The sequence below is a fragment of the Motacilla alba genome, chromosome 13 (genome assembly GCF_015832195.1).
Source record: "Motacilla alba alba isolate MOTALB_02 chromosome 13, Motacilla_alba_V1.0_pri, whole genome shotgun sequence".
Lineage (NCBI taxonomy): Eukaryota > Metazoa > Chordata > Aves > Passeriformes > Motacillidae > Motacilla > Motacilla alba.
The window spans coordinates 8,854,848-8,996,842 of record NC_052028.1 but is presented as its reverse complement, the minus strand read 5'-3'; the positions used below and the strand labels follow the sequence as shown (position 1 = coordinate 8,996,842).

General features: G+C 43.5%; 7 protein-coding genes across 18 annotated transcripts; 1 reads left to right on the top strand and 6 right to left on the bottom strand.

The window, feature by feature from the left end:
- Positions 1–26,570: 26,570 nt before the first annotated feature.
- Positions 26,571–51,020, bottom strand: PCBD2 (pterin-4 alpha-carbinolamine dehydratase 2). Its single transcript, XM_038150377.1, has 4 exons — positions 50,917–51,020; positions 48,066–48,197; positions 30,027–30,107; positions 26,571–28,599 (listed from the first exon to the last, which is right to left on the bottom strand). The coding sequence occupies exons 1-4, from the start codon at positions 50,998–51,000 to the stop codon at positions 28,504–28,506; spliced, it is 393 nt and encodes a 130-aa protein (XP_038006305.1). The 5' UTR covers positions 51,001–51,020; the 3' UTR covers positions 26,571–28,503.
- Positions 51,021–51,723: 703 nt separating this feature from the next.
- Positions 51,724–56,395, bottom strand: TXNDC15 (thioredoxin domain containing 15). 3 transcript variants are annotated; one of them, XM_038150240.1, is made up of 6 exons: positions 56,351–56,395; positions 55,210–55,504; positions 54,788–55,122; positions 54,121–54,284; positions 53,795–53,925; positions 51,724–53,104 (listed from the first exon to the last, which is right to left on the bottom strand). In XM_038150240.1, exons 2-6 carry the CDS (start codon positions 55,259–55,261, stop codon positions 52,908–52,910), a joined length of 879 nt encoding a protein of 292 aa, XP_038006168.1. In that variant the 5' UTR covers positions 55,262–55,504; positions 56,351–56,395; the 3' UTR covers positions 51,724–52,907. The 3 variants fall into 3 exon arrangements, with proteins under 3 accessions (XP_038006168.1, XP_038006166.1, XP_038006167.1); XM_038150238.1 differs by lacking the exon at positions 56,351–56,395 and adding an exon at positions 55,687–56,280; XM_038150239.1 differs by lacking the exon at positions 56,351–56,395 and adding an exon at positions 55,987–56,261.
- A 1,045-nt stretch (positions 56,396–57,440) lies between these two features.
- Positions 57,441–69,658, bottom strand: C13H5orf24 (chromosome 13 C5orf24 homolog). 4 transcript variants are annotated; one of them, XM_038150243.1, is made up of 3 exons: positions 69,535–69,658; positions 61,670–62,099; positions 57,441–59,803 (listed from the first exon to the last, which is right to left on the bottom strand). In XM_038150243.1, exons 2-3 carry the CDS (start codon positions 62,094–62,096, stop codon positions 59,763–59,765), a joined length of 468 nt encoding a protein of 155 aa, XP_038006171.1. In that variant the 5' UTR covers positions 62,097–62,099; positions 69,535–69,658; the 3' UTR covers positions 57,441–59,762. The 4 variants fall into 4 exon arrangements, with proteins under 4 accessions (XP_038006171.1, XP_038006170.1, XP_038006173.1 ...); XM_038150242.1 differs by having other exon boundaries at positions 57,441–59,724; XM_038150245.1 differs by having other exon boundaries at positions 57,441–59,457.
- Positions 69,659–69,772: 114 nt separating this feature from the next.
- Positions 69,773–93,708, bottom strand: DDX46 (DEAD-box helicase 46). Of its 4 annotated transcripts, none has more exons than XM_038150168.1 (24): positions 93,603–93,708; positions 91,162–91,344; positions 90,749–90,889; positions 89,767–89,884; positions 89,433–89,598; positions 88,987–89,138; positions 88,557–88,670; positions 87,782–87,947; positions 87,292–87,412; positions 86,767–86,942; positions 86,242–86,363; positions 85,341–85,419; positions 83,470–83,552; positions 82,469–82,633; positions 81,974–82,136; positions 80,889–81,082; positions 80,229–80,366; positions 79,453–79,602; positions 78,636–78,833; positions 77,837–78,055; positions 77,173–77,317; positions 76,480–76,553; positions 75,941–76,019; positions 69,773–71,709 (listed from the first exon to the last, which is right to left on the bottom strand). In XM_038150168.1, the coding sequence occupies exons 1-23, from the start codon at positions 93,617–93,619 to the stop codon at positions 75,972–75,974; spliced, it is 3,132 nt and encodes a 1,043-aa protein (XP_038006096.1). In that variant the 5' UTR covers positions 93,620–93,708; the 3' UTR covers positions 69,773–71,709; positions 75,941–75,971. The 4 variants fall into 4 exon arrangements, with proteins under 4 accessions (XP_038006096.1, XP_038006093.1, XP_038006094.1 ...); XM_038150165.1 differs by lacking the exon at positions 69,773–71,709 and adding an exon at positions 74,126–74,909; XM_038150166.1 differs by lacking the exon at positions 69,773–71,709 and adding an exon at positions 74,126–74,906.
- Positions 93,709–93,780: 72 nt separating this feature from the next.
- CAMLG (calcium modulating ligand) lies at positions 93,781–100,255 on the bottom strand. Of its 2 annotated transcripts, XM_038150169.1 has the most exons (4): positions 100,040–100,255; positions 98,470–98,924; positions 97,493–97,558; positions 93,781–95,744 (listed from the first exon to the last, which is right to left on the bottom strand). In XM_038150169.1, exons 1-4 carry the CDS (start codon positions 100,200–100,202, stop codon positions 95,553–95,555), a joined length of 876 nt encoding a protein of 291 aa, XP_038006097.1. In that variant the 5' UTR covers positions 100,203–100,255; the 3' UTR covers positions 93,781–95,552. The 2 variants fall into 2 exon arrangements, with proteins under 2 accessions (XP_038006097.1, XP_038006098.1); XM_038150170.1 differs by lacking the exon at positions 97,493–97,558.
- A 4,022-nt stretch (positions 100,256–104,277) lies between these two features.
- Positions 104,278–125,760, bottom strand: SEC24A (SEC24 homolog A, COPII coat complex component). The gene is made up of 23 exons (XM_038149939.1): positions 125,606–125,760; positions 120,339–120,860; positions 118,794–118,952; positions 117,028–117,105; positions 116,543–116,709; positions 115,768–115,940; positions 114,689–114,791; positions 113,759–113,885; positions 113,317–113,426; positions 112,823–112,935; positions 112,058–112,176; positions 111,360–111,415; positions 110,838–111,044; positions 110,427–110,547; positions 109,713–109,871; positions 109,043–109,216; positions 108,848–108,958; positions 107,896–108,071; positions 106,764–106,901; positions 105,988–106,092; positions 105,752–105,844; positions 105,143–105,246; positions 104,278–104,736 (listed from the first exon to the last, which is right to left on the bottom strand). Exons 1-23 carry the CDS (start codon positions 125,652–125,654, stop codon positions 104,622–104,624), a joined length of 3,279 nt encoding a protein of 1,092 aa, XP_038005867.1. The 5' UTR covers positions 125,655–125,760; the 3' UTR covers positions 104,278–104,621.
- Positions 125,761–125,822: 62 nt separating this feature from the next.
- Positions 125,823–140,527, top strand: SAR1B (secretion associated Ras related GTPase 1B). 3 transcript variants are annotated; one of them, XM_038149940.1, is made up of 7 exons: positions 125,823–126,077; positions 130,465–130,535; positions 133,366–133,485; positions 134,286–134,351; positions 134,903–135,006; positions 135,185–135,316; positions 136,793–140,527. In XM_038149940.1, exons 2-7 carry the CDS (start codon positions 130,481–130,483, stop codon positions 136,907–136,909), a joined length of 594 nt encoding a protein of 197 aa, XP_038005868.1. In that variant the 5' UTR covers positions 125,823–126,077; positions 130,465–130,480; the 3' UTR covers positions 136,910–140,527. The 3 variants fall into 3 exon arrangements, with proteins under 3 accessions (XP_038005868.1, XP_038005870.1, XP_038005871.1); XM_038149942.1 differs by having other exon boundaries at positions 125,823–126,149; XM_038149943.1 differs by lacking the exon at positions 125,823–126,077 and adding an exon at positions 126,095–126,153.
- Positions 140,528–141,995: the final 1,468 nt, after the last annotated feature.

Here is a 141,995-nt window from a genome sequence, read left to right as displayed (position 1 = left end):
CTAATTTGTTCTCTACAGCTTTATCTAGTCAATATTTCTAGCTAATACGAGCTCCTCTGATAATTCAGCCAGTATATACAACCATCTCTTTACCCACTCACCCATCTGATTTCCACTCAGCTGAACAAGCCTCAGAATATTCGCAGTGTATTCCCAGTACTTCCAGTGGATTACCTTGTCCTTGTTACATCCATTTTCCTGTGTTAGATACGTTAGCAGCACTGCTGCTCATGTCACTGGAATTTAGGTAGCCAAACATTTCTTTACATCCCCAAATATGTCAGGAGACACAGCAACAGTTCATGTGTCCATTTGTTCCCTACATTCCACTGTTTCCTTTCCTACTCTCTCTGTACTTATTTCCTTGCTACCTATTACAGCTACAGACTTACAATACCTGCTTTCCATATTTCAATCTATCCAGATTTCATTTACTCCATTAAAATTCCCAGCCATCCAGCAATTACTTTACCTACCAAGTCCAGCTTTCTTGTTCCATATTTATGTGTTTCACACCCATACAACAAACCAATACCTGACACACAGACACCTATTTGCTCATTTTAACTTGGCCATCAGGCTCAGGCGTGCTGCAGTCCATTCTATGCATTTTTCTCTGCCAAACTTATTTCCTTCCTTCCTTCCTTCCTTCCTTCCTTCCTTCCTTCCTTCCTTCCTTCCTTCCTTCCTTCCTTCCTTCCTTCCTTCCTTCCTTCCTTCCTTCCTTCCTTCCTTCCTTCCTTCCTTCCTTCCTTCCTTCCTTCCTTCCTTCCTTCTTCCTTCCTTCCTTCCTTCCTTCCTTCCTTCCTTCCTCCTTCCTTCCTTCCTTCCTTCCTTCCTTCCTTCCTTCCTTCCTTCCTTCCTTCCTTCCTTCCTTCCTTCCTTCCTTCCTTCCTTCCTTCCTTCCTCCTTTTCCCTTACCTAGCTCTATGTTTTAAAATATTTCTGTTTTACAGCAAAGCCAGCCAGCCTCTCTTCTGTCCCCACATTCATCCCACAGGGTCACCGTGCAGCTCGTCAGCCCCTCATTCCCAGCTCCACTGCTCAATCCATCCATCCATCCATCCATCCATCCATCCATCCATCCATCCATCCATCCATCCATCCCCCATCCATCCCCCATCCATCCATCATCCATCCATCCATTCATCCCCCATCTATCCATCCATCCATCCATCATCCATCCATCCATCCCCCATCCATCCATCCCTCATCCATCCATCCATCATCCATCCATCCATCCATCCATCCATCCATCCATCCATCCATCCATCCCCCATCCATCCATCCATCCATCCATCCATCCATCCATCCATCATCCATCCATCCATCCATCCATCCATCCATCCATCATCCATCCATCCCCATCTATCCATCCATCCATCTATCCATCCATCCCCCATCCATCATCCATCCATCCATCCATCCATCCATCCATCATCCATCCATCCCCATCTATCCATCCATCCATCCATCTATCCATCCATCCCCATCCATCATCCATCCATCCATCATCCATCCATCCATCCATCCATCCATCCATCCATCCACTGGATACACTTTCTGCTCCCCCAGGCAGGAGTTGCTCTAACACAGCACATCCCACTTCTATTCCTGACACGCATCAGGACCACCCTTACCCCTGGCTAGGCCACCTAGTCCATGTCCCATGCACAGGCTTTCCCTCCACCATCACATCTTCTGCATTAATACCAAATTATCCACGCTCTGCACAGACCCTGTCTCTCTAGATAATACGCCAATGATTCTAATTTATCCATCCCCCACGTCCCTGTGTGCCTCTACCCATTTAATTATGTACGTTTATCTCAACTGTCCATCGGTTCACACCATAAAATCCAGCACACAGCATGAGGCCATCTGATCTGGGTGCCCAATGCACTCTCCTTCATCAGACAAGAGGTAACTCAGTTCCACACAACTTCAGCACTCTCAGTGACCCACCCTTGTATCAGAGAGATGGGCACAGGGGTACAGAAAGCAAGAATTGATATCATCTGAGTAAATGCCATGTAAACCCAATGAATCTCAGAGCAGTAATAACAATCAGTTGTGAACAGGTAGAAGTTTGCTTCTGACATGCTGGGGGGGTCGGGGCCATTATGCTAACAAAAGGAGGAAAAGGGCATGTTGGAAACAGACAAAATCATCGTCTCTGCAGCTGTGAAAATGTGATTTTCACACTGTGGGGGTTTTTGTCATCAGACTACCAGGGTAAGAGAAGTCATATCAAAGGCTCCAACCTCAGCTCTCCTCTCTTTCTTGTAAGTTTTGTTTCCCGTTTTCCTTTGGTACTCAGAATCTTTCCCTGACCAGGTGAGTTTAAACCTGCCTGCCGCCATTGTGGGGGAGTTTCTATCCAGTAAAAGTGGTGTCTTCTTCTTACATCTTTTTTTTTCCTGCTCAGATTCTGGACCCTGACCTGGGTTCAAACAAAAGCCTCATAGGAGCAATCTGCATGGCTGAATGGGGGAAAACCTCTGAAGCCCTGAGTTTGGAAGTGTTCAGACCCAGGAATTTGAATTATCAGGATGCTGAGCTGCAGGATTTGGTTTTGAACATTTTGCTGATATTTTGTCTATTCTCAATTACTCTCCAAAATCAAACTAGTATAATTTGCTGCCAAAAATATTTGGGATCAGTGAACCATCAGGTGGCAACGACTGACAAAGCAAATTTGGAAGCACATGGAGTTATGTTTCCAAGTGCCATGGAGGGAGCTGAGGACTGGGATGCCCCAGGAGGCTTTCCTGAGTCCTTGCAAGCAGCACACGTGGCAGGAACTGGGGGAGTGGAGGGCAGGAGTCGGGAAACTCTTGGGAAAGTGTCATAAATACCTCTCAGTATTCCCCGAGATAGCAGAGCCTGTACATGCACTGCTGGTTGCAATCACAAGCCTCTGTGAGAAATTGTTTGTCTTGGTCTTTGCTTTAGGTAAATGCCCAACCCAAAATTACTGATAACAGCAGACACCAAAAAAAAAAAGCAAGAAAAAAAAAAAGCCAAAACTAGCCCAGAGACAAGGTCTCCTTGGGCCCCCAATCAGCAACAAAAAAGGCAGCAACCAGACAGCCATTTAGTGAACATCTCAAAGCTATCTACCGTCTGCTGGAGGGGCTTTAAAGGCATCAGATTTGTGTGTTTGGCTCAAGCCAAGTGAATTGTAGTCTAAAGCTTTTCCTTGAATTCAAGGCTGTGTTTACTGCAGTCAGGGTGAGGGGAAGGAGGCAACCCCAAAGCCCTCCCTCCTCCTCTTCCCCCACCCTGCAAGCCCCAGGCTTGAAACTTGATTTAAAAAAAAAATACAAGATTGAATTTCAGTTTGCAGGATTAGGGAGATGACTTTTAGGGGCTGCTTGTTGGAAAAAAAGGAAAGCAAAGCAGCTGGGAGGGATTAGGCTGAGCTGGCGTCTGCACTTTCAACTGATTCAATTTTGCTCCACAAGACATTGTATCTGAGCCTTTCTGGAGACTATTCAAAGCAAATCATTTTCATTTTACCATTTGGTAAGTGATCAGAGTCTATTTTTAGTGTCTTGGAAGCGTCGGGGGTTTTCTCTCTAGCCTTTTCTTTTCTTTTAATTTATTTTCTTTCTTTTTTTTTTTTTTTTTTTTTTTTTTCTTTCTCCACTTTCTTCCACAATTGAATATCTGCATTTGGGGCATCAAGAACAGGCATGTTTGGAGGGAATGTTTACCACAGCCGGCAGCTTAAATTTATTTTATGCCTCACTTACAGAAGAAAGGGCACCAGAGAGAGAGGCTGGACCTGGCAGGGCTGTCAAACCACTCTCTCAAAGAGTCTCCCAGAGTCCAGACTCTGCACCAGTTTGGGTGGTTTTCTGGGTGATTCCTTATGATTTTGGCAGATCCCAGCAGTTGCACGTGGGGCTGTTAGCAGAGGTTGGGGTCCCCGTGCCCAGGAGCTGTTGAGCAGGGGGGACACATTCGAGGGTGCAAGCTGATGTTTCTCCTGGTAATCCGCACTTCCCACTCCCCCTGCAAGGTTAATTTTACAACTCCAAGGTGTTTTGTAACATCTTTGGTGCTTTGGTTGCATTTTTCATTGAAAAAAAAAAAAAACAGAAATAGGAAAACCTTCTTGAAAATAAGAAAAGGAAGAAAAAATGTTACACTTGGGAGAAAGACTTCTTTCAGTTTAAATTCAGTTTTTCCACACTTTGTTTTTTCTTAAATTCACTTTACTGCAAACAAAAGAGTTTGAAGGGTGATTCATTTTCTTTCTTTCTTTCTTTCTTTCTTTCTTTCTTTCTTTCTTTCTTTCTTTCTTTCTTTCTTTCTTTCTTTCTTTCTTTCTTTCTTTCTTTCTTTCTTTCTTTCTTTCTTTCTTTCTTTCTTTCTTTCTTTCTTTCTCTCTTTTCCTCTCTTTCTCTCTTTCTTTTTCTCTCTCTCTCTCTCTGTGTCTGCCTCATTCTTGGAGATGTTTGGTCTGGCGCATTGCTTCACAAACTGAAATCCTTCTGCAAAAGGGGCACAGGCTGGGTGGGGGTGTCACAGCATCCTCTGGCCCTCCACAAACACAGCAGCTCCCTTAGACTTTGGGGAGGACAAGGGCTTTTGCAACCAATGGTTAAAAGCCTTTTTCTTGCTGGCCTTGCCACAGATTCATTGTGTGCCTTAAGGGCAAGTAATTTATTGTCTTTGCACCTTCTCTTGCATAAAATGCTTGTAGCAGAGAACAGAAAATTATAAATTGCTGGGGCGTTTTCCACCTCACACTGCATTGCAAAATATCCCTTTGCTCCTGGAGCACGAGTGCCTTCTCTGCTTCCTAACCCAGGGATGGCAGATAAACAATGCAATATCAAATGCTGCATTTCCAAATCAGAAAATCCAACCCTTGGACAAGAGTCCTTCGCGATGAATTTTTTTCCTTCTTTTGTTATATTCTCCAGGATGTTTTTTTCTATTAGAGATGTGCATAAAGCACTTGCTTTGTGTAACAGGGAGCAGATTGCACTCCAAATCAGGTGGGTGAGTTTATTCAGTTTAGTTTGTAAAACAGGGGAAGGCACTGTCCATCCCTGAAGGGCATCCCTGGGCAGTGTGGGCTGTTTGGAGGGACATCAGCCCTTAGGACACGCAGGGTCACTCACAATGAGCACTTACACTGCAAGATGCAGCTCAAAAGGATGGAGCAAAACAAGGAGGAATGTAATAAAACAGCCCCTCTGTGCAGGGGGGAGAGCAGTGGGTAAAGCCTAGGAGCAGCAGATCCAGAAAATAAGCTGTGGGTGAAGGCAGGGACACCAGCCCCTGCCATGAGCAGGACCTTCAGGAAGGTTTGGTGAGGTACCTAGGATCAGCTTATATTCCTTAACAATGAGGAGAAAACCTCTCCTGCCTTGTTCCTGCTGTCCCGGGCTGAGCCTGCAGCCTGGCTGGGTGTTTGGGCCACAGCAATCCTCCACCCTGCAGAGCCAGGCAGCAAGAGCTGAGAGCCATTGTAATAGCAACAATCCTTTATTCACAAGCTGGAGCAAAAAAGGGATCTGCAGGCAGGGGGAGAGAAGGGGGTGGAGGGCAAAACACAACTGATCTTGTAAAAGGGACCTTTAAAAAATTCCATACGTGAAGGCCCTCGCTCAAGCTTTTTGTTTATCAGTCTGCAGTCAGAAGAGGAGAATGCAATAAGTGCGTGGCACACAGGGAACTGGGGGTAGGAGGGTCTCTTCTAATAAAAAAGAATGGACCTGAACAAAGAAAAAGGTTCTGCTAAACTGGTGGTGGCAGATGGCATCAGCCCCACCATGTTCCCTTTCAATTGCGGGAAAATATAGTAAAGCAATTTAATGAAAACGCTTAAATAAGCAAACAGTGCAGTTAATTGAACCCATATGCATTAGGAAGGAAATCTAAAGTATACTGATTCATTAAGTTTTATATAACTGTAAACCCCCAGAACCTAAGACAGAGTAAGAAGCCATGATGAAGTGCCAGCTAGAAGGGGACCTTCTACCCAGCTTCACTTCGATCTGTTTTGTTATGACAAGAACAAGTGGTTTTAACAAGTACACCATAAATCAGGAGTGTGCACTCCAGCCCAGAGCCTTCCAGGTACCAAGCTCTGCTGAAAACTCACATTCCTTTTCCTCTGGTAGACTTTTTTTATTTTCCAAGACAGAAATAACTGGAACTTGGATGCTGTCATCTGAAAAAAAAAATAAGCAGGGAAGAGCAGTCCTTGAGGTCTATATTATATTTTTTTTAATTCAAGAAAACTTGGCATTGCATCTGGATGATGCTCCCTGAGACACTTTTAACTGAGGGCTACATGTCCCTCACACCTGGCTTTGGCAGGTAAAACAAACTCCTTTTTTTGGCAGTGAGCATGGTTCCCCAGCTGTGACTTTTGGACAGAAACAGGATAGAGAGAAAGCTGGGACTGGAAAGGCAACTGCTATACCCACAGTTTAAAATCACCCATAAATAAAATCCTAGGGAGAAAGCAGCCCCGGCACCATTGAAGCAAGTTCAAAAGTTCCCTTTGATTACAAGAAGGGCAGAACTTCAGATCAGGAGTCCAGGAAACCTCTGGGGATGTTTGGTTCAGGATTTGCCTTGTGTGATTTGGAACTGGAGGTATCGACTCTGTTAGCTGCTTCCACTGAGTTCTCCCTGGCTCATGAAACCAGATCTGTTCAGTTTTCAGAGAAATCTGGTTTACTGCAAATAAAATCTGGCAAGTGATGATGAACTGATCCCAAGGCACAACTCTGAGCTGGGTTTTGGGTTTTTCAGTGATGCTGATTCAAAGTGTCTTCACAGTGAGCAAAGACCTTCATCCTCAGTGATTTGGGCCTGAAAGGAAGGGGCCCTACAGCCAAGAGAAGGGTCTCAAGAAATTGGAAAGGCATCTAGAGCATCCAGGCTGGTCCAGGAGGTCACCAGTAACCTGTGAAGACACTGAGGCCTTTCTCATCCATATTCACCTGCTATGCACAACTCAGCAGATGGAGGATGTAACAGGAGAAAAAACTACAAAGGCAAAAATTTGCAACAATTAATTTTTCATTCATAAAGGTTGACAATGGATGCTAAATCATTTCACAGTGCAATTCTTCCCACTTAAAAAAACCCCAACCACTTGAAAATAAGCACAGAGCAAACAGACATCTTTGATGAACATGCAGAACATTATGGAAAAAAATATTGATTAAAAAAAAATAAAAAATATGATAGATTTCAAGGCTGGGGTCTTCATAGAGACTTACAAATATATTGGGGTTTTTGTCTCTCTACAGGTGGTACCATGGGGATCCCAAGGGATGGGGAGTGATGGGGGGATGGAGGTGCTTGGGGTGACCTGACCCTGCCCCCCAGAGCACTTCGGCCGTGCTGCAAGATAGATGCAGCCCTATTCTGAAGGGGAAAGTTCTGCTGGTAGGTGACTACTGCAGCCCCTGTTTGAATTTCCTGGATGTCAGGCACAGTTAATGTCAGGGAGACAGAGGCAGAGCTGAATTGTTGGCCCCAATTCAACAAGGCACTTAAGCACAAGCTTAACTGTAAGTACGCACTTAAGTCCCTCCTTATATAGCAGAACATATGTTAACACCTCGCTGAAGCCTGGGCTAAGTGCATGCTCAAAGTTAAGCGTCTGCTTAAGAGCTTTGTTGAATCAGGACTGTTGTTTACTCCAACAATTGATGTCTCCTGGAATATCCACAGTTCTAGTCGCAAACCTCACGCATCTGCTTTCTCTTAAGATTATTAATCGAGTCATTCTTTGAAAACACACGGCGACACAACCCTTGACAATCTGCAATTGCTGCCTTCAGGAGAGCAGGGAACCAGCAAGGCAGGAGCACTTCTATGGAGATGCCTCATGCCCTTCATTTTTCCATTTTATTCTAGGGAGTTTAAAGGAAAACAACAGTGTTGCAAAACAATGTGGAGTCACCAACAATAGAAATGATCCAAATTTAACTTGATTACCAAAAAATGTGTCTCCAGTTTTAAGAACTGTAGAGATTGCTGGAATATAAACTTGTAAATGACAAATTGCTCCTGTAAATGGGTCAGGTTAATATATATACATGTAAATCACACAAATATAAAATTGGTCTGATAAATCGAACAGCTATGTCAGGAAATCTTGAGCTATTGGACATGGCTTAACTCCACCATCAGGTAGCAGAAGGGACATTTTAGGGAAATTAAGGCAATTCACAATTTGTGTTGTTTACAGTTATACCCATTCCCAAGATGATGAGGCCCCAAAGAAACAATGCTCCTTGTAAAAATGGACTGTAATGAGTCTGGGCTGTCAGGATGCTCTCAGGAATGACAGACAGGTAAGGCACAGAGCAATGTTTTGGTGTCCACTCACCTTTTTTAAGGTTTATTTTCTTTTGCCTGGTTGTTGGGCATCTGTCCTGTGCTCTGCTCCCCTCTGGCAACAAGGCTGCTCCCTCTGTTTCTCCAGGCAGGTGTCCTCATCTCCATTTAGGTCCCAGGGCAGATGTGGGGACGTGCTGAGGCGCCACAGCGTCCCCAGAGAGGGGGGTGGCCATCCCAGCTGCAAATCCTCTGCCTGGGGCTCGGGTCTGTCACCAGCTGTCCTGGCCCTGCTGCATTTCCCAGCAATGCTGGAGACTTAGACCACAATAGAAGGAAATCACTAAAGCTGAATTGCTCCAAGTAAGTCCTCAGCAGGGTTTGACTGGTAAAGATTTAACAAGGAGAACTCCCTATCCTCTCCTGGTACGTATTAAACTAATACATTTATTTTAACAAGGGAAACGGTTTCCCCAAGCTCCTGCTCAATTTGAGCCCTTGACTTCTACAAAAGCCTCAGTAAGGCTGGCTTCCTGGGGCTCAGTAATTCACTGGGACTAAACGAGAGATGGCTCTGAGCCATGAACTTGAGTCTGGAGGTGACAGGACCTCCCCAAGGTTGGGGAGAGCTCAGTTTTGGGGTTTCCATTCCCACCTGCCTTCAGACTGGTCCAACACCCACCTCAGGACATCCCTGCCACCACCAGCTTCTGACGACTTCAGCCATCCTGTGGAGCCAGGCTGACTGTGTCCCACCACAGTTTCCATGTGTTGGAAGCAGTTCTCATGCCAAGTTCTCCCCACAGAAGCTTTGCAAAGCACCAGCTCCACCAGCACCCATCCCACACTTCCTCCATCCCCAGTCCTGTCTGCTGCCTCTCCCCATGCTCAGATGGAGCCTGGTGTCATGGACATGATGCTGGGAGAGCGAGCAGCTCGCATTCCTCGTCCCCCACCTGGTGATGCTGAGGGTTCCTTTCCCCTTGGCTCTGCTCTTTCCTCCATTCCATGGACCAGAGGGGGACTGGCACCCCCTGAGCAGAAGTGCTTTCACTACCAGTGATCCTCTGAGATGCCCAAAGCCATTTCTCCTCAGGAAACCCTGCTGAGCCATCTCCTCGTGCTTTCTGACCTAAGCAGGACACACTCACAAGTGCAGCCCCACACATGGGAGCTTGATTCTCCACAAGACCTTCCCACAGGACCTGGGGCTCTGTCCCACTGTGGACTGTGTCCCTTTGTGCTCCAAGCAGGAAAGTGGTTGCTCATGAATGCTGCCTCTGCAAAACATGCCCTGAACAGCTCACAGGACATGTCCCTGGTGCCACAGCCCACCCAAGGGCACCCACAAACTGCATGGCTGCTTTCCATGGCATTGCTGCTACTGGGGGCCCCAGAGATGGTCCCATCCCCTGCAGGCAGTGGGGGCTCCTGGTGCTCCTGCCTGCCATCCCAGCTGGCAGAGCCCAGGGCTGCCCTTGAGGGCTGCAGGCAGGCTCTGAGGCTGATGGAGTCTCTCTAGCTCCTTTTAATATTTTACTATACTAAGATTTTATACTAATATTTTTTCAGACTTTCCCTCAAGGAAATTGAAAGCAACTCCCAACTTTGCATCTTTGCTCGGAGCCATCCCATGACTCCAGCACTTCCACTCTGACTCACGGGTAGAGGGCAGGTTTGAACAACTGTGGCTGCTTCTGCCAAGGCAATAATGACTCCTGGCATCACAGCCCAAAAGTCTCTGGGAAACTTTCTCTGCTCAGCTCACCCTGGTTGCAGTGTGTGAGATGATGTGTAACATTCCCAGGGGAGATGCAGGGAAAGGGAAGATGTGGGGCCTTGATGCACCGGGAAGAGCTCCCTGGTTCCATAAACCATCTTCTGCACACTTTGGCATCTCTCCCCATGCCTGATGGGTAAGTAGTGCTGGGAGATCCTTTCAGGTGATGCTGTGAGCATGAAAACATCCAACAAAACTTGTTGTGGCCTGAGCATCTGACTTCTTTTCTCCTGCCACTATGATCTGACACGTTCACCCTTTGTCACCACTAAAACGTGCCTCTAAGCATCCCTTCCCCAAATATTCCAGTCTGCCTTCAGTTCTTCCCAATATTTAATAAACACCCCTCTTGAGAAGGGCTGAGGGGAGACAAGGAATGTTTGCAGTGTTTACCTCACCCTCACAAGCAAACAGAAAGTCTGTCCCTCATCCCATCCCCACCTGTCCCAGCCCACAGCAGGCAGCGAGGTCTTTCCCACTGCCAACAATATCAGTAGGAAAATCCTTTCCACTCTGCTTTTCTGGGATTGTGATTCCAGCAAGCCTTACAGCAGCTTGGCAGTACAGTAAATAAGAAACAGATTTCCAAATGTTTTGATTTACCATCTTTTCTTTGTCGCATCTAAGCCTGGGGGCTGAGGACCTGACTCCAGGAAGTCTCCATCCAGATCACCAACCTGCACCCACAGGCAGTAACCCCACGGTGAGGCAGGACCTGGCATGGGCTCAGCCTGCCTGGGGATACCCCAGAGGAGAGCATGCCACGCAGAGCAGCAGCTCATCAGGCCAACAGAAATCCACAGGCGTCTGCTCAGAAGTGCCCAGTTCCAGTGCAAAATGGAAAATTGGACAGAAAAGAAGCTTCTGGAGCACATCCCATGCTGAGGGTGGTAAGCCATGAAACATTCACTGCAGTTGCTTCTGTGCTGGTCTGAGCTGTTGTGCTGTTCCTCTCACCATTGTCCCCAGCTGCATTTCCTCACATGCTCTTTCATACTCGTCAGTATGTTAATGACAGTTTCAAAGCACTGGGACTGATCCTCTTCCCATGTTAGCATCAGCCCAGGATAACTTCTTCAGCTGGAACAAGCCCTGGTGCTTGGGCATGCAGGAGGAGCCTGAATGGCAGGATTCAGGTACTGATCCCTTTTATAACAGAAAACCCATTTTCAGGACTTTTCCTAATCTTCTTTTAACTGGACTCTCCACTTGTTGAACCAGGGGAGTTCCCACTGAGTTAAAACCCTTGCCTAAAATATTCCTTGAGATGGCTCCAGGTAACACAACTTTATGCATCAGAGCATGATGCTACCTATGGGTGTCCTGTCAAACACAGCATCCATCTGAAGATTCCCTCTTGTGCGGAGTGAGGCTGGACTCCACTCAGTAGCACAATTTTGGAACAAACTTTGAGCCCTTTCTCAAGTGGAAAATCTCTGTGGGATGTGGTTATCTTGCAGAATAGAGGCTGGTTTCCCTGCCTGATTCACCCAGGTGATGACTAAGCTCACGTAGAATTTCTCAGTCCGTGTGTTATTCACAGATCTTTCATCCAACACCTTCTCCCAGCACAGGAGAAAACCATACTGCAACCTAATGATTGCAGAGGGAAAGCTATTCTCTGCCCATGTCTCACTGCCCAGGGTCTGCAGCCTTGGAGAAATAAGTCATGACCCCTCAAGGAAGTCCTCTGGAGAAGACTAGTCGCTGAGCTGCATATAAAATCTCCAAACTTTATCCTCATAAATTAATTTTTCTCTTTTGAATAAAATATTTCACACATTGCAGATTTGGTTTTTGAATACATCAGAGTCAGTTAATGGGCTCAGATTCGTCCCAGCCTGGTTTCACCAAAGCCAAAGGTGCAGCAGTAAGAGATGCAGCCTCCAACACCAACATGCCTTTGAGCAGAGCCCTGCTGTCTGCTGGGCAAGGACGACTTGCAAAGTAGGCAGATAAAGCATGTGCTCACGAATTTCGTAATGCTGGCACTCAGATGCCATGGTGCAGAGTAATCCCACGGATCATGGAGGGAATATTTTGAGGCCAGAGCTTCAAAGCAGTGTCTAGGTGCTGCAGGAACTGATGCTGGCATGGATTTATTTCCCAACCGTCATTTTCTCTACTATTTTCTTAGCTACTACAGCCCTTGTTTTAATCTCAGGTGTCAAAGCAGAGCAAAGCAGATCAGAGGCAGTCAGTGTCATGGCTAGAGAGGACAATCCCTGCTTCCTATGCATGTGTGAGCTGGACACACCAGGATGGAGGACCTGGAATTTGTCACCCTCCAAGCTAGGCTCACAGGTGCTTCTGATGCTATTACCCCTTGTGCAGGCACTTAAAAACCTGCTAGAGCCTCACAGCAGCATCACAGCTCTGTGTGTGGAGGTGCTGCAGTGTGGTAGGCGCAGGCTGGAAAGCAAAATCGGCGTGGGCAGCTTCTGTGAGCAGCCCAGGGGTGTCCAAAATCCAGCCATGGATACAGGCTCGCATTGTATGATCACACACAATAAATAAGACAACAGAGTTATGGTGGGCAATGCTCCATACTAAAGAGGCAGAGTCCTATTGGGTTATAGGACAAAATCCACATCACCCTGGTGGGTAAGTTGGGAAGTAATTAAGAGCAGTTTTATAGGTGCCAGGTCCCGCTGAGCGACAGACCAGTAAAATTGTGTCTGAGTCTTCTGAGGGATGGATGTGAGGATGGAACACACCGGCCAGGCCCATGCTGCAGGTGGGACAGAGCCCACCCATCCCCACCTCCTCTGGCACCTGGAGAGCTCAGGGCACTTTAATGGGACCCAATTACCCTCTCACTCCCACACTGCACTTTCAGGAATGGCTCCACCTGCTTTGGAGCTGATTCACACAAGGTACTACCCAAAAATAAAGGGCCGTGCTCCCAAAAGGCTGGACCAAAACCTTTAAGCAGTAAAGCTTTGAGACCACAGTGAAGGAGTGGCGCTTCCAGGGTGGGCATGCCCTGGGGCCCCCTTGGTGATCTGATCACCAAACACCTCCAGGCTGGGCATCCAGAAATGGAGGTGGCTGGGAAGAGCAGGGTGTTTCCCCAGATCCAGGCTTTGGGATTTTGCAGTTCAGCCTCAGCAAAATGGGCAGGAGGCTCTTTCCAGGATGCCAAAAGGAAGCACAGCAGTGGGACCCACCCAGCCATTGGGTCCTCTCTCCCTGAGTCCTGCAGCTTGGCTGACCCAGCACCAGGGCCTGGGCAGCCAGCTCATGCTCCCAGACCAAGACTACATTTTTATCACGCCAATTTAAACCATTAATAATTGTCTGCCCAAACCCTCCCAAGTTTCCAACATTATGTAAACAGAAGTGAATTAAAATTATTTTTTTCCATCACTGTTTGAAATGTGCGATGCTTTTTCTAAACTGCCCCATGAGCAGAAGAGAGAGGGGGGTCTGAAACAGTTCCCTGGCCTCCAGCCAGGTCCCAGCAAGTACTTTATATCTCACTTCAAGACAGTCAGAGCAAGGGTTTAAGAGGCTTTGAACACAAACAGCGTTAGGTTGGTTAAGTCCTGCTTTGACCAGTGGCGAGCAATGGAGACATAAACAGATTTCATTTGAACTGGCCTTAATGTAGCTGGGTTTACAGAGTCCCAGCTGATCTCCACATACATCAGAGGTGGTGTATATTTAGGGTGGCAGCGTGGTCCCACGGGGAGGGCAGCCATCCGTGTAGGTGCCCCGGTGCCGGCGCTGACCCCCGTGCACCTCCCTGCGATCCCCACCACTCTTTATCTGAAAATGGAAAGAGTTGACCTACTTCACAGAGCAAACCTGGAATCAATTAATGTCTAGCCTGCATTTAGGAGAGGCAAAACACTATATAAACATTATGTATCATTTAGCTTCTGAGGAAAAGCCATCGCCTGACAAAAGGGGCCTCTCCTTTCTATTTCATGAAGTCTGCTTCACACTGATGCAGCCTCCTTGACTTTTTTGGCCTGGTCCTAATTTTCACCAGCCCAGATTGCAGCAGACTTCAACTCACAAAGTACATTAATTTCCCTCATTAATAAGTAGGGGTGTCCTTGCTGAGAACCCCCATCTCTAGCTCGTCTGCTCAGCAAGTCTCCCCAGGACAAAGCAGAGGGGCAGCATCCCACTGTCTGTTGGGCACCAGGGTGGCTGCTGGCTCCTCCCAAGACCAGAGACATTGTTCAGAGGGCTGCTTCTCACCGCCCTGCCTGCCTGAGCAAAGGACTTGAGCAGCCTCCCAACACACCACTTCTCTGAGCAACCTGTGCCAGCGCCTCTGCACCTTCACAGGGAAGAATTTCCTTTGAATATCTAATCTAAATCTACTCTCCTTAAGCTTAAAGCCATTCCTCCTTGTCCTGTCACTTCATGCCCTTGTAAGCTGTCTCTCCATCTCTCCTGTAGCCCCTTTAGGCACTGGAAGAGGATCTAAGGTCTCCTTGGAGCCTTCTTTTCTCTGGGCTGAACGACCCCAGCTCCCTCAGTCCATGGTCAGGTTAGAGGAATTTTCCACTCTCTACCTTTCAGGTAGCTACTTGTGATGCCTGGCCCCTGTATTTGTCCTGAGTTACTCACTGTTGTCACTGCATTCTCCTGCTAATGGCAGCATTTTCTTTCCAGTTAAAAATGTACCTCCATACCCTTTATGACAGGTGCCCCTTCACACTGGTTGCTGTCCTGCAGTCTCCTGCCCTTGCACACCATTCCTTCAACCTGTCTGAGCCCTTCCTATAAACACAGGAAAGCTCAGGATTGTTTTTTACTCTACACAAAAGTTTGCTCTCACCACTGAAATAATGGAAACCAGGATAACCAGCAACCCAGATCCTGAGCTGGGGGTGCCAAGCGGTGTGCTGCTGCTGCTGCAGGTGCAGTGCTGCTGGGGAGAGCCAGCCCTGCACTTCCAGCACCCAGGAACAGCAGCAGTCCTGGCTCGTGGGCTCAAGGTGACCCTTGTCACTCACCCAAACACAAATGCTGCAGGAATTGTCCCTGTTCAGTGACAGCTGTGGTGTCGCCCAAATAGAGCCAGTGATGCTGATAACTCGGTCATGCCCTTTGTAGAGGGATTTGCTAATTTAAATAAGCAAAGGTCCTTTAACCTTGGCATCATTAGCTCCGAAACCTGCAATAACTATTTCTAGGGATAGTGTTTGCTCCCCCCAGTTTGGCTCTGTCCTTGAAGCCAGCACAGGAGCAAACCTGCAATTCAGAGAAAATTCCAAACAAGACTTTTTGTGTCACCCACAGGCCATAGAGCTGGGCTACCCCTAGTAAAACAAAATTTTAAGAGAAGGAGAAAAAGCTTAAATAAATAATTGGCAAGAAAAACCACCTGGGGATTGTACATGCAGAGTTATTGTGGGCTGTGATTCTGGAGGAGGGAACAGAGTCTGCTTGGCTGGGGGAAGATCAGGTACCCCACACCCCACTGATTTTCCATCTCACTGGACCATATGCTGTGGAGATGTCAGAGAAAAGCAGGTTTTTATCTCATCTCTCCACCAAAAGGGTCACATCATGAATAAGAGCACCACATATGTTTCCATCATGTTGGCAAAGTTTTAGGAAGTATCCCTCATAAAACACAAAATGATTACAAATGAGAACATGAAAAACAAATTCAGCAGGAGCTTGTGTCACTGGCTTCTCCCTCACCCTTTTACAAGGAGCTGCTGTTCTCAGCTCTCAGCTGGCTTGGGGAATGCTTTGGGGCACAAACACTACAAATGGGATTGGAAAGGCAGATTTTGGAGAGCAATGCAGATGAGCTCTCTGGGGTTGGTGAGAGGCAGGCACAGCCTCAAAAGTGGCAGGCAGAGCTCTGCAAGATTGACCACTCTGCTCTGGAGGGGTGCAGCAATAATTTTGCTTAGAGACTGCTCATGTTGGGGTCTCATTTATTTTATGTCTGGAAGCCATAATATAGTGAAAAAGAGGATATTTTCTAGAAATTCTGCCCTGTGAGGATGGTGAGGCACTGGCACACGTTACCCAGAGAAGCTGTTGATGTCCCAACTTGGGAGTGTTCAAGGGCGGGTTGGACAGGACCTGGAGCAGCCTGGTCAGGTGGAAGGTGTCCCTGCCCATGGCAGCAGGGCTGAAACTAGAGGTTCTTTAAGGTTCCTTCCAACCCAAATCATTCTGGGATTCTGTGTTCCTCTGGCAATGCTGAACTCCCATTGATTGTGCAGAATCACATGGGAATGGTCATACAAAACTGAGAAAAAGCCACCTGATGTTATAGCAGCAGTGCCATCAGAGGCACAGCTTGTGGCTGCCTGACAGCCAGGTCATCGAGGGCGTGAGCCCGTTTGCACAGGAGCAGAGGAGCATCCCTGCTGCAAGGCACACACCCCTCTCCCCCCACCACCCAGCCAGCCAAACCCCCAAATGTACATTCCCCTCAGGCACTCTGCTCCCTTTGGTCCCCCCCTCACATCATTTCTTGGTCCCTGCCACAGCACAAGGACAGGACACCGAGCTGGGGGCGAAGTGAAGCTGTGCAGCCAGTCCCGCTCTGCTAATCCCCACCTCCCCATGACTGCAGGGGTCAGGGTGCCTCGGCCTTCATCCTCTGTGGCACATCAGCCTCTGCCATCCACGCCACCATGCCCAGGCCTTGGGCTGCGGCTCTGTCCTGGCACAGCTCCTGCTGCACGCAGGAACGGCGGCTGCTCACAGCTCTCCTCTTTCCTTCTCCGATTACCCCGAGCTGTGTGGGTGTGTTTGCACCAGAGCTGCCAGACGAGGCCAAGCAGGTTGTTCCAAGGTGCTAATCAGCACCAGGGCACAGAACAAGCTGCTTTGTTCCGAGGTATCACAGCCCGTTTCCTCAGTCTGGGTCGCTTTGCTGACTCGGAGCAGCTCTTTTGTTGTGCTGAGGCTGCTTGGTCTTAGAAAGAGGGAGCTGGCAGGAGAGCACTGCAGGCCTGGGCTCCAGTCCCAGCCTTGCCACAAGGATTCCAGGAAAGGACCTGGGCTCTGATCCGCTCCCAGCCCGCAGCTGCTCCAGCTCTCGATGGCGACGTTCCTCCCTCCATCAGCTGCTGCCCCCAGCACAGGGCCAGAGCTGGTGGCTGCACTTCCACCCACTTAGCTCACAGAAACAAGAGAGGATATTTCCAGAATGATTTTCAATCATAAAGGCTTATTTGTCAGTCATTCTGGCTTATTTCAATGAAGGTTTGAAGCACAAGTTGTAGGCAGAGCTCTGACAGCCACCAAGGATCACATTCTGCCTAAAAGGAGTTTAACTTTCCATCCACTCATGATCTGGCAAAGATTTTACTTTCATGACTTCCACATTCTCTCCCAATATGCCAGTATGTTCACAATGGTGATGCTGCAACCTGCAGGGAGAGAAGAGCCTGGTAAAAAGATCCCCAAATTCTGTGCAACATGGGAAGGGCCACATCAAGGCACATGGAGAACTTGCACCCTTGGCAAGCACCCCTCCATCCACCCAGCAGAGCAAGGAGCAGTGGAGGCATCCCAAATATTTTGAGAGATGAGTCTCCTGACTCTTTAATATCTTTAATATATTTCAAAATCATTTTCTCCCAAAAGATCAAAAGAGGCAATCCAGGAGTTGCTTCACAACATGTGCCATATGTACACAAAACATTTGTGCCCCAGAAGCCCCAGTCCTGATAAGTGATAGGAAGGAAATAACACAGGGACTCCTGACAATAACCACAGTCACCTAGAGTTTTGGGTAAAATGGAATTTTTTTATATCCAGGGAATTTTTGCTGGACTCCAGGCCAGACTGTGGGTTTTTTAAACAAATGAGTATCAAGCTGTGATCATAGGCTCAAATCACATTAAGGTTAACCCAAGATATGTAAAACTCAGCAGTCTCCATTTGGGGGATTTGTGGGAGGCTTTTCCCATTACATGGTTTAGACTTGCTGCCTGGGGTTAGTTGCTCCCCACACAAGATGCAGAGAAGTCCATTGCTGAGGGAAAGCCCAGAACAGCCTGCACCGGTGCTGTAAGAAGAAGGCAAGTCCTCCTCACCTCCCAGACTTTAAAGCAAGCACATTCTCCAACCCCACTGTCCCCATGAACCTGGAATGAGTCCCCATGAACCCAGTGTGCTGAGGGCAGGGACATGTGAGCCAGACCACGAGGATGGAGACTTGCTCAGGGCTCTGCACTCAGGGGACACCCAGGACCCCGTGAATCCCAGGACATGCCAGGGCCAGGCACAATGAGCAGCAGTGAAAAACAGTGCATTTTCCAGCAGGAAATGGACCGCATTTGGGATGAACCTTTATCCCAAGGTTCATCCTGACACTACATGGTGTTGGAAAATGACATTAGTCCTCCTGATGGGAACTAAACCAGTCTATTTCCAGCATGGGACATAGGATGGTGCCTTCCTAGACTCAGCACTGCTCATGCTGAGAGCAGACACATTGTCCCTAGGGAAAATAGACTCAAAATATCCATTTGTTCCAAGAAAATAATTCACTACCTCTGAAGGGTATCTTGTTCTGTGACTTGGAGTCTCTCTTGTGAGAGCTGCTCCACCACTCCTGTTCAGTGTGTCATCCTGGAGGTCCAGGAAGGGCAAATGCAGGTCAATAAATGGGATGGTGAAACAAAACCCTTCCATAAAGATGATATCAGAGTGGCACCAAGTCTTTTTGATGTCATCCAGCAGCTCACTGAAATCATCAGTGATTTTGTGCTGTGAGAAAGAACAAGAACAGGAGGAAAGCACTGTCAGCCAGAAGGAGGTGACTCTTGGGGCTGTCACCCCATAGAACCCTCCACGTGCCTCATACCAGCTTCTGGCTAGAAAGGGGGTTGTCTGTGATCCCCGACCCCAATCCACTTTTGGAGAAGGCAGATGTGCCAGGCAGGGCAGGAGCTCCTGGGTGCAGATGGCATGGGGATGCTCATCCCAGGGGAGCAGCCTGGGGTCTCCCCAGTGCCCACCCAGCTCTGCAGGGACCCCTGCCCTTGTGTGGCACCCAAACCACTGACCCACTCAGTCTAGTACTGAACCAGTGACTCTCTGGCCCAAAGGCAAGAACACTCTCCACCAAGGTATCCTGAACTGGCTATTTTAAAATTACATTTGCTAAAAGCAAGAATGAGCAGAAGAATTGGGGGAAGCAGGGTGTCACGTTGCTTTAATAATTTACATTTCAGTGACAGCTTTACTGCATTTATTTCAAGTCAGTTTTGCAAAAGCCCTTTATCAAGCAGGGCAGAGCTCTCCTGCAGAATGTGTTTCAAGTCCAGAGCAGCATTTTGGAAGCGTTGCTGCACTGGGCTGCGAGAGCGCGGGAAGGAGCGCGACCTCCCGCGAGTGCTCGCAGAGAGTGAGTCCAAGACATTCTGGACAGGGCTCTTGGCTTGCCACGACCGAAAAGGGCTTCTTTTTAAAATTCCCTTTGAAGTTAAACTCAGACAAAGCACAACAAAACCGATCAGGAGCTTTCCCCCACCTTTATGACACTTCAAGGTCTGTGTGCTGTTAGAACACTCCTGGCTGCACCTGGGCTGAACCCACCAAGGAGGTGTATAGGATCTACAGTCTGGATAATTATAGAAGTGAGCAAGGGAAGAAAAGGAAAGTTTTCCTCCACTGAAAGCAGTTCGCTCACATCTTTCCCTGCTGAACAACATGTGACATCTGCAGACAGTGCTGACTGCCCACAGCCAACCTGTTCCGGTGAGATGGGGTTGGCTGCTGTTCTGAGCACAAAGTGGAGATAGAGCAATATCTCTGCTGCCCTGAGTGCCTGGCTGTTCCTCCCCTGCCATGCAGGATGGATCAGGATGAGAGACAGGAGTCTGCAATCATCTCTCACCTCTAAACCTGCTGAGTTTGGTTTGAGCTCCTGGAGGAGCCAGCAGAGACATTTCCTGCCTCCCTGCACACCAAGGTCTCTGGCAGGCACAGCCTGGGACTGGCAGGGCAACAAAAGCCATTCAGCCCCCAAAATCAGGTGACATTTTTGCCAGGTTATGTCATGACATTGGGCAAGTTTGGGCTGGGGCATACATAAAGAAAACCAGCCACCCAGAGCCGGGGGTGGCAGGGGGGCCGTAAAACTCTCCCAGCAGTGCCTCCCATGCAGGACCATCAGCTCATTTGGGGCTGCCAAGGATTCTTCTGCTTCAGGACCTGCTGCAGAGTCCTGTGAGCTCTTATTAAGAAGGAGCTTTCTGGTTCACAGTCTGCACAAACAGTAAACTACATTGGAATTAATCCCAAATATATTTTTAAAAAGCAGAAAAGTTGATTTTTTAAGATTTTCTTCTCTTCCCCCCCCCCCCCCCCCCTTTTTTTTTAGCAGAAAAACCTGGCCTTTTGAAAGTTTATTTTGAAATTGAAATAAGGCTGAGTGGGGCCTACACTGAAACAGGGATTGCAGCTAACAGAACGTCTCTGTATGGAATACAACAAGGAAATTATTTCCTCAAGGTGGAAATTTATTGCTCCAAGGTGGAAGGCAGAGTGTTTTAAAGAGGTTTTTAATTAATAAAGGGAAGCGTGCCAAGAATGTGTTGCATGTTTGAGCTCTCTGCACTAAATACTGCTAACCTGTTGAGGGCTAATTTAGGCTTCAATTAATAAATAACAATACACACAGAGGCATAAACAGCCTCCTGCACCTTCAGCAAAATGCATTTAGATGGCTCTATCACATTTTAAACAAATTTTAGGCAAAGAGGTGCTGTCTCTTGGGGTGGCAAGTAGCTCAGGGCACTTGTCTCCTCCGGTCAGGACACTAAGCCAAGTACCAAATGCCCCTGGAGCTGGAGAACAGCAGCATGGTGGGGCTTGGCAGGATATTTATAGCATCCCTGGAACAGAAAGGGACTGTGAGACACTAAAGAATTTTTCTGTTTGGCATTTTTCCCGCAGTAATGCCATTCTAGGCATTCTCACCCAAAGCCAGGATGCAATTTCCCAGTGGTCCCAGTCCCTTAGGTGTTAAGTCTCCCTGACTTCTACCAAAAGCTAATCCTGCATGGGCCAGATTTTCAAAGGCATTTAGGCTCTTAAACGTGAAGATTTGTGCTGAGTGGGATTTTTTTCAAAGCACCTCAACATTTTAAATGTCTCAGGGGGGAATGGTGCCAAATCGTGTCCTACAGGTTTTCTTCCTCATGGTCCCCAGGTAAGGCATCTCCTGGCACTGGGTTCCACAGGTTCAAAGCGTGAGGCTCCACCAACAAACACACACTTACCCTGTTTAAATTTCTCCCCACTTTACCATGCAGCAATTTTCTCTCTCATAGACAGTCAGCCCAAACTGGAGCATCTAATCCCCCATGCCTAAATCATTCATTATTTCATGCACTTCTGCATGTCCTCCCTTCTCCCAGCAACACAGAATAATTAACATATAAAAGTCTGGTGATAAGTGAAGTTTACGATCCAAACTAGAGGAATGAAGGCTCAGAAGTGAACATTATAAGAGCCCTGTGCCCATAAACATCCCACTTCTGGTGGGCTACCCAGCCAATTAATTACAGGCAGAAATTCTGGCTGAGCATTCATTGCCCACATAAGCTCCTTGCTGAAAAATAAACCTCCAGAGTCGGCAGGAGAAAATTAAGTAGGAGATGGTGTGCTGGAGAGAAAAATACACACAGACCAAGAATAGGACATGACCTGTGTTTTATAGGGTTTTGGGTTTTTGTGTCTACTCTGCTGTGGTAGAAAAGAAAAATCCCCTTCTTTAGGGAAAAAGAAACTGTGCAAGAATAAAATGGCCAAACCATGGGCTTCTCAAAAAATCAGGAATTATTAATTTTCACCTTTTCTCATAAGCTAATACAAGCATCAGCCCCTCTTGGGCCAGGTGGCCCCTGACAGCTGGGTACAGGAGAGCCTCACCTGGCTCCTGGGTTTGGATCCCCATCTCTGGTGTGGCTTAACCACAGCACAGCTCCACACTCATCCCTCTGCTGTACGTGAGGAGCTTGAGCATGCAGAGGGTCTGGAAACCTTTGGCTGTCCCCTCCAGGGGAATGTGTGCAGTGCTGTCCACAGGTGAGACACGTGGGGCAAAGGCAGTGAGGAGCATGATCTGAATCCTCGAGCCCCAGAATGGTTTGGATTGGAAGGGACCCTTAAAGCCCATCTCATTTCACCCTCTGCCACGGGCAGCGATGCCACCCACCCACTAGACCAGGTTGCTCAGGGCCCCATCCCACCTGGCACTGAACACTTCCAAGAATGGGACAGCCACAAATTTTCTGGGGAAACTGTGCCAGTGTGTCATCACCCTCAGGAGGAAGAATTCCCTCCTAATATCTAAATCTAAGCCATTCCTCCCTGTCCTGTCACTTCAGGCCCTTGTCCAAAGCCCCCCTCCAGCTCTTTTGTAGCTCTTTTAGTCACTGGATGGGGCTCTCAGACCTTCTCTTCTCCAGGCTGAACAGCCCCAGCCCTCCCAGCCTGTCTGCAGAGCAGGGCTGCTCCATCCCTCTGAGCCCCTTCTCGGCCTCCTCTGGACCTGTCCCATCAGCCCGCACCTTTCCTGTGGTGAGCGCCCCAGAGCTGTCACCGTGCTGCAGGTGAGGTGTCATGAGAGAGGAGTAGAGGGGCAGAGTCCCCTCCCTGGGCCCGCTGGTGACTCTGATGGTGAAGCAGCCCAGGGTGCAGCGGCTGCGCGGAGTTGCAGGGGATAGGACTCGTGTGTAGCCTCAGCCAAAGCTCATTGGTGTAAACAGCCAGAAGGATCTGTGACCTGGAGAGAGGGGGAGATGAGCCCAGACAGCTGCCTGAGGCTGCCAGACCTTGTACACTGAGCCAGCGCTTTCACATTAAATGTCCCAAACAACATCTCTCTGCCACAGGGACCGTTCCAAGTGCGAGGCAGCTCACTCTGCCACAGTCACCATCAGGGGCCACCAGCCAGTAGGGGGGTCCTGCCCACCTGTCCACACCCCGAGCACCCCACTGGCCCCTCGGAGCCTGGCACGTGCCACTCGCTCCCTGCAGGGAGCCTGCTCCTGCCCCCAGAGCTCTGGAAAGCTCCGAAGCTCGTGGCTGGGTTTCTTGACATTAGCCAGGCCTGGCTATATATTACTGGCATATACAATTAAGGCTCAGAGGTTTGCATACAGTAGCTGGCTTTTGTAAGACAAGGAAATCAAGGAGTGTGACCAAGAGGGATTTTTCAATGTGAAAATTGAGTATTAAAAGGGTGCTTAAGCCAGCTGAGCCAAAACCACAAGGGGGAAAGGGCTGCCTAGTAAAGGAGCAAACAATTGCTTTTTAAGGATGGTAAGTATCAAACAGATGAGGGGATTTGAAGCTGAAATGCATTTCATACAGACCCTGGGCCAGTGCAGGCAGTGGCACAGGGGAGGACAGTGAACTGGCAGCCACCTCAAGTGCCCAGAGGGGCCAAACCCCCATGCCCTCTATCCATCCCCTCCAGGCCACAGCACATGGGAGCACACCTGGCAACAGCCTCAAGTAAATCCTGTAAGGATCTAGTAAGAAAATTGGAGGCAACACCTCCACCACAGGAAGGATCTGGATGCTCCATGTGCCATTTCCACAATGGCTCCATGAAACAGCCGGGTGCTTCTTACCTTCCCCAAGTGACTCTTAGCACAGCTGGGGGGTGGAACCTGCTGTTTGATGCCACCACCTTATATTTTCAGAAGAAACCACACAGGCAAATGCTGGGGCAAATTCCTGGATGGACAAAATTCTGGCATTAGCACAGGCTGATTATTCTTAATTTACTGGGTTCGCATTGCTGAGCAGTTTAGGCACACCTGCTCCAGTCAGGAGGAGGAAACAGCCATGCTGATGCTGTGTGGACGTGGGTATCATCCCTCCTGGCATCCCAGGGGAACAGCCTGCCTCCATGCCAAGGTGGGAGTATCCCCCCATCCAGTTGGCTAACAGCAACAACTGCTGAGCACTCCCATGAGGGGCTGTGCCTTTGAGCTTTAGGGGCTCATCCTCCCTTCTTTCCATCGTGTCTGGAAGCAGTGCAGACCAAGCACAGACCTTTGCTCTCACTGGGACCCTTCCCAAGGCTCCAGCATCCCTGCAGTCCATGGGGACTGTCTGACTCTGACCAGAGAACCTCTGGCAGCCATTCCTGGGCTCTTTGCAGAGTTCACTTGCAAATGAGTTGCCAGTTCCTCACCAAAGAATCTAGGACTGTGACAGATCTTCAGCCTTCATGTAAACATGTCAGGGGGATAGCTCACATCCATGATTGCTCCTTGCCTTGGATCTTCAGGAGGAAAAGCATTAACAATTGCCAATTTACTTTGGTTAGTCAGCAGCTCTGTGCTCCAAGTCTTGACACTCTGTGAGCACTTGTTCCAGGACACACACGATTCCTGAGGTGTAACTTTGAGCAAGCCACAAATATTTGTTTCTTGGAGCAAACAGTGGTGAAAAATTGAAACTAGCTTATGCAGAAGAACTCATTAACTTCATTTAATTGACAATCATCTCCTCATTAGCCTGAGGCTGAAGGGGCCAGAGGAAATGCATACACCTAGAAGCAGCTGTGGAAAGTGCAAAGCTTTCAAAGTTGTTTTTTGCAGGATTGAAAAGCCCCTCAGAGGAGGGAAAGGCAAAGCCGGGCTGAGGGACCTGGCAGGCTACAAGACAGCACAAGGACAGTGCTGGAGCAGGGATGGGGCAAACCCAGGAATTGTGCTCATCACCCAGATCCATGGATGCTGCACCCCTGACCTTGCACTGAGCCACCTGATGCACATAAACCAACCAAAAATTCCAATGGGATCCACCCTGTGGTTTTACTCTGCTGAGCCCCCAAGGCTCCAGACAAGGCCAGAGAAAAGGCAGGAATGACCAGCAGGCATGCTGTCATGACATGTCCAAGGCATGCTGTGATCCCTCCAGCCCCATCCTGGAGCCAGGGATGTGTTCTGGACATGTTAAAATGAACCACATCAATCTATCCTTCCAGCCTGGAGAGCTGCCTGGGCGAGGACAGGTCCTCATCAGCCTTCTCATGGCCAAACTGTCCAAGGTGAGAGGCTGATGAACAGAAAACCCACCTCTTCTTCAGCCACTCCAGCACCAGTCTGGGCACCCAGCAGGAGCAGGAGGGGCAGGAGGAATGCTGCTGCATCCAGACTGAGCCGTAACTCACAAACTTTTGCTTTCTAATGTGTTCCTGCAGAGCTGTGGAACCCCATTCCCAGAGCCCCATAGCACATCTGATGCCACTGCCTCCCATTTCAATATGATTTTTGCAATTTACTGGACCTGAGTTCCCACTGTGGGGAAAGAAAAGGATTATTCTCTGGCCCTGTTTCAGAGCTGGTGCTGTGAAGGTCTGATCTACAGCCTCGCAGGAGCCTCGCAGGGATCCCAACACACAGCACACTGCAGGCATCTCTCCTACTCTGCTCTCTCAGCCTTGAGTTTTTGCTTTTTAATTTCCTGTGGCCACAGAGCACTACTGCAGGGTCTCCCAGGGACAGTGTTTCCCATACACCATGGTCAAGGTTGGTGGGGGTGACACAGTAAGTTACATCAGTCTCAGCACAGGGGAGTTGCCAGCAAAAAGGCTGTTTCTGACGGATTATCCAAATATTTCAAGCCACAATCAGCCTTAAAGCAAAAAACCACCTAGCACTCCAGGGGAATATTTAACCTGGTGACTGGGGATCTGAACCTGGAAGCAAACAGGGAAAGGTGACTGCAGGAGCAGCAACACTCAGCCTTGGGGTGCAACTTTGTGGGCTTTGGGGAGCAGGTACCGAGCTGCCCGGGAGGAGAAGCCAGCACAGCAGAGGAAGCTGCATTTTGGGCAGCTCATTTTTGAGCCCTATCTTCACAGAGGAGCACAGCTCCAGAGATTCCACCACCTGGGAAAGGCCCAAACCTTGTACACTGGCTACTTTTGCTCAGAGCAGAGCAAGTTATGCTCAAGAGGAGCCTTAGGCTGAGATTCCTGGCCCCAAACCAGCGCCTACCACTAAATCCTTGCTGTCCAAGTTTGCTGTGAAATTCCAGCTCATGGACACTCTGTACCCCTTCCCCATGACCTGTTTTTATATTATTATTTACATTTCACAGCAATGCTCACCTTGCTTACAGGTCCGTGGGATGCCCCACAAGTTATCAAGAAACTACTACGTTATGGCTAAATGACTAAAATTATGGCTAAACAAGCACTGACCATAAAACAAAGCACTTCAAAGCTTCATTTCAAAGCTTCATCCTTCTCATTCCTGAGTATTTTTGCCTCTTTGCTGGTCAGGATTCTCAACACCCCCAGCACAGCTTTGTGCCATAGCCAGAGTGCAGCTCTCCGAGCTGAATTAGTTGATGGGCATTTTTTTCCTCAGAGTATGTAAATAAATATCAATATTCTAGACCAAAGACCTCCCAGTAACTAAATATTATTTATCTTAAATTTGTCCTCAAACTAAACAGCTTTGTCACATATATACAATAATAAAGAAACAAATTACAAAGGAGGAATTTTATTTTATTGGTTGTATTCAAAGCCCATGCGTTATATATCAATTCTGAAGAACAGACTTTACACACTTCATTGGAGATGTTGTCAAAACTTTGGGTGAAGCTCACTTCACTTCCCCACCACTAACAGGAGACATCACAGCCTGGTTGGTTCTTTTAGGTTTACTTGCTCTTCACAACAGCGACCATTTTCAAACCATATCAGGGAAATCCTCCACTTCACTGGGGAAAGGCACTTGTGAGAAAAGGACAGCTGAGCACGCAGTCTGAATTTGGGTCTTTTTAGGTATTAACTTGATATCCCAAGCAGGGTTACTGACAATAAACCCAACATCTTGCTTCCTGTGTGTGACCAATTAGCACATGACCGTGTGTTTGCAGAGGATTTACAAAAAATATCTTTCTCATTTTATCGACACAGTCACTTGGGTGGCTGCTCATGGCATTTTGCATCCCAAAATATCTGAGACCACACACCTCGCACGCAGCCCCGATATAGATTTTGGCACTCGCGCATCTCCCTTCCCGGTAGCTGGTGGCTGTGCCGCCGGTGTCATCCGAGCAATGCACTCCGGCATTTCGGAGGTGTCAATCTCCCGGCAGAGCCACACCCGGGGCTGCTGGCAGGGCATGACAGAGCATGCTGGGGACACTCAGCAGCGGCACTGCAGGGGGAGAGGCCCTCCTGCAAGCTGTGAGCAGGATGAAACCTCCCTGCCGGCACTGGAAATCTGTCTCGGGGAGGATCATAGGATAAAAACAAAGACATTCAAACCACGGAAGGAACTATTTTAAACACTGTCAGTGGGATCTGCAGCTCCTGCATCAACGTTTGCAACGAGTAATTCTAGCTATGAAAAAAAAGTGGGTGAGCATAGCTTCAGTCAAGCCCAGCTTAGCAAGAATCCTGCTAATGCCGCTTCCTTCACCGCCGGCAGCCCTGGCCAGGGCTCCGGGCACTTGGCCAAGCCACCCCGGCCTGATCCAGCAGGTACTGGAGCACTACAACACCAACAGTGGCTCAGTCCTGCAGGGAGCTGAGCGCTGACCTGGCCAAGCACTTAAGCTCAGGCTTCATTTAATGGTGTGGGAGCCGGGAGCTCACCGGGACATTCCGTATTTGTGGTACCGGCGCCGAAGTTTTCAGCAACTCCAAGATCCAGTCCTGCACCTGGGAGTGTCCAAGCCAGCCTGGACGAGGCTTGGAGCAAACTGGTCGAGTGGAAGGTGACCCTGCCCACAGCAGGGGGTTGAAACGAGATGAGCTTTACGGCTCCTTCCAACCCAAACCAGTCTGTGGTTATGTGACTCTGTACTCTCGACGGGGAAAGGCTCTCAAGCAGCAGCTCTGGATACAGCTGTTCCTGCCAGCTGAGCTGCAACTCCAAGGACACATCAGCAGCAGCTTGCACTGCCCTCCCCAGTGTCCTTGCACTTGTCACTGGTCACTGGCAGAGATGATGGTACCAAGCCAGAGAGGACTGACCTGGCCAGGCTGCTCTTACAGTGTTTGAAGTGATGTACAAAACCGTAAGGGGGAAGTGGCCAGGCATGGGGGAAGCTCATATGGCAGCTGCCACCAGTCCCTGTGAGCTTGGGGAACACCAACACACATGGGTGAGCTCCTGGTTTCATTCCAGCACAGTTCAGTTTCTAAAAAGGGATTACTCAAAACTTATTTATTGCTGGTGTATCCACTGCATCCTCCTGCAGAACCAGCAATGCGAAAGGCCAAGCACAGGCATCCAAAGGGGTCTCAACACCAAGGTACTGAAAGTCAGAAAAGCTCAGCCACTCCTTTTACAAAATATCTTCCCTCTACAGGTTTTGGAAATCAGGATTACAAGGAAGGAGATACCATTTAAAAACAAAATATAGGTGGACACTGTATTAAAGGTATTTATAAATTTATATCCTGGTTAAACTGAGGCAGCAGCTTTGTCAATAAACTGAGCCAGCTTCACGTCTCTCTTGGTCAGCCCACCGCAGTCATGGGAAATCAGAGTTATCTGAACCTGTCACAAAGGAAAAGAAAGAGATTACAAAGGCATTTTGATCTCTGACATGCAGGCAGAACAGCAGTTCATTGGGAACGTTGTGTGTCTCCACAGTGAGCTGGTTTTACTTGGTGCTCCTGGCAAGCAGCAAGCTGGACCCTCCCTGCTCATGTAAACCAAAAGACACTGTAGATGAGGAGGCTTTACAGAGCCTGGAATCTCACCAGATGAGCCTTTCTGCAGAATAACCCAGGCTTTGTATTCTTGGGTTTCATCCAAGAAGAGGTATCTGATTAAATCATTCACTCTTTACATTTAAATTCCACGGATCAGTTTCATGAAGAACCCAGGGAAGTGACCAAGCTGCCAAGAGCTGGGTCAGGGGCTCATATTTTCTTAAAAACCAGCATCCCAAAGGTGAAAAAAATTCTTAAGCTTGCTGCAGATTAATTAAAAAAAAAAGTATAGGTGATACAGCTGTTTAGACTGAGCCAGATGACAAGCTGGGCATTATTTTGTCTTGCCTTTGACTGAGATTTTGGGAAGACTCAAAAGGAAAAAAAGAGACAAAATCTGAATATTCTAGAAATCCAAGAAAATCAGGAAGAGTGGGTGATCAGGTTTTTTTCCAGTGATCATTTTTTGTCCCCTGAACAGGGTGACATGAAGGGCTGATGAGGAAGAGTCTCCGCTGGGAGCTTCAGCTGCAAGGAGAGGTGGCATATCGTGCTCTGAGGGTGGTGGTCTGAGCTACAGGCTGCTTGTCCACAGGTCCTTTCTTTTGGTACATTTTTAGTGGGATTGCCATATATTCACTAACTGCTACAACAAACAATGTGATGCGATGCAATGAGAAGTATTAGAAAAGAAAACTGAAGGGAGAGCAATAATTTCTGCCTTCACACAGCACCTTTCATTCAAGGGTTGCAGTAATCCTCGTAACCCTTGTAAATATGAGACCACCATCAGTTAGGTAATATTATAAACAAATTTTATAAGCTGCTATGTTGAGACATAGGAGCCTACAATTTTTAAAAAATCAAATCTGAATTGAGACTGCCAGGCTCCCATTTAGGTACCAACAGTCTGCTACCCTACACTGCTCAGTTCCTGACCTGCTGCACAGACAGGAATGAGAGCTGGTGAGTAGTTTTAAAACAGTAATTTATTCAGGATGGCTAAATAGGAGTTTAAAGGCCTCTGTTTTATTTTTAGATCTCAGCCAGAGAGGTGAAGCCACAGGCCCCATACATACAGCTGGCAGCAGGCACAAAGAGCTTCACTCTTGATTCCTCATCACTGCAAATCTCAGCACCTCTTTACAATCTCAAATCTCTTTATAGAGACACTTCCCATTCCCTTACCTTGTAGACAAGCTACAAATAAAGGTTTGGTCTCCTTAACTCCACTGCTGTGTGAGCAGCTAGGGCTGGTGAACACGTTACCTTGCTGTAGACATTAAACCATTCCGGGTGGTGATTCATCTTCTCTGCTTGTAGAGCAACACGTGTCATAAATCCAAAAGCCTAGGGAAAGAGAGAGCAAAGAGGAAAATACTCCTCCACCTGCCATGACTGGCAGTGGATTGGCAAGATTCACTCCAAAATCTCAAAATCTCCTCAAGATGCCCCAGATGGCTGCACCTTGGGTTGTGTGTGCTAAAGAAGCATTTAAACTTCTCATGCCACTGGTGCATTCTCAATACAGCTGAAATGATCCCCTGCAGACCTTGGTAAATCACCCTGCTCAACATGACTTAGCCCAGGACTCAAAGCTGTTGCATGACAGCAGTGATTTTACCTCTGGCATCAGCAGGGATTTTAAATATCCATCCCAAGTCCCCCATCCCCTACTGCATCTTAGAAACGTGCCATTTCTAATTAAGCACCATACCACTGTATGACCAACACTGCTTCCAGAAACACATCCCTCCATTTAACCATTTTGCTATTTATTTTACTGCAGAGGAAAAGGCAGCAGGTGGGCCTGCCCCTCTGCTTTATGAGACATATTTTCCCTTTAAAAGAGTTAAAACAGGTTTTCCAATTCTCTGTCCCTACATGCTCCCCCAGGACACAGGTTTTATCAGAGACTCAAAAGGAAAATAATAGCAGGCCCTTGCCAAAATACTTAGGAGCAAATCACCGCTCCTTTATAAAGAAAATCAGAATGTCCATGCAAATCAAGACTGTAATTATGCAGTGGGGCCCGCAGGGCCTGGAGCGTGAGCAGGACGCCTCTCAGCAGCAGACTTTGCTCATACCAAGCTCTATCCATCGGGCTCAGGACCTGAATTAACATGCAAAGCTGGAGGAACATCCACGTTACAGTCTGGTTCAGATTATAATACAACAAGCTCCACAAAACCGTACCTGATTTAGGTAGGTTTTTAGTGCTAATTTATGGAAGAGAATGTATATAGCCCACATTCCACCAAGTGATGACCATTTCAAACAAACATGTGGTCAATGAATAACATATAATGGTTGATAATAGTTTCAAGTCTTTTTCCCTCTCACAAATTGCAAAAACCTTTAAGGAAAAAAAAAAAGAATTGGTGCCTGGATGAAGAATGACTTTGTTGGTCGCTTTGCCAGTCAAATGAATGCAAACGTTATAATCAGAGAAAATCATTCCAATGAGGTTTGTCATTTGGAAATCACCAAACTGTCAGCAATTAAAAAGCTTTTTTTCTTTGACCCAAGAGCTTTCCAAAATTCAGGAGAATCTGACTTCCCTTGAAGCTCTTGCTCGGTTTAGTTTTACTTTGAGTGAACAATTACTTTTAAAAGTTTGCCCATGTTTCAGCAGCATGCTTTGAAGTAGAAAGCTGCAAGTTGTGCATCAGATGTTAGCAATGATTTGGAAAACTTCTCCATTAATAGTGATGATTTAAAAGTCTTTACAGTGTCCAAGGTCTTAATAAGAATGCTATTTCCAACACAGCAATCTATACACAGATATATCCTCAAAAGTTTAAAATAGTGATGTGTCTGCAACCAAATTTCCTGTACAGAAACAAACAGCAAGGGAAAAAATAAAAATAAATTTATAAAACCCACAGCCGGTTTGTGTATGCTCTATTGGTGTCTGTTCACCCCAGGAACTCACCCACCCATGTACAGACCCAGGTCACACTGCAAACAGTCACCAACGGTGAGACAATAATCATTGCTCCAACAAAAGCATACAGAATTACACAAGCAAATTACTCTAAAAAATTAACTTGCTCTATAGACCTTCCTCCACAGTTCAGATGACAAATCCTCCTCATCAGCAGACTACCAAATCCCCCCAGTCAGTGCACCAACACAACATCCCACTGCCCCTTCCCTGCGGAGAGTAGAGTCTCCAGCTGGACAAAATGGACATTGGTCACAAAACTGTTCATCCTACCAAAGACTGCTCAACTTGAGGCTGTCCAGCTCATGAAAAGGAATGAATTCCAGCACAGAGGACTCTCCCCAGGACACGTCCTGCTGCTTGTTGCTCCAGCTGCCCACAGCTGTCCCAACCAGGGCAATCCAGTGTCACAGTGAAGGATGAAGCCTTCATGCATACCCTGCTCTGCTCAGAAACGTTCTCCCTCATTGCACATTACCCACAGCAACTTACTCCTTGCATTTTAGTTTACTTTAATTACACACAAAGTATAACTCTCACAACAAAATGACCTATGGTTCTACTGAGCAATTTCACCAACTCAATCTCCATTAAGGTCTTAAATACTTCCTTTACTAATTAAATGAATTGAAACACTATTGTTTGTTAATCACCTTTATATTTGTAGAGTCTTAACCTTTCTTTGGGAAAATACAACTGGCTCTGTAAGGAAAAGATCTTTAGGTTTGATTAGATATGAAAACACTATTACACAAAATCAGTTTGGACATTTCTTCACGTCTTGAAACTTGATCGGTAATTTGGTCTAATTGGTGATCAAGGAAACTATCTTGTGATCAATTAAAGTAATTACCGCATTCCGGCAACACAACCAACCTTAATTTGAGCAGGAGTCTGCACTTCTTCAAATTTAATTAAAAATAATGAAAATTATTATGCAGTCTGCAGTGCAAGATCATTGTCAAGACTGCACTGGTGGGCAGAGTTTATCAGACCATCACACATTTCTTGATGAAAGTGGGACAACCACTCCACTCATGACAGTGAGACCCAACACAGTCTTGACTTTCACTCTATTAATAACAGGGAACTGCAGTCCCTCAGCCCCAGATGAGAACTTTTTCTGGTTTTTCCCTTAAAAATAAAAAGACAGGAGAAAGAAAGGTTTTGTGCATTTTCTAGAAGCCTTAAAAAAGTATTAAAAGAGACTTTGATGTAGTGAATATTATGAAGTATTCTGTTTTTTCAGTAATAGGCATATTAGACACATTTTTAACCTAACCCTTTAGGACATTTGGGCTAAAATAGTATCCAGACATTCAGGGAACTCCACATGTAGACCACACCACCAAAGGGGTGGCAGAGTGCAGAGACCCTGCAACAAACCATGAAGAGCAATACAAGTAAGGAGTGAAGCAATCCTGCACAGATGAGATGTCTGGGTGTGCTGGTATCTCTCTTCCCTTCACATCTTTTAAGATATGAAAGAAGGAACTAAAAACTAATGGTGTTTCAGTCATAAAACCACATTTAAAATGTTTCTTAAATACTAGCAGTCCTAATATGTCTCCATGACATAAAAATCAGGGCTACTCTTAGCAAAACAAGCTAACCTTAATAAGTGAAAAAAAACCCAAGGTAAACTATAAAAGAATTCAGCTGTCTCATGATGATTTGTGACCGGTCAAGCTGCTCTTGAAACGGATATAATCCGCTATCACAAAATAAGACTTAATGTTACTTTGGTTGCCTGAGAATGGGAAAACCAGGGCCAGACACTTTGCTGTCAGAACTGGGAGGAAAGATGAAATTCCATCCGCTCCTCTGCCCCGCCCAGCGCCGCACAGCTCTGGGAGAATCGCGGGAACCCGGAGCTAATCTGCTATTATTCTTCCTTTCACACTTCTTAAGCAAGGAATCCATTCATCTTAATAATTTTTAAACACGCTGCTTTTGTACAATGCTTGCCAACATTATCTTGATGAGTTACACATCAAAGGCTCACAGGTCGCTGCGCTGTGCTCATTCATCACCCACCACAAGTCCCCCGTGATGGATCACCCCCATGCATCTCCAGGAGAAAGCAGCTGACAGTACTTGACTCCAAGTGGAGATACTTAAGCAAAACAGCTGAAAGGCTCGACAACATAACCACGCACACTTTTTTTTTTTGTTTGTTTGTTTTAAAATGAAGTGTGCACTCGGGCTTCTTAAATCCTCTGGACGCCCAGCCAAGGAAAGCATGTGCTAATCACAAGTACATTAAGGTTTCTGCCTCCCATCTGTCATTATAACGCTGGAGGTAGCATTAACCCTGACCTTCTGCAGCACCAGGGCTACCTGTCTTCCCTTCCCCCGCCTCCCAGGCTGCATCTGTACCATTTATCAGTGGGAAATTATGAAATTACTCAGGTTACAGTGACACTGTCACACAGGAGATGACTACACGTCACACATTTGCTCTCCACTCACCTGAGTAAAAAGTACCCAGGGTACAGCATGTATTCTCCTTAGAGTTTGACACTTGTAACAATAAAATCGATCATTAAGGTTCACTCCCAAACTCCAGAAGCTTTCACATATCCAGCTGACATTACTACCCAACAGTGAACTACAAGCCAGCAGATAAAAGGAAAAAAGCTCTTTAAAGTCAAGATATTGTAAGTCAGGATCAGCTGCAAGTCATGAGGGCTCTCACGACATTTTCTCATGTGCTCTCAGGAAAAAAATTGGGCTTTGTTTTATTTTGATTCTATTTACTCCATCACTAAATACTTCTATTCTATAAATATGCATAAATCATGTCACAAAGCTACACTCTTTATCTGAAAATGACAACATAGTTAAAACACAAAAAGAGGAATCTAATTAGTATTTAGGAAGCTGATGGCAGCACAGAAGGACAGGTACCCATTCCCAAAACCATGGGAATCCCAATATTGGGATTCTTCCCTGTTGGCATTATCAATCTGCCTGAACCACCCTCAGGGACACTGGGTCCATGTGGCATTAGATATTTTCCTCCTCCTTTTTGCTTGTGTCTGGATTCACATACAACATAAATCAGGTGAACATCTTCGCATTGCTTCCCCCTTTTTAACATCAATCCATGAACGGTGGGACAGTAATTAAGAATGAAAATAATCATGCACCAAAATAGAGCTAAACTCAGGTTACTCATGTCCCCCATCTCTCTGCTGAGGCCTCAAGGCACACACAAGACAGATTAGATACTGTGCCTACAATTCCCTACTCTCTCCATCCTGGCATGGGCAGCCAACAGGGTCTCAAGGTGAACAACACCTGATGAATCACTGGTAGAAATTTGGCTTTCTCCTCTTTAATAGCTCGAGCAGCAAAATATTGTGAACAGAGGCAATCTTCCCATTCTATAGCATCACCTGTGACTTGGGAAAGCAGTGCTCTTAACTCTGAAGGATAATAAAGAGGGGAAAGGATGGAAGAATAATAGTGAAGACACTCTGGCATGGACTGAGATGCCATTTCCGTCTTCATAGCAGTATCTGAAACTAGAAACTCCAAACCCCCCCAACTCCAATTTCCAACTGAATTGTCAATGTTTTTCTGCGTTTACAATGTTCTTTGAAAATCCAGAGCTGACCACTTGCATCCCCCATACTTATCTGCATACATCATTCACACAAAAATGCAATGCTGCCTTACACTCTAAAAAAAGTTACCTATTTACATTCCTATTGCAGCTGTAAACATTGCTGTGTTAGATGTGCAGTGGAGAATGTGCAAACCTTTACACCAAGTTCTCCAAAGAATGCTGTTTCTGTCTCCCAACACTTGTTTACAATTATGTCAGTGAAGAAACCAGCTTGCCAGCTCTATATCAAACATTTTTGACAGCAAAAGCACAAACACTGATCTATTCTAAGTAGTTTGCCACTCTATGTAATCTTGGAAAAGGCATTCTTGCCTTTGATTCTAAAAATGTTTATACTTCGTACATTATGCAAATAGTTTTTATATATTAAGAAATAATGCAAGCAAAGCTCAAGTTAAATCAAATTCTTCAACAATAACCTTGCCAAAGCACTGATTTTCCTATTAAAAAAATTATTCCAATTTGTTGATCTTACATTGGATGAAACATACTGTAACAATCTTCATAATTTATGTCCTGTTGGGACACTATGATTTAAAGTAACATAATACAGACCAGCATCACTGCTAATCTAAACCACCTGACCAGATAAACAACAGTTTCCCCTTCTCTCTTCACTGAGAGTATTTCTGTTTATTGTCATATGATTTACCAATTTGAGGAACATGAAGAATAAATGGAGGCAGAAGGAGTGGAGCAGGGAGGCACAGCCCTGCCTCCACGGGGACGTTTCTCACCCAGGTACCAGTACAATGTCCAGAGCCATAGGAGATGACAGAAGGCAATTTCAGGAATGCTGTCCCAGGAAAAGCCCATGACACTTGTGGCAAAGGGAAGTTTGCACTTACTCAGCACCCTCCAGACCCAGTGCAGCACTGGACACATCACGGTTCTGGCAGTGCTTGAGATGCAGCTCTGCAAAGGGACTGGAGTTCAGGGCTTCACCTTCCCCGCTCAGCAGTGACCAGAGCTATGTTGTCACAGAATCAGAGGGACGCAGTGCTCTGGGCTGGAAGGCACTTTGAACACCATCTACTTCTAATCCCCTGCCACGGGGAGGAACATCTGCCACTATCCCAGGTGGCTCCAAGCCCCATCCAGCCTGGTCTTGAACTCTCCAGGGATGGGGCATTCACAACTTTTCTGAGCAACCTGTGCCAGGGCCTCACCACCCTCACAGGGAGGAATTTCCTTCTATACCCAATGTAGACTTGATGGAGTAGAAGAGAGAGAACATGGAGATGTCTTAAGGCAGCATAAAAACTTTCTGGAAGTGATAAAAGTTTCAATGCCAATACGACCATATTACAAAATACTTTCATTTGTTTATAGATAGATAAATATGATAGTTGCCCATAAAACTTCTGCAAAATGAGTAGATACCCTAAGTCCCAATCACACCTGCAACTAGGTCATGTGGTATTTGTGATGCATCATTTCATATCAAAATAGAGAAAATAAATGCTTTAATTTTTACCTTTTTTTTTCCCCAGGTCCCTCAGCACTTATGGACTAATTAATATTATTTTATTTATTAAAAATTATAGATCTCTGCATTACATTTTCCAGGAAAAAAAAGAGAGAAATAATCCCAGGTTTCAGAACTGAACTAAAGCATGGCAGAAATCCTTCAGCCATGTCATATTCTCAAATCAACTCTCCCCCTCCCAAGCCATTTTTGTGTGCTTTGTGTTAAAAAATGGAATATAAAGGTTGCCCTTAGGAGGTTTGCACAAAAAAAAAAAAAAGCTATTTCAAGAAACATGACTTTTTAAAATGAGCTTTTTGCACCTTACCTAAAAACATGAAATAACACAGTGAAGTCCCCCCATTAACTGAGCACCTGCTAAAGTAATCAGGCACTTAAAATAATAAACTCTCTTGGCTGGACAACTGAAAGAACAATGATAATTTGACTTGCTAAAACTAATATTTGGTCCAGCAAATCAAACCCTTGGCTGTACTGTAATAAAGCCATCACACAAACCACAATAAAAATAAAGTAGTAACAAGGTGCAGGGAGCCCTCAGTTCCAACCTTCTGAATTCAGGCACCTGAGCCCTCTGCTAAGGCTGAGGGCAATGAATCATCCTTGACAGCACAGTGCCAGCCCGAAGGTATCTTAAACCAGAGCAAATCAGAATTAATTTAAGTGAATGTTCCACTTCTAAAAGTTTCTCAAACCCTCTGACTTTTACAGAGTGCAGGTATGGTGCAGAAGAACAGAGAAGTTCATTATCCCATCATGTCATGTTTTGGATGAAACAGATTTGATTGGAGCAGAACAAAATATTCTGCAATTTTCCCCAATGTTTGTTTTTACTCATATGCGAAGGAATGATTTCATTCTGTAGACATGAAAGTGAAGTTCACATGCCATCCATGCTGTTGATAACACAGGGATGCTCAGACAAAATTCTCCTTGGTCTTTTGGCCAAGATTACATACACTATCAGTTTAATATCCAACGTCTTCTCTGCTGAGCATCCAAGGGCAATCATATCCTGCCTCTGATAATCCTCTAAATATTTGCCATTTATGATCCTAAGAACACATCAAAGAGTGGTAAGAAAGGCTTTGCTTTATGATGGATTAAGAGAAGATGTTGGTCTCATGACCATTTCATCTTCCACTATCCTGTCAGCTTTTTTGGTTTGGTTTGTTTTTTTTAAAGACAACTTCAGCGATTCAAACACGCAACAGAGAAAACACGATGGAGATGTGAGGAATTTGGACAGGTCTTCTCATCATTCTCTTGGCCAGGCCAGAAGCTAAAAAGATCTAGAGATTTGCAATAAAGCAAACTAAGGACCATTTACGTCAGATCGAGTCAGAGAATCATTTCACTCAGCTGAACTGCTGAAGGTGTCCTACTGTACTGTCAGAACGAGTTTTAATGTTTGGACACCTTTTCTAGCAGAAGAGTTTAGGGCCAGTGAACTCAGGAGGAGACTTACCTGGGCCAGCACTGGCAGGCTGCTGATTTATATTGCACCATAAAATTCAAATGTTATTTTGCAAAAAAGACATTTCAAGTCTAGAAACAACAGATCGTTTGGGGGAAAAGGGTGGGACGGACTAAGAATTTTCCCAGACAAGATGGGGTATCCTTCAAGCTCCACACAGTCGGGTCCCTTGCCTGGTTTGCCATGGCCACTGCTCCCTCTGAGATCTGTAGATCACCTCGACCTGAGCTTCATCTCCTGCTTCTGCTATTTGGAAGAATGGCTGGAGCAGGTCACAGAGAAAAGGATAAAAGCAGCTACATTAAGCTGTGTTATTAGACCAAGGCTCACCTAACTGACAACAATTTGGGTACTCAACCTGCATTTAACATTATCCACTGTTGTCAGACCCCTTCTTACGCTCCAAGCACATGCCTGGAAGTGACAGAGTATGTTCGAGGAGCACTCTTTGGCAAACTTTTTGTTGGCTTTTTTTTTACCAGAACACAGAGGTATCTCTGGGCAACCCACACTGCTTGTACATTGGTCCATCTGGAAATGGAGACACAGGCTCACGAGGGGAGGCAAACAGTAATTCTGAGTCCTCTGGTGAACACCAAATTTCTTTTAGAAATTCATATGAGCACACCACCAAGGGAAACCCTTTGTACAACTCTTGGGTTTTTTGTTATAGTGGGCATTAACACGTGCATAAACCCAGCATTCTGGGCCTGTACAGTTAACAGTATTTTTGCTCACTATGAGCACCTACCCACTGTAAGACAGAGAAAATGTTCTCTCAGGCAGGGACACCTTGGACATACACAGACATATATTTAACTGTTGTTATTCTCACCCCAGTGCAAGGAAAAGCATGGTAGATCATGTAACCAGGACTTTTCCCTCTGATCCTAGGAATAAATAACATTTTCCTTCTCAGCATCCTTAGCAATAAATAAACCAAACGGTGCAGTGCTGACTCAGCACAGAGCTTCCCACTCATCACTGTGTTCCCACCAAACCCCTCTAAGACATCACGCCCAGCTTCTTGTTCGTCCAAAATGACTTTTCATCTCAGCCAAACAAAACTGAAGGAGTAAGGGGCAAGGGGAAGAGCAAGAAAGGAAACTCTCCCCCAAAAAGCCACGTGAAGTGGGTTTGCAGCTTTATAAAAGAGAGCAAAAAAAACCTCCACATGCCTCGCCCTGATAAACGACGGCCCTGCCAGTGGCTTTTCAGAGCAGATGTAACGTTTTAGCCAAACGTGATTGTTTGTGAAAGAAATAATTCTGATCAAAACCCGAAATTGCAGCCAGCAGAAGAGCTGCACTTCGTCACGCTAATCCGCCCTGACGGGGAGCGGCGAGCGGAGATTCCTACTGCGAGAGGAGCAGATGCGAAAGGTCAGCGCTGGCCCGCGACTTCAAACCCCTTAACGTGTAAAACAGTGTGCATTAAAGCCTGAGCCGGCTCACGGCGGGATTAACGGATGTCCGCTAAGTGGGTTTGATGTGCTTTTGGTGAGTAATGGTTAATTCTGAAATAGGGGCGTTGTAGTTTTATTTTAGTTTATTCTGCCAGCCGGAGTCCAGTTTTAATTACAGCTGCGGAGAACAATATCCCAACGCGTGTCGCTCCTTTGTGGGAGTATGGGAAAGTGAGAGCTGCTGGTGCTAAAGGCAATTTACAGTTTGAAACTGTAGGCAGGCATTGCTCCAAAAGCAAGGGGATGCAAAAGGTTAAACAACCCGGACTGCATTTAACCAGCATCAGTCCTGTCCCCCCATAAAAATAAATGTTATTGCATAAAGGAGTTTCAAGAAACCAGTTTTCCTCAACTGAAAAGATAAAAACATTCATCTGAGGAACCATCTTCTTCAAAAGAGGCAGTCATACTTGCATTTTCCCAAATGAAGCTATTCAACTGAATTCAAACCCATTGACTTTGCCATTCATTTTCCAAAGGCGTTTTATCATGGGAAGTGCCCAAAATGTAGCTAAAATTAGATTGACTTGCTCCCATTTATCTCTTTGAGCACTGTCCATATGGCTGATAGGACATTATTTATTCTGTTTAATTGAAACAATCAATCTGTGCAGCTGAAAAAAAAAAGATAAACTCTTGCTACAAATCTACAAGACAGCTTGTGAGATCCAAAAGGCATTTTGACAAATAATTTCTTTTGCATCTTCAGATCGATGCATGCAACAAGTATAAAACAAATGCTGTAATAATTTTTACTTGAGTGATAATAAATCCATCTGTTAAGAAAAGCATTTGTACTGGAATCAACTGGAGAGCAGCCCAAAGGTCAACTGGGCAGATTTTAAGCAGTGGAGTGCATAAAAGGAGATACAACAGGTCTACTGAGGGGAGAAACTCAGCAATTAGAAACACCACACCCCAATAATTATAAACAATAAAATAATGGTTTATTCTAGGGAGAAATATGATTCGCTCATCAAGAAAATGAGTAAGCCAAATTACAGTTAAGTCACATAAAAAAAAACAACAAAAAACAAAAAAAAAACCAAAAAACTGATGCAAACTCTACCACAACCAGGATGGGACATTTTGCATGATGAAGGAGATGAAGGATGTATGACCATGCGTGAGTCTTCAATTTAAAGATAATTATGTTTATTTAAATATTATTAATATTGTGACATTTTAAATAACCCTGGTGGCCTGACACCACTGGCAGTGCCACAATGAAATTATAATGGTGACGTGGGTACTGTAACAGCACTTGTCACAGGCAGGTGGGACACAGGGATGCTGGCACCTGCACACAGCCACCCTGGCAAAGAGGAGATGGGATACTCAACAGCACAAAGAGGAACCATCACCTAAAGGGGCTACAGGAGAGACAAGGAGGGACTTCTCACCAGGGCATGGAGTGACAGAACAAGGGGGAATGGCTTCAAACTGACAGAGGGTGGGGTTAGATGGGATATTGGAATGAAATTCCTCCCTGTGAGGGTGGTGAGGCCCTGGCACAGGTTGCCCAGAGAAGCTGTGGCTGCCCCATCCCTGGAAGTGTCCAAGGTCAGGCTGGATGGGGCTTGGAGCAACCTCATCTAGGGGAAGGTGTCCCTGCTCATGGCAGGGGTACAGAATGAGATGAGCTTTCAGATCCCTTTCAACCCAAACCATTCTAGGATTCTGTGGGTTTGTACATGGCAGGCCATGATGGCTGTTAGAAGAAAATAAATGCCTTATTTCCCAACTGCCAGCTCCAAGGATTTCATTTCTTCTTAGACACAATCAGATCACACATTTCCACCACTACAGACCTCCAAGCTTTGCATAACTCCTCACCACTGACTGCCAATTAGCTGGAAGAATCACTGGACACTGGACATGCTGACCAGAGCTCCAGTGCCAAGGAAGGAGAATCATAAGCTTCCAAACAAGCCATCTCCATGGAACCTCTCATTTCATTTCCCCCAGACCCTGCACTCCCTTGGTCCCACGGGCAGTGGCAGGCAGCAGCACGGGCAGGTGGATCATGTCCAGGTCCCACAGCTGCACCCTGACCTGCCGACTCAGAGGCGAGACTCTTATTTACTCAGTCAATCCCAAGAATAAACTCAAGGAAGGTGTGACCATCCAAGAATCATATATTTTTACTGTGCTCTGCTCTGAGACACTTGATGCAGTTCATTGACTGTGTTTTGGCCTGCAGGTTAACCTCTGCCAGTCCCAGAAACTTCACTATCAGTTTCTAATAAAAGAAAATGTCAACAGGCAAATACGCCCGAAATTCATTATTTTCAGATACAAAGATATTTCCAACTCTGTAAACCCACTCATAAATAATTCTGATTTATTGTAAATCGGTTATTGTATTCATAAACGCTGGGAAGTTAGTGAACAACATAACTACCAACATAACTACCAAAGTTATGAAATACTTTCATAACTTTGCAGGTGCACAAATCACAGCATATGGGAGAGGACTCAAAGGATAATGGAAAATGAAGCAGTTTCAGAAAGCCTATATGAAAACCAGCACCTACCTAGCTGGATAAAAAAATAATTTATTTTTAGTCGACAGGCAATCAAATGCAAAACTCTAGCAGAAGGAGCTGGCAGAGCATTACTACATGAAAAATAGCAATTCCCCCCAAAATGTATGAAAATAGGTCCAACTTTCGATTAGCAGAAGTGACAGTTGGGTGGAGGCTGCTCAGGCTTTGAGGTTAAACACAACTGACACAGGCTGCACCTGAATCCAATCATTCCCCGGGCTCCGAGAAGATTCACACGCGAGGACTAAATTTGTCACAAATGGGTTGGTTTCCGATCCTCCCGTAGCCAACTTGCTTTATTCTGACCCCCGTTTAACAAATCAACTTAATGGGCACTGGGAGTGCTATAAAACTTAACAATGGAGTGATTTTAACTTTTAAAATATAGTTATGAAGCAAAATGTTGGAGAGCTCCTTCAATACTGGAAATCAAATTAAAACTAGACATTTTTTAACAGTCTTGACAGATATAATCCTAGTTACCATGTAAATTTATGGTAAGCTGCTGTGATATTAGCCACAGGTGCTACTTTTAATATATGGTCTGCATCTGGCTGGGAATAAAATATCTCAAGAGGACTGAAAATGACCTCACTATCAGACAATGGAGAAGAAAAAAACCCACAAGACCGCTGTGGCATATAAAAAGCTGGAGATGTGGTCCACAACTGAATATTTACCATAAAATTCATTTTAACTCTGCAGATTGTAAGTTAAAGGATATAATGTTTTCAATACATACAAGGCGTGGACGTATTTTAGACAAACAGCCAAAAGATTAAGTACATAAAGAGGAAACGAAATACACTGCCTATACGTATAAAACCAAATTTTCCAACCTTTGATGAATGTAAAAAACAAAGCAATGTGCCAGGAGTAGAAAAAGGAACGACAGACCCAGATTGTATTGAAGGCACTGGCACCAAGTACTGCCATTGAAAGAAATCAAGAGTATGCACTGCATATCCTACCAAATTTGTTTGGATGTGTAACTGGGATACAACAACATACAACAAGGATCATCAATTTAAAAGGACAAATCTGAGCATGTCTCCCTACAGCCAAAAGAAAAAAAATTCACCAGGAGGGAGAAAAAAAAGGCATGTACCATAACATGCTCTGTCTGACTTTTTTCTCCCGGATTCCAACCAAGAGAGCCAGCAAATCTGGAAAGGAAATGCAAAGTGAGAAAAATAACTTATTTAATACTCCTAGATTTTTTGCACATCTTTAAATATGTACTCAAAACCCAAGACACAAATTGCACTGAGACACGTGTGCCTCTACTCTTAGTGCACAGCATTTCCTTACCATCCCCTCCGCTCAGACTCATCTTCCACCTACCCCTCTTGCCCCAAAAGACAAAAAATGTATCTGAAATAGCTTTAAAACTCTTAGAGCATTTGATTTCCTGTCATTTTAGAAAATGACGTTAGAGGTCTTATGGAGACTTCCTACACAAACTTTTTTTTTTTTTTTTAAAAACAAACTTAATTAAAAACTTACCCTATAAAAGAAAGCAGCTGTAAATTCTGAACCTGACCATCAGCAAACTTGCCCACCTTTGTAATTTCCTAACTGCATTTGCTGCCGTGGTGTGATTACCTACGGAAACGCAATCACACAGGCAGTTGCCCCTTAAACCCTCTGGTCAAATCCAACCAAGTTTGACAAGAGACATGGAAGTCTCAGAGCTAAGATGTTCCTGCAAATTCAGGGAAAGCGAGCAGCTGGATACAGGATCCAAACTGAGCACTTGGCATCCTGCACTCACAGCCTTTCACAGCTGCTCACCCAGCCCAGGACCGGGCTTGAGATGAAACTGGGAGAAATTCACGTCTTTAAACCAGGCCTGTCCCCTCTTCCAGATCACTGCTCCCAAGGTGAACTGACCTAAAATGCTGGGAGAAGTTACCAGCATGATCTGGAGGCATAAATTAACTTTCTATCCCAATTCCCAATCTTATTCAAGCAGACTGGAAGCAGAGGGCTTGTTCCACTGGAAGAAAACAGTTTTGTTTCAGCAGCACAAAGATGTGAATGGATGACAACATCACTTCTGATGCTACACCATGGCCTGGAAGCCTCACCAGCCACTCTTCTCTGCCCTGCAGCCTGGCAGAGAGGCCCCAAAGAAGCTCCCTGATGTGGCTGTGTGTAGAGGCTCACTAGCACTCAGATGCACAGCAGGAATTGGGACTTGCCATGCCACCTCCTCTCCAAAACCTCACTCACCAGAGGTTTCAACCAAGTGCATGTTCCTTTGGAAAAAGGACTCAACCCGGAGGCTTTGAGCACGTGCACCCCATCGAGGGTCCTGAAGGTGAAAGACTCCAGTGTTAACTCCTCACTGCCTACCTGCCACAGCTCAAGGCACATGGAGGAACAGAGGCATTGGTGCCATCAGCACAGCTCTTCTGGACACAGCACTCTTCTCTACAGCTGAGAGTATTTTTCCCCCACCACTGGTGTATTTTATTCTATATAAGATGCAGAACACCAACCCCCCAGGAGCCTGCCTCACATACTGGGAACATACAGCCAGTGACATCCAGTTCCCCAGGACTGGTGCTTGGTGGGCATCCACAGCAACAAAACCAACCAAGCACTTCCAGCAGAAACCCCAGGCTGGTTTCCAGCTTATTTCAGGGAATTGTACCACCAACGTCCATTTCTGTGAAAATGTATCCTCAGACTAACAAACACCATCAGTGCTTTCAAATTCTGAGTTACAAACTAATTCCCTGAGCCAGAAGTGTCATTAGCTTGTCAGCCTTACAAAGGCAGCTCACTGCTGATCGCTTTTAACTGAACTAATCTCAGCCTGAAAGCTTCAGGAATCCAAATAACTCTTGTTTCACAGAAGTTTCATTTCATTCTCATGCTGAAAATAATATACATAAACCAAGCTCATGTCTACACATTTGCACAACTTTATAATAAAAGTTGTGTTTATATTCTTAACATCTGTTGACATACACAGACTTTGTAAACCTGGCATAGATTTTGAAGCCACAGAATTTTCCATGCATCATGACCATTATCTGCAAGAAGCAATAAAATAAAAAAAAGCAATGAATACATTAATCATACCAATATCATCTGCAAAACATAAATTTGAAATACCTTTCATGTCAGCTCAGCTTTTTTTTTGTGTGTGTGTATTTTTGGGGGTGATTTTTTTCCACACCTGATTTTACACCATCTGTAAAAGGGCAGCAAGAAGATCACTGAGGAAATGACATTTCTCAGTCCTTTGACTTATACTAAACACTTTAAATCCTGTAAATAGAATATTTACCACATTAAATGAAAGCAGTTGTACCTACAAGTTCCATTTTTTCATTGCAGGACTAAATCCTCCCAAAGTACAAGGCAGGTATAGCTCCACTTTTGTCATTTGTTTCCTAGGTTGTAGTAAACATAGTGTTTACTAATAGTCATTACAAACACAAGTATATGTGCATAATTTAATAAAATTAAGCATACATGCATAATTTAAATTTATTTTCAGCTTTAACTCATCGAAAGGCAAATACCTGCTCTCTAATACCAGCTAAGGATCTAATGCCCTTGGGATCTGCATGTTGAGCCTGCTCCTGGACTACAAGAACAGGAATGATTTCTGCAACAGCAAAGGGGACACTGCAGTGAATCCATAAAAATCAACAGGTGAAATTCTGCCCTCAGATATTCACATCTACGCTTGACCCAACCAAAGCTGCTCAGAGCACCCACCTGCAGGGCTTTTTCTCCCAACTGGGGGCAGAAATTTCGTTTTGAAGCCAACTCCCAGCCTCTGCTCTCATTTCTGCCTTACATCCATGAAAGCAGCTGAAAATAAAAGACCCTGTTCTAATATCTTCCAAAAAATTCAAGTGGCACTTTTTTAAAGTGCTCTTCCTATGACTACAGGCACTAGAAGTATTGACATATAGTTCACCATTTCCTAACAAGCTAATTTAAATATACTCAACTGCCTATACGGGTATGTGCTCCATCCACCTTCAAATCAGGAAGACATATGGATATCTACCTAAGCTGGTAGGTAAGATAAGATAAGCCTACACTGTCAAAAAAAATTACAACTTTGTAAATTTTTGTCAAAGCAATGCATTTTCCAGATATCTGCTTGTGCAGGACACTGATCTGTCTCCTCACCTGTCTGTTGGCAGACAGGGACTGTCTAAATCCATCTGATCAAACCGAGTTACTCATTTACAGTGGGCAAAACCCCTTTTTAATTAATTTTGAAGGCAACTTCACTTCTATTTGTGCAGAATCAACAAAGACTTTGACCACAACCAGGCAGAGATGCCATTTCATGAATATTCAAAGTCAGAAAATCTCAACTCTTCCAAGGGTCACTTCTATCCCGCCACATTCCTGGTTGCTCCAGCCCCCAGCTGCCTGCACATCTCACCAAGGCTTCCTGTGAGCTCCCTCTCATGGGCTTCTCCCCTTCACTGCCCTTGGAATGAACTGATTTGGTTTTATTTGCTCTGTATTAACATTCAGGTTAAAAATGTACTCAGGGCTTGGACATGCTCCCTGGACCAGCACTGTCCTGCTAATGAGCCGGATTTTTCTGCAGTTGTTTTCTCTTCTGCTTTCTCCCAGCTCACCTCACCCACCTTCTCTCTACTGCCTGGGCTTTCCTTAATATGACAACTACTGAAACAGCAAAAAAAAAAAAGGGCATTACAAATTGTTGATTTGTAAACCACAGCTCACTGTGGTTTTCTAAAACATCTTGTTCTGGGTTTAGGCACAGCCATATAAACAGCTCACAGCACAGCTCCTGGTCCCTACACACACCAACAAACCCACAGCATCCCCAAACTGGAGCTTGTCATGTCCCTCCATAGTGAGGGAAAGAACCAGCTTGGTGAGACCCATCATCCCAACAAACCCCTGGACACTCTTTCCCTCCCAAGAAAGAGCTCACCCCTCCCTCAGAAATAAAACAGAAAGGAGATGCATGTTCTGGGAATGTGACTTTTGCTAAGCAATGCCATGATTCCTCAGAAGGGAATTTTCAGTGAAATGTAGCTGAACAGGGATCTCAAGACAAATTCAGTATTTCTAAAGCAAGTCTGTAACTAATGTTTGAGACAAGTTCTTGTGAGTGTGAGATGTGGCTCAGGATTCTGTTTCCAAACAAAAATCCAGTGAGGTAAATAAAAACCAGTACTGTGCACTCTGTGTGCCAAAGACACTGCAAGATAGCTACTGCAACTCAATCAAGGATATACCAGGACTTTGTCTTCCTGTTTAGAAGGTGAAGCATTCCTGTTTTCCCCACCTTGCTTGACAAAAGTTTCTGTTCTTTCTTGTATCTACCTATGTTTCTCACGTATTTCCCTGACAAAAATTATCCCCACTGCCCATCAGTTATGTATTTCCAGCATTTATTTATGGGTGCTAGTAATGAAAAAAAAAAAAAATCAGGATCAAATACTGCTTTGTCTGATTCCACAATACCAACCTTGACTCTGACCTGAATACTAGAATCAAGAAACTGTAATGTTAGAACAAATCTACTTATCAACTACAACATGGAATTAATTTACTCCACCTAATGAGATCAGAATCTGAGAGCAATTCATCAGGGCAAATCCAAGAGGATTTGGCCCCACCAGGATACTCCCAAACTTCTGAATATAAATATTTTCCCATCAGGATCGTATGGAAATTAAAGCAATTACATTTCCTTTATATTAAAAGTGGCATATAACAATCATTACCTGATTAAAATTTTTGAAATTGAACTCCTTGTAGATGGCATCTCTTTCTCCCAGCTCAGACCAGCCTGAAGCTTTGAGATCCAGTAAAACTTGATTCCTTTCCTCTGTTGTCAACCAGTGAGACTGGGAGGACTATAGAGGGAAAAAATAAAGGCATGGCACAAGTGAGGCTGAGGTTCTCTTTTGTACAACAATAAGAAAACCACACAATGAAATTGTGGTTATGTATGGTGCAAAGGTGAGGATATGGAAAATTCACACACAAACAAACTTGCAGTTTCTTACCATTTATAATTTCACAGACCAGTTTAACCTAAACCAGCCCAACCCCACCATTTCTGTTTGGGCAGGTAAGTTTGGCCACGTGCTTTTTGTACTAAACTAGTGAAAAGCAACAGACTCCCAGGAAAGAAGAGGGACATCAGCATACCTGTACCCTTGGTCATCTGAATTATCCAGATGCTGTAACATCACATTTAATTTCCAAATGTTTCATTCTGTCTGGTAAGTAAAGGATGATTTATATTATTTGCTAAATGTACAATTACAAGGCTAAAAGATATCAGGAAATATGTATTTCAAAAGAGAGAAGAAAAACAGGAGATTGCACTCTACCTACTTTGTATTTTACTATTTTAAGAAAGTGGGAATGGACTTTTAAGATAGCACATGCTATGGAATTCTATAAGGAACAAAGCTTTGTAACTAAATCAAAAGAAAAAAAATGCCAATACAGACACAATTACAAGAAGTTTGAAGCTAGTGGTAAAAGCACTAGGTTCTGCAAAGCAACAGTGTTTAAGCATGGCTTACTTGAAGTGACACGAGTCCTCCTGATGCCACTGGGAGCACAGACATGACACATTAACACCCTGCTTAAATATCTGAATCGGGCTGAACCACACACAAGGCCAGAGGCAGACACAGAGGAACGTTCTGTGGGGCCTTTGGAAGAGGTTTGATTCCTTTTCTAAAAGCAGGGACTAAGAGCATGAGCCTTCCTCAGACCACATTTTCTGAGAGATGGTCTCAGGCTCTCATGATAAACGCAATGCTTTAGTGGGAAGAACCTTTCTCCCCAGCACAGCTACATTCAGGTTGGTTCAGTCTTTATTTCAGCAGCTGGCTCAGCTTTGTGAGATGCTCCAGAGAGGCAGTTTTGCTCCAGAGGTTCACTCGGGCATGGGAGGCAGCCAGGAGCTGCTCAGCAGCTCAGGAGTTTTCCCCTCTGCCAGCCGGAGCTCCAGCGGGAGCCCCAGTGCCACCAGATGGGGCTGTGAGCCCGAGCAGAGCAGGAATTAACGCAATTAATGAGACCTGAGCAAGGCCTTAAGATCCACGAGGGCCAAGGAGCAGCATTTCACCAATAACACAGGATAAAGAGCCCCAAATGGAGTAAATCAATCTAACAGCAACACTGCTGCTGTTTGTGTTTAGGGGGATATAGAGAGGTAACAAGAGATGGGTTTTACAGGCCCCAAACTGAACTAATTTAGGCTCTTTACACTTCAAACACAATGTTAGGCTTGCAAGAATACAAATTTCAGATTTGTCATTGCTATAACTGTGTCATAGGCATAAATTTCTTACTTTCTTCTTTCTTTATTTTTCAAGCATATACAAAAATCACCAAAGCTAAAGGCTGTCTTGAAATGTACTGTTTTATCTGGCACGAGATGAAATTAGACTGCAAATGCACAAAAAATCATGAGGGCGGTGGGTTTTTTTTAAACAGCAAAGTCCAGGAGTGCTGGACTTTGCTGTCTCCAACACAAAGTCCAGCTGGCACAGAGATGCCCTGTGCCAGCTCTGGGGACACTGTGGTGCCCTCCTGACACCTCACCTGACACATGGCCATTGACAAGACAATGCTGTGACTTGAAATTCGATCACGGAGTTTTTAATAGGAATATGGAAACCGCATTTTATGCAGGCCCTGGTGAACACTGAGCACGTTTCGCATTGTGGAGGCCACGTCCTGAATGAGCCCCTTGACACATCACTGTGTTCAGAAACGGAGCAGAAGGCAGCAAGGACCAAGTAAAGTGGGAGATTCCAATGGCGTTCCCACGCTCACGGCCCTCAGCAGCTCGCCAGGGGCATGGCCAGAGCGCAGGGAGGAAGAACGGGCACCGGCTGCCAGCGCTGACCGAGCATCCGAGGCGCCCCACGCTCAGGGCCCAGGGGCTGTTGGGCGCTGGGGGTGACCCAGTGATGGACAATGTTTGTTCGGAGGAAGCCCAGGCAAAACAGGCATTAGGTAAAAAAAATAACAGAACTAACTCTCATGCCTGAGGGGTGAGGGTTGAACCCGGCACGTGCTGTTCACTATTAGCTTTGTGTAAAATAAAATAATCAGCTGTGAGGTGGGATGGCGGGGGGACACAGGGAGAATCATAGAATGATTTGAGTTGGCAGGGATCTTAAAGCCCATTTTGTCCCACCCCCGCCATGGGTAGGGGCACCTTCCACTATCCCAGGCTGCTGCACGCCCGTCCAGCCCGGATGAACACTGCAGGGGTGCGGCAGCCACAGCTGCTCTGGGCAGCAGTGCCAGGGCCCCACCACTCCCACGGGGAAGAATTTCCTCCCCATATCCCATCTAGCCCTCTATCAGAGTAAAGCCATTCCCCCTTATCCTTTCCCTCCATGCTCTTGTCCAAAATCCTCTCCAGCTCTCCCCCTGCCCTGCGCGTACTGAACGGCGGCAACCAGGTCTCCCCGGAGGCTGAGCAATCCCAATTCCCCCAGGTCCCGGGGAACAGGCCGGGGACTGCCCCGAGCCCGCGGCCTGCCCGTGTGTCTCCCCTCCGCCCCGCGCCCCGGCCCGGCGCGGTGCCCCGAGGCTCACCATGGCCGCGGGGCTCCCGGCGCCGCCCGCCGCCCGCCGCGCTCCCAGCAGCGCCCGCCGCAGCGCGGCCCCGCCGCCCGGCATGGCCCCGAGCCGCCGGGCCCGCCCCCGCCGCGCCCCGCGGGAGGAGCCGCAGCCCGCGGCGGAGCCGGGGCACGCAGAGCGAGAGGGGAAGGGGAGCTGCCTGCGCCGCGACAGCCCCCGGGGCCGCGGTGGTGCCGGCAAAGCGGCCTCCGGTCAGGAACGAGGAGGCTCGGGCACCGCAGCGCTCTGTGCAGTCCCCTGGAAGGAGGCTGGAGTGGGGGGACACCGATCTCTTCTGCCGGGCCTGCAGGGAGAGGAGCAGAACTGGCCTAAAGCTGAGATTGGAGCATCCAGATCAGATATTCAGGAAAACCTTTTCACTGTCGGGGGGCCGGGCACTGGACCGGCTGCCCAGGGAGGCGGTGGAGTCGCCGGCCCTGGAGGGGTTTCAGAGGCGCCGGCATGTGGCGCTGGGTGATGTGGTTTAGGGGCTACGGTGGCGGTGCTGGTGGAGGGTTGGTCTGGACGGTCTGAAAGGTCTCTTTTAACCTTGATGATTCCATGATTTGTGACAGCTACCCGGGAGGAGAACGGCTGAGCAGAGCTGCCGGCCGCGGGTGGATTCTGTGGCACAGAGAGCGGGCAGGTGTCCTTGCCACCCCACGCACTGGAACTGCCCCGTTCTGTTCATAAACACATCTCTGTCAGCGGGGCGGACATGAGCACTGGGGACAGTCCAACCCTGGGCCTCTCAAACGAACCACATGGCAGAGGCAAGAATGCTCCAATTTATCGTTCACAGTCTTTATTAATAACATCCATCCCACCTTCATCTTCAGTAACACCGAAGTTTTACCAGTGCAGTTTCCTTTTTGGACACAGACATACATGACCTCTGGTTTTCAGAGGAAAAGATAGAGCCGGCAGAGAAATTCATGAAGAATTACATTGCAGGGATCTGAGGTATCTGTCATACAATGAGTCTCAAGGCTTTTTTGTTTAATGTTAGTTTAATTTGCTCTCTAAACCACCCTATTAGGATACTCTGGCAAGCCTCCACCATGATAAATTTTATGCAATCACATAATCCATCCCCACACAACATAGTAGTCCATACCTTATCCAAAGCCTTCCATACTAATCATAACTAAAAAAACCCATAAATTCATTATGTAGCCTCAAGTGGACAGTGTGGAACTAGCAAACATGGTACTAGAAATTTAAATAAGCATCAAGACTGGTCTTGGTAATTTAGGCACATGAGCTGTAGTTCAGAAATTGCATGTTTTTACTTCTGAAAGAAAGGAACTTAAAAGGTTACACTAAAAACCTGATTTATTTTTTTTTAAGGACAATTAATACAATTTCATCCAACAGGAAGGTGGTAAATAAGTTGTATACACACACAGAAATAGTGAGGTGAGCTTGGGAAGTGACTCTAAATCTCATAAAGAACAGTTACTAAGTCAAAACTCAGAGTGAAGCGAATGAGAAAACCAGCACTGAACCCCAGTGCCAGAGGTGGGAACAGTCACCTCCATGGGAGTGAAAAATCATTTAAAACATCTTCATAGTTCATTTTATGGACAGTCAAACTAATGTACCAACAGCTCCCTTCACCAGTATTTGCCTCACAGTGCCACGCACAGACCAATGTGCTGTAAAAATCTTCCCTGGTCTACAAATTAGAACTGTAACACTAATTACATCAAATTCCATTAAAAAGAAGTCAATCAGAGCAGCTTAATACTTTAGTTCATGTTTTTTCACACTTGTTCACTTACCACTGGAACCGCCACAAATGTGCTTGTCACGGATTCAGCAGTTCATAAATAAAGCCAATTTTTAGTCATTATTATAAATTACAACCAACAAATTCAACAGTTCATTCTTAGGTACTTCTAGTCCATAAAAATTCCCACTTTACCAGTAAGTGCAAAATTTTGTCCCTGTTTGAACATCTGAGGTTATTCCTGGTGTTCGTGCTCTTGTCCCGGGATGAGCCACCGGATGCTGTCGGTGCGAACGGTGGCGTACATGACAAAGCCAGCCAGGAAGAGCACAGAGAACAGCAGCAGCCAGTCTATGCCCTTCGTCAGGACACTTGGCAGGGGCCCTTCCCAGTCCTCCTCTGTCACAGCCACATCGCTTCTAGCTTCTATCCCTAAAAAACAAAGTACTTGGTCATGATCATAATCACTAAATACAGAGAGGCTGCTTCTACCTGGAGCTCTGTTCCTGCTCTCAGACTAAGACTCAAACACAGGTAGACTAAAAATTTTGGTGAGATGGTCCTTGTACATTAGCATATACCCAGGATATTATTTACTGATACCAAAACTTTGTGATTTTTTTGTGTATTTGCATAACAGGAGAAGGCTAGTTCTGTCCTCCCGCAGCACAGCCTTGGATAAGCTGTGAGTTTTTCAGCGCATGGAAATTTAATTTAGAGTGTTTCAGGAATATAATTTCTGTGCATTTCTGGAAATGCAGATCCAGACAGCACTTCAGTGTGGATTAGAAGAGAGCTAGCTGGGTGGCAAACAGAGTTTAATTTATTTCATTCTCAATTAAATCTTTGGGCAGGAAGATATGCTCCATCCTTCTGGCAGCCTCTCTAGCTAAACCCCACTGTTCCCCCTGCTCTGTGACAGCAGCCCAAGGAGCTGAGTTTCTGCTCTCAGCACAGGCTGAAATCCAGCTCGCAGCAACAACTGACTAAGTGAACTTCTGGGTGCTCTCAGGGTCTTTATGACATTCATTTTAAAGAACACACACAGGGACAGGAAAGCCCAATTTGGACCTTAAAGCCAGCCTGTTCTTCCCACTGGCAAACCAGGGCTGATTTACACACCTGTCTGGTTAAAGATGAAGTCTTTCAGGGTTTCCAGCGTTCTGTCTGTATGATTAAATCTAGCCATAGGTTTAGCACCTTGGAAAAGGAGGATATTTGGTACAGCCACAGTTCCAAATCTAGTTGATAAACTACAGAAGAAAAAACAAGGCATGAAGGAAATTAAATCTTCTGGAGGAAGAAATAAAAACAGTCACAATACCCAAAGTGTCAGATTCACTAAATAAAATTGTCAGTTTATGTAGAAAAAAAAAAGTCACTCCTGTTTTTAAAACTCAAAGCTAACAGAAATAAACTGCAGCTAGAGCACAGGGAGTGTGAGTTACCTGCTGTGCTGGGATGCATCCAGTGCCAGGAAGCGAAGAGTTGGAAATGCTCGGGGCAAAGAGTTAAAATGAGGTGCCAGGCTGGCAGAAAAGCGGCACCACGGTGTGTAGAACAGGACCAATGTACAGTCACTGCTGTTTGGGTTCAGGAACTCCATCAGGTCCTTGGAGAAAGCATGAGAACAAACGGGGACAATTCCATATTTAACAGAGTTAAATGCTGTGTATGGATCAGCATTCAGCAATCGATTAGATACTTGGCAAAACTGATCAAGCAGCCGCACCTTTTAAAACAGGTGGAGAATTGTATATAACCTTTTAAAAAGTTTATTACTTAAAAATGCAAATAACCATTACAAGAAAAGAGCTGGCACTAATTGCCATTAACAATTTCCAAGAGAAACACCAGTCCACAGAGGAGGGAAGCTGGCAGCACCCTGCAGGCACAGAGATAACACACACAGGCACATGAAGCGAGCCATAACTCCCATTTTTTTTCCCGCACAGAATGGCCCAGAAAGCCTCCTTGCCCAGTCATCTGTTTTCTCCGGTAGAACTGAGGACGTTACACAGGGAAATTCCCTAAGTCAGGCACTGAAAGCAGCAGGCTGAAGGGCACCTCACGCGTTCACACCGACAGCGGGCTGCGGGCGGGCCGGCCGCGTACCTGGGACACGTTCAGGATCTGCAGCGTGAAGCGCTCGATGCCCGTCGTGTTCCTCTCCTCGCAGTTCACCTTGGGAGCCTTGGCGCTGTCGGTGCCGTTCTGCTCCTCGGCGGGCGCGGGCGGCACGGGCTCCAGCACGGGCTGCTCCCGGGCCGGCCCGCACGCATCGCCCGCGGCCGCCCCATCGCAAGCCCCGGCCGGGCCGCCGCTCGCCTCGGCCGGCACCGCCGACAGCAGCACGGGCTGCTCGGCCAGGGCCCCGCTGCCCAGCATCGCGTCCGCCATCTCGGCCGTGCGGTACCGCACCGGCTCGGGGCCGCCGCGCTCCGCCGCTCCTGCGGGGAGAGAGAGGCACGGAGGGAGGCGTCAGCGCCGCGCCCCGCCCGCCCCGCGGCCGCGCACCCAGAGCCCCCCGGCCGCACCTGCGGGAAGGCTCGCAGCGAGCCAGGCCAGCGCCAGCAGCAGCCGCCACATCCTCAGCCTCAAGCCCGGCCCCGGCGGCCGCCGCCGCGTCTCCCCGGACAACGAGCGCTTCCGCCGGATCCCCGGCACACTTCCCGTTCCGCCGCCTTCGTAGTTCCGTGGGAAGAGCCCTCTGGCCGTGAGGGTGGCGGCGGGACGGCGGAGGGGGCTGAGCCCTGCTCGTGTTAGGCACAAAGCGGGTGGGTTTAACCGAGTTTTCTCGCGGCCCTGAACCCCGAATTGGGAGTGTTCGGTCTGGAAAAGAGAAGGCTTCGGGTGACCTAATTACGGCCTCCCAGTACCTGAAGGGAATTTAAAGGAAGGTTGGGACAAGACTATTTACAAGGGCATGTTGTGACAGGACGAGGAAGAATGGTTCAGATTAGATATTAGGAAAAAAATTCTTTACCAAAATTATTTTCAGAAAAAAAAATTACTGTGAGCATGGTGCGCCCCTGGTTGCCCTGAGAAGCTGTGGTTGCCCCATCCCTGGAATGTGTCCCGGCCCTGGAAGCGGTCAAGGCCAGGCTCGACGGGGCTTGTAGCACCCTGGCACAATGCAAAGTGTCCCTGCCCATTGCAGGGGGTGGAACAAGATGTTCTTCCAGGTCCCTTCCAACCCAAACCGTCCCGTGATTCTGTGACCCCGCCTTGCAGGGCTGAGCTCCGGTGACCGGAGCCGCTGCCCGGGCCGGCTGTCGGGCTGCTGGAAGCATTTCACCGCTGATTTTAATTACCTCAGGTCTGAAATTCTTGCAACGAGTCAAGTGCCATCCCACGGCTTCGGCAGGCTGCTGTGACTGAGCAGGGAGTGCCTGGAACTCATCCCAAAGGCTGCTCTGGTACCAGCGTGGTGCAGCCCCAGCACTCCCCCGCAGCCGCAGCTGCCTGCGGAGGATTTGCCCACTCCCACCCTCGCTAGGGAAGCACGGTCCCGTTTGGGATTTGTCTGCACACAAACTGTGCCTTAACCTCCAGCAGGCTGGGGTACGGGTAAAACACAGCAAACTAAAGGTGTATTTTTAAAACTAAAAAGAAGAGTTTTTGTCCAGCAGCTTATCAACCAAAGCTCCCAAGCAGAAAGGCAAGATACATACTCACGTATTCCTTTTTAGGAAATGGTATTCTTCCTGTTGCAGAATTCGTTTTTACTTTATTTCAGCTTAGTAGTGAAGTCTCAAGACTATTTGGGACATTTTGAAAATGAACACATTACTTCAAGTGCTGCTATCTTTTTTTAACACACTTCCTTAAAACTGCCAGCAATGCGCAATGAGATTTTGCCAAAACTCTGCATCTGTCAAAAACTGATAGTCATGACCGAGGGGAGCATGAACCATGCACAGGGGAAAAAGGCAGGAAAAATCAAGTACATGTGTATAAATGAAGACGCAGGTCATTCATTACAGAAACTGGATTTTTAGCTTTGTTTTTACTCAGGTGTACTGCTCCAACTGTGTCATTCCTTTCAGCACACGTTTTCTCGCTTGAAGCTTCTTCTTTCAAAGTCCAATTTGAATAAGCACTAGTAATGAGGACATAATAGTCTAAAAATAGAAAACATGAGGTTTGCACATAGAGAGAAAACATTTAATTATATCAGCTGATACAGAGCAAGCCTGAAAGCAAAAGCACAAAGGGAATCCAAACTGGTGCAGACTAGCAAAGAACAAGCTGCCCCATTCCCCCTTCTCCTTATGTTTTAGTCAAAACAGCATTTTCAACTTGAAAACAATTTCTAACTGTAAATTTAATCCTAACATAATCTCCCTCCTGCCAGAACACAAATGTTCCTGAAACACAGGGATAAATACGTCTTATTCATCACAGAATAATGAATTATGACCACCATTCCATGAAACTTTATTTATGAGTACTCTCAATTTGATTTCCATGTGCAACAGAGAGAAAAGTTAGCAGTTGACTATTTATCCATGCAGGGCTATAGCTCCTTTCCTCCCCTTTTCTCCACTTTGAGCGAAAGAACAATCAAGTTACTGTCACATTGTTTTCAATTCATAAAAAATAAGCAACATTCCTCTATCTCCTGACACCTTGCAACTCATAGAATCTTTCTGCCTTAATGCAAATATATGTAATGTGCCTGTAACAAGCAGGTAACGCTGCCAACTGGCATCTTCAGCCAGAATTTAAAAGGTATTTTAAAAGAAAGAAAACCGGGGAAAAATGGTTAGGTTTTAAAGTATTAACTTTATTAATAAATATACATCCATATGATGATGTAAATACAGATCATGAACACTACTCCATTCCCATACACATAATTGCACACGAGTAGCTCAAGTTCATGGACATAAAAACATACACAGTATCTAATCAGGCTTTTTACAGCAGAGGACAGGGTGCTGAGTTATTTAACAGATTACTGTTACCCCCAAAGTAAACCTGTGGAAAAGCAAATGATGCAAGACTGAAGGAACAGAAAGTGGTTCAAATTTCAGAATACAGATTCTTCTATTTTGAAAAAAAGTCACAAGGAGAAAGGTCTAGTCTCTACTAAAGTCATAAATATATTTAGCGGTGTTAAAATATATGCATTAAAATAGAGAAGAATAAACTTTTTGTAATCAGAAATGAAGTTTGCAGTTCCAAGTATTTATGATTGTTATCAGCTGTTTTAACTGTCAACTCTAAGGGGAGCGTGAAACATTATTATACATATAACAAAGAACAGCAGAGCCACAGCTAATGAAACCATTGCACAAATGACTTCACATTGCTCTGCCTTTTAAAGCTCTTCAAAATGGGGAAGGGAGTTAAATTCTCATCTGAATTACTCAGTGTATTGTAGTTCCAGGTAATTCTCTTCACAGATACATCACTTTTTACTGACAAAGCTTGGTTTTGTCCTGACTGAACATTAAGATCCTTCAGACAAAATGAAAATATATTCATTCAGAAGAGAGATCTTTAATGGCTCTAGTTAATTTGATTACTTTAAACTAAATCCAAGATATAAAGAACATTGCTTTAACGACAAAGCTAAGTGCTGATTTAAAAAATACCATCTTTGATACCAAAGTCATCTGCTTATGATGGTATCTGATTTTTTTTCTGCCAAAATATGGTGCTAGCATTAGAATCTGTCCAGTGCAAGACTTTATAGTAGCAAAATTATTTGGTTTTAAAGTTTAAGTAAATTTAATCAAGAAAATGAATAGTAGTTACTATATGTATCTTAAACAGTGAACTTTATAGCATCATTAAGGAATAATAGCAAGCTAATACATTTCATTTATGTATAAATAAGACATTAGAAACTTGATAATTAAAAGAAATTATTAAAACCTAAACTTGACATGTCGGTCTTCTGAACAGTGTTAACACACAACAGTGATCCTAGCTTATGAATAGCTGAATTATGATATATAATATAAAATAAGCAATTTACCTTACAAGTAATGTTTTCATACTATGGGGGGAAAATGCCAGTTTTCCCATTGGTACTAATAAAGTTTAGGCATTAACATGCTGTTTCAGTGTTTCTCATGGAAAAAAATGTTGAAAAAAGCACAATGTATTCTGCAGAGTATACATAGGAAGAACAGAAGTATTTGAAAATTCCATTTCTAGTCACTTTGAATCTCCTCTTTTTTTTCTTCCCTTCACTGCACGGCACCAGTAAACTCTAGTCAGATATAAAATAAAGCAGAATTAGGAAACACCAGCAGTGCACTTCTGATCTCCTTCCTAAATCCAGAGTGCCAAGCAGCACGCCGCGGGCTCTCTGAACACTTTTCTATTTGATGCTCATCATTTCACAACTGACAACATTAATTAGTTTTTACTGGGATTATATTTCATCTGATATAATTAATAAACACCGTAATGAACAGAAATTGCTTAGGTGATTTCATTATTTCATCAGCATACTTGAATACAAATTATACTAGCAGAACAGCAATACATCTGCATTATCTCCTGACACACAGCACAGCACCATTGAGTGGATGCACAAGTGAGGAACGGACAGGAGCAAACAGGATCAACAGGAGGAGGTAAGGAGTGGAGTTTCTCCAAGGTACAGTGGTGACATGCAACACGTTCCTTGCCAGCGAGGTGTGACACTCCTGCAGTTACACATTCAGCTGAAGAGGACTGCTTGCCCAGCTGAGTTCAGGAAAGAACTTAAAGCAGTCTTTTGTTGAAAAATTATCTGATTAAAAACAGCCAATACAACACGGATCCTGAGGGTGAATGAACTCACGTTAGCATTTTGCACGTGTCAGAAGTTACATCTTCTGAGAGAGACTGCTAAATTTCACACTTGCGAGTTTGTTGAGGAACAGAACATACAACTGGATTTCAGAGCTTCAGCATGAAGAAACAATTCCTTAGTAGCAATTTAGCTGCCATTAGTTCATCTATCGCCTAAGGAGCCATCCAGTACAAGTTGAGGTTCATTGTCTTAGTTGCCAGTCCATACACAGTTCCCCCAAAACAATTCAACACACCTATTGTAAAGTACAGCAAAAGTCCAGCTCAATATGTGTTAGGCATCACTGGAACACCTGAAGGCTTGCTGCTTTTTTCCTGATAAAAAAGGTATGAAACATGACATCTGTTTCTTAAGTTGTCATCACTGAAATCAAGAGGTCTAGTCAAAATGACAGCAGGCCAGAATAGCATTTATGTTAACAAAAATGACCATCATTACCCATTCAGCACAGGAGCAACCCATATTTTATTCTCCCCCAAATCTGCAAACTCTACATATTCCCCCTCCCCAGGTATTTCAAGCTATGAATTTATCATAGAGTCATTTTATATGTGAAATGACTTAAATGTAAACTTTCTTCCAGATTAAAAAAAAAAATTAATTTGGAACAAACAATATGTAACACTGAGGACTGATTATCTTTTTTCTTTTGAAGTCTGGATGAAAGTATTTTACACACTCACACTCACACATTCTCCCACACTTAAAAAAAAAAAAAAATAGACACACCCAGTTGAAAAATGAAACATTTCTTTTGGGAGGAGGGGAGGTTTTAGTTTGAGTCAAGAAAGGTGTTTATAGTTAACCAACAACATTTTTTTCTGGCTTGCATGCATAGATGAATGACTCTATATCTGGGATCTAGCAGTGCAGTAAACTGCATCCTGTTTGCATCAGCTATACAGTTTGCTTTTATAAATCATGAAAATGGTGTCCTTTGGTAGATATATAAGCTTCCATAACTTAAATATAGTATAAATGTCTAACAATGAAATAACTATTTCCAGGAATATCTGGCAAAACTGAGTCTAAAAATTTGGCAACAGTGTCTATTTAAAAAGTTTCATTTGTAAACATTAAAGGTTATTACTTTAAAAGCTATTAAACTGTCGCCATCTAAGCACAGATTTGAAAGGCAAAAGCCAGCGTAAATAGCTATTTACAGATTTAAGAACATACTGTTAATATTAATCAAGTGCCTAACTAGAACGAACAGTACCTCATTTCTTATAAAATATTTCAAATTCCAAAGAACTATTTGTGGTTTGGTATATGTATTACTAGGCATTTCAAAGTTACCCAGCAGAATCCTGTAACAGTGTACCTAAAAGAACAGCTCTCACCTACTGGCAAAGTAACTTGTCTTTGTAAGGCGCTGTGCAGCTGTACCGCACTGCACAAATGCTCAGGTTTCTTTAACAGCTTCCAAAATGGTTTTGGAGCAAGAGTTGAAATTCACTTAATGCTACAACTCCAGAAATAAAAGTCATTGGAAATCACTTTAACAAAAAAAATCCCCAACCTTTTTTTCTAAGGTTTTTAAGTCTATTTTAAGTCTATCTGAGGTGTGTAGAAGGTCCTGCAGAAGTGGAAAATGTGGCTTGCCACTTTATCAGTTTTCCTTACCAAGTAAGAACTTATCTGGCTAAGTTGCTTATTGTGGGACAGGCCACATCAGGAATCATCAGCCAGCTAACTTCTGTCCTCCTTATTTCAATTATTTAATGCATAACCACACATCTAGATTTATGAGAAACTGAACTTAAAACTAGGGACATGGACATTACTTAAGTACTGACACCAAGGCATAATGTATCATTTTAGACTTCCTTATAAATCATGGTTTTAAATCAACAGAAGCCTCTTTAAAATAAAGCCTTCCCAACGTTCTGTTAAAGTTATTAATTGCACCCGTAGGTTATGGCATTATTGGAATAAAATCTAGAAGCTCAGACTTAAGCAAACATTACAAGAAAACTCAAGAAACATGCCCAAAATCAGCATAAAGCAGATTAGTAAGGAGTTACTCATTCCCTCCCTTCATTCATTAGGCTGTTTGATTTTGCTGCTAGTTTCACCAGCAGCATGGACTCCTCTGTTATGCACCATAGGGTAAGGAAAAGCTGCACTGCCACAAGTATAATTCAGATTTGCAAGCCGTGATAGAGCTTTAATGCTACCTGGAGGTCTGCCTGGGCTGACTTTGTATCCTGCTGCTTTAGTTGTACCCAAGGGTCTGCCTGGACTTGTCTTAAATCCAGCTGCTTTGGTGGTCCCCAGGGGTCGGCCCGTGCTGGTTCGGTACCCTGCTGATTTGGTGGTCCCTGACGGCCTTCCGCGTTTCCCGGAGCGGTTGAGGTTTTTCTTTTTCTTTAGTTCATCTTTTGTCTCTATATTCCTGCCACTTGTGGTCTGCAAGTGGGGGTCGTTCAAGGCATCTTGTCTCTGGCAGGCAATGGGTTTGTGGCTGACTGCGTGGCTGTACTTGCTCTGCTGGGTGGCGTAGAGGTCGAACTGATCGGCAGCCCTCACATTGTCTTCGTTCAGGCAAGAGCTCTTGCCGGTCCCACAGAAAGCTGGATTACTGCTGGCAACAGGGTGCATCATTTTCTACCAGAAACAGGAGAGGGAAATATGTATCAATAGATCATAATAGTGTTCCACAAAAGAGAATCTTTCAAAAGGTACCTCTGTTTCTTAAATTAGTCCAAACTACTTTGTCTATTTTTAGTAAACAGCATTGATGTCAGTAAATTACTTTTGAAATGAGTTGTATTAAGCCTTCACTTGAGGTTCTGCACAGTAACCTCTACACATAGTTAAAAAGGAGAGTTTAAACCACGTATTATTCACACAGGTATAATTAGGAATGAAGTAAGTTAAAAAACTGAACAACAGCATTTCAGAAACCAAGACCTACCATATTTCCTCATCTATGTTTCCAAAACCTTTCTAACCAAGTATCATCTACGTTTTGGTTATTTCACCTCTAAGATTAATATGTGACCCAGCTGTAAGCCAAAGAAAGATATGTTATAACTCTCTGGGTATAGTAGATACAAAAAGATTTTTTTTGTTTCCTTAACTGCAGCAAAAGAATAAAGTGCGAATCAGTTTTCTTATTTCATGTTGCAATTAATGTCAAAGAAAGAAACACGTACAGCATTTGGCAACACAATGGTGCCATAGTTGGGAAAGCAGAGGGATGAAATGAATTTGTAACGAAGTACAAGATGCTGGATTGCAGAAATGCCACTGCTGTCCTAGTTAGGAGAGCACGTACAAGCTGCTAGCAATGCCAGCACTGAGATATGTTGATATTGTTGGCATTGCCAACAACTCTGGGAAATAAAGCAATTACATCTTCCATTCAACTATACTGGTTCTACAACTTAAGTAAGCTGCAAATACTCAAAGTCTAGGATAGTAATATTTAGCCATGCTGAAGACGATATTAAGCCAATAAATATCTGACCCTTCGGAGTATTTCTATGTCTTACAGCCACACTTAAGACACCAAAAATTACTTCCCATGTTAAATTTCATAAGCAGATATGGTCTGGAAGATTTATTATCTTTTCCCTACAACAGCTCTGGAATATCACCTACAGCAACATAATTTAAACTCTACCATTGATTACTGAATTTACTTGGCAGTTACAAATGTTTCCTGCCAACCAGAGAGAAAGCACACAGCACAGTCTATTTACCCTGGAGTAAATCCCCGTGCTCTTTTCTCCTGATTACAAAGGATACATTCCCTGTTGGAACACTCAATCTACCCTGGGGCTTGTCAAATGCACATTACAGTACGCATTACTCTTGTGCAAATATATGAATATGGGTTTATGTCAAAGAGCGAAATTATAATAGTAATATAGTTTAAATATTACATGTTCTAGCAGAGATAATCCAAGTGCTACAATCCTGGTGCATTGCATGGGGTACAGTAGAACAAAAGTGAAACCACTGTTATTGCAGCTGTTAACGTCTAAGCCAAACAACTAAGAATAGTTTGCAAGCCTGCACTTAGCAAAGGACAAAGGAAATAAGCTCAGGTCAAGAGACCAGACAGACTTTTCCAAGCAGCAATAGAGAAGGAAGCTTAGGGTTTTCTACAATTCGCAGTCAAAAAATGTTACCTTTATTTAACCCCACTAGAAAAGTGCCTGCAAGTATCATGAAAAATACCTGAGATTTTTCATGATATGTAACTGCAAACAGGAGGGTTCTAGAATGTCCTTTTGCTGCAGAGAGTGTAAAGCCCAGCAGCTCTGAAAGGCTGTTCAGCTGTTTGTTGATCCACTAGAGACACTCGGAGTGCTGAGCAGCATTCTTGTCTCAGTCCTCATTTTAAACACAGGAATACTGGCTTTGGCCCCAAAAAAACCTGCTCCAAGCTCAACTGCCACAAAGAAGGATCAGCTGAGCTGCCCAGTATCCAAGGAACACCAGGAACACACCAGTGCTGGGAGAAGGCACTGAATAAAAGAGGGGCTCCTGGTATTTCTCATGGGACTGACTGACCAGGTTCACACTCACTCCTGTGTTACATTCTTATTCTCTGCTTCTTCTCCCCATTACACTTGGGGGGGATTTTCCCATCCATCTTTCTAGGGGAGAACCATCATAAGCACTCCTAGACAGTGAATATATTCTGCTGTAGCTGATGAATGCTGGAGCTTCATCACCATATGCATGTGCTTTGTGTCTACTGCAATACCACTGACAAACACTGACTTCACACACAAGCCCTGGCTGATGACACTTTACCTTCCATCTGGCAGCAACCAGCATTACTGGAATGGATGAATGAAGAAAGACAGTACAAATCAGCAACTGTTTCAAATTTCTTTCTAGAAAAAGCTCAACAAAACCCCCAATCTCAGTGGAAGACTGCCAATAGGATTTTTTAAAATGCATTTCCCCCCTTCTCTGCAGCATTTTTCAACAAACCATGCAAATTTCAAGTAGTAGCCAAGGTTCCCTTTTTATCTTCTTCAAGACTTTTTTTGAAAAGTTTTTAAAAGGAAATCTGTAATCAAGCTTAATTACCCTAACATGGAATCTCCAGCATAATTTTCCTTCATTCACATTACAGTAGGGAATAAAAGAATGTAGAGAGTCTATCCGTGGAGTGGAAGCAGGTTTCTTGGCAGGGAGATATACAGTATAAAAGAAAATTGGTATAAAATGCAAAGCTATGCCAATTTAAAAATTACACTTCAGCTAAATTGTACAGATAAACACATACAACTTTGTGTGCAATCATTCTTGAATAAAACCCTCCAAAAAGTTTCCACTAAGATAGAACTTTCTCATTTTAAACCTGTAAATAGATATGTAAAAATATTTGCAACAGTTTACTTAAATCAGTTTTTAAACTGATTTAACTGACTGGCTGAATATCTCTGTATCAACAAACAGTTAAGATGAGGCACTGCAACAAGGAAATTAAATTGTATTTCAAGAAGATTCACTGGAAAGTGACTGTGGAGGATTTTCTGGACGGATCTTTTAGTGCCTGGTAATTTATATCCATACAAGTGCTGGGGAAGGGAGGAGGCATTGAAAAAGCTGGCTTTGGGAAAAGTGAGGCAGCTTCTCATGCAATAAAGCACAGAAGTTCCACCACTGCTAGAAAGAAACAGGACAATCCAGCTGGGACCCACAAAGCCTTGCTACAGGGGGATGTCTGGACATGGTCATGACCCCCCTGGTATCCTAAAATACAGTTTAACACACACACAGCTCTAGCTCACAGCTGCTAAGGCTCCCAGTATTGTTATGGCCCATCTCTCTCTGCAGGCTTTCCTCCTGCAGGAAATTCCCATCCATGACCTGTTCTCTACACAAAATTGTAATATCAAAGCTACTGAAATCACATTACATAAAAACATCCTCTTGGGCTGTGATGTGATGCCATCTTTGGCTTTCAAACATCATACCTTGCCTTCTTCACGGCGATGATTTACCTGCCAGTGTAGACAAGCTGAAACCTTTGATAAGCAGAGAAGCTCACAAGGCCCCCCAGAACAGACACTTGCTCAGTTGTTATTTTATACTGAGTACTGGACCGGAGACCCATTATCTGCACTGAGCAGAATAATCAGCTGCAGCACAAGCAGCAGGCAACTGCTCTGCTCTCACCCACCCAGCCTGCCTTCTGTGGCCTGGGGAGTGCCAGAACAGACCTGACTCAGCAAGTACCTCCCACTTCTGCTAAAACACACCTGAATCACAGCAAAACTGCACTGAACTTGAAGGCCACCTATATTATGGTTTTCCAAATGATGAATACCAAGAAAGGTAAACTCCTCACACCAACAGGGACCGTTTTGCTTTTAATGAGGGTTAGTATACAACACCCACTCGTTTTTCTGAGGTTTTTCACCGCTGAGCTTGCAATAGTTTCCACAGTATCGATGGGGCTGTGGGAGGCTGTAGCAGCACATTTTCATCATCATCCAACACATACAAAGTATGTGACTCGCTACTTAACAACACAAGCAGCCACAAGCATCATTTGTGCACAGCTCTCTGAAGGTCACTGTGGCCAGTGAACGCTGCAGGAGCAGAGCACAGGCCCGGCTCTGTTCAGGATCCCTCATAAAGGACGCTCTATGCTGAGCTCCACGGCCCTGGGGAGCATCACAGGGCTCCTTTGCTTTGCAGGGGGGTTGAGCAGCAACAGCAGCAGGAGGAATATTTTCCCTTTCAAGACCACAACAGAAATACGGTGTCAGTTCTGTTCTTCTCTCTCAGGACGGCGTGTGTGAGAAATCCTTTCATTCACTCTCTAAGAAGTCTATCAATTTAAATGTTTTTCACATGTCACTTTTATTGTCAGCTCCTTTTCTACACATTAACTCTTGCTGAAGTAGGGCCTTACCCAGTTTTTAAAACCCTGTAACTGCTTGCTTTCACAAAGATGCACCTTACCGGGAGTAGTCACATAAATGTAAATATTTAAAAAATAATAAGTATTAAATTCTATCAGTGGCACAACATACACTGTAACACCTGAACTTACAACTGAAATCTTATCTACTTGTGAAGCTTGATAGCCAGCTTTTCCACACTGTGCTTACGAAGCCCTTTCTGCAGTTGGTGCACAATATGTATTTTCTCACCGTTTGACACCAGGTAAAATGCCAAAATAAAAGAAATAATTTCTTTACAGCAGTGACTTCCTAGAGTTACTACATAAGACTGCAAATCAAGAGACAACATCATTTTGGAATTTTGGTTATTCTTAGAAATTAAGAGTTCTCCAGGCAATACAACTTACAAATATGGTCCTTCCCCTGGTGACCCAAAGTCATTTTCTTATATGACAGAAGTTAAGAGAAGAGTTATTTGCAGCTGAAACACCCACCCCCTTCAAATTCCCCTTCCCCAGACATGCCAGGCAGAGTGGGAGCCTTCCCTCGCCAGCATCTGTGCCTCCTGCTCCTCACCAGAGAGCTGCAACCCGGGTGCAGTGCGGTCTCTGTGCCCCTGGGAGTTCAAGTCTTTTGACTCAGACACCCCAGGAGAAACAAAGCCTTCCAAAGCCTAAGCACCAGCTTTGTATTACAGACAAAGCTCAACCGCTCTCACAAAGAGTTGATGTTGGCAAGCAACACTAGGCTAAGTGTAAAGTAAACTGAACTTCTAGGGTTCACTCATTATTTGATTGCAAAACCAGGCAAACAAGTAATTGTTAGGTTTTCTAACCCTAAAAACTAAATAAGCCAGATCCAAGGGCAGAGTTTCACTAGACACCAACAATTAGCAAGGATGTCAGCTGACTTCTTCCCACCCCAAAACTAAGATCATATATGATGATGATGACGATGATGATGATGGTGAGGAACAGGACACCTCGAAAGACTTAAGACAGTTTCACAAAAATTAAAGAAGATGGCATCCATGATTTAATTATCTGTGCACCTCCAGTCACACTGACACAACTGACAGTTTGGTTTCATAATCAACAGAAAAACCACTCTGAATCCGCCCTTTTTCTGAACAGGACAATCTTGCCCTTTCCTCTTCTCCCACATTCCCACTCCTTCTGCCAACACGAACTATTGTGCAAGAGCAGGACAAATCAACTGCAGGGATCTGATCCAGGTGAAAACTAATCTAACAAGAAAGCAAAAGCAACAGTGTGTAGGCACGGGGGCGAGGGAGTAACAGAAACCCACATTTCCATTAGCACAGAGACAGTGCCAGGTCAGCCCAAGCCACGTTACCCACTGGCTGCCACTGACCCACTCCCTGGTACTGTTACTTTAAAAAAATAACGAGATCTCAAAAAGATGGTCTTAGTGGAATTCAGAAATCTGGATGACAGGCGTGACAAGTCCCAAACACAGCACAGGGAATGGAGGTTGGAGAAAAGCCCCAGAGCTGGGGATGGAGCAGCACAGAATCGAGGCAGCCATTAGGCCAGACAGACTGCTTAGGAGAGTAGGTGAAACTGCACCCTCATTATTCTGTGGTTCTGCAATTACCAAACTTCAAGGCAAACCAAATATGCGTATGAATGATGGAGCAGGTAGAGGTGGATCTTTATAAAGAAAGGATTATTAGTGTTTGTGAATTGTCCATTCCCCTCAAGGGGCTATTCCCAAATAAAAAGGAGCAGTCCTTGCCATAGCCTAGAACAAGGGCTTTGAGGAGCTGGAGATGCTTATTCATCTCAGTGGGTGTTCTTGCCCACCCTCTTCTCCCCAGGGCTGCAGTCTCCAACAATAGCTCCAGAGGTAAGAGGTGCTCATTCATCTCAGTGGGTGTTCTCACCTACCCTCTCCTTTCCCTAGCCTGCTACCACAAAAGGACTTTCAAGCTTAGGAGATGGATTCAGCCTCTCCTTCCTGATGTGAATTTTCACAGTGCTTCTCTGTGACGGGGCCATGCAGAAGGCTCCGGACACCTGTCCACCCACCCAAACACAGCCACGGCAGCATGCTTGTGTGAGACTGCTGAAAGACAAAGTCCACTTGGTGAATCTGTTCAACAATGACCAATGGAAGTACGCGTTGGAATTTTTTTTTATTTATGGCTGCATCTAAAATATGAGGGATATGGGTACAGACACACACACACATACACAAAATTCTAAGAGAAACTATGGCATCTGAAGACTGAAATAGAAATAAACCTTAATTTAAGAATATTTTGACAAAGTGCCCCTCCTACCCTTTCATTTTACACAAATTAAAAACACATGCATCAAAATAATTGTCAATCCACGGAGAACTGCACAAAAATTTAAGGTGCAGCTATTCACTAATAAATTACATCAGGAGGACTATGCAAAAACAAGAATGCACTAAACTATCCATAACTGAACACGAGACTACACAGCACTGACACGCGTTATATCAAAACGCCAAGAGGCACAGAAGGGACGCAGCGAGGCTCTCCAGGTACCCCGATATGCCGGTCAGCGAAGGCATCCGCTACTTAGGTGTGTCAGGAAATACATCCATGGCTGTACGCACACATCCAGATGCCCCACGCGAATGGGAGCAGGCTCTGAGTCCCCAGCCCCGCACACGCACCGGCCCCACGCGCGGAGCCGAGGGCGCGGAAGGGAAGGAACAATTCCCGGCCGCAGGCTGGAGAGCAGGAGGGCCCAGCTCCACCTGGGGCGGCCAGGGGCCGGCTGAGGGGACAAAGGGGCGGCACGGCTCGCTCCGCCTGGGCCGCAGCCGGGGACACCGCGCCGGGGGTGGCCCCGCGTGTCCCGTGTCCCGCGCGGGGGGCACGGACCGGGCCCGGCGCTGGGCCCGGGCTCGGCCGGGCGGGGACAGCGGGGCAGGCGGCGATGGCGCAGCTCCCCTCGCACGGCTCCGCGGGGCCCGGCCACCGCACCCTAGGGAAAGGAGGGCGATCCCCCGCGGGATCGCCCTTAGCGGCGGGGACGGGGGGAGAGGAGAGCCCCGCTCCGCTCCGCTCCCCTCCCCCGCCGGCCGCGGCTCCATCTTGCCCGCCCGCCGCCTCCCACCGCGCGGAGCAGGGGCCGGGGCCCGCGGGCCCGACCCGCACCTACCTGAGAGGCTCGGGGCGGCGGCGGCGGCGGCGGCGGGCGGAGCGGCCGCCTCCCCACACCGCGCCGGGCGGCTGCAGGGAGGGGACGGGCGCAGGGGAGGGAGCGGCGCTGCGGCGGGCGCGGGTGGCGGGGCGGGCGGGGCGCGCTCCCGAGCGGGGCCGCGCCGCGGGGGCGCGCGCGGGGCGGGGCCGGCGAGGCCCCTCCCGCCGGCGAGGGTCGGGGCCGCGCGGCCGCCGCCATTTTGTGGGGCGGGCGGGCAGAGGTGAGGCTGGTGAGGGCACGGCCGTGTCCCGAACGCCTGAGGCACCGTGCGTGGCCCTGCACATCCCTGGAAGCGAGGAGTGTGGTATCTTCTGTGCCAAAAGTACACGCACACGCTCACTTGGGTCGGAATGCACCGCTGCGGTCACCGGGCCCAGCCTATGACCGACACCGCCTCGTCGAACAGACCGCGGCACTGAGTGCCACCTCCAGGCTTTACCCAAACGCCTCCAGGGCCGGTGACTCCACCACCTGCACTCCAGCACACGCTGCAGTCCGTTTCGGAGTAGTCCAGCTCCAGGGCTGTTAGCAGGATGTGTCCCATGAGTTCTGTCTCCCTGCTGACTCTGCAGTGGGAACAGCTGTCCTTCCCGGCGGAGCTCACACGGGGCTGGGTCCGGGCACGGACCATCTCTGGGACTGCTGGTTATTAAACACGTTTCTTGGTTTCATCCATCCGTGTTCTGAAGAGTTCAGTCTTGCCTTATAAGCACAGTTTCATACCTGCAAGCAGGAACAGCAACTGCAGGAATTGCAACTTCAACTGTTTACAAAAAGATCCCATAGAAACATTTTAAGTGCCCAGCACATTTCACCATCCAACCTTTTGCCCACTTGGTGGAGGGCTGTGACCAACGTATTTTTTAATGCACATTTGTTAATGACTATAACAGATTCCTGCCCTTCATGAGCACCCTTGAGGTCCAGGGTCTGAATAACCACATTGGTCCTTAAATGACTGACACACAAAAGAGCCTGAAAAATGTTGTGTATTATTCAGATGAGGTTTTAGATAATAAAAGCAAAAAAAGACCAGGAAAGAAGAACCTGTAGCTTTCACAAATGGTTAATTCTGCTTTTAAAAATATTTTCCTCTCCTGCTGTTGTTTGAGGAGCAGACTGCTGTACTCCAACACGAAGACATTCCATTTCTACAATACTTGGAGCTCTTCAGGCCAAAAATTGCTGTGAAACATCCTGCCAAGATGATGATTCGTATTCTTGCCATTTCTTCCTAATGCATGCAGGAATCCTCACTTGCAATATAAGAAAGCAGCAGGGGAAAGCAGCATTTATTTAGCTTAATTTAGCAAATGATTCCGTTTATTTACAAAGCTCATCTTTCTGCTGTTCAAACGCCTGTTGGAAATGCCAATAAAAATGGTTCAGTTTGATACCTTCTCAGTGTCCTGTTATTTGCAATGTTTTAATCTGGAAGGTGATGAAGTCAGGCTGGACTTATCCTCCTGATTTCTGCAGAAATTTTGGTCTCAACAGAAGAGAGAAGCCATCAGACACTAGAGGAGTGGAAGTGCAGTGTGAGGCAGTGAAAGGCTCCATCCCAAGCTGTGGAGCTGGAGCCCAGCTGTTGTTAAGGCTGTTGCTGGCAGAGCAGAGCAAGATCTAATCGTGTGACCTGGATCTGGCCATGGCTCTGTGCTGGCCAGGTTGGTGTCACTGCCCTGCACCAAACTGCAGGCAAACCCACACCAGCTGAGCCAGCTAAAATTGTCATGTGCTAGCAACAGGGCCCGGTCCCCTCTGTGAAACTGTGCTGATAACAACAGGGACCAAACACTGATAAACTGCTCTGCCACTCTCTTCTTCTGTCACACCTCCCAGGGCCTGAAGCAAAGGTGTTCCTCCGGTTCTGAATCTGCTTCCTCCTTTTCTTCCTCTAAAGGGCCGACTCATTAGCAGCACCAAATGACTGCATTAATTATCTGTAAGATAAGTGATGCAATGAAATGTTGAGCCTTCCCACATCCGAACCACAAAACGCCATTCTCCTCCTCTCTCAGTGGAGATTTCGCCGAAGGATGCACATTTTCAAGGAGAGGAAGGGCCTCAAAGCACGAGTTCCTTCTTCTGCCAATACAGGAGCTTCTTGCCAGTCCTGGGCTCCAGAGCATGCTGAGCAAACAGGGAGAAGTCAGTATGGGAACTGCCATGGCCTCCTGTCTATTTAACTCCGAATTATTGGAGCTGATCATTTCTACAAATTCACTTCCTAGCTAACATGCACAGGCAGAGGAAATGTAGGTTTTAATGAAAATCCTTAATCTCAACTCTGAGTGTAACATTTTCCTTGCTTGGCCATTCATTTCAGAAAAGTTGCCATGGGGTATTTATTATTTTGAGAAATGTTTGTGATGATGAACTTCATACTTAGAATGGCCAAAGTATAAAGTAACAATCATATGCTCACTCCGCAGTAGGTAATTCATAATTTCGTAGCTCACTATAATAACTTAGATCTGAGATGTTAATTAATTTACCTCTGCTTATGCCGGTCAGCTTAACAATCTTGTATCTCTCAGTTTGACTAAAGAAAAATATTTAAATCTGTTTCAGATGAAAAGTCTCAGAGAACCAGTTTGGGTGGCAATCACTCAGACTAATGGTCATTTATTTAAAAACAATTGTTTCTACTGTAGCTAAAACTATGAAAACAAATCTTCCTGCCTAGCATTGTATAAACATTGTACAAAATGTACATTTTGGGACAAATTTGAATCCAGCTGTGACTCTTTTATTTTTGCATTTTTAGGTTGCTCTCTGCCTCCACTCCCCCATACAGCCAGCCTCGGTTAGCTGGAAGCAGAATTTATTCTGCAAACGCCCAGGCCTTAAGAACACAAACTTGTTTAAGCTGAGACCATATTTGGAAGAGATCTGGGTCAAGCAAAATAATCAAAGGAAAGTGCATTCCTGGAGCATCACGTGAGGAGGCCACAGCGCACACAGGGCCCGCGCTAATGCTCAGGGACGACCCTCAGTGCCAGCAAACGGGGGCAAAGCCAGGCCCTTGGGAACGAGCTGTTCAGCAGCCCACCATCAACAGCATCACGACCATGGCAGAAAGTTAAAAACTAATCCAGGCCACCTCCACAGCTCCACCCTCACAGCCACTGGTACCTGGCTGTAACCCTGCCACTGCTTGGGCTGCAGCAATGACCATTTCCTACAGCTGTAAACATGCCTGAAGGACTGAACCACCAGTGTTCTCTCACTCCCTGCAATTCCAGCATTCTTTTTCTTATTTTAGGAAGATCCCAAATCCAGCCTTTGGTGTTTGTTTTATATTTGGCTGCCACAATCACAGAATTTCAGGAAAACTTTGCTTAACAAAAATTTTTTTTTTCCATTTGGAAGACTTGAGTACAACAAGCCCCCACAGATGGTACTTTTAGCTTCTGAATATTTTATTTAATTAGCAGCCAAATGCACATTAACTAAATTGCAGTGCTTTAATTGTGCAAGTAAAATCTCAAGCAGCCAGCACAGGGAACAGCTACAGAACTTGCTGGCTGTGATCAACACTCACTGTCCAGGGTTATGTTTATAGCATAAAGTCAGCATAAAGCAAAATAGGCCTTGAGCTGCCTGTTTTAAACAAAAGGTGGCACCATGAACCATATAATTCAGGGAGTGTAACAGTCTGAACTGTGATAGCACATATTTTTTATCTTGCTGTGATTTTTCTTCCCCCCCACAAAATACTGGATTTAGTCTCTCCTGTTTTCTTGACTCAGGCATTAATCCTTCCCAGGGGTGGTGGTGGGGGGTTATTGCTGTTTGAATCTCTGGTGGGTCACTTCCATGGAGAAGGAGGGAGCTGGGCTGGGAGGAGGAGTCTCACCCTGCCTCCCCTGCCTGGTGTGAGCCTGCTGCACAGTGACACCACCACACTATGTGACATGCTAGAAAAAGGTGATTCATGATCCACTGCCAAATACTTTTATCACTTATCCACCCAAAACATCGCTGCTCGCTCACTGAGAGCATAAAGGCAACCTTGAAAGCTGGTGGCATTATCACCTGGGCAGGTAACAGAACAAGCTCTGCTCATGTGTATTTAAAAGGAAAAAATAAAATAAAAATCAGCATCCCTGTGCTATTCCCACCAGGGCAGATTCCCTGGAAAGCAGCCAAATCATGATGTTTATAAAGATCTTGTCTAGATCCATGGACACTCTTGTGAAGAACCTACATGGAGATTTTCATTATTGAATTCTGTCTTCTCCAAACTTTTATTCTTATCCTGTTTCCATTGTTTATTTTCCTGTGTATTTGTAAATTTGAGAGTTTCTTTTCCCCCAGCTTTTATGCATTTTGTTCCTGTTTTCCCGTATCCAAACACCTTCACTGTGACTTTCTTAACTGAGTCTGGGCTGTGTGGCATTGCATTTCCAGCACAAAAACAAAAGTACAGGCTGCTGTTAACATCACCCTTCTCCAAACAGCATGAGGTTAACTGCCACAGGAAAAACCACAGAAGCAGTGCAAAAACAGAGGAGCTATTCAGAAAGACAGTTTCTGAAAAATATACATTGAAATTGCTTTTATTTTTGTTGGAATTAAAAAAACATAAGAATATTGACATTGCATTTAAAACCCCCAGGAAGTTAAAGATGATACATTTTTGCATCTCTGAAACCCAATAAAAGTGTCTCCATCATGCCTTTTTTAGGAGATATCAACATAGGAACATTTTGAACCAAGACTTTTAAAGACATGTCAGGCTGTCCAAACTCCACAGTGCTCTTCATTAAATACACAAAATGTGTCATTTCTAGGAAGGGACACTGTCCAAAAGTTAGACAATTCAACAAAGATTTTCTAGGAAAGACATCAAACCCCAGTCCTTACAGCAAGGAAAACACGTATTTAAATGTAATCACAGAAGTTTAGTTTGGGATTTCTGTTTTAAGTTTTGAGAAGTGTTACTGTGTGTGCTGCTTCTCTCTGTTCTGCTCCATGTATTAACACTGGCAAGTACTACATTAGGAGTGTTCTTATCCTAAAAGTAGACTGTTAAGCTGGTACAGTCATTCCTTTGCTTCTTCCCTGTACTGCAAATAAAGTAGACTGACAGGGTAACAGACAGTTGTATGCACACATGAAGAGTCACTTAAATTACTTGAAGTTTGGAAAGAAAAGTTGTGAATTTATACAGCCAAGATGCAGATTGTATGATTTGTCTTCAGCAGGGTTCAAGCAGTATATACACAGCTGGTTTAAAATGACACGTTTCTTCTCAGTGTGTCAGGTAAGAAAAGCTTTCTATGAAAGTCCTTCTGAAAGTCATCATCTTCAAAGTCTTGCAGCTGCTAGAATGAAAGAATTCAAATTGCTACTGCTTTGGCTCCAGACAAGCAGATGGAAGTTAAATGCTTAGGAGTGGAGTCCCTCATGAATCCTATTGGTTATGGGGATGAGACCTCAAAAATATCAGTCTTGCCTGTCCCAGTAGCTTATTGACTGCAATTATAGTATTTGTGGAATTCATTCATAAATATTACTATACATCTTTACTTAAAGCCATGTCCTAACAGTTATAAAGATGACAATCCTGGGGGAGTAATCACATTAAATGTATATATAAGAACAATATAAAAGAGTGACAAAGTTGTATTTCATTACAAAAGAGGTTTCTCTTTTTTTTCTGTGAATTCCTTTTTAAACTAAAACAGGCTTTCATTCTTATGTCACCAAATGAGGAAAAAAAATCAAATCCTAAAAGTCTGATGTTTAGAAAAAAACAGGAAAACTATTGTCATACTACAAAACATTTCACTTTACAACAACCCCAAAGAGTTATCTATTACCTGGATTATAAAGAAAAATGGGGACATGAGAAGGATAAAATTCTCTACTCTGATCAATGCAAGACTCTCTGACCTTAGGGGACATTTGTGCAGGAAATGAATGTGTGTGGAACCAGCCAGAGAGATGCTTTGGATCAGGAGAAAAATCCTGCCTTTATTTTGGTGTTTTATAATTTTTCCAGGAGAAACTGATGTGTGAACCATTTCAACAATATGAAGCAGGTACATTCTAACAATTTCCAACACAAATCTCATTTTACTTAACAGTATATTGTCTGTCAAAAAAATTAAAGTCGGTTTATTTCATATTCTTTATGATGAAAAGTGTACAAACTGCACTTTCAAATTAAATCATGTTCCACCAAAACTGGTCTGGCTTTAAGACTGATAACTTTAGTGGAGAGAATTAAGATGCTTTAGCAAGTATCAATTTTCTGTTAAAAAATGTCCGCAAGATGAAATAAAAAAATTTCTTAATTTACAATAAGCAGTGTAAACAGCAAAAACAACAGAAGCCACGAAGTTTCACGCACCAGCTACTAGCAGACAAATAACTCCAAATGCTCATAGAACTTTGTATCTTCCTTTGTTGGTTGGTTGGTAAGAATTTTGCTGCAAATCAAGAAGAGGATAATCACAGTTAAAAGCGAAGACGGATAAATGAACTGCAATAGAACAGTTATTAGCTGGGTATGCTGTAAAGCTACAGAAGACCAGATCTCTCAACACATATAAAGTATCAAAATGAGGGGAATAATCCTCTCTCCTGCCTGATGGTGTTGAAATTAGGAAATTTATTGGGACCCAACTCTTTGAGGGGTCTTCATCCAAAAAGCTCTGTCAATGTGTTATCTCCATCTGCTGGTTGATAGCAGCCGTGTCCTGGCTGATTAACCAGTGCCATGGATTTTTAATTTTTAGGCTGTTCAGGAAAACAGTGTTTTTGAGATCTATAGGTCCCAGTCCCTGATATTAATAAAACCTTATGCCAGAGCATCAACTCTTGCAGAAGTCAATCTCATAAAGCACACATTAATGCACTTTCCATCTGCATTCTGGATATTGCACTCACCAATCTGATGAGCTCCTCTTTTATAAGTCGTGTGATTTCTGCCTTTGCTTTCTGTACAGCAAGTTCATTGGCACCTGAAGATAAAAATATGTATTATAATCTTAAACACTTTCTGTGTATGAAGCCTACAGCATAGTAACTGCTGTCTACTTTCAGAAGCACAGTAAAATCTGCTGATATTTGGTGAAGAACACTCTACTGCACAGAATGCCAAAGCTGGATTGTGCTCTCTTTTAAGGAAGACACTCCAGATAAATGATACTGTTCAGAAATATGTAGGATTCGAGGTTTCTTGAGAAAAACTCAACCATCATGACATTGGCCAAGTTTTTGTTGTAGTAGTTGATGCAATTTCTTATACCTTTAACAGCCTAATCAGAATTCTATTTTCTTCCTTATTTCACACTGGCACAGACCTCTTTGTGCTAATTGCTCTTCCTCTGTTCTTTTCCTCTCCTCCAAACTGATTTCATCCATTACTGTTGTTCTGTGGCAGGTGAGGAGAAGCCTCTCTGTGATCCCCATGGATCATTTGATAAGTGTAAAAAGATAAACAAGTGTTTTTCAGTAATTGCAAAGTAACTGCAGTGAGTCTGTAACTCAAGTGTCCAAACTGACTACAAGAAATTCCACGTCTAATTACAAAACTAGACTCATAGCCTTAATAGAAACATTTATAAAAAGCATACATACTTTCTATAGCCAAATAAATCTTTCGTTCTCCTTCCTTGGGTTCTTTGCCTGGAGGGAAGTAAGTTCCCCTGATTGTAATGGCAGCTTCAGAATATTCACTGATTCTCTGCAGTGCTTCTTTGGAGGTAACTTTCCATCTGGCAGTCTGCAAGGTGAAGGATATGACAGGATCAACAAGGAGAAAGGCACCACAAAATGGCAATCCATTAGTTCTGCCAGCATGGGCAGAACCTCAAAGGTAAATACAGAGAACTGACACTGTGAAATATAAATCCTCAAAATAACAGGTGAGTTAGATCAGAGCAGCAATATTCTGAATGGCAGAAATACTCAGCTACTAAAAAAAGGGCAAAGAGTTGTTCCAGTCACGGCAGTAAAGCCTTTGCAAAAAACACAAGACAGTGTCAGAGATTTGGGTATTAGAGAAGTGGGTAGAGGGTGAAGAGATTTTTGTCTGATAATGAATGCTTGTTTCTCTGATACTCTCTGGAATGAGTCCAAAGCATTGCATTTATATAACCTGAGAAGTAATCACAGTTAATGTAGCAATTTCAATTAGGTATGATCAGGAATAGAGACACAGTATTTTACTGGTGTAAGTATGAAGAGAGGTTTTGTTAAATGATGGTCATTTAAACTTGATTATAGCAAAATGGTTACTTGCCTGTGGGAAGTCATTGATCTCTAATTCTTCCTCATATCTCTTGAAGGATTCATTCTGTCCTCCATCCTGTTTCTCTTCCTCCTGCTTCTCTATGGGTACATAATTGAGCTTGGCATTGATCTTTTCAGCCAGTTGCTCTGCAATGGTCTTGGCAGACACAGTAGGAGCTTGAATCGTGCCTCCTCTCAGGATAGCATTTGTAGCCTGCTGCATCACATCCTGTAAAAGCACAGGTCCATACTGAGAACAAGGTAGCAAAAAAAGTCCTATATAAACCAATAAGGGTTTCATGAAAGCTCTCTATGTAATGTAATTGTCTACATAAAAATACATTCTCCAGACTTCTGCTCTTCCTTCCTTCCTCTCAACAACTCCCTTCACACCTGCAAAGAAAAGATCTCAGTGGTCTTTTGTATTTTCAGCTTTAAATATCTTTGGATATTCCAGGACAATTACACTCAATCTAAACACACTGTACATCACATGTACATCCCATGCTTCAGCAGAGAAAGATGTTCTGCAACTCTGCCAAAGCTGACAAAACTAATTGTGTAATGTTATCAGAAATTAATTAACTCTTTGCCAGGGTAGACAAAGCATCTATGGTTCTATTGTAAGTCCTATAAACAAATCAGCTCACTTACAAATCCTATGTGAGTGAGTTAGCCCAGCCTAAATGAGATAAACAATGCAGGATGTTACTAGTGTGCAGAAAAACTACAGGAAATGGCAACCACAGAACAAAGAACTGAACAACCTTTTTTAAAAAAGAGTAAAATTGATCTGTAAAGAGCCTGACCTTAAAGTGGAAGGGAACCATGACTTGTGCCTCTGCTCCAAGATTCTTCTGGGCATTGATTCTCAAAGCCAATCTTTTAGCAATTTCCAATTTTTCTGCATTCCCAGCTGATGGTGTAGGAGCATTTGATGTTCCTGGTGCTGCCATGTCTTTTACTCTTTTCTTTGAATTGAACATGCTTTCAATTTGTTCATCAATCTAAAGAAAAGAACAAGTATTTGATCACTGCATTTACCACTATATAATCTTGCCATCATAAACAAAGAAACACTATGGAGCATTTAGTTTACATGTTCTTAAATAAATTAATCTTGAATAAATGGTAGAAACCTGCCCAAAACTACAGCTCAACAAAAGGATGATCTAATCAGGAAAAAGTCTGAACTCGGTGATTACCTGCAAGGTCACAAAAACGAATCTAACATTAAGAAAGGATTTTAGTAAGATTTAACATATGAAAATGCTACCATGAATGTCTTTAAAACACTTCAAATAAAAATATGCTTGCAACTGAGGACCATTGTTCTACTTCATTTATGCAAGATTAATATCCCCAGTAATTTATGTGATATTTACATAACTACACACGTTAAGTGTAAAATACCAGTAATTCAAAAAGAGACACTGAAAATATTCCTAGATCTTGATCTTCATAGCTATATCTCTGTATTTGAAGAATACATGCAGTCAGTAACAAAGGTCACAGAGTAACAGAAATCCATGCATTCTGCAATGTATTATGCAACTGACTGGGGAAGAAAATCAAATGTACTGAGAAAATCCATAAGCAACTTAAATCCTATTCCCAAGCGCTTACATCAACAGCTGTATCTTCATCATCGGAATCCTGCAAGCCAAGAGCTGCTTTTTGTAGCTTCTTTCTTTCGTTAGCCAATGCCTGTTCTGTTTCATCAAATTTAAAACCTTTGCCAGAGAATCCACTGCTTTTTTTAATCAACTTTCCCTCCTGAAAACAAAAACATGTATTATCATACTTAGGACTTTCAAATCCTAGCTCTTGTAGTCATAAAATAACTTTAAGATTATGCAAATAATTTTGAAATTCTTTAAAAAGCAAATCCCAGCACATTCATAAAGTGCTTCAAATTTAAAAGCTGCATTTTACAATGAAATGTAATTAAAAAAACCTATGTTAATTCAGCAGAGACAGTACCCTATTGGGGTTTTCTGTAAGTATACATTTTAAACGCTTTTTAAATGCAGTAAAAAAAACCCCTCCATTTTTCATATCACAAAAACTCCAAAGTCACTCTTCTCAGCATGAGCGAGATCCTCTGATGGTGAGAGCTCCAGAAATAATCATACAAGTTCACATACATTATCTTGTATGTGAATTTTGTTAAAAGCCAAAGTTCCCCTTACACCACAGGTATTTATTATATATCCAGTGACAATATTGGAATTCTCAAGAACAGTTCTTTAAATGACATTCAAGATCCCAATCTAGAGGTCACTGACACACTCAGCCAAGCACACACGTGTTCCCAGAGAGGTGAGCCATGCATGTACACTGGACACATGCATGCACAAGCATTAAATCTGGACCAAGCCCCCTGCAGAAGAATTACTTACAGCCTTCTGTTGGTCTTTGAAGTCAGCCCAGAGCTTCTCCAAATCAGGAGGAATTGGATTCCCAGACAATTCCAAAGCCTTAATGATATCACCAGCATAACGTGCCTGATCCTCAGTAATGAATGTATATGCATATCCCTGGTCAAAATTCATTTAAGAGACAATTAGGAAAAAGCTCTAAAGACACTATCTCTAAATTTATTGAAGCACCCTTGCACAGATGCTGGTTTTTGGTCAATGAAAGTAACCATGACAGTCATGCAACAACTCCTTTGTAGTGGAAGCGTAGAATGAATATTGTGATTTCCCAGGAAGCTGACACAGAGGTAATCATCCAAAGATAGTAAACACTGAAATCTCTCCTTCCAACCCGTGCTGTCATGGTTAAAAGTTGGAAAAATTAAAATCTTTATCAATTTAGTAGGGCACATTTCCAACAGTGAAAAACACCCTAACTTTCAGCCACAAATGGGACTTAAAAGAACAGACATCAGAAGAACTTCCATATTTCAGATTGCTGAAGTACAGAACATACGAAGAACACTCTTCCCACCAACAATACAAACTACTCCCTCTGTAGCTATCCCTTGGAACAACTTCATCAAACAATAAAGGGGAAAATGCCAGCAGTAACCAGACCTGACAAGTGAGTGTACATACTTTATTGCCAGCTCGCCCAGTGCGGCCTGCTCGGTGCACATAGTCCTCGTAGTGGTTGGGACAGCTGTAATTGACCACCAGCATCAGCTGCTTCACATCCAAGCCCCTCGCTGCCACGGACGTGGCCACCAGAAGCTTGCAGGTTCCATTCTTGAAGTCATTAATGATGCTGTCCCTGTCATACTGATCAATACCTGCAAGACAAATCAGTTATTATAAAGCTCTGCTTGAAGTCACGGGAATTTGTACACAGGTCAAAATACCCTGCAACTTCAAACAACCAAAACCACAAGCAAATAAAACTTCAACACTTTCACACTTTTGAAGGCAAAATACTTTAGCCAAAATAACCTCTATTATTTAGAATAACTTTTAATTTTTCAACTACCATAAGATGTTTTCCCCATACCAAGAGCCTCAAAATGTTTTTTAATATTATTTTCTCTTTTGTACCTCAGCTGAGACCTCATCTGGAGGTGCTGTCTGTTCTCTAAAGGCAACAGAAATCTCATAAGAACAAGAATATTTTTCCCTCTTTCATTGCTGCATTCCTGCTGAACACTGATTTGGTACTTACTGATTTTATATAAAATGCTCTTAAAAAATATTTTAAGTTTTAAGATACACTGGGATGGACAGCATGGACAGCATTGTAAAGAGATTTTTCTCCTCTTGCTACTTCCATTCTATTACTACTTGATAGAAGAAAAGTAAAGCGACAACTGCTGTTACTGTGGAATCTCAAATAAAAATATCATGTGATACTCCCCAATGGCACTCACTGCTCTGCAATAACAAGCAGTTAGCAATATCCCTGGGAGGTGTTAACTCTAAGTAACAGTCCTCTTGCACAGACACAAGATTTGGCAGCTGATGACATCTCACAGAAAACAATGAAGAGTAATTACACAAAACTATCACGTCTATTTCAAATTAGACAATTATCCTCCCCAATTACAAAGCAAAACCTGCTTATGAAGAAGTAATAAAATTGGTACTATACAGAAACTATGTTATTTTTAACTACTGGATACCAACATCCTAGTTGGGAGTAGTTAGTATCAGTCCTTAAATTTGCAAATTACCTCCATGGAGAGACAAGCAAGGATAAGAGGCCCTCATTAAATCTTTCAACAAGCCATCAGCGTGTTCTTGCTTATCTACAAATATGATAACAGATCCTTTCTCCTGATAATGTCCCAGTAGCTCCAGTAACTTCAGAAATTTGTTCTCCTCTTCTATGACAATCTGGAAAAAGACACACAAAAGAATATAACTTGTATCTTGAATCATTAAACAAATCCAGAGTGCATAAAAGTAAAAATCAGGAACAGGAGATGATTTTTTCAGGCTGTTCCCACAGCTACTGGTAAAACAGTTTTTCAGCTTAGTGCTACAAACCAACTTTAAAAATCACACTGCATTTGCAGACTAGGGTGTTAATTTATTCTTAGTTCATTTTAAATAAGGCCAGTAAACTTCTAATAATAAAAGCTCTGTGGGTTTATATTCGACATTGCTGGGAACAATCTTTTTGCAAGCAAATGAGAAGATAAGCGAGGCAGATGTATCATACTCACCACGTGTTGCTCCACGTCAGAACAGACAACACTTCTGCCTCCAACCTGCACCTCTATGGGTTTACTGAGGATCCTGCGAGCCAGGGCCTCCATAGCTCTGGGGAAAGTAGCAGAGAACATGACAGTCTGACGGTCAGGCCTGACGTTGTCTACAATGCGCATGACCTGTGGTGAGAGAACATTCCCTGTTAACATCCACCTGCTGGAACTCGACTTCACACTCATACAAAGCTGTCGGGTGGTATCTGCACCTCCCAGACTACAAAACATTCTTTACACGTTTCCTCTAGGCACCAAGCTGCTGGCATTGGAAGATGGCAAAACTCGCTGGATTCAGAAGGAAGTTGAATGGCAATATGTAATCTGGCAGCAGCTCAGCAAAAATCCTAGGAAATGCAGCAGAAACCCTACAGCTCAAGAGACAAATAAAAGGAATCTTCCTAGTTTTGGAGAACAGTACAACCCATGACAACTGGAAGAGCCCTGGATGTCCAAAGCTCTCAGCAAGTCAGCAGCATTTCCAACATTTTGTTCTTATCTCTTGTCAAGAGACATCAAAGACTTTATAAGACTACAACTACTAACACAACACCTGTATCAAGGAATTACACAGGGATACCACGTGGCCACAAGTACTCAAAATGAGCATGTAAAACACTCTGTGTATTAGAGAAAATCTAAGCTATAGAAGGAATTTATTGAAAGCAAAACAGAGAATCACAAAATGGTTTGGGTTGGAAGGGAGTCTTAAAGATCTTCCAGTTCCAAGCCCTTGCCGTGGGCAGGGACACATTCCACTAGACGTGAGGATAATATGATGTTATAATAATGTGATAATGGATAGGAGAGTAATAGAAATATTAAGAGTCAGCTTAAACCACTGTCCATATGCAGCACATCCTTTTGAACATCCACTGGCAGTGTAGTAATAATGCAGCATTGCAAAACCCTGGATGTGAAAAACAGTCTCTTTTGGCACCACCCCTTATGTCATGAATTACCTGAGGCTCAAACCCCATGTCAAACATTCTGTCAGCTTCATCAAGTACAACGTACGTGACTCTACGGAGGTTTGTCACCCGACCTGTGAAAGGAGAGGAAAAAACACATGGGAAACAAAATCAAATGGAAATCTAGTTTCCCTTAGGAATATTTTTAAAAAATGTTATATAGTCTCACTATCTTCTAACAAAGACATTAATTATTTTTTTTAAAAAATTCACTAAATGTGAATTTTAGTGTTCACACTTTAATCACACATACATTCTGGGAAATGTGTAAGTATGCACAAGGCCCTTTTAGTTTGTCAAACTCTTCTCTTGCATACCATCATAGGGCCAGAAGAACCTGTAAAATTCAGAAAACTGCCCTCGCCAAAACACATCATAAAACTAAGACTGAGCTGAAGCAAGGAGCCACATCAGCCAGTATCTGACAGCGGCACCTAGAAAAGAACATATTAGAGATTACAGCGCATGTGTGGAAGGCAAAGCCCAGTGCTAACTGCTGCAGCCTCAGAAAATTCCTTTATACACAATCTGTAATGCTTCCTTGGAATTAAGAATAACTATATGAGGATAAATATACTAGTTCTAGATCACTGCTAATAATAGGCATAAAACAGAGTAAGCAGTCTTTTAAAAATAACTACTATATAAAGATTAAAACCTACCCAGTAACACTACTGAATTTAAAATCAAGAACCACCCCAAACTCTGGGACAGGTTGAAATAAAATAAGCAATTTCTGTTTCTGTGAACATTTTGAAATTATCATGGACAGGATAACTAGCACCCTTCCCAAACAGTGAAGAGATTCCCTTTCATGAGAAGGATTTAACTCCAGGATTTTAGAATCATACTCTCAAACAATATAAAGACAGTTCCACACAACTGTGGAGTGACACTGCCAAGTGCTCTCTGAATGGAAAAGATTTGTCACATTTTCTGCAACTATCACTCAGACTTGTGCCTATCAAACGACAGAAGAATTTGGTCCTCTCAGCTTCAGCAAATTGTAGCTGAATCCTCAAATTATTTAAGACATTACGCGCTGCATTTTTTAAGATATGGAATTCAATATTAAGGAACAGATTCCTTATATCTACGTATCTATTTAACATCTTAACACTTTCATCCCCAAATAATAACTTTGTAAAATTACTTGGGAACAGCATTAATGTACCTACCTTTGACGATATAAGTCTTGGAAGCCCAGTTCTATATGTCTTGAAGGTACTTTTTTCACAGAAGTTAAATAATGTCAACAGTTTAGTAGAGGTTTTGATGTGGAATAATTTAATAATAAAACTTTATCTAATAAGCATGCAATGGTTACACTAGGACAAAACCTCTTAAAGCTGCAGTGGCTCAGTTTAATCAATCTGAATATCTGATATAATGTCAGTTTCTTTTACTTCTGAGCAGGTATTTAGGGAGGGCTTCTTTGTTTTGTAAAGCCAACAGATAAAGGCAGAGTCAGATGCTCTTGTAAAGTGGGGAACTGCTGAGCTACTCTAGCACGGAGAAGGGATCAACGGGCAGACAAAATAAGCAACTGTTACAGAACCTTTATCTAAAGGACTCCAACTTCAAAAATTTGGACCAGCATATTTCAAGTTTAGCAGTGATAAACATTCTCAAAAACTCTTCAAGAATGTAATATTTCCTGTCCTCCCCAAAAATGTCAAATCAATATATGGTTAAACCTATTATTAGTGCTATATATTCTCAATAGCTATATAAGTGCAGCCTGAAGAGATATAAGAAAATTCCATAAGAGCATTTATCAAAATACATGATCTTTTGAATCTGTTAGAATTACACAACAAACGTAAAAAAAAATCTCCAGAAGGAAAAGGTTTTCTACTCACCATTGTTAGCTGCTAACATGTCAATCATACGTCCAGGTGTGCAAACAATAATTTCAGCACCTCTTTTGAGTTCAGCTATCTGATTTCAAAACACAGTAAAAAATCTGTTAGTTTTTGCTTTGTGATTTCTTTCAGATTTTTTTAAACATATGTCACCTTGCAAAAAAGAAAACCACCACACTGTAATACATCTTACATCAATACATGTTCTACTAACATGAATTATGTAAAGATTTTAATTAGTAATTTCTTCAAGTCTCTGGAGAACTTTGCTTCCAAAAAGAGTAACCCCTGACAGTCTGAGTTACCACCACCTGGAGCAGTTTTAATGAAGATATGACTTCCATATGCTTAAGAGCCTGTAAGAAATGTCAGTGTTACATCAGGAACAAGTGATAGTAGACGTGCCACGTTCCATCACAGATGGTCACTCCTGCTGTTACCATAAATGGGTGGGGTGGAGGTGTGGAAAACCTTGAAAATAATCTCTAAGTTACTTCAAGATGCAATATTTGATAATGCAATAAACCAAAGTTATAATTTTCTGGCTTTTGTTATCTTTAGGAGAACTCCCAGAAAAATACAGCTTCCTAGTAACTTTCAAACTACTACATCCCAGTAATAATTAAATTTTAATTTAATGCTCAGTACATACAAAAAGACAAACAGTCTGAAATTTTTAAGGATCGTATCTGAGACTTTCCAGGATCATTACTGTTTAAGGCTAAGTTACATGCAAATCTCTTTGCATTACTACCACTCCCACAGAGAAAATCCATAATGAAGACTGCAAATGTACTGGATTAATGGAAAAGGAAAAGCAACTAACTTTACTACAAAAGAAACATTGACTAATGAAGCCCAAGCACTCTTTGATAAGCCAGGCATGTGTTCTGCATACCTGTTCACTGATTCCTGTTCCTCCATAAACACAGACAACTCGAAGCCCAAGTGTCTTTGAGAATTTTTTGCACTCCTTGGTAATCTGCAAAGCCAACTCACGTGTAGGTGTCATAATGACAGCTGAAAAGCAAAACATTTTCATCATACATTGCAATATAAGAGATGCTGTATTTTCCACAATAGAAATTAATCTTTTGTAACGATGTTTACATCAATTTACTTCCTGTTTTTAACAATGTAATTTGAAGGAAAAGATAACTGAGACATTATGAGGAAGGAGTGGAAATCTGGTCCAAGTGTAAAAATCAAGAGAGGAAGGTGTCCCAGATATGTGGACATGGGAGTACTACCACAAAACAACATTAAAGAGCACGGTGATCTTTAACTAAAAAAACCCCACTTATCAATGGACATGAGTAAGCACTTCTCCCTACAACTACACAAAGAACTGAAATACCATCTAAAGCATATATTTGATATAATATTTATTTAAATAGTAACTTTGAAAATAAAATCTTTTTACCGATGGGACCTTCTCCTTCTTCTAGTGCTCTCTGATCCATAATGTGTCTGAACATGGGCAAGAGAAATGCAATAGTTTTTCCACTTCCTGTTTTAGCAATGCCGATCAAATCCCGTCCGTTCATAATTGCTGGGATAGCCTGGGTTTGAATTGGAGTGGGCTTTTCATAGCCATGTCTTAAAGAGGGAAAAAATATTGTAAGAACAAAATAGAATTTGACAGATGTGCATCATGAAGTCATGCTAAAATTTTTTTACATATTCACATTTACATATACGTATCAGTGCCCTTCAAAAAATACAGATCAAGATGAGCAGCAACAGCATGATACAAATGGCAGAGAAAAGTTAATAACATTAATTCAAAACAGAGCAATAAACAGTCTCATGACTATACATGTAGCATTTACAGACATGGACATGTGGCATTCTTTATGCAGCAAAGTAAAAGGTCCTTCTCAAGGACACAGGACAGAACACAGCGAGCAAAATCAAGGATGATACAGTTCATAAAGTGCTTCCTTACTTTTTGAGGGCAGTCAGAATCTTCATGGAAATACCACATTGTACCCAGGTTTTTATTGGTTTGGGACAGCCTTTTCCCTTGACTGTAATTCCCTCCAGCTCCAGCCTGTACACATTGACCTCTGAAATAGAGTTTATCTTTTAACAAGAGTCAAACTTGACACTTCTCTACTATCCTGATCAAAAAATTCTTGCTTTGTCCCTTAGCATGAAATACTAATTTTATCACTACCAGAAAAACAGCTTTTTGCTTGTTACACATAAACACAGGAGTTAGGTTGAAAGGACCCAGGTTAATTTTCCAATCAAAGCCTCATATATAATTATAATAAGTTATCAACAATAGAGATACGCCTGATTTAACATTTTTCTATAGCCAGTTGCTCCAAATGCTTTTTACAGTGCAAAGCATTTGCTGTTCCTTAGCACACTGAAATCCACCATTCTTTTCTTCAATGGTACCAAGGTGTTCTGGTTGTATTTGTCTTTACCTTCTTGAGTCATTTTAGCTAGTTCTGGAACTTCAACATAGAAGTTTTTCCTGAAAGGTTCATATTCTATCTTTCCATGATCCACTGGTTCCAGCAGCTTTCTCTGCTTGGTCTGATAGCCAGTCAGGGCAGTCTGAAGGTCAACTTCCTCCTCTTCTGAGGAATACTGCAGAGATCACAATTTTTGTGTACATTAGGATTAATGAACTATGAAGGTGTTTGGCTTTTGTAATTTATAGTGAAGCTATTCAGAAGCAACAAGTATTTCTCACTGTATTAGACATGAAACTGAAGATGCACTCTTAACTTATGGGTCCCAATTGTTCTTTCCCCTAATGCTTTCATGTTTCTCCCAAACCTTAACTCTCACCACGTTCTGTGTCACTTTCACAGCTTTACCAATGCCAGCCCTGTCATTCAGAACTAATCACTGCCACACCAAAGAAACAGTAAGAGGAAATTAAGAGAAAGCAGCCAGCCAGCAGACTGGTGTCACACTGCAGTCACAGCTCTGACAGATGTCCCCAGCTCAGCTCTGAAGGAGCACCACTAAGACTGGAACTGCAGCCAAAGAGCACAGCCTGAAGTGTCTGAGCTCCAGGGCCTGCAGGGTGTTGAGTCAGTGACTCAGACAAGGCTGCCCCTCCACAGCCTCCTGAGCAGCAAAATCCTCACACCCTTCACAGCTCTTCAGGCCAAACACCACACACAACCACAGGAAGCAAGAACAGGCACTTTGCCTGCTCACAAGAGAAATACAAAACATTCCCATTACCTCCATTGCATCTTGGTCATTCTCCATGAGCTCCCCTTTCTTCTTTTCTGACTCAGCAGCTGCCTTTTTGGTTGTCACCACAGTTACCACCTTGGTAACAGTTGGTCCAGTTTTCTAAAAAAAGGTTTAAAAAAATTAATGCCCTATTGTATAAAACAAAACCCATCCTGTAAAAAGCATACAAAATATTTGTACTTCTGGATATATTATGCTGAGCAATTTATTTCCTACTTCCCTTAGTGAAATTTTATCAGAATAATGCTTGATAAACAGTTTCATAAAAACACCAGGAAATGATAGTTAAAGCAAACATGCATTAAGTGCATATAACCTGTTGCTTTTTTGCACTTTCCCCCATTTTGCCCAAGCCATTTTGATAGTAAAACACAAAGTCTTTTAAAAGCAAGAAATATTTAAGAAGTGATTTTACCTTTTCACTCCCACCTCCACCTTTCACACTTCTCATATTGAACTTCTTGACCTCTTCTTTTACTTCTTCCATGTAAGCATCTAAAGGATCTAACTCCTCATCTTCAACCTCATTGCCTTCTTTTTCTCCTTCTGCAGTTTCCTCTTCATCATCTAATAAAAGTGAAAAAGATGGAGATGAAAGACAAGGAAAGACAGAAGTCTTTACATGTGTCAAATTACTGTCCACCCAAATAACTACAGCCCATTATTTTACTATATAACATTTCCTCATACAAATCTCTCCAGTTGGTTTATCAAAAGTGTATCTTAAACCATCTGACACCATGATCAGATTTAGGCTTTTTTATTTTACGATTCACATTCTGAAGAGTAATTAGATGCTTTAAAGATACTGTAATAAAAATATAACTAGGAACAGAAGTATTATATAAAGAGATTAAATACCATCATCATCTTCTAAACTCCATTTTTTCCCCTGTTTCATCTCTTCAATTTCTTTTTTCAGCTCTCCTATGTTTTCCATTGCCTTCTTGCGTTGTTCTTCCCTCCATTTCTCCACTCTTTCTTTTCGTTTTCTCATTTCTTCTTCTAGTTTGTTCTGATCGAAATTCTACGACAAAAACCAACCAAAAAGTGAAAATTAATGGCCACTGGCTAGCCTAAGCTTCTTGAAACAAATGTAACCATTGAGTGAGCAAGCTGTAGAAGGCTCAACATCCACAAACCTCCTGGTTTAAATTCTTTATCTTTTAAATTTACAAGTGTTAGAAGTCTCTACCTCGGTGGCCACAGCATTTGTGGTAGCATCTTTATCTTTCTCTTCCTCTTTGTCATCTTTGTCTTTTTTCTTTTCTTTGGAAACTTCCACACCTTCTGTCTTTTCTTTAGATCTTGATCTGAAAGGTAAGATCAAAGGTTTCTTAGAACATTACAGCTTTTCTCAGGGGGAGGATACATACAAGATGGACAGAAACAGAACTATAATCACCCTGTTATGTTTTCAAACACCTCACAAAACACACTGCTTCCCAGACAATCTTTCCATGTCATGGAATTACTTCCTCTAACTATCAATAATGTAGACTCTAACCCAAGCCAGCAATTCACGTGCTTTTCTCATTTCTTTGCAGACTTCATTTTCAGAGCTCTTACAATTGATACTCCAGTTGTTCTGTGCTTTATTTTACACCTCCTTGAAGTCAGCATTTAGAAAAGAGAACAAATTTCCTGATTGTGGAATTTCTACAGAAAGGTAAAGTGATCTAGCACCTTGCCACGGAAGTGTGAGCATCCCCCTAAACACACTGTCCTGGCTGACACACAAAAGCTCTTCTCCCTGGGAAAAGCTACTTATGTAATGCAAACACAACGGGCAGACTTGCACTGAATAAAAAAAAAATTGTAACAGGTTTTATTGTACTTACTTTGTTTCCAATTTAAAAGAAAGCATCCAAACCTAATTTGTGCTAGCTTATGACAATAAATATAAAATTCCCTTTAGCTATTTGGACTATTCTGATACAAAACATACACTTATACCCAGAGCTTTTTTGATTCCAGCTTGTCATGATTTCTAGAGTGCCATCACTACTTAAGCTGTATACTGTTGTTATCATTTACAGACTTCCCGCTCATTTTACAGCGGAGCCTGACTGTATGCTGTTTTCAGTTAGATCTGAAAACCTTATCAAGATATATTTAAAAGACAATGACTTGCAGTAAGCTTTTACACATTTCTAAAGCTAAGAACACAGGAATACCTGTTTTCTGTTTTCCTGTTCTTGCTTGGACTGGAGGATCGAGAGCGTCTCCCTCTACTCCTGCTCCTCGAGCGCCTCCTCTCTCGGCTCCGGGATCGTCTTCTCTCTCGGCTCCGTTCCCGTTCTCTACTCCTTGAACGTCTGACATGCAACAAAATTGTCTTCACTTAGGACACGCTCATAGATTAGCCTTCCCTTGAGGAACAGGTTGTAAAAGGAACCCACCAATCATCAAGACCAGAAAGAAGTTACAAACTCCAGCACCAGCAAGCCAGAAGGCATTTAAAAGCAAAAAGCCTTGAGCATAGTGCAATCCATCAGAGACATCAGCAACGTAACTGACTGGAGTGGGAGAGCACCAGCACTCAGCCGACAGGCCCTTTGAGGTCCTTCGGCTGGAGCTGCTGTCGTACCTTTGACGCTTTCTGTCCCGCGAGCGAGACCTTCTCTTGTCCCTGCTGCGCGACCTCTCGCGCCTGCGGTCCCGGTCGCGGCTCCTGGAGCGCCTGTCCTCGCGCTTCCTCTTGTCCGACGGGGAACGGCTCCGGGAGCGGCTCCCGGAGCGGCCCCGGGACGCAGAGCGCTTCCGATAATGCCTGCGTGGCACAGCCAGACTGTGAGCACCACAACCACGTACAGCAAGCAAAAAAAAATCTCCATTTCTTGGACTTTTTTAATGTCCAAACTTTCTTGCCAAACTGATTAATATAGATACTACATGTATAATATACATAATATGCATATACACTCTTAATGAGGCTGAAATTAGAAGGATTATTTGGTCATGATTTTCTTTTAGTTTTAGACTAGTATTATAAGCACATCATGAGAACACCAGAGCATCAAGAACAATTTCCTTTTCAGAAATCCACTGAGTTCCATTTCATATATAGGAAAAGCTGAAGGCTCTTTGCAGCTATCCCAAAATCTGCTCTCTGTTGCTTTTTGTACAATAAACGTTTACCCATGTAAGGTAGGTGAACTACAGCTCTGCTCAATGGGAGAGCTGCCAGACTGGAATTAAAGGAACATAAACCCCTGAGGAAGTGAGCTGTGGTCAATGCCTTTACCATGCTGACATCAACAGAAATGCTTTCATTTCAAACATCACAACAGAAGCTGTCAGAAGCCAGCAAGGCTCGAGGGGTGTGATGGAGGTGGGTGTCTCCTTTCCTGCCCTCATTAATGCTCTAATCCCAACCACACTGGGGGGCAGAGCAGGGCCAGGAATTTTTTAGGAAACTCTTCAACTGAGTGTAGAAGTCACAGAAGGACCTTGACTGTGACCATTTCCTCTTCCTCCAATCCCAGATTTTCAGACACCATGCCAGAGTAATTCCTTTGTTCACTCTCCTGTGGCTCAGGACTCACAGACCCTTTCTCCTGACAAGCCCAGTAGTCATGCTTGAGAAGAAGAGGCAAAGAAGGCAAGACTTGAAGCCCCCCACTCCTTGTTTCAGTTCCATGGTAGTATTAAAATAGTACAGCTCTAAAAATAGCAGCATATTTATATCTAGTCTATGTTATGTTGTATATTTAGGCAGCACATGCACTTGGAGTTAGTACAGTAGCACACACCCACATCCTGCCTATCAGCAGGATAACTGACTGCAAAGAACATCCCTCAGCATTGAGATTCTTCATTTCTTTTCCATCTCCATCAAAAAATGCCATACTCTATACTGCCTCTCTTTCTAATCTTTCTGTTTAGAGAACTACTCTTGTTTTTTAATTTTCTTCCTCTATAGTGTGCAGTAAAGCCACAAAGATGGTTTCAGGTTGCAAAAGTCCCCATGTGAGGAACATTTCCTCACACCACCCCCAGCACACGCAGCCCCCACCCATCTCCACCCACCATTCATTCTCACCCTCTTACCATATCTTCACTTACAAAACTTTTTTATGTTAAAATAGAAAATGAATACAAGTTTAAACCCACTTTTAACATTATTCTTAGCCCAAACAGACGATCCCTGTCATTTTCAGCAGAGAAGCTATACTGTGACAAGCAACCGAGTCCTGCTGGCTGGAGTGCCAGAGCTTGCCTTTCAATTCAGGAGGCTCTAAGGGTGCCCTGTACCACCCACTGCTGCCCCAGCTCAGCTAATTTAGAACTAATCTGGACAGATCTGTGGGAGTGCCCAGCTCTGCACTAGATCACTCATTTGAGCCTAAGGTGGTTGTTAAAATTTCAAGTTATCTGTCTCCCTCGGTGGAGATGGACCCGGGAGCTGTTACAGTGTAGTACAACTGTATGTGGGGACTGTCGTGTCAGATTTCGTATAAAAATCTGATCAAACTACGAGACAGACGCATATGCCCGACAGCACTAGCAAATTGTGGAAGCGGTTTAAAGCCTGATAGGCGTGAACAGCTCCGTTCCATCAGGAGCACAGGTTTGGCCCGAGACACACGCAGCACAAGGGCACATTGCTGCCGAGCTGGTTACAACCCGAATCGGGTCTTTACATCCGCTGGGAGAGGGCAAAATACACGTGATTCATAAACACAAAACGCACAAGCGAAAACACCTAAACCAAGCTAACCCCTCTACGTGGCTAATCACGACATTTTGGAACAAGCCCGAGAAACCGGAGGTGCTCCGGGAGCCCGAGGTCGGTGCCGGTGAGCGCCGGCAGCTCGGAGCCACCCAGCGCTGGGACCCTCGGCCCCGGCCGGAGCCCCGAGTGCCCGGCCCTGCCTCAGCGCCGGCTCCAGGCCCGGGCCCTGCCGCGGCGGCCTCCGCGCCCGCCGGCCGGGAGAGCCCGGCCGCCCTTTGTCCCCCTCACCGCGCCGCGACCCCCGAGCGCGCCGCGCCGCCGGGGCGGGCGAGGCAGTGGCGCCGCTCCCTCACCTGGACTCGCGGCCCATGGCGGCGGCGCTCCCGCTACACGGCGGCGGCCATTCCGCGCCCGCACGGCCAGAGCCCGGCGGGGAGCGCCGCCCCTTCCGGCCCGGCTCCGCTGCAGCGCCCCCCGGCGGGCGGAGGGCGCGGCGCCGCCCCGGCACACCGACACAGCGCCGAGGAAGCGGGTAACAAACAGGCTTTTAATAGAAAACAATCGGCAACAAACAGCAAACAGAGCTATGTACACCGACAGAGGGAAGTTAAAAACGGAATAAAACAGATTGGTTTCTTGGTCAAAGGGCGTTTCTTGATCGCCGTTTCTTCATCGAGATTTCTTAATTAAGCACAAGCCCCTCCTGATGCTCTGCCCATGCAAGGGTATTTACCTGATTAATGGTAAGCATTTAAAATTCATGCTTTTTGCAGGTACTGGCATAGGGATTTTTTCCAATTTATTCGTGTTACATTTGGGCATATAAATAGAATCAGAACAAATAATTTTTGAGCAAACTCATTATTTACATAGCTCAACCTTATCTTAAATTACTGTAATTTCAATTTTCTGAAATGATTATCTAATATAAATAAATTTAAAGCTGAATCAATATCTGTGCTAATAGACCTAAGTCAGAATTCTCTGCAACCCAGCCCTGTACATCTGTAATACAATACTCACTGTAACAGAACCAATTTAAAAAACCCCATGAAAATGTCAAATCAAAACATAAGGTTCTTGTATTCAGGCCACAAACGTGTATCTAATTTAAAAGGCAGAAATGCACAGGAGGAAGCATTAACAGAGAATAATCAACTGAAAGCTGGACCATTTAGAGAGGTACAATTAAACACATCTGCTCCCTAAAAAAACCTCTGCAGACAAATACCAAGTTAAATATGTGGTTTACCATGCTAAAAATAGGCAACAGCCTATACTACCTGCAAGTCCAGATTTTAAACAGAAAACTACAAGCTGAAAACACTACCAAATTTAGCTTCAATAGAGATTTTCAGAGATTTACCAGTGTTTAAGTTCACTATTTGGAATGACACTTCCTCTCACTGTGCAAAATTCCTAAGAGACTGAAAACAAAACTGTTTCCCTTGTAAGTTTTACAAACACTAGAGCAAAGATTCGATGCTGCAGGTTGGGTGCCAATATGTAAAATTCTCATGAGATAACTGTTAATATTAAAAAAAAAAGTATCAGAAAGCGCAGATGTGAACTGCACTAGGATTAGGTTGCTGGAAACTCATAAACAGATGTGATTAGTTCTCTTTCTTAGTTTTTGATTAATGACCTTTATAAGCACCAGGACCTTCTTGCTGTTGGTTTTGCTTAGCTCTTTTCCACAAGAATCATCAAATTAAATTAATCACAACCACAACAAGTAAGGCAAGGATAAGGACAACAAAGTGGCAAGTTTCACCAACATTCTCCAGAAGCAGCTACTTGGTTCAACATTCTGAGCTTGAACATTTGAAGAGAATACAGGGATTTCTTTTCTTTAGAGCTTTCTTTAAAAAATGGGAACACCACAAAATGAACAGGTCTTGTTAGCTACAGTCATACAGGATATACACATATATATGGTTCTGCTGAAGGGAATTATCTTCCTGTTCTCACTGACAAGAACAAAGGCAGCTTTGTAAATGTTTATGAAGGAGGCTGAGAAGGGCATCATCTAACTAAAACAAATAAATCATCCACTGTCACTTGCATCCTAACCTTCACATTTGTAATATGCAGACACAGTATTTAAATAAACTGAACCAACACAACTGGCAGTCAGGGACCCTGCTCTCCCCTTCCCAAAATTACTGGATTTAAGGCCCCTTTCAAGCATTCCAACAGGTAAGAATTTGAATGAAGGTTTAGACCTGCCTGCACAGTCAAATGTTAAAAGGAACAGAGTCCAGAAAGCTTTAGTGTAGCTACTGTGTGGAATTCTACAGCCGTCATGGTACTTCAGAGCCAAAAACCAAAGTAAGTTCATGGCAAAAGATAAAAGTAAAGAAATAGACACAAAGGTCTGTGAAAACATCTCCCATTTTGCTGTAGGTGTCCATGGAGCGACTGATCACTTCTGCAGGGATTCCAGAGAGGAGAAGAGCAGCAGTCAGTACTGTCGTTTTCACCTTCTTCTCACACTAGAAGGGAAAGAAAAACCAGTATCTCGTTAGTGTTCCTAATCCAATTCAGCTTCACATGTCACCAATGTTGTGCCAATTTCACACAAATCCGTTGGTAGGAGCAGCACATTTGGATGGATTCTGTCCAGACATGCTCCAGGAGTCCCAGCCCTTATCCTAGACACAGAATTCCTGCTGTGATGGATCTGCCAGAGAGCTGGATCTACCAGTGAGAGGCTGGCTACCAGCAGATCAGATTCATCCCGGATATTCTGCCTCCTTCACACTACTTCTCCCAGTAGGCTGAGATGTGAGGCTGGGCAGCTGCTCCTGCATGAGTGGGAACATTCCCAGGCAAGGGAAATCTAGGTGTAAGAAGCCAAGCCTGGCTTCTCCACTGTCAGAACTGGATTAATCTCATCAGACTATTCAGCAAACACCAGAATCCCAGAATGGTTTGAGTTGAATGGGACCTTAATGCTCATTTCCTTCCAATCCCCTGCTATGGGCAGAGACACCTTCCATGAGACCAGGTTGCTCAAAATCCTATAAATACTATTGAGTTTTTTTAACAGAAAAGATATTTAGAGTGGAAAACCCAACTGTTTCTGTATTAGAACAACTTAATTTGGCTGTTTTATCCTCTGAACTCAGAAATGCTCCAAAACCTTTTGAAAGCCGTTCCATCCTTAAGATGAGGAATCCCAAGGATGCAAGTCTGACAGGCAGGAAAAGGTGACAGTGGCAGAAAATTCTAATAATTTGATGATACTTTCTGGATATTTTGATTTAATCCAATCTAAATTAGGCTTTCAAGAATATTTCTGTGTTTCGTGGGAGAAAAATGAAGGTTAACAAAGGGATTGACCTCACCCACCCACGTCTAACTGCAGTAAAAGCAAGTTGTGGAAAGGAGCACCTCTTGAACTCTGAAACTGAAGAGTGGATTTTAAGTACACCAGAAACAAGATCCAGATGATGTAGCAGATGAGCTGGTGCAAATCTAAGGCTAATCTTACTGTTTTGTGCTGTGACACATCAGTTTAGATACTTAACTACAAAACAACTGCTGATTTATTCTGATTTTCTACAAGTAATCTATTATTCCTTTTAAAATGCAAATTTTCCCTTTTAACTATGGATTGAACATCATTCAATCCTGCTCTGCACCACAGACCTGACAAAATCATCAAGCTAACTAATGCTTCAGGAACAATTACCTGTTGTAAATATATAAAGCAAGTGGTATAGCAAATCTTGCTAATAAGCAGCAAGTTTCACCGACAGATAAATGTCTCATTTCAAGCTGCCATTCAAACCAATACCAGCCGTGGAATGCAGAGCCCTTAAAACTCAACATTCTGCCTCATTTTTTTAGCAAACACTCTCTCAGATTTAATGCAGATATTATATGCAGAACAGCTGCTTAGCAAAGCAAGTAATAACCAGGGAAGAGCATAGTCTGGAAGAAAAGCAAGTTTTCTGAAGACATGAAAGAACTACCTGGATTTCCTGGTCAAACACTTTTAATTAGGCTACAGCTATGCAAGCTGCTAGTTCATGTTTTCACTGCAACTTTAAAAAAGATCCTGGACTAAATCTGGGAAGATTAAAAACTAGTATAAACAATCAGCTGGTCATTCAACTCTACAGTTTAAAACAAGGGAAGAATACTTCACATGCATTGGTTCTAAAACAATACAATCTAAACACAAGTTTAAATTGAAAACACTTCAAATAAATCTAATTCTGAAAAAAAAGATTACCTTTGGAAAGTACTTGGACAGCCCCATGTAAGCAAGTTGTAGAGTAAGAAATGGTGCAAATATTGACTGAAGGAACAGAAAAGAATATATAAAAATTAACTTGGTCAGAATAGCTAAGAAACACAAAGATTTAATGCTTCCAAAGCATAAAAGAAAATTAGTAGGTAAAAATTAATTTGTGGAACAGAGCAACATTTTTCTTGAACACTGCCAATCTAAGTAGACAAGTTACATACCAAAAGTAAGGTTCTGCCGTTAATTCTTTGAGCCTAAAGAACTGAAATGGCAGAAGAGAACAGCAGAGTGTAAAACTCAGCCCAGTGTGTAAAACTCAGGCCAGGGATGCAGGAGCTGGATGGCTGTACCTGCATCACACCTCTGTGCTGTTGTTCTGGCTGGCACTGGGAATACTGAGGAACTACTTTTCCCAGGCTGATAAATGAGTAGCATCTACTTATCTTGGTACAACTATTATTCTTAAAATCACTTAATTATTTGGGTTGAAAGCAACCTGAAAAGCCATCTCATTCGAAACCCATGGGCAGGGATACTTTCCACGAGACCAGGTTGCTTCAAGCTCCATCCAACCTGGCCTTGGACACTTCCACAGATGAGAACTCTATTCTTACTCTACTATTCTCTTGTAGACCCTGAACTAGAGGAGCAGCTGACTCATGTGCTCACCAAGATGGGAATTAACTTGCAGAGGATTTAAGCTGCAACAACTATGCCAGTGCATCTGCTCCTGAACCACAAGAGACCAAGTGTGCTGCTCTCACTGGTTACACAGTGGCTGTGTTGGTAGCAGATTAATCTCACAGATATCAGCAACTTTTTTAGGTTTTATACAACTTTTGAAAATGTAAAGAGTGCCTGAAGTTCCCAACTTGGTCATTACCAATAGACTTCAGCCCCAGCTGTTTTTAAGAACTTGCAGCAAGCAGCAAACCCCAGCAGGATGATGTCCCTGAACTCACCAGGTACTTGCACACAAACGCCCTGACCGCGATGGCGAGCAGAGCACACCCCACCAATCTGAAAATGCGGAAAGAGTCAAACTCCTCCGCCGCATTCCCGTTCTCCTGGCTTGGCTTCTCACTCATCAGCTGGTTCCTCAGCTTCAGAGCTTCATCAAACCTGGACAGGTACTGCTCCAAGCCGTGCCTCGGCGGCCGTGCTGCAGCCTCAGAGGGCAGCTCTCCCCTGTGACGCTGCCGGAGCTCGCCTGTCCCCTCGGTGACCAGCTCTGGGGCTTTACCAAACAGGTCCTTGTCCCCTCTGAGCTCTGCCATGCTGCCTGCATGCTCGGTCGAGCCTGTCACATTACACATGGAATCACCAAGCACAATCCGCTTGGAAACCGAAGGAATGGGAAGGGAGTTGGATTTGTCTTGCTCGTGCTGAAGCTTTAATTCTGTGTGACTTTCATCATCTAAGGAAGAAAAATAAAAACAGAGTTACGCACGCCGTGTACATGGAACAACACTTCAGCTATACTGGGTCGGGATCCTGGGTCTCTGCTTCCCAAGGGAAAAGAGAGATTTATGATTAAAGAGGGCACTCTTCATGGAGCAGACACAAGACATAAAGCTGTGCAATGCAGGTCAGAAGTTGAAGCGATGGAGATATTAAAAACACTGAATTTCCTTAAGCACCAGCACTGCATGCACAAACAGAAAGATCCAAATACATGGACAGACATTAAAAAAAGAAGACAAAGATTTGCAGAAAGTGAATCAACCAGAAGAGCACGAATACCTGACAAATAAGCAAACAGAAGCACTTTAAGCACCTTAGCTTGTTGTCTACAGTCAGAGGCAGGGCAGTGTTACCCTGCTCAGTATCAAGCCTGAAGACCCTTCTTACAGAGATGAAGGTGATGGCAGACAACAAAAGGCAAATCAAGAACTCGTCTGGATCTACCACAGAGCAAGAGCTAACACTTCAGAAGTACTTTTCAGTGTTAGTCAGACTGTTCACAGCTCATGGGCATCCTTGTAAACCGAAATCTGAGAACTCCTTCCTGACAAGTCAGCCCATGTGAAGAATGCACAGAGACACAACTGAGCTACCTAGGATATGGTTCTGCAAGAAAATTCTGCATAACAACCACAAACATCCATGTCACCATCCAAATGTGAGATAACTTTGCTATAAAAAGCCAGCTATGAAAGCCAGCAGCTACTAACTAAAAACACGGGGGAGGCTCATCGTTTCTTCATCTAAAAAAACCTACTTGCAGTGAAATGACAGATTGTACGCTCGCTCTCTAGGGACCGTGCCGGGCCCGAGTCCCGACCTTTCTGCCGGCACAGGGATTTTATGGGCGGGTCCCCAGCGGAGCAGGGCAGCTCGCGCTGCTTGAGGCATCCCTGCGAACGCAGGCGGCACTGAGGCACCGGGGAGCCAGCCGGCCCCGTCCTGCGGGCAGCCAGCCGCTCCTGCTCACCAGGAGACCGCGGGCAGCGGTCACGGCCGGAGCGGCCGAGGCGTCACCGCAGCCCCGGAGCCCTCACACAGCCCCGCCGCACCCGCCACCGGGCTCACCCTTGCCCGCCGCGGGCCGGTGGAAGCCCATGATGCGGTTGATCCGCTCCTCCGAGTTCATGAGCAGCTTCCTGCGGCGCAGCTCCGCGCGGCGCTGGGACGCCGAGAGCCCCGCGGGGGGCCCCGGGGCTGTGGGCTCCGCTCCCGCGCCGCCGTCCGCCATCCCCGGCACCGCAGGCCCGGCACCGCGGGCCCGCCCCGCCCAGCGCGCAGGCGCCGGCACCGCCCGCCCCCAGCCGCTGAAGCGGGCGCCGCCATTTTGTGTAGGGGCAGGAGAAGGGCGGGGCGCGCTGGGAGAGCGCTCCGCGCGCCCCTCTCTGACGGCGTAGCGCCCGCACCAAAGATGGCCGCCCCGGCCTCAGAAGTGACGTCACGGGGCGAGGCCGGGCAGGGGCGATGTCGGCGCTGAGGGGACCCGGGTGCCGGGGACACCGCGAGGCCGGGCGGGGCTGGCATCTCTCGAGGACGCCACAGCCACTGGCGGGGCTGAATTCTTTCCAGTAAGATCCAGTTGGCACATTATGGACACCAAAAGTCCGGTACACCTCTCCTGGCGTGCCAGGTGGTGAAACTGCCACGTTACTCTTGCCTCACCTGAGCAGCCCCCTGACACAGAGGGGTCCCATCAGCACCACTGCCTTGCACGGCCCTGGCACCGCAGAGCTGCAGGCCCTGCCCGGGGACCCTGCCCGGAACGGGGCTCACCGGAGAGCCCGGGGACACTGCCCGGAACGGGGCTCACCGGAGAGCTGCAATCCCTGCCCGGAACGGGGCTCACCGGAGAGCCGCAATCCCTGCCCGGAACGGGGCTCACCGGAGAGCCGCAATCCCTGCCCGGAACGGGGCTCACCGGAGAGCCGCAATCCCTGCCCGGAACGGGGCTCACCGGAGAGCCGCAATCCCTGCCCGGAACGGGGCTCACCGGAGAGCTGCAGTCCCTGCCCGGAACGGGGCTCACCGGAGAGCTGCAGTCCCTGCCCGGGGACCCTGCCCGGAACGGGGCTCACCGGAGAGCTGCAATCCCTGCCCGGAACGGGGCTCACCGGAGAGCTGCAGTCCCTGCCCGGGGACACTGCCCGGAACGGGGCTCACCGGAGAGCTGCAATCCCAAAACCCCGTGCCACGACAGTGCCCGCTGAGCCCCCAGCCACTACAGCAAAGGGGGAGTTCAGCAACAGCAGGGCAGTGTTATGTGTATTGGAAAAAAAAACCAAAAAACAACAAAACAGAGCTGACTAATCCAATTAATATTTCTACAATATTGAGTGAGAGAATTCTGAATTTAAAACCAGTTAAATACAGAAGTCAGAGTACCGAGCTCATGCGTTAACTCCTCTGTAATGGGCCAGAGGCAGCAGTGACAACATCTCAAAAAAATTTGCAAGCATTAAGATGGAATGGCTTTTACAGAAAAGCTGCTGAAATAATGGGATGTTAAATGAAGATACAGGATTACCTAAAATAAAATTGATCACCATCTTGGAATGCTGCTGAAGGCTAAATTCCAACCATCACTGTCAGTTAGCTCCTGTGACCAACATGATATTTATCTCAATTAAATACATTGTTCTACTTTTATTTATAAGAAAAGAGTGATGGACTGGCATGAGTTCTTTCAATTAATTTTATTGAGTAGCCAAATCTGATAAATTAGCACAGATAAAATAAGCATTTGCATGTGTTATAAATGACTTTTTACAGGAATAAAACAGTGAAAATTACAAACTGTAAAAAGGAGGACAAGTAAATCCTGTCTCAAATTCAGAAGGGGGAAGATTTATAACTTCATACTGAAGATCAAATCTTTGAGTTCAGAGAACAAAGATTTAATATTACAATATTATACACTACTTTACAAAATTAAATTTACTATAAGGATTACATCCATAATAGTAAACAGAACCTTAAAATCACATTTAATGGTCCCTTAAATTAACAGCCATTCTGCATCTTTGATTAAATTGTTAAGAAATTAATTCTAAATAAAAGTGAATCATTCTAGTTATTGCAACATAGCCTATGTGGACTTAGACTCAAATATATTAATTTTAAAACGATAATGAAAGCAAAGTAAAAGGGATGGTAACAATGTTGGCTGAACACTAATGTGTCAAAATAAGAAACAGCTTTTAAAAAAGTGTTTGACTACAAAGAGACACCTTTACCACACATTTAAGTGGTGGAGTAGTGGTGCTGAGATCTAAGTACCAGAAGCACTCTTGCCTACTTTTGCAGTCCATCTTCAGTGTCCTCATTTTTCAATTGTATGTAAAAAAGCAATCACAGGTAGTGTGTGTGTGTTCATGTTCCCTGTATTGCCATGACAGCAGTACCAGTGAACCAGCAGGCCTTCCCCACTGCAAGGGAACAAACAAAGTTCAATAGAGAATTCCCTCCAAAGTGAAGAGAACTCCCACAGGGTTCATCTGACTCATTTATCATGTTCTGCTCTGTAAAACTTAGGGACTCAACTTCAACCTTGTTAACTGCCACAAAGACTGACATCTTCAGCCATTGCTCTGGTGGACATGAAGCAACGAGGCCATCTCCAGTATTTATGTTTCTTAAAAAAAGGGATATAGTAGCAAAATACAGTCATAGTATGAAATAGACTCTGGGTGGGCTATGTGATGCAAGGATGGTTTTCAATTTAACATCTGAGTGGTAATATACCCAAAACACAAGGTTTGGGGCAGAACCTATGCAAGTGCAGAGGTTCCATTTATGATTTAAATGAAGAGACCCCTTCCCCCTCCCTGGGAGAAAAAAATAATTAAATCAGACTGTCAAAACTTAAAAGACACCTCTTCACTACGACTAGAAACTGTGCAATTCTCTGAAAAGCAGTTCAAGTAAATATATTCCTGTTTGCTACAGAGGCAGCAGACAGGGAAGCTTAAATTGGTTCTATAATAATCTTTTCATGCTGTTTTAGCCATTGTTCTGAACTTCAGCTTCTTGTGCTCAAGAACAATTTCTCCCAAGGAACTTCTCCCCTGAAGTGAGGCAAATCCTGACAATCACAAGCAGCTACAGCCTGAAATGGGAGCAAATGTTGACCCAGATGTTGACCCTACTGACATTTCTATCTCCAAACGTCCTAAGCACAGTACATTTGACCACTCACGAGTGTTTTACCTCTTCAAGTTACCTGCCCCAGAAAGTAGGTTTTGAAAGACCTTTAAGTTCACCACTATTAAATAAAAAAGCAAACCAAGATTTTTTCATATGCAACACTTCCATGGGCATTGGAATACAGTAACTTAAATACTTTTTACATTGGTAGCTATCAATGATAGCTTAATCTTGAACACAGAAGAATTATCAATACACCTCTATAAAATTATTTAAATATTTTTTTGTATATAAGTTTTTACTTCAAGTCTGATGTCAGCTTCAATCTGTAGCTCTGCCAGGATCTCAGAGTATATTTAAAGCATTTATTTGGTGCACACTGGCCTTGGACATGGGCTCATGACACAGCTGCAGCATAAAACCGTTTTTTGGAAAACTTCAGGCATGTCTGCAACCATATACAAATCTTCAAATTCAATATTATAATTTTGTTCTTGGAAAAATAATTTCCAGTTTTGATGTCAGAATATTCAGTGTTGCAGACCAACATTTGGTCTGAAGTGCTGCCAACAAACTTGCTTCAGAAACACACCAGATCTGAGGGGCCCAACAGTCACTTAAATAAACAAGAGCCAAAAACCTACTGAATATAAACCAATAACCTTCCTTGCTCTTCCCCTCCCACACTATTCATAAATAGAAATTAAAACTATTCCTTTTACAGAAGAACAGCAAAGTTAACAATCTACCTAAGTCTACTTTTGCTGCCAACTCAGCCAATAACTTTTTAAAATCTGTCTCATGTAGGGCCCACTCTTCCCCATTGTTTTTAAAATTAGAATACTGACTTATTAAAAGCTTCAACAAATTCAGCCACCTTATCCAGGTTAAGCTTACCTTTAGTCCTATTAGCCGTAATCCAATCCAAGCACTGGATTCTACACTTCACAAGCATTTGTTCATTTCACAATGAACACTTCTCTCATTGCTACTTTAAGCATCAAGTTGAACATTGAGATGCTCTGTCTGTAATCACTGGATGCACTTAGAAAGAATTTCCCTGCAAATCATGATCAGTATTGTGAGGTTTTATATCTAGCAGCAACAAAAAAATAAAACAAAACCAAAAACAAAACAAACCAAAAAAGTTACAGAAATATACATTTTGAACAACAAAGAACTCTTTATTTTACAAAATGTATTTCACCTTTTCAGTATTGCCTTTGTAAATGTACTTCATGCTGCAACTACTTACAGTAAAAACACGATTTGCAGCAAATTAAAGGTGCTCAACCAGTTCCAACAGTTTGATTTTTTTAAGGTACAATATTATGTAGTTGCACATTTGATTCTCAGATGTGGTCCTTTATTTGCTTTAGTTCGTTGAAATCACAGTGAGAACTTCTCATCAACTGCCTCAGGCCACAGATTTAATGAAGATATTACAAGCACAATCATTCTTTACTGCAAAATCTTTCCTTAAAGAAGTAAGCCAAAGGCTAGTGTTTCATTTATTCACTTGCTGCTGTATATGAAGGAGGAATTCATAGTATGATAAGGCTGATTCTGTTCTGTCTTCAATCATATTTTGCAGAAAACTTGATTTCAATGGACTCTCATCCCTTAAAAACAAAAATATAAGTGTTTGAGTGGAATTAACATTTGCCATGGGCTACCGTTCATGAATAAAGTTACAGGTCAAGTGACAAGACATTTCAAAAGCTTAAGGACATATGAAAAGAGGATCTCAAATAGCCTTTAGCAGTGATTAATCCTAATAAGTGCTCTTACCAGCATTTACTTCATTTATCTGACATTACCTAAAGATTCTTCTGTGACATTTAGTCTTTTTTAGTCTTTTGAAATTCTAATTGGAGACAACTCATAAGTCTTATCTGTAGTCAAATCTGTCAGGCACAGCACACACTATTGTTAAGAATTCCATTAAGAAAGTTCAGTATATGATATCCAAGCATGTATTGTTAACAGGTAGCTGAAGAAGCAAAAAGACTGTTAAAAACCACTTACTTTATAATATATAGTATAGGAAAGAAAGGTCTCTGTTCTCTCAGCCAAGAAATGAAAGTTCGCGTTCTGATGGATTCTGCCGTTTCGAGTTCTGGGAGATGTGTCTGAAAGCCAAAGGGTTTCATTAATACAAATTTTTATGGAAAACATGAAAAGAAACACTTCAACTAGCCCAACTCATTAGGTATAGAGAAAACCCAGACAGATACGTTTTGTGATGTATAGTTTCAGTCTTGTCTTCTTTGAAGGGGCTTGAGTCAAGAGCACGAAACTCCTACCAGCAATTATCTGTCAGAATGGTGATGACTGAGCTGTGATTGATTCCTGTTTTGTTGCAGAAACGAAAGGATTTCCCACTAACCCACTGTGCTCACTATTTGCAAGCGTTCTTAGTCTGCTCCCACAGCTCTGAGAAACTCAATCATTGTCAGCCTCTTCCTACTGTGACTTCATGACAACAAACTCCAAGAGGTAACAGCAGTTATTTCTCTCCTTGGATCTGGATCTATACCACTAGAGGGCTAATATCTGAGTAGTTATTTTAATTCTCATGCAAATGATACTCTGGCAGCACTGTATGTATGACTGATGTGCAGAGGAAGCACGTACCATATTCTGTGGTATTGAGCCATAATTTGGAACTCCAAGGACTTGGCTGATAAAACCCTGCCCACAGTTCTTCCCAATCCACAGAAACATCACCTGAAAGACACCCATCAATAACAATATTAATCCAACCTCAAACACACCTCAGCAGTCCTGTACATATTTTGTGTTCTCAGAAAGAACACTCCAAGTAAACTTGGATACTTTTTTAAATATCCCACCACCACCACACAACTTACAGAGCCAGCATCCATAAGATAAGCACCATCCCTACTCAACTTCTCTACTGACAGCTGGAGAAGGGGTGGCTGAGGTATAGTTCTGTCATTTATGTTAAGAGCTCCCTAAAAGAAGGATGAAAAACAGTGGTTCACATCTTGATGCAAAAAAACAGAGCAGAATGCTAAATAAGAGGAGGATCTATTACACTGAACAATGGAACTGGATCATTTTCTCAGTTTAGCTCAAGCCATACTTAAAGTGGTAATTTACTTTATTAATTAGTAATTTACTAATAAATCTGAATGTTTTATTTTGAGAGGGTGAATGTCATCAAATGCATCTTAGTTAATTAGTTCTAGAACTGGAATATCTGATTTGTTATCTACCAAAGACGTGATTTCTAAAATTGTTCAGGGTTTTACATAAACATTCCCTGTTCTCAAAACTGCTTGATATTTTAAAATAAAGGAAGCTACAAAGGGACAAAACCTATTGATGATGTCTTTATGTATATGTGATTTTACAGCACAAGATAATGACACAAGGCAAAGGTGAAATAAGTTAGGAAAAAACTTTCCCCATCCATCCATAGCGAAGCACAGCTTCTCTCCAGAATTCATCAATCCAGTTCCAAATAACAAATGCATAAATGCAACAAGTGGAAGAATATGAAACATTAAATTTTAGCTGTGCAGCTTTAATATGGAAAACTTAGGAGATTTCTAACACATTTACTTTCACATCACACGGATCTTTGGGATCAAACAGATTATGCAGCAAGGCCAAGACTCACCTCATCTGTGAGAGTGTCGACTCTGTACAGACTGGGATGTGTCATGAGCATGAGGTAAACAAGGGGCTGGTTTTTCACCTGGCACATGGTAAAGATGCGTTCATCCAAACGTGTGTTTGTCCCAGTTTGAAATGCTTTCTGCAAACAATCAGGCATTTAGTTCAACCATTAAAGCAAAGCAAGGTAAGTTGCAGGATAAAACACATCACCTACTACTTATTTCTAACTTGAGTTTTAAAGGTGTACCCTAAGTCTTTTCTCACATTGTATTTTACTTCTCCATAGTTCTCTTCAGTGTTTCACACATAAACCATACAAGTCTCACTCCCATTTCTGGATTTTAGAATTAACCTCGACCTGGCACCATCAAATCCTCTCTTACAGCTGAGATGAAAGCACCCTGAAATACTAACATACACCTCAAAAATGCTACTTGATGAAATTTAAAAGCATAAATATTGGAGCAGTTTACAATTGGCTTCAGTGTACAGAATATCAGGTCTGTATTAACAAGAAAGAGATAGTCCTGGCTTGTTGGGACCAAAAAAAAAAAAAAAAGCTATAAATCCAAGCAGGGCTCACTCCTCCCACGTGACTGGATCAAATGCTTATCAAGCCTTTCACATAAAAAAGCTCAATATGAACATACTGGTTAACTCCTAACCAAGATGTATGAATCCAAAACTTCTTTTTGAACAAGAAACCAGTTTGTCCAACACTTAAATGACTTCTAGTATCAGTTCAGGATAATTCAATTTAAAAATACTCACACTGAGCAAATACTGTGAAATGCTTTAAACCTGTTGCAAGAACAGCCAGCCAACTCCCTCTCTGCCGCACCCAGCTCTCTTCTAATCCACACTGAACTGCTGTGTGGATCTACATTTCCAGAGACACACAAAATTCAGATTCCTGAGAAAACACTATCAGTACCCTGACACATGCTCTTCACTACGCAGTGTCTTTATTATTTTGCCCTTCCATTGCTTAAAACATTTATACTTTTGGTTTTACGCCCACTTCTAAACTCCTGCTTTTGAACTAAATCATTCTTCATCAAAAAACTGTCCTTTTACTACAGGCTGACCTGCCAAACCATCATCCTCTTGCCTGGCTTCCTTTCCCCTCTTACCTGTTTCAAGAGTGCCAGTATATAAAGTGGGAAGAGCCGCAGGGAGAAGGGAGCTGTGAGCCCGGGCTGCTGGATGCTGAGCACGGAGGAGCGATAAGCAGCCAAAGAATCGATCACTGCATTGACCAAGGCGTCCCGAGCGTCGCTCAGCGTGGCGGAGACGGAGCGGTCCACAGCTGAAAACACAGGGCAAGGCTCACATAACAGGGGTATTACCGTGGGTCTTCTGGGCAGTTAGGACTTGGTGAAGGAGAAATCTTGACTCCATTTCAGAAGGCTGGTTTATTATATTATGATATATATTACATTAAAAAAGACTACACTATAACTGTACTACAAAGAATAGAGAGAAAAGAATCATCAGAAGGCGAGACAGGAATAGAAAGGAATGAATAACAAAGTTCTGTGACTCCCAGAGAGTCCGAGAGCTGCTGCCTCCTCGACTGGCCACCAAGTAGAAACATCCCACACTGACCAGTCGAGAAAGCACCTGCTGTATTCCACAGTAGCAGATACAAATTGTTTACACTTGAAGCCGAGGCCCTTCAGCTTCTCAGGAGAAGAAAATCCTAGCAAAGGGATTCTCATAAAATATCACAACGACACAGGGGTTCCTCCCTTGGCAGGAATACGGTCACATACTTAACTTCTCTCACTTTATCATATATGCCGATGCAGCTTAAGCTTTTACTACATTCTAGGGGAAGTGCATCAGAAAAAAAGCTGGGAGCCCACGATGATGCACCAGACTAAGCCTAAGCCCAGGTGATTACACACAGCTCTACTGATCCTTCACCTAAGCCAAGCATTAAAACCAAAACTCTCTTAGGATTGCAACTTCAAAAGCACTCTTAGAATGAGGGAGAATCTTTTCTTCTAATCCAGAGGATTATTGTTCAGACCTTTAAGGATACAATCCATACATATCCAAACAAGCTCTTAGCACACTCACCCATATTGGCCAAGAGCCCTGTGATGGCCTGCACATCTGCCCCTAGGTACACTTCACTCAGGGTTGTGACAACAGGTAAGCACATAGTGTGGACACGAATTCGCCTTTCCCCTGCAAGGAAAGACACCTGTAACCTCCATACTCGTTTCATGAAGCAACACTACAAATGCCACTGTTGGCCCAATCTAACCTTACCTTTGCTGGAGGTGTACAGGAGAGCTGACTGAAAGGAAACAACTTGCATATCAGTAAGACTCTCTTCCACTGACATCTGCACAGCGTATCCCGCATCGGGGTTTACGTTGGGCAATGACAGCAAGTCCGTAGATCGCACAAAGAAGTTCCCATGGAAAGTATGAATGGAAAGACCTACAAGACAATAATGATTCACTTTGTGTTTTATAGCTGTGAAGTACAGGCACCACATACAGACCTGCCATCAATGTTTATGACTGTACTGGAATGTTCCCTCTCAAAATACATTATCTTCAGAAAAGGTAAATACTGCAAATTGACAACTCATCCAAAGAATCCACAAAGCCTGGCAGAAAGTGGGAATTAGCAAGGCAATGCAGAGTAGTAAAGTATCTAGATTATAAAACCAGTCCCTTGTTGAAATAGTTCAGGAAAATTTCCAGTTTTGACCATTATAAAATGGAACTTGGATGCCAGAAAACACACTGCAAATGCAGTCTTAAAAAAATTGTCTTATCCCTGGTACTGAATTTTACTTTTCTGATCTTTGCCTTTTAATCATTTGACATTACAAAATAGCTAAAATACCAATGAAAACATTCCCAAAGAGCAACAAACACCCACTTCCCTCTTATCCACCCCACAAAAATCTAAGAAGGTGAATTCAGACCTTTGGTGCATCTTATCCTCATGACAGCCTCAAACCCAATTTTCCTAGTTAAATATCGCTTCAGTTCCTTTTGCAATTTCTCCACCTGGACAGGGTTGTGTTTGTGATGGTAAGATTGGTAGTAGTAGACACTACCTGCAGAATACCTTGATATACAACCTGAAACAAAACCGTATACATTGGAGAGTGTAAAGACTGCAGCAGCAGCTGTTTGAAGTATTAAATTGTTCACACCTGCAAATCACTCAAATACACAGTTACACACCTGCCTACAGAGACAGATGTAGCTACAAGTGTATATTCTAATATGTGATAAATTTCAGGTGTGAAATAATTTTCCATTGACCTGAAATTGCTGTCACTTGAAAGTTTGGTTAAACAGAAAAAAATAATTAAAATGCTAATAAAACTTGCTCTAAAGGCAATGACACTGATGGTTAAAAAGGCATAAAAAAGGAAGAAACTACTTCCACTACTTGTATCAGTAGCACAAGGATCCTGACTCACTAAGGGAGGACATGAAAATAGGTAGGTTAAATCAGGACTTAAAGGTGACATTCTATTCATTGCCACTGCTCAGCAAGGACAAGTCTGTATCTTGACACACGCTAGATTAATTCAAATCAGGTTCATCTAGTAAATATTAATGTAGATTCTATGCATTTGCTCAAAATACAAGAGTTACATGCCCCAAAAGAGCTTTATATGACTTACCTAGAGAAGCCAAGTCAGAATATTGCCCACTAAGAAGAAATAAATCCACTGCAACCTGCTGCCCTGAGCAGTCCAAGGCCAACTTCTTGTAAAAATCAGTCGATGGTGTCAGATGTATATCCTGTTAACACAGTGGAGTATTACAAAATGCAAAGGAAATTCAAAATTGTTCATACATTTATTGACTGTTTTCAGGGACACAATCAATTCTCCATCATTAATTAAAAATATTTTATTTTTAAAAAATCAGGTACTTAATTTGTGTTTATATTGCTTGGTTTTTCTTTTTTTTCCCTGCTACTTTAGAAGGAGCAAGACAAGCACAAAATTAACCCAGAAGAGGAAATCCCAGAACCACCTACGTGCACAGAACAGAGTTGTTAATACTCTCAACCTTTCTGCTTTCCTAACCTTTGCTGTTGCTCTTTGGTTTGGCTCCTCTCGTGACTTCAGTGCTCCCATTCCCAGAGATGGGAGCTGTGTCTGGAAGACAGTGATTCTACCTCCAGTGGGGGACATCAGCTTAAAGGCAGCCTGTAATGCAGGCCCCAGAGCACTCTGAGTTTCCAGGGACTTGGTAAACATCTGTGGCAATGTCTTCAGCAGATCTTGAATTAGCTACAAGTGAGAAAACAGTATTAGGCCCATGAGTCTTCAAGGTTTTCTACTTTATATAGATCCAATAGCTGAACACAAGTATTAACACTTCTAATATTAAAGTAGTAAAGAGAAAGTCCTAGAAAAACTGAAGTGCTGTCTTGTTTCACGTTGGCAAGAACTTACAGTGACATAGATAAAAGACCTCTTTTTTTTTGCCTCAAACCTGGCATTTGAACAGCTGGTGTTAATGAGCATTAATTAATCAAAAATTACCAAACATATCCCCAATTATGTAAATGTCACTAGTTATGTAAGAAATTCCTTGCTTCTTACCTCTTTATTTTCATTCAAATTTACTAATAAGTTTTCTGGCATTGGTATAAATACATCTGAAAGGGAAAAAAATATTTGAGTTATCTTTTAAAAACACATCAAGCTTTCCCTGACTTTATCTGCCAACCATCATACTCATTGGAAAAAAATACACAGTATCAGTGTATTAACCCCTGTAAACATAATTATGTGGATTTTTTTTTTCTCCTAAGAATTCCTGTGGCTAGAATCCCGTGTTAGAGCAGCAATCAACAGGGCTGAAGGATAATCAAGACTATTAAATAAAATCACATAGCAAATATTTCCAGTGTTCATTCTACCCTGTCCATTAATATCCAGTGAAAGGTGATTTGAAACAAAAGGCAGAAGGATAAGCACTAAGCACCAGCCACAAGAAAATCTATAGAAAGGTATCTAGCATCAGTATTTGGGATTTCCAGAGGAATCTAGAGATTTGTACAAATTAAACTAGAAGTTAGGAAAGCTGTCTTCATGTTTGAAGTCATGAGCAGCCGCAGCGTTGCTCAGACATCAGGGAGATGTCTTCATAAACAAACTCACACATATGGCACTTCTAAAGCCATTACTAGAGAGCCTAATGGTGTGATCCAGAAACTCCCACCAGATATATATTTTTAAAGGCTGTCATAACCAGAAGTCACTAATAGGTACTGATCACAGAAATTATTTTTGCATACCTTCAATATCTGAAACTATAAGCATCTGAGGCTGAGAGAGACCTTCCTGCAGACTGTAGAAATGGATTGTGCTGTCAAATGTTATGAAGCCTATTTTTGTTCTAGTGTTCCCAGGAAGCCTGAAAACGAGACATATGGTGTTCAACAAGATGAAATTTCATTTCTGCAGGCTTTTTCTTCTTTTTTAACATCCACTGCATCTCTCCATGGTTGTTACCAAGCAGTTAGTTTAACAGCTAGACTGCAGGAGCTTCACTAAGTCATTTTGGAAAGAACAAAAACCACAACAAAAAAGGAGCCCATGGTAGAATCACCTAGCAGGCAGGTGAAAACCTCTTAAGAGGGTAATCAGAAGTGGAAGAAAAGGAATAAATAAACTGCAAAATCCCAATTAGTGTTGATGTTGGTTCTCATTTTATGAGAAGTTTATTAGATGTATGACTCTTTCCAGCAAATACTTAACTAAATTTCAGCTTTTAAAAAATACAGTTCAAAAGATAAACAAGATGCTTACATTCTTTTGGGGATTTATGAAGCATATAGGAAAGAGTCAGACTGAAAATCATCCTCAGAATTACCTTTTATACTGGTGTAGCTGTGATGGGAAAAAGACCACAGCTTTATGGCACATTTTAACACACCAATGGTATTGTTTGCCCACATTAGGAAACTTGTCTTCCACGCAGAAAGGACTGGCATGTTGGTGTCTACCACAAGTTTCTTAAGACAAATGAAAATTGGAGATTTTAAGAGAAAAGTACTTACGAGTCAAGATTGTCTAACAAGGTCTGGCAGACTGTATTCAAGTATCCTGTCTCTATTGCATTGTGAGAGACATCAAACACAAAGAGGTACACGGGTGGCTGAGGTGGACGCAGCTGAGCAAGGAAAAGATTACCTTTAATCTTCAAATAGCATTTGTTACATGGGTTTATTCATTCTATTGCACGTTTAAACTGCTAAAACAGCACACAGATGATAGCTAAAATTTCTGAATGCATTTGCCTCTTATTTGGTAATACCAGAATTCTAGTTTTCTTCCAAAGATACCTACATATTCCAAATACAGAACAACTTTGACATCATAAATGTTTAGAAGTGAACTCTCTGAGGTCCTCCCCATGAGTTCTCAGATACACTCCTTAAGGCAACAGCTGTTCTACTGAACTGGAAAGCACCCTCTGAAACAAAGCTTTCTCTGACTTCCCTCTGAAAATAAAACAAAGGGAGAGAATAAGTAAAAGTAAATAAAGCCTTACCATGTATTCAGATGGAGCCATAAACTCAATAGTAGCATTCTGGACTTCAGGTCTTTTATGAGGTTCTCCATAAACTCTTGTCACAGGATTATACAGGAATTCTTCAGGAACTATGCAGATAAGTTTATATATTAGCATTTCACACTAGTACTGGCTGTGCTGCATTTTAACACAAATATATCAACTCTTTTGTGGCTTTTGGGCCACACATGGAGAACTACACCAGGCAGTGGAGCTCTTACACTTGTGCAAGGGTACTGTGAGGGACTACTTGGGCTCATCATGTTTCTTCAGGGACACCACTGTCACTGGGAAGCATTTCTCATGACTCCCAGCAAGACTGACAACAACCCCCCTACTGATGTGGCCAACAACACTCCAGTCTCAAAGGCCAAGGTGGGAAAATTTAATTGCAGCACTTTCAAGCACATCTAAAACTTACCATCATTGACTCTATAGCACAAATTGCATTTCCACCTCCTTTGGTCTAGGAAGCTGACAAAGGGGTTGATGTACGTCCGGCAGGAGCGGCATCTCACAATAATACTGGAAGTGACCACTGGCAATTGCTGGAAAAAAAAAGCTTCCTGTTTTAAAGCATCCTCACCCTGCAGCTGTTCATCTGTGCTAACAACACCACCCACACTGTGCTGCCCAGTGAGGCAAAGCATCCTTGTTGAAAGAAGGAGTACTTCTGCATCCTCCCAGCATCACTTATTCTGCATCCATCACAGCAATTCCTTATTAAGACAGGTAGGAACTGGGCTCTAACAAATTTGACTGTGTGGATTCCCTTTCCAAGCCTCTAAATTCTTGAATTTCACACTGATGGTTTAAGATCAAGCCCTGCACCCAACAGAGATCAAAAAACAGGGGGGGGGGGGAAAGCCCACATCTTTGAAAAATCAATTAAACTGAGAAAAAAAACTCAAGGTTTAAGAAAGACATTGCTAAATTCAAAGTCTTCTGGCTATTTCATGACATCCAAACTCCTTCAACTTTGTCAAGTCTTGAGTTTAGAATTAGTACTAGGTTTGAAATGAATATCTACAACTGATACATGACAACCTGGAATTTAGGTGCTGTCTTCTATCACAGTCCAAATTCTGTGCTGCCTTTAAGCTTTTTAAGCTTTTGGGTTTTTGAGGTTTGGGAGGTTTTCTTTTTTATTAAGAAGTGAGACCTGAAGGTAGGGAGAAATAATTGAGAAAAATTACAGCAATCTGTATGGAATAAGGAACTGTCAGTTACTATGGTAATTCTTCTGGGCTGAGACACCTGTCCTTCTTTTATAATTCACTGTCCATCGTCTGGACTCTAGTAAAGGCATGGTTGATATTTCAGCATGTAAAGTTTTGAATATTTCTCATACCGATAAGTCTTTGAAAGGATGAAGCAGCAGCCCCAAAGGAAGTTTGGCTTTATTCAATAAGGCCTGAGTTTGAGGAATGTTAGTCAGGGTACAGCGGAACAACCTACATGGATGACAAAGGGTTATTTTCAGAGGCTTTCAAATAAATTATGATTTCAGTAGTACAGTATATTTTTCTAGAGCTGTTCATGGTGAATTTCTGTTTCCAGATGGAAGATCTCTATCTCTGTCAAATCATTTTGTTTCTGTCTGAGCTTGACCTACAGTACATACTTAGAGTTCTTATTTTATACAAATGCTCTTTACACAGAACTGTCATTTTAGTCACTCAAGTTAAAGCTAAGCCTAACAATATTCAAAGCTGCACCAAATCTTTATATACTAAATGTTATTTTGGAATAAGTCAGAACCAGCAATGGTTAAAAGGTGGTTTTAGAAACATAGTAACAATAAACAATCCCACAATGATTTTCTGAGTCTTGAGCACTCAGCAGCTTCTACAAGGTGCAGATGTATGTGGCAGTTTTGCAAATCCTGTCCAGCTTGTTTGCATGAACAACGTCACAAAGGCACTGTTATTTCCTTTATCTACCATAAAAATATTTGCAAAGCAGAAGTCCCTGGCTATACACAGTTTGGTTGGTCTCCTCAGAGAGAGTAACTGATTAACCAACTGCCAGTCTCGTTTGAAATGTCATTTACTCCATTGTTTTAAATGGTTAATTTTCAATACAGAGGTCACCCATGTTTCTTTAGGCACAATCTTTTTGGTGTACCTCACCTGAATGAATTAACTGCTATTTTATATCTTCTCCTCCATACTCACTGCCAGTCATAAAACTTTCATACTGAACCTATCTATAGCTGCCTTGTTAACTAATCTTTCCTCATACTATCTACAAAGATGATTTTCCCCTCTTCAAAGTTAAACACACTTACTGCCTTTATTGTAACAGTGAAGCCCATTTTCAACATTTTCTACTCATAAAACTAAGAAAATATTTTATGAAATTATATTTATAAGCAGGAATTTACATTTCTATCTAATTTGATGCATTACAGCAAATGCATAATCTTACTCAGGATTGCAGTTGAGCTTCTGGATGTCTTCATGCAAGTTGGGAACAGGAGCCTTCAAAAGGGTGGTAGGAAGAATATTTCTTTCTTGAAGAAGATTCACAGGTCTTAACCCTTCCTGCTGCAGACTCAGGCCAGCCATTGAAGCAGTTAAGTGATTAGTCCCCAGGGCAGGCTAGAGTCAAATCAAATTTCACAAATTAGCACAAACTACTTGGATGAAACCCATGGTCTATTTAAAACCACATCTATATCCCTTCCAGTTTGCCTTGCTCATGTGCTAACTGCCATTGTATCAATATATTTAGAAATGCTGGTTGTTACATGAACTTGACTTATGTATGTAACATAACAGAGGAAAAAAGGATAAATTGCATATAAAACTTCTGAAATACAGAGGCTCAGCTGGTGAAAGTGTTGGTCAGTTCACTTTGAAAGTTCACGGAAAGAAAAACCAAGCACTTCAGCTAACAATAACAAAGCCACGGAAGAGAAACATGCCAAAAGCAGCTCAAAGTTTCAAAAGAAACATCCTGAACAGATTTGAGGGTGGAACACTTCACAAAGAGCTGGCACACAGCTTTTCCAAACTGGTACCAAGGCACAGGCAAAAGCATTAATTCCGGGCTATGTCTGTCCTCTTGAACAAATGGTGCCCAAAGAGGGAACAAAAGAAGCAGCATCCTAGGGATGTACAACACCTACCAACCACCACTATTCTTCATCCACACGCCCCCACCAGAGGTAGCACTGAGATAGAAACCAGACAACCTTTACCTGGTGGAAATGTTTTGATCCATCTGGGTACTGCAGAGCAGATGCATTCATTCCTGGTGCTCCAGGTGGAGAAGTGTGTTGGTAGCCTGGAGGTAAGGCAGGGTAAGAATACCCAACACTTCTATTCATCTTAAGATTCGGGGCTGCAGGAGAATGATGTGGAGTTGCTGGAAGCAGAGTAGACAGATACTTAATTGCTGAAGAACTGTATCTTACTTGAGGCATTAGTACAACAGGAGAGCTACCTGTTTAGTGTCTAAGTATAAAAAATACAGCTGCTGTCAACTTTGCAAAGAGCTCTCACCTACTTTACATATCACAGGCAAACACATGCCAACTGTCAATGCTTCAAATTTCACATTTAGCTTCAAGACAGGCATTGAACTAAGTACATATGTTTGTACACAAATGCTTCAACTTCTATCTTTCCCAGACTCTTAAAAGTTCCATAATAATAACAACCATTTTTACTCCCAAAGCCTTACCCATGAGGCCACCACCTTCAATTGCATCGTAGCTGTTTTGCACCACAGACCCATCACTGGCAGCAGATCTGGCATCACCTTTAAAGAAAAACAACCACAGGAAAAATTTGCACAAGTTCTGAAGAAGTTTTAATGAGGTAACTGCAAAAAATATCCTACTTGCTGGATGAATATTAAGATAAGCATAGTTTGAATCTACTTTGGTTTTGACCCAGGATGAAACTGAATTAAATATACACTTTGTCCTCTTTCTCACACACACGTCCCTTGCAGATGTGACCTCAACAAAGGACATTCATAAAACATCACAATTTTTTTTTTTAAAGAAAATGCAAGTCCCTCCAGTTCTGGTTGAATAATCTTTTGTGACTCCTTCCAATTAGGGATTTCCCATAGCTTCCAAGCCAACATGCAGCAGAGGGTCAGGGGATGCTCCCTCCTCAGCAGAGGAAGCCTCATTAGGCTGTAGTTTCCCAAGTCACCTGTAGCTTCAGTTTCCAAGTAAGCTTCAGCTTAACCCTGAAGAACTTTTCCCCCTGATAATTCACAGAAACACCAGATTCCCTACACTTACACATTTAGTTCACTACTGCTCACCAGACAGCAACAGCTGTGACACAGTCACATACCAGTCAAGACAGAAATTCAATCTAAGATAGGAAAAACCTTGAGACTCAGAGAGTGCTCCCAAAGGACAGTTTTTGGTAAGCCAACTATGTCTAAATATACTAACACAACTATATATTGCTAAGGACAAGTAGGTACTCTATTTTTATTACCATTTTTTATTAAAATCTTCAAAGATGACCCAAAAAAAAGGAACTTACACTACACACTGAATCTTCCTAGCAGCAATCAACCAGCTTCATAGACTAAACATTTTTATCTCTCCAGGGCTCTGGAAATGTTTCTTTTCATGATGAAGAAAATATTTTCTAAGCAAAAGCTGTTTCTAATGCATTTAATACATTCCAAACAAAGTTAAGTCTGAATATACTATTCTTGTGCTCACAGAGCTACCACACATGAGAAACTGTCAATCTGAACATGCAAGGAACCAACAGCTTTGACAGAACCATGTTTGTAAAAATAAAGCTGCCAACTCACACATGCCCCATCTAGCATGGGCACCAAATGCCAAACAACTGGAATCTGTCTGATACAGAGCCCTGAGGAGTTCTTAAACAATGGCATATTTGTGCATGGCCCACAGGGGACACTAAGTCAGGTGTCTGTCCTCAACAGCTGACACTTCACAGCCTCTAGGAACTTCCTTCAGAAAGCTAACAAACGCAAGATGTGTATTTCAGTGATTTTACACAGAGAAGAATAAGGTACAGCTACATAAATAGCAAGGAATTGCAAGGTGCACATTTTATCTCTCCCTGTAGAATGAACAATACAGGGAGTCATACATGGATTCCTGTCCTAACAGTAGTCAGGGATGCAGAGAAATGAGATCCCTATCACTTTACAACACACAAAAGGAAAAAAGCAATGCCAACTACAGCAGACATGGCCATGTCAAACAGCACTTGGAAATCTATTTTCAGCCATTAATTTCTTAAAACTTTATAATGTCTGTTTACACAAATTTTTCTTCTTTCCGGGTCCTTACCTACTCTTTTTAGAATAAACTATTAGCTGTATTAGTATCAATTTTACAATCTGAGTTTCTAATAGAACAACATGCTTGACTTTAAAGGTTGCATATTACAGCAAGTTGCAGTGCTGGAATTCAGCATAAAGAGCAAATTGTTTCTTACCTTCTTGGTTTGGAGCTGATTTTAGCATAGACTGTGCACTAGGTGGTCCTGCTACTGCTGCTGGTGGCCTAGGTGGACCACCAACTGGTGGAGGTCCTAAAGGTGGCCTTGGAGGGTGGAGCGGAGTTAAAGGCTGAGTCACTGGTGCAGGTGCAGATCCTATAAAGAGATTAACTTTTAGGAGCAGTTTAACCCAGCTGAAAAAAATCACAAAAGTTTTGTTACAAAAATGCACAGACTGAATTCTAAATATTTTTGTTATTCAGAGGATGAACGGCATGAGATATAATCCTAACATGTGGGTAGAGGGTCACAACTTCATGTTAATTTCTCATTCTGGGTTCCTGCATTTACTGACCTCTTTCAGCTTTTTGTTGCTATTGTTGGCAAGAATTTCAAGATGTACAGAAAATATCCCAACTCTATAACCAAATCTGGAATAATCACCAAACAAGTTTTAATTACAAGTGATCATTGTTTTAAAAACAAAAAAAAAACAACCCAGGGAAATGGCTCAGGAGGATTGAATGGATATAAAAATTACTTATTCCAAACACTTGCTCTCATTTCATATGCCACTTTCCAAAATTTCTCTGCATTTTCCTTACTAATTCCAAACTACTAACTGTTCATTCCAATTACGTGCCAGAAACAGTTCAATAAATTTTGCAAGCTTAAGACATTTTGAACAGCATAAGAAAATTAGGCAGGCATACAACAAAAAAACTAGCATAAATAAAAATCTCTAATGAGGCTAAAAGTGCTTAACAAGAAAAACTATTAGCTTTTAGATGGAAAGTATTTCTGTACATAAGTCCTGTTTGCATGCTTAGTGAGAAAAAAACGAACATACAGCAGTTTGGCAAAGAGAAACTCGAGTATTAACCGTGTTTCCACAACAATCACAAGTTGCACAATAGACCTATTTTGTATTAGAAAAGCTTTTACCATTGCATATACCAGCAGTAAAGCAGCAGGAGCAAAGTCTCCCACTTTTAGAGTACTTTCTGAAGACTGACAATTATCATTAAATGTGAAAATTACAAGTTTGGGGGAAGGAAGCTTTCCATTGAACTGACCTCTATTTCAACAGCAGAGAATGCTTTTCAGTTTCCAGGCTGTGCTCCAGTTACTTGCATCAACCTGATAAGCTATTCAGAAAATTACCTGAATCAAGTGGTTACTGACCATGCTCACTAAATAGAGCTAGTTTTCAATGGTGAAGTCCTGGACTGAAACATACTAACGCTCCAACAGCTACCCCAGGAAATGGTCTAGATCACAGAAACAGCATCACCCACACACAGCATCCCAAAACGATGGGACACCATTCAGGAGTTACCTGCTCCAGCCAGCTGAAACACCCACCCTGGGCACAGAACTTTCATTTCTAACCCAAAGAAAGCATCCAGGTATTTCTGATGGGTGCATCTGCTTTAACAATCTTACAAAGCAAAATGTCACTGCAGAGTCCGTTCTATACTCATTATGTTAAAAGGTCATTGAAAAACAGCCATTGGTAGAATATCACAAAGTTCTGATTACCTGGCTTCATGTAGCTGTTCTGCAGTGGAGGAGCCCCAGGAGAAGCAGCATATTGATAACTCCCTGCAGGATTTGTACTCCCTGGTAATGATGATGGTGGCTGAGCTGACCCTGTCCCAGGCACATGAGCCAAATGGCTTGTTTGAGCCCCAAGGGGCTGACTCACAGGAGTCTGGCTGTACTGCCAGTTTGAAAGCACCGGTGGGCTGGCTCCAGGAGGAAAGCTCCCAGCACATGATACAGCAGCTGAGTTCTGTAATGCAGGTGGCAGCACTTGTGGAACGGGACCTGGCTGTTGTACTGGTGACCCGGAGAAAGCTGCCACTGGTGGTCTGTTGAGAGTCTGGCCAGGTCCTTGGTAGTTGTTTAATTGAGAAACATTCTGAGAGCCACTATAGCTGTACTGTCCCGAAGACTGATGTGGAGGAACCTTCGCTGGCATCTGATGGGAGTACGATCCTGGAACTGCAGGGCTGTATCCCTGGCCGTCTGGGGAATGCATCAGCTGATTCTGGACAGGGCCTGGAATGAGAAAAAAACTACACTCTTTAGGAAGTCAGTGTTGTGTATCACTTCTGAAAATAAAAGATGTTCCTGTGAATGTCTTTGCTTAGGATTTTACTAGTGTCTAAGCCATTTTTAATTTAAACCATTAGGTGTGACAGAAGTACTACTGCAAGGGACATGAATTCAGCAGTATTTCGCTATTGACACTTACATCTTTGTTTTGTTTTACAGTAACCTTGAAACCACTAAGCATTCCAGTACCGTCAATGCTTCTGGACTGAAACTCACACAGGATCTCTCTCCAGTCCTCAGAAACCCACAAAAGCAAGCTGCCCACAGAGGAGCACTGTCCCACAGCACTGGCAGTAGCACACGCAAGCAGACCGAAAGTGGAAGATCCATTGCGTAAGATCTCCATTTCACACGATGGCTGACACCAGCCTCCACGTCAGCTTACCACGATGACACCGCCAGCCAAGTGCCAGCATAGGTCACCACACCACTTCTCAAGTGACTGAGTTAATCTGTGAAAGTTTCTGCAGTTAATTTTAGTATGAGAACTATTAGTACACACACGGCTCATGTGAGTGGCCAGCTGGTCACCAACACAGAATGAAGGGTAAGTTTATCATAAAATAATTCATCAGTCAGGAAAAAAAAACTTGACAGGTTGATGATGCTCTTTATGCATATGTTGGTCGGTATATATGAAATAAGGTTTACTCATTTGAAGGAAAAAAAAAACTTAAAAAAAAAGGTTAATAACTCTCCAAAGAGTAAACCATGCAGGCAAGAACATCATCAGATTTCTGCTTTACAGAGGAACAGGCTGACAGAATCCCATGGGATTTCCAGTGCAATAAGAGCTCCATCAAGAAAGTTACTACTACAGATTGTTCATACCATTGCCACAAAATGGACATGCTGAAGAGAGACTATCAATTTCCGAGTGAAATCCTTCTGAGCAGAACACACTAGATGCTGCAGGCCACAGCCAGCTGTGACTCCTTCACAACTACCAAAACACTTTCTAGTGTTGTACCATTCAGTTCAGCCAGTCACATCGTGGCTCTCCTCATCCCCTAAAAACACAGCTTAGATACTGGAGACATTCCACACACACAGCTACACATTAAAAAAAAAGATGACTGGTTTCCTATTGGAAAGTAACAGTTAAATTCTGAAAGATGAGCAAGTTCACATTTCCAAGATAAAGTAACTCACACATTTCTGACAATAAATTAAGCTAAATGCAGAATACACTGAAATCCTTAGTTAGGACAAACACTGCACTGATCATTCAGCTCCTCATTCCCTAGAAAACCTTAGGCTCTGGGTCACACACAGCTGTTAATTCACTGAATATTGCACAGGTCCATATAACCACTACAGTGATCTCATCCTCACTGCCTCTTCTTTGTGCATAAAAGGTACACACCCATATTATTCTCCAACCATTAATTTCAACCTGCAATTTATCATTCAGTTAGGAAATCCAGTTATACCCTACTGTCCTTACAAAGCTGCTCTTAGATATTTGCAATTAATAATTCTCTAACATCAAAGGTGTTTAAAGAAAAAGCTCACCAAGATGAGAACATTTACAGTTATGAGTAACCTTCAAAAACTACCCTGCAGTGTATCAGATGGGTTTCCAACAACTGATTTACAAACCCTACTGGCAATTTAACTTGATAACTTTAAAAATTATGAATTCTTATCACACCTTCTGACTGCATCTGCACAAACACTGATATAACATCATCACTAAAAACTGTAGGAAAAATACAAAACAAATACAAATTGATTTAATAACTTGATTTTTCACCTTAGGGCATGACTCTATCCCAGGCAGAAATCAGAGTATTTGGATTGCCCCCTTATGCACTGTTTTCCCTGCTTGAGGGTAAAACAGTGGAAGTGAAGTGATATCAAAAACTGACCTACTTGGTATTTTCTATGGCACTTTATGTAAAAATATAAATCAAATTCACCACAGAACAATGTTCCAACTTCAATTTTTATTTTTAAAGTCAGAAGCACACAATGAAAAGTCTTGACATCCTCATGTAACAGTTCATGTTTCCAAGACAAGTCTGCCCTAAGCTGCCAAAAAAAGCTATAGAAACAGCACTAAGGGACAAAACCCCTTTAGAAAGAGTTTCACAGTGCACAAAAACTTTTCAGGACTCGCTGTTTGGTTGCAGCCAGATCCCCATCTTGACTGGACCTCTTCATTGAGACCCATCAAGGAGTATCTAGGCTGTGCAGCTTTCCCCAAACACTGCTGGTATTCTGTGAAGCCAGAAACAAACAAGGAATTCTGTGTGGGCTGAAGAGCTACTTCACCTGCACAGCAGCAAAATGGCCAACACTTGGAGATCACAGAATGAATTAGTAACAGAAGAAAGGCCACCTAATTAACAGCAAAAGTGTACTCTGCAACAACATAAGGCCATTCAATGTTTCTGAGAGATCAGGAATAGCACCAGAATATGTATGAAGGTCGCTTGATGGTTTTATTAAAATGGTCAAAGTACTCATGTGGACAGCCAGGATCCAAGTTGTATTTTCACAACGCAGAATTTCACTGTCCCCTACTCCAAGCCAGTTACTCAGCACATCACTTTTGCCAGCCACAAGCTCTCCAAGCTCCAGGGAGATGCAAAGATAAACATTCTGAAAAGTTACATCCCAACAGATGTTGTGGAATCAGTCACCACCAGTGTCCACTTCATCTGACTCTGACCCACTGGATTCCAAACCCAACAGCTCCTAAAGCACCTCATGACATCAAAGCACCGTGCTAAGGCATCACATGAGAAGAGCAAAACATTCTAAAAGAATTGTTTCTCCTTCTTGCTTGCACTTCAGATCTATCAACTGGAAAGCAAATTAGACACCTGCAATTAAATGAGTACAGACTACTGGTCCTATTAAAAGACAAACAGAAATGAAGGAGAGGAAGGTTGTTGCTAAGCAACCCAAAGCTCTGTGCTAAACAATTTCCCGGGCAGCACACGGTGCTGCTGTGACAATTTACTGCCTTAGCGGACACGCGAGCTCAGGGAGTTACCCACAAACACTTCAGCAAGCAACAAGTTGCAAGGAAGGGCTGAGAGCTGTAGAACAATTTATCATCCTGCTGATGGTTTTCTTTCCTCACAGACCACTGTAAGCACCACTTCAGCACTCAGTACCCCCAAAACTGTTTTATAAAGCTTTGGGGTTAGTAAAAAGGTGAAAGATCACAGCATCCTCTCAACATACATTTTAAACAACACTATGAACAGTCCATGCTTGAACAATTTGATTTATTTCAAAGGCCAGCAACCCAAACCTTATCTCTAACATACCATAACAACTGTTTAATTTGCATAACTCTACATTTCAGTTCTTTATTTTTCATACACCTGACAGCTGAACAGCCTGAAATTCCTCTTTCTCAGCTGCCTCTCCATAACTTCCATTATGTGCCTAATCTGACACTAGGGAAATGAGCACACATAAAGCAATGCCAGTCTGTAAATCATCCCACTCAGTTACTCCATTAGCTAACATTCTCTTCATACAGCCTCTGCTCAGACCATAAGCTCTCCAGGACAGAGCCTCTCTCTCCACATTATATTCATACTCTTCCCACTCCCTTGACCCTAGAAGCAGCTACACAGTTAATTGCAAATTGTCGTTTTGCTGATGACTTTGAAGAAAAGCAATAAACACACTGAGCAGGAGGAGGGGGAAGAAAAATCAAAAGATCTCATTATAACTGAACTGCTTATGATGCAGCACAGCTACTGAAACACACAAGTGTATAATTAAGGAAGCAAGTGCAGAGGATGTGTATGTGAAATCAGGAGACACTTCCATCAGCACAGATTTGCACACATGCAATAAAAACAGACACAGAGACAAGGCTGGCCCTGAATTTTTTATTCCTATATTAAAACACCGGCTAGTAAGCTCAGCTGCACCTTCAGAATCTCGTTGTAAAGGAATACATTTTGAGGGAAAGAAAGTAATCAAGACTTTGCCAGTTCGCAGCACACAGAACCAGATAATGCCGGCTTTACGAGAATGACAAGATAAGGAAGCCCCGCAGCGCCGCAGGCTGAGCTCAGCGATAACCACGGTGCCACATGTACAGCCCCGTTCCAAAGGGTCAAACCTCGGCTGTGTCACCCGTGTCACCCACAGGGACCCACCCGGGCTAAGGGACGGTCCGGGCCAGCTCGAGCCGCGCGTGTTGGCCCGGCAGCACAGACACGGGCTCTCTGAAGACGCTGTCCTTCGTACCGGCAGACAGATGTACTCTGGGGTACTTCTGCCATTAGAATAAATCACAATGAAGATTTATTCTGCCTAATGAGCCGCTCTGTGCTTTCCTCAGTGACACCTGCGGCAGGGCCCGGGCTGACAGCACCTCGCCGCGCTGCCCCGGCGCAGGCCGCTCCCGGGGTCCCGGCAGGAGCCGGCTCCGCCGCCGCTCCGTTCCCGCTCCCCTCCCCAGTTCAGCCGCGTTTCGCCCCGGGCCGCCCGGAGGGCACGGCCGAGCTCAGCCGGGTGTGACCCAGCGACCCGGGCAGCGAACGGGCCGTCCCCAGAACCCCCTCCCCGCGCTCTGCCCGCGGGCACCGGCCCCGGCCCCCGCTGTCCCGGGGCGAAGGGCGGCCTGGGCCCGGGGGAAGCGCCCCGCGGCGGGAGCCGTCCCCGCCAGGCCCTATCCCGCGCCGAGCCCCGCGAGGCTGCCCCGCACTCACCGTTGCTGTAGGGCTGCTGGCCGGCGGGCGCCCCGGCGGGCTGGGCCATGGCGCGGCCGGTGCGCTCGGTGCCGCCCGTGTGGCGGCGCCGGCCCGGGCGGGGGGGACGGACCCACCGGAACTGCCGGGCGGCGCGCGCAGCCGCACTGCGGACACGTGGCACTTCCGGGAGCGGCGCTGCGGCTGAAAGGGGCGGGGCCAGAGGCGGGGCTGGGCGGGCACGCGGAGGGGCGGAGCCGAGCGAAGCCGAACCGAACCCGGCCGAACACAGCCGAAGCACGCCGAACCGGGGCGATTCTAGCCGAACCCAGCCGAAGGCAACACGGTCGAGACCACGCCCGCCGATCCGGACAGAGCCGAGCCCATCCGGACAGAGCCGAGCCCATCCGAACACAGACGAGCGCAGCCGAGTGTGTGCCGCGGGTGCCGGTGCCGGAAGGAGCGGCGGGGGGCGGAGCGGGCGCAGCCGCGGGTGAGTGTCGGTGTCGGTCGGTGTCGGTCGGTGTCGGTGCTGCCCGAGTCCCGGAGCACCTCAGGCTCGGCGGTGGGTGAGCGGGGCGGGCGGTGAGGGGTCTGTTCTCCCCGGCCGGCCCCGCAGGACGCTGGGCCATTCCCGTGTCCTGCTGGGAGCGGCCTCCGGGCCGCGGCGGGGCCTGGCCGGGGGTCCCTGCGCGCCCCGACAAGCTGCGGCCTGCGCGGGGCCGCGGGCAGAGGGGCGAGGGGCTGCCCTCCCTTCCCTCCTAGCCCTTCTGTCGCCTCCCTGTTTCCCCCTGGCGCAGCCCGGGGACTGCTCGGGCTGCTGGCGGCACCGGCCGGTCGCGGTGCTCGCAGGTCCTGGGCAGCGCTGCCTCGGGGGTCTGCGATGGTGAGGTGCCTTAGGTAACCCCATAACCCACAGGTGCCCTGCAGCCTCCCTGGGCAGCCGCCCGCCGCGTTGTATCGACCTGCAATACTTACCTGAAGTATTGTCATGTCTTCAGAAGTTACTGCTTTTAAGGGTTTTGGTCATAAGTCGGTGGATGGTGCAGCAGCCCCGCAGAGAGGATATCCTCTGACAGCTGGGCTTTGTCAGCCAGGGCTGCCTAAACCTCTGCATCAGGTGCCCTTAGGAACTCGTGTGTTGTAGTGCTGTCTTCACGGGTAAACTCTGCTGTCTCAAAAATTAGTCCCTGTCAAAAATTATTAAAATACTTTAAGAAAGTATATGCTATTACCTCACTTTCTAACTATGCCTTTCCTTAGCTCTTCAAATGCAACATCCAAGTGCAGTTTCAAATCAAAAGAGTAAACTGTGTTGTAGAATCTCAGTTTATCCACTGAGTTTCCTAGGGGTTTTTACTTCTGTTGCCTGTGGTAATATTTTATAATGTTATGGTGATCTTGTGTGAAATTATAACTTTCAAGTTATCATGTTTCCATCCTACTTGAAAAACTAAAAATACACCCTTAGCAGTAAGCTTTACGCCGTTGCTTGCAGGTTGTGGTTTCAGACTGTGGCTGGAACTGGTGTTTGGTGCTCTCAGGCTGGACTGAGATTTCTTCTCTGGCTCTTGCTGACAGTCCCCCCACAGGTGTAGCACAGCGTGTTCCCAGTTCATACAGGAGCTGTTCACTTGGGTGTCACTGGTTTCTGTTTCCTAATTGTTCCATAAAGGCATTTAAAACGCTCTTTAAAAGCCTGATATTGTCTCTTGCCTTAACTTCAAGAGTCTTCAGAAGTGATCACTGTCCTAAGGTTTGGGAGTGAAGTGATGAATGTTTAGCTAGGAAAAAAAACAAGTTGAGTGTAGGAGGAAAAAAATTTCCTAGTTATAGAAGATAAAAGAGATGTGAGTGAGTTTGCTTGTTAGTCCATGCTGCCAGCAGCTTTCCCTTCAGGAGGCTGGCTCGGTGTTACCAGAGCCACTGTGGGGAATTCCTCATTCTCCACAGTCACTAAGTGAACCCACGTCCTTGGTCTGTGGAGTGGTGGACCTGGCTCCACAGGAGTTGCTGGGTGATGCTTTGCTGATGAAATAACATTGACCAGGGTTGAAGGGGATTTTTTTCAGTGGTTGACATGTGTCACTGAAGTGAAACTAGAAAGTTAACTTCGGTATCTTTGCAGTGGAGACACAGTGAGTTGGTGATGTCTGTAAAAGCAGTTGGTATCAAAAGATTGTCTTGGTCCAGCACAACTTTTTGTTCAAAGCTTTTGTCCATTTCCAGTGGATTATTTTCAAATCAACCCATGAAATAACATTAAAACAGTACCTTCATCCCCATCATGGCTTGTGAACAGTGATTGCTGAGTCGTCACTGTTCTGCTTTTGTGGTGTTTTTAACGTGAGCCTGAGTTTGAGTCTGTGTGTATCCAACAGCCTCAGCTCTTCCCTGAATTTCCTCTCAGCGTAACAACTCTCAAACCAGAGCAGAGCCACTCTGGCTTTATAATGCTTTGATTTGACACAGCTCTGAATTATAAAGTTACTTTTCCTGTGTGATAAGAGTAGATTTAATATCACTATTCAAATATTACCTGTGTGTCTTTACAATTAGCTGTCCATTTTTTTCCCATTTTGAAAGTGTTTTCCTTTAACTGCTGCCAGCTGATATAGAGGTTGTTCTGGCAGGATTTGGGTAGCTCTGTTTCCAGCACCACTTCTCTTACAGTGATGGAAATTGAACCAGTATTAATGCCACTTCAGCTGTGTTTGAAGAGTAATCCTGTTCTCAGATTAATCGTTTGAATCTCACCCTTTAAAGTTTTTTTCTGTAGTGCATGAAGATTGTTTTGGTTGATGTTTTTTGTAAACCTAAGGGTAATAGATGGAACAGGTTAATACAAGTGAACACTGAAGTTATTCTCACCTCAGTAATCTGAGCACTTCTCTTACATCACGCTGTTTGCCCTGATTTGCAGGTTATTTGAGTCGATCGTTTCCCTAAGCCCCACAGAGGCTTTTCTTGATTGGTATTTTGCTCAAGCAATAAATAAATCTGCTGACGTGTGTGTTCTGCCATGTTTGCTTATTCTTGACCTTTGCTTTTTAGCCATGCAAGGGACAGTTTCAGTCATGACATTGTGTAACTGGGTGTTTATGCATTGACAAGCATATTTGATTTGGTATTCTTAAAAATTGTGCCTGTTGCAGCTGCTGTGTTGTTCAGAGAAATGTAGACGTGGTTAAAGGTTTAAGGGTTAGCTGTGGCGAAACCAAGACACCTGGTGCTTCGTCATCTGAACAGATGTTGTTCCAGTGCAAGCAAAGGTCATTTAAATATCCACTCCTCTTTCCACATTATCTCTGTATGATGTACCTGTTGTTGCGTAGCAAAGAAACTCTGTCATGAGTGTAGTTGCTGTGATGAATGCTTGGATTTTTGGGCTGGTTCAGACCTGTGTTTTGACTCCTGTGTGCTGTGCTCTAGGCTCAGAGCTGCCCTGAAGTCTTCTTGTGATGCCCCAAGGCAGCCCTGCAGCTTCTAGACAAGTGTGGTGAGCACCTGTAGCAGTGTGGATGCCTCTGCCAGCTGTGTTTAGCAGTGCAGCCCCGTTTTTCCAGGGCAGTCAGACTCCAGTGTCCACAGGGGTCATGTATTCCAGTAGGAATTAGCTGGCTAAAGGCTTCTAAGGATGTTGCCCTTTAGTCTCCAAGAGAAATAAAATGCTCACAGTTCACCATGTCAGACTGGTGCTTTCAGTGTGATTTAGAGCACAGGTTTGGTGAGGAGCAGCTGAGGGAGCTGACGGGGCTCAGCCTGGAGAAAGGAGGCTCAGGGGGAAACCTTATCACTCTCTACAACTCCCTGACAGGTTGTTGCCAGGTTGGGGTTGGTGTTTTCTCTCAGGTGACAAGTGACAAGACAAGAGGAAGCAGCTTGAAGTTGTGCCAGCAAAGATTCAGATTACATATTAGGAAAAATTTCTTCACTGAAAGGGTGGCCAAGCCCTGGCACAGGCTGCCCAAGGCAGTGGTGGATTCACCACCTCTGGGAGCACTCAGAAGTCCTGTGTATGTGGCCTTGGGGACTTGGTTTAGTGTTGAACACAGAGGTGCTGGGCTGTCAGTTGGACTCAGTGGTCTTAGAGGCCTTTTTCAACCTCAATGATTTTATGATTATCCTCACTTTAGATAATGAGGAAATTAAGATGAAAGCTAGGAAATTAATCACTCATGGCTGCACAATGAACCTAGTATGGGCTCTCAGCTCAGCCTTCTGTTATTGAATCCAAGCTGAAGCAATTCAGTGGGGAAGTATGGGAGTCTGGTGGGTTTTTTTAAACAAAACTTTTGCATTTAAGGTTTGAATTGTGGCAGCCTGACAGGAGGTCACTGTTCTTGAAGGGTAATTCCAGTGCTTTGTGCTAGGTAATTGTTTTCCATAACAACCCAAACAGACAGGTTCTGTGTGGACAAGGATTTATTGGTACCAAACTTCTCTAGATTCAACTCTGCAAAACTTCTTTGCCTCTTACTGCCTCTGCTTTGAATCCCAGCAGTTCCCAGGGGTGGCTGGAGCTCTAAATCTGCAGTGATATTCCTCCACTGCCCTCTCTGAAGTGCCACCTCCTTTCCCTAGTTGAAAAGTGAAAATCCTGTTTAAAATCTTCAGTGGATCATTGCATACTTTCAACAAATTGTACTTTGGATAAAATGATTTTTACTTCTTGCAAAGACTTCAGTCCATGTAGTGTTTTCTTAAGAGAGGAGAAAATCTTTGCTATTGTCATTTAACTGGTCTATGATACAGTTTACCAAAACTATTTTTTTTTAACACAGGATTTTAAATTATTTTTGTTACATATAAATATTTTACAATGCTTAATGTGCTGTTCTGACAGAACTTAAATGCATTATGTTTTCTCTTTATTTCAGACTATAAGATTCAGATATGTTCCTATTTGATTGGATTTACAGTGGTTTCAGTAGTGTATTGCAGTTTTTAGGTAAGTCATTATTGTTTGGGGCTTTTCCTTTCTGCTGTTCTTGTGTGAAATATCTGTTCACCTCTGTTATCTTCAAATAAAACTGCTGGGTAAATAATAATATTTGGTTTGGTGTACATTCAGTAACACTCAAACAAAAGTTTCACTTATCAATACTGAGCATTTCCAGAGTGTGCTCTCCCCTCCATTTTACATTAATCCTTCTTGAAAAAAATTACATTTTATTTCATGATCGTAATGGGTCGGACTTTTCTAATCATACTGCATTTAAGCTGCTGTAATTCAGGTGGCTTTTTTGGGTCTTCTCCTAATTTTTCTCTGCTGTAAAGAACTGAACTCAGTTATTTTAACTCAGTTATTTTGATCATGAGGCTATCATTTCAGAATCCAAATAGGAGGGACTGTCTGCAAAAAATCAGTGTCAGATATTGAAACCCTTTTTCGTGTTCAGCAGTGCATTGTTCTGTGATTTTTTGTTCTGTGCCACAGAAATCAATGTGAAACTTCACTGGCATCTACTCAAGAGCCTCAGAAAATTATTCCCTATCCAAAAAGTCTGCAATCCATATCAGTCCAAAGTGAAAAAACCCCATAACCGTGAGGAAAATTAATGTTAGGATACAATTAATGTTAGGATACTAAAAAAAGGATCAGAAGCTGCAGATCACATAGGTAAAAGGCACAATTTCCAAGTTCAAAGGATTTTATTGAAGTGGTCAAAAAGCATTTGAGGCTAAGAAGTCATAGCAAGCCGTGCCACCTACCTTTTATCAGTTGAAAGTTTAAAGTTTTGCCCTGAATGTCAGACCCTTGGCCTGCTATCAAAATGTTAGCCAGTGAAATTTTAACTAAGTTGACTAATCTTTCTTATCTCTTCTTCCTTAGCTGCACAGTGATTACTGCACACTGGCCTGCTCTTCCATTCCTGTGCAAGCAAAGGCTAATTCTGCTGAAAGATAGAGGAGCTTGAAGCAGCTCCCTCTTTTATGTCCCTCTTTTTCTAAAAGAAACACTTTCTCTTTGCATTCTCAGTTAGAGTTGAAGAAAGCAGATCATAACATTTGGGAAACTGCCCACAGTTCCCTATGTTGTCCTGTCAGAAGGTTAATGGGAGCACTTTAGCAAGAACATCTTTGCACAAGTATACTTCTGGGTGGCACAAAAACATTTTTTATTTTGTATGTATATATAAAAACTCAGGTCTTGGTGTAGCTAGTAGCTGAAGAATGGCTGCTTGTTAGTCTTGTGTTTCTCTGAAAGACACCTGGGAAGCTTGAAATGTTGTGGTGCAACCAGCAACATCTGACTGGGAAGCAAAGACTCGTGGATCTACAGGCTGAGAGAGGGAAAAATATTATTGTTTTCCTATAGGTTAGTAGAGTTTTGTTTAACTCATAAGGTGAGTGTGAACTGGAGTTTCTCCTGTGATGTAAGTTAGTATATGAAAATGTTTGTCCACTTCTTTCTCTGTAAACATTAACACTTTTCTGCTCCACTCCCTAGTTTAATAGTTAGGATATACGTGGGCATGTGAGGAGGTGTTTGGGAAATAAGAGTTGTTGTATTTGAAAGAACTGTGAAGACACTCTGCAGGACCTGGAGTAATAAAGATCATTAATGAAATAAGATGAGGAATTGGACAGAATATTCATTCCTGCAAGTTACAAAACATGTGCAGCCGGAATGTGATCCCTGAGATTAGCTCAAAGGCAGAGGGAGAGGTGAGCAAACAGCAGTGGTGTAAAGGTCTGCTGGGCAGAGGCACCTCTGCCCCTGGAATGCTGCGGCCTCAGCGGGGCTGGCTGAACATCCCGACACACACGAGGACAGTGCATTACAGAAGATAGGGGTTTTTTTCAGTACGGGACAGGATTGATTTTTTTTTTTGTTTTAAATTTAATATATCTTAATGTTTTACTTTGAATATCAATGAGCTTAAAGCAGTGAAAACTAATTCTGGCAGAGGATATAGTGTTGACAAGTTGTAACAGAATTGCCCTTTGATAATCTCCAATTTAAGAAAATATGGTGTTCGTGTCTTAAAAATCTTTCCTCTCCTTCACAGCAACTGTTGCATTTCTGGGGTTACAAGTGGAGGGGGAGAAGAAGGGCAGAAGACGTTTTTATAAAGATGACAACCAATGAAAATAAAATTTCTTAGTCCTGTTGGGAAAGCATTGTCACATGGGACAAAGTGTGTCAGAAGTGTCCTGATGATGCCATTCAGGATGTAGCCAACAGTTTTCCTGGGGGTGTGGGTGAAAGTTGCTTTTTGTCCAAATAATATGTTAACCAATATTAAAGAATTTACACGCAAATTATGATTATTGATGTTGAATCCAATTTCTCCATATTATTCTGATTGAGGTCTGAATTTTCTTTTTTTGTCTCGGACGAGTGTTTTGCTGTAATTGGAGGTAGGTGAACAGAGTTCAGGTTCAGAATGGTCCATGGTCCAGACCACCTGTGAGCAGATCTGTCCTTTTGCTGGGGCAGAGTGAACTGCATTGCTAGCATTTAGTCCTGTTCTGTCATGCTTTTCCTGAGATAACGGGATGCATTCCATGATTGACACATTCACACCAATTTGTGCCTCTCCTGCCAAGCATCCTGTAAGCTGCATGTTACCTGGTGCAGCAGGCTTGTGGTAAGTGGGACTGTCATTTGTACAACATGGATAAAGGGCACTGATAAAGGTATGGTGGAGTTTGCCTGGTCTGTATTTTGTACCGTGACTGTAACACTTTGTTCCTAGGAGCAAAATCATCTCTGGTGCTGGAAGTGAACTCCCATTGAACTGATTAATCACTAGGTTCTTTTTTTGTTCCAGGACTGTACAAGAAATCAGGCAAACTAGTGTTTCTTGGACTGGACAATGCTGGCAAAACTACACTGCTGCACATGCTCAAAGATGACAGACTGGGACAACACGTGCCCACGTTACACCCCAGTAAGTTAATAGGGCTGTTCCTTAGCTAGAAAGCATTTGAGGGACTGCAAGAAAAGCAGGATCTGATTATGCCAGATCTGATTATAAGACCACCAGTGTAACTTGGGAGATACAAAGGGATTTTTGGGATTGCAATCCATGGATAGTTCAAGTAATCTTAAAAAACAAATGTGTGTAGTATAGTTCCGAGTGTTATATTTAAAATTAAGAGGTGAATAACAAGCAGAACAATGAAGCAGAGAGTTTGTACTATAGAAGCTGCAAGAAATAGGGGCTTGCAATTTTTGGGAACAGCTTCTCTGTATAATTAGAAAATCAGTGTTTATGTCTCAAAGGTTACTGTGTAATTGTTATCCTGGTAACATTGCAGGAGACAAAGTTCAACACAGATTGAAAATGTGGATTGGGGAAGTCTAGTAAGGAGATGAGAAACTGGGAAAGGATGTGAAGAGGAGAAACCTTGAACAGTATTGAAAACAAAATGCCAAATGCAAAATCTTTTTTGCAAACCAGATGTCAGAGCCAACTGTTGTTTGTGTAACATGTAGGGATAAATAATGTAGGAATACTCTGCTCTTCTTAGCATTGTAGATATTTCACACATGCTTTAATGGTTAATAACATTTTGGTGATACATGAATGTGCCATTGATTTTGAGAGAATGTATTACTCTTATGTTCTTCTTGAATAACAAAATACTGGAAAGAAGCAAAAGAAAGTAAAATCTATGTGCTAGAAGGCCAGACTTTTCCAAAGCACTGCATAATCTTCACCTAGAACATAATTCTGTGTATTTCCAGCTTCAGAAGAGCTGACAATTGCTGGCATGACTTTCACTACCTTCGATCTGGGTGGACATGCTCAAGGTAAGAGTGTGTGTTGACTCTTTTAAGCTCACTGAACTGGGCTGGGGTTTGCTTCCAATCAGAAACACGGCCTTGCTGCAGAGACTGACTCCCGAACTCTTCTGGGACAGCATAAAAGACATTGGCTGCTCTTTCACCCATCTCCACCACTTGTCACAAATCACAAATATGATTTAGCAAAAGCTGCAGTAGAGGAGAAACTTTTGACTAATACTGTGAGGAGGAGTTCTGTACTTTGAATTCCTTGCATTTACCTTCAAACTTACCCTTGTTGACATAATTCCTGGGGAAACAAAAAACCATTTCCACACATCAGCATTCATGTGGGATAGAACAGTGATAACATTAGAACGAATTATAATTTTGTTCTGTTATTTCAAGCTTTGTAAAACATGAAATTGCATTCCAAAGACTGGCAACATAAGCTAAGAATTAAAAAAAAATCAAATTAATAAACCCACACACACCTGTTGCTTTTTAATTACCAGTGTGCATTGCTCTGCTATTTGGGGATAATTTCCTTTTATTTTTATTTCTTATTTTCCCTGTAGCTCGCAGAGTGTGGAAAAACTACCTGCCTGCAATTAATGGTGTTGTGTTCTTGGTGGACTGTGCAGACCACGAAAGATTGCTTGAATCAAAAGAAGAACTTGATGTAAGTGTAAATAAGCTTTTGAAAGTTTGAATTTCAAAGAACTAAGCTCAAATACCCAAAGACCTCTGCTGTCACCTGCAAATGAGTAGTAGCGGTTTGACCTTCCATATTTTAAATTAAATCAGTTTTAATTAAATTTTAAATTAAATTCAGTCCTCCTTTCTCCATTCCTTTGCAGTCACTAATGACAGATGAAACTATTGCTAATGTGCCTATCCTAATTCTTGGTAACAAGATTGACAGACCTGAAGCCATCAGTGAAGAGAGGTTACGAGAGACGTTTGGTCTCTATGGCCAGACAACAGGAAAGGTATTGCTTTTTTTTTTTTTTTTTGTGAGGTTTTTTGCTTAGGTAGTTAGTTTGCCTTATTTGTGTGTTGACTCTGGTTTTCTCCAGCTATACAAAATAAATGTTTTTCTAATTTATAAAGCACTTAGTACATAATAACAGCATATAGAATGAATCCCAGAGTCTCTTTGTGTGTGTGTTAAATGTATGTCTACTACAACTTTTTACGTCATATTTAATGCCACATTTTTTCAGAGAAAATGTATTTGTATCTAGAATAATTTTTAGTATTTCATCTTTCTTATGCACTATTTTTAGACAGTTTTCAGAGGCTATAATTGTAGAGTGAATTATGAGTGAAAACTGAATAGAATCTTTCTCATTTCAAGTGCAAGCTTTAATAATTTTCTACCTAACATATTTGCTTAAAGCTTAGAGATAGATTTGCACCATTGTAGAAGTCTAAGTTTGTAGATTGTGGGAAGGAAAATGTTCCTACTGGCATCTGTAGCAACAAGGCAGATTTCTAATAAGGGTCTTTGTGAAACTTCAGCTCCTCTTAATGTAAGTTAATGCAGTGCTCTGCTTGTGAGCATTAGAAACAGTGCTTGATGTCCTTGGCTCTTGGAAAGAAACCTCCCTGCAGCTGACAGTCGTTCACTGTGGCTTCCAATCACAGCTCCCATTAGCTGAGCAGCTCTGCTGAGGGCACCTGCCTTGCAATTCCTCTTTGCTTATTCACTCTTAGGTGCCTCTCTTTAAGCTCAGTGCCAGTCATAGTTTAGGCCAAACAGGAACAAATCTTTACTTTCTCGTTTGTTGCATTTTGCCCTCTTGTTTTCTGCTCTTCACACCTCATGTATTTGATGAAGCATGGACACCACTGTGAATATCCAGTTGAACAGCAGCTTTATTGCACTGTGCTGATCTTTGCAAGCAAGTACATGGCACTCTTGCTTTGATCAGTCCTAAAATTTGTAGCAACTGCTTTTTTTTATCTGGTTGGAAAACTGTTGCAAACAGAGCAAGGAACTGTGACTGGACACCAAATATAAGCTCTAAAATTCTCTTGGCACTTCCGCTGTTCCATTTTGGTTTCATGTAGTTCCCCCTCTCCAGTGTGGATGCACATGAGAACATGCATGGTGTTCTGGTACACAAGTTACTGAGATGAAGGTCACATGTTCTGGTCTCTCTGTGGAGGTGTCAGGCCCAGAGAAGCTGGGGATGCCCTGTTCCTGAAAGTGTTTTCATGCCAGTTTGGGCAGGGTTTGGAGCAACCTAGGATAGTGGAGGGTGTCCCTGCCCATGGCCAGGGGTTGGAATGAGATTAGCTTTAAGGTCCCTTCCAACCCAACCCATTCTATGATTTTAGATTAATTTATTTTCCAAAATTCCAGTGTCAAACACGAGTTAAATAGGGGTGTCCCATAGAGGCACGTGGAATAGATGCTGTTTGTAAGGGAGCTGTAAGGGCATGTCTGTGTCTCTCTGCAGGGCAGCACACCACTGAAGGACCTGAATGCCAGGCCCCTGGAGGTGTTCATGTGCAGTGTGCTGAAGAGACAAGGCTACGGCGAGGGCTTCCGCTGGATGGCCCAGTACATCAACTGATCCCTGCCCAAATCCCAGCAGCACACCCTGGCCCGGGGCTCAGCTTTGTCTGCTCCTTATTTGATCACTCAGTGTACGTAACTTGAATTCATTTGACTGTTCAATTTTAAAAATACACATTTTTAGCTAATTATATCATTGATGCTAAATTGTAAGTGTGAGGATTGCAAAATTCTTTCAAGCGAGTTTGTAAGTTTAAATACCACAACCTGTGAGCTTTCTAATCCCATGCAACATCCTTTTGCAGCTTTTAATTTAATGAGTCTCCAGCACCATTTTTGGTCAGAGCAACTTTCCAGTACAGTATGTTTGAATGCACTTTTTAACAGCTGAAAACTATGAACATGTGAAAAATATTTAATGCTTATGTTAAATTTTTTATGTACTTTTTTGAAACTGGTTTTATAACTTTAGAGTATATAACCATCTTTCAAGGAATAATAAATAATTAGCTGATGGATAATTGCATGATGCCTTACATTTTTCAATAATACACTTTCTTATGCAACGTCATGCAATAAATTTAAATCCAGTTTTGGCATCTTTAATGGGAAATGTTTCATTTTAATGTGTCTTAACTAGTGAGGCTGATCTGAATATGTGGGATATTTTCCTGAAACACAAGCAGGCCACAAAGTAGTTTCTTGTAGATCAGATTAAGGTGGGTTTTTTCAGACTACTAAATTGTATTTATTTTAGGATTTTCCATAGAAAAGGAAAAATCTACTGTGATGACCTTAAAATTACCACAAATACAAAAAGTCTAAATTAGTTGTGCCAAAGTAAATCTTGAACTAATTACAAAAGTGGTCTTAATCTACTGGTCTCTTGAATTAAACCCCTGATGTGACACAAGAAATACAGTTTCTTTCTGAAGAAATAAGAGTACCACTGCACTAAATATCCTGTTTCTAATTTCATTCATTTTTGGGTCTACCAGAAGACTTGCCCACGAAATTTCCAGGAAAAAGAAGGGGTTGCCATTGCTGCTTTTGCAAGTTTACCAGCTCACACTCATTGGCCAGTTTTATTCTTAGGACAAGATGGATTCTCGTACGTGGTTTTGCCCTGAAACCTGGCCAGTGTGGCAGCTGCTGGCTGCCCAGGGCACTTATTTCTGGAGTAAAATCCAGTCCTTCTTTCCAGTTTCTGACTGCTTTTCCCTGCTTTTGAGTGTTAGTTCCCCAAGGAGAAAGCAGGTTATCTTTGAAGAAAGGGTGCTGCAGCTCATTGATGCTGGCTGGGAGCTGTGGTGGGTGCTTCCTTGTGCTGGGCAAGTTTTACTCCTAATTTGCCAAATGAATGTGGGGTTTCAGCCCTGGAGTCACCATTTCACTCTGATGGGTTTGAGTTTCACTGTGTAGTTTGTTTTGTCCTTGTACAAATACAAACTGCTGCAAGTTGTACTGAATCCCTTTTATTTCCTGTTGTATATCTTCTCCAAAATACTTTAGGCCTTATGTTTCCAATATCCATGACAGTAAATGTATTTCTGGCTGGTTTGATTTCACAAATGACTTTCTTTTGACCTCTGGGCTTGAATCTCAGAGCTAAAGGCTGTAGGCACAAAGCAAATAAATGAGACTTACTCCTTGCCCAAACCTGAACTGGTATGATTGAATATTGATGATCAGTTCCCCATAGTGCTAGATTGAACATCTGAATAATTCAGAACCTAACTAATATTAATTGTAAATGAAGTTTATTACTGCAGAATCACATGCAAAACATTAAGCCCAGTTTGTGTGTGGTGCAGTTCAGTGTGAGGGCATTGGAGGGCTTTTCCAAATGACCAACATAGAGAATTCTGCATTTAAACTCGTGCTCAGCTGTAGAGTGGTGTCTCTGCTGCATAAATCCAAACTGGAGGCAAGAAGTGGCCTCTCACCACTGTGTGGACAGTGTGTGTCTTTACTACCTACAGCCATAATGTAGGGGATGTGCCTCTTGTGTTTTTTCTCTAGCTCTTTCTGATGATGGTTACAATGCAGAGAGCCACAGCTAAATCACTAGATGGTGTAAATATTAAAAGTACTACTTGCAGAGTCACATTGTGGTGTTGATGTGAGCGATTTGGGACTGTGTTGCTCGTGCTTATGGAAATGAAGCTGGAAGTGGAGGTGCTGCCCTGCATTTCCACAGGCTGAGCCATTGCATGGGCTTGGAGGGTCCTCTTCACCTGCTCTTCCAATCAACTGTGAACAACAGCACTAAAGAAAGGGGTAATCCTGTTAAAAATTAAAAAGGAAGGGAGGTGATGGTGCTTAAAAATGTGTATTAAGAATAGTTCCCAGCGTTGTGGAAACACTCTTGATTTCCTGGTTCCTGCTCTGGGATGGTGGCTGAAATGTTATTGTAATAAGGGCATGAAGAAACCTGGACCTTGTGTTATCCAGCTGGATATGTTGTTGGATCAATGCTCAGTGAAATACCTAAATAATCTTGCTCTATTTCATTTCATTCAGCAGAGGAAGGACCTTTCTTCTGTAGTTTACATTCTGTTGTGCACATGAATGTGAATGAGTGTTGTGTGTCTTTGTGTGAAGACTTTATTAATAGACAAATATACTGATGAGAATTTCCCTGGTGGTTCTCATCCCCACCCCCTCCATGTCCCCTTGGCCATTTATTTCTATTTTATTCCTATGACTGTGGCCAGTCTTACTTCAAAAAAAGTAGTGTTCACATTTGGGTCTGACTTAAATGATTTTTTTTGCACTCTTGACTATGCAGATTTTAATTGAACATCACTTTAAAGAATGTGAAAAAGAAAACTCATTAATAAAGATGTTATTTATGAATTGTCTCATTTTGTTTTTACATTGCAACAGTTCCTTAAGAGAAATGAAAGCAGATTTCTAAGATCCTAATAACTACTTCTGACAGTGGCCTGTATTCCATGGCAGTGACCCCATTTACAAACATCTCTGGGTTGAATAAGATTTCTTTTGCTTGGTTGTAATTAAAATTGGGGTCTAGCATGTATTGTATAACTGAGAGGTGATTGCTCTATTTCAGTCTTGGTTTAATACATTTTTCAGAAACAATTATTGGCATTGGAGATGGGAAAGCTCTCCAAGCTTTCTCATTTATCCTCTGCCAGATCCGGATTATTTCTGTGTTCAGGTCCTGACTATGATGTGCCAAAGGTGACCTGTGGCATTCACTGGAGAACAGTACCTGCATGCATGGGAGCTTTATTGTGTTTTGATAATTGGATGTGAGCATCAAATAGAACATTTGGCATTCACTTATTTATAATAATGGCAGTTCAGAAAAATGATGGGGGTGGTCTCCAAGTCTCCAATCCCAGTGAACTCACAGGTCTGCTGGAGGTCACATTGTTCTTCTCTTGTTTGTCCTGTCGGAGTATTTGGTTGTTGCCAACCAAAGTCCAGTGTTTCTGTTGACAGCAGTGTGCTCACATTTAGGTCACACTGTTGTTAGTTGTGGACCGAGGAGTTACAATTGAGCTTCATCCACTGGGGTCAGTGGGGATGTGTAACTTCTTGCCCTTGGACAAACCACTCTTTGCACTGGTGTTTCTGTTCTGAAATGTGAGTGCACTAAATGTTGAAAATCATAATTTATATAATAAACTGCAGAAGAAAAGCTAAAGGTGAAAGTGTTCTTTAACATGTCGTCAATGCATTTGTTATGTTGCCCCATCCTATGCTGGAAATACAAGTATTGGGAATAGAAAATAAAATTTTGCTTGAAATTTGAAGGAGTTTTAAACAGGTAGTTCTTGTCAAATTATCAAAAATTATCAAAATCAGGAAAAACGTTTGTTCAGTATACGGTCTAGGAGTGAGTTGGGGTTTTCTTGGGTGGGTATAGTAATAGTTCTGTCTCATTGTTGCTCAACTTCTGTTCATGGGTGTATGGAAAAAAATCCTCTAGCTGGAAAACTCTTTGGACATGGAAAAAATTGCCTTTCCTTTGTTGCAGTTCTAAAATAAGATGCAAAGATATGATCTTAGAGGTGACTGATACTTCCTTAGGCTCCAGCTGTGCTCTAGGATTGGCCCTGTTGGTGGGACTATGGAGTGGGGGTTGAAACTGAGTTCAAACTTAGCAAACTGAGCATAGCCCACAGGAGAGTGTCAACCTACTGTTAGAGAACTATTTTCCAACCCTAAGCATACATTCTCCTTAGTTTACATTTTTCAAATTACTTTTTGTCTGCCTTTGAATTACAATTAAAAATTTGATGAGCAAGTATGGTAAAATAATAATTAAAGATATATATCCCTTGTTTTTCTTATGACCCTGTTTCTTATTGCATATGTTGCATCATAGTAAGAAATCTTACAGTAATATTTTGGAGCCTTTGATGCCTTTCATTTCAGGGCCTCAGAGCTTCCAATCTGCTAATGTTGCCTCATCATCCTGGTGAGTGGAAGGGTTCCTGTCCTTGTTTTACCTCTGGTGCCAGTGGTGGCTGGAGGGATTGGGCCATGCTTGGTGTCTGCCTGAGCAAGAAGAGCTCTCACAGCAGCCTTGAAGGAAGTGGTGCCTCCCTGACGTGGGCACTGTTTGCCCATGTCTGTAACAGGATGACAGAAGCCTCCCTCACACAGAAGCTACTGGAGATACCTCACAAACCTTGTGTAAATTAGTGGCACACTGGGCTGTTTTGGGGGCAGCTTTATTCCAACACTTCGATGCTTAAAAATGCTGAGAAAGAGACCGCAATCCAAGAAGAAATTCTGCTTGTGTTTTCAGAGCCATTGTCAGGCACAGTGCAAGAGAGAAGCAGTATGAAGTTTACACATTTTGTTTGCCATTATTATTTTGTGAGAAATGAAGAAAACCCAGAAAGTTCCTCTGTGGGTAGTTGAAGTTAACTGAGCTGCTGCGAGTCTGACTGCAGTGAAGAATGTGTAACAGATCTCACACATGTGACTGTGGGATGAGTCTATTTATGTCTCTGTAAACATGGAATTATGAAATGCACACCATGGAGATGGGGCTGGTGAAGTCCTTGGCTGACCTGGTCAACTGTCATTTGGCTTGCACCTCTCTGGGAGTAGAAAGCAAATTTAAACTTGCTGCAGAACATTGTGCTGCTGGAAGATGTTTA

Coding starts and splice junctions, on each gene's coding strand:
- PCBD2 (XM_038150377.1), bottom strand. CDS start 51,000: ATGCCGGGCGGCGGGGCCGCGCTGCGGCGGGCGCTGCTGGGAGCGCGG. Junction 48,198..50,916: donor CCGGGAGCCCCGCGGCCATG/GTGAGCCTCGGG, acceptor TTCCCTCTATAG/TCCTCCCAGTCTCACTGGTT. Junction 28,600..30,026: donor GGTTTAATGTCTACAGCAAG/GTAACGTGTTCA, acceptor CCTTTGTGACAG/GTTCAGATAACTCTGATTTC.
- TXNDC15 (XM_038150238.1), bottom strand. CDS start 55,965: ATGCTTCCAGCAGCCCGACAGCCGGCCCGGGCAGCGGCTCCGGTCACC. Junction 54,285..54,787: donor AGATCCTGAACGTGTCCCAG/GTACGCGGCCGG, acceptor GCTTTCTCCAAG/GACCTGATGGAGTTCCTGAA. Junction 53,105..53,794: donor CTTCATCTTTAACCAGACAG/GTGTGTAAATCA, acceptor TTTGTTTTTTAG/GGATAGAAGCTAGAAGCGAT.
- C13H5orf24 (XM_038150241.1), bottom strand. CDS start 62,096: ATGATGCACCCTGTTGCCAGCAGTAATCCAGCTTTCTGTGGGACCGGC.
- DDX46 (XM_038150168.1), bottom strand. Junction 87,413..87,781: donor AGCTAAAATGACTCAAGAAG/GTAAAGACAAAT, acceptor ACTCTATTTCAG/AGGTCAATGTGTACAGGCTG. Junction 85,420..86,241: donor GAACAGGAATCAGTGAACAG/GTATGCAGAACA, acceptor TTTTGAAATCAG/ATAGCTGAACTCAAAAGAGG.
- CAMLG (XM_038150169.1), bottom strand. CDS start 100,202: ATGGCGGACGGCGGCGCGGGAGCGGAGCCCACAGCCCCGGGGCCCCCC. Junction 98,925..100,039: donor CCGGCCCGCGGCGGGCAAGG/GTGAGCCCGGTG, acceptor TTTCTTCCTTAG/ATGATGAAAGTCACACAGAA. Junction 95,745..97,492: donor TGTCCAAGTACTTTCCAAAG/GTAATCTTTTTT, acceptor TTTCCCTTCTAG/TGTGAGAAGAAGGTGAAAAC.
- SEC24A (XM_038149939.1), bottom strand. CDS start 125,654: ATGGCCCAGCCCGCCGGGGCGCCCGCCGGCCAGCAGCCCTACAGCAAC. Junction 111,416..112,057: donor TATAGTTTCAGATATTGAAG/GTATGCAAAAAT, acceptor TTTCCCTTTCAG/ATGTATTTATACCAATGCCA. Junction 111,045..111,359: donor ATTTGAATGAAAATAAAGAG/GTAAGAAGCAAG, acceptor TCTCACTTGTAG/CTAATTCAAGATCTGCTGAA.
- SAR1B (XM_038149940.1), top strand. CDS start 130,481: ATGTTCCTATTTGATTGGATTTACAGTGGTTTCAGTAGTGTATTGCAG. Junction 134,352..134,902: donor TCTGGGTGGACATGCTCAAG/GTAAGAGTGTGT, acceptor TTTTCCCTGTAG/CTCGCAGAGTGTGGAAAAAC. Junction 135,317..136,792: donor ATGGCCAGACAACAGGAAAG/GTATTGCTTTTT, acceptor GTCTCTCTGCAG/GGCAGCACACCACTGAAGGA.